Source organism: Juglans regia, chromosome 7, assembly GCF_001411555.2.
Source record: "Juglans regia cultivar Chandler chromosome 7, Walnut 2.0, whole genome shotgun sequence".
NCBI classification, from domain to species: Eukaryota; Viridiplantae; Streptophyta; class Magnoliopsida; order Fagales; family Juglandaceae; genus Juglans; species Juglans regia.
This window is the reverse complement of record NC_049907.1, coordinates 32927463-33049365: the sequence shown is the minus strand read 5'-3', so window position 1 is coordinate 33049365 and position 121903 is coordinate 32927463. Positions and strand designations below refer to the sequence as shown.

Genomic DNA, 121903 nt, shown 5'->3' with positions numbered 1-121903 from the left:
ATCATGAAAATAGGCATAGAAAAACATTCGATACTCAAAGCATAAATTGAACACTAAAAACAAATCAGATCTCACAGTTTTATTGATTCCAAGGTTTCCGTTTCCTTCGACTAATTATGAAAGTTTAGCCACACAAAATCATCATGAAAACTGGAAGGAGGAGTTAGAGAAGAGGGGAGAGAGATACCCTAGTATGATGATTTTTTTCCCTTCATTTACATGTCCATGTCCCTTATGAGAATCCTACCAAATCTCCTAAAATATTCTAAACATTATCCTCAAATAGCCATATCCAAATCTGAATTAATTAAGGGAAATATTAAAAACAAAATAGAGTCCTAATATAAGTAGGAAAGTGGTGTTTTCCAGCTGTAACTTTCGTATACTAGATCTCCAAAACATCTGCAATTAAATCGCATATTTGAATTGCATGATAAGGCCAAATGTTCTGAAACATCAGCAGTGCATATATGTCAACTCCAAGCCCGATTTCGACCATTTTTCAGCCAGTATCTTTCAAAACGCAAAACATATAAGTTGTAGAGCTTTGCCTTGGTGTTCCATATCATCTTGAATCATCTCAATCGGAGCTCGGATAAGAGAGTTATGCCCAGATTATGAAGCATTGTCGAAACTGTCCAGAACCTCACAATTAACTTTGTTTTGCATAAAACGACTCCGTTTGCTTCCTAAATAAAAATATAAGAATAATGAATACATTTAGGCACCAAATAAGTATAAAAAACTAAACATTAAGGGAGAAAAATATGACACTTTGCATTCTCATCAATATTCTTTTTGTAAATAAATTTTTACACATTTAATCATATATACTCATTATAAAAATTTTAGAACTTATATAGACTGTAGTTAAATTCAATATTGTATTAGTGTGTGTTAATTATTATAAAATACTGTACTTATACTATAATATAAATACACTAATAGTTTATTATATATAAATATCATATTATTTCTAACATAGATAATCCGTAAAATCGAGAAAAATGAGTCTAACGTGACCGAAATCGAAAAATTTGAAAGTTTCGGTTTAGGTAGTGAATCGGTCCGGTATCGGGTCTTAAATTTTTAAAACCGGTATATACCCGTTCAGTTCTAAAAAAATGTACAAAATCGGACCGAACCAGACCAGTTAGGACCAAAATCGACAAAAATCCCTTATTGGTCCAGTCTGGTCCAGACTTAACCATTCGATCCGGTCGATTTTTCTGATCCGGTCTGATTAATTTACACCCCTACTTGCTCCTACTTCTTTTAGAACCAAATCGCTGATTTTAAAAGATCTCAGTTTAACCCTCATGTTGAAGTAGTGTTCTGTCTTTCTTTTGTTAATCGTCGTTTGAATTTCAGCTTCCTTTCTCTTTTCTTTCAGTAAGTTCAGGCGTTCTTCCAGCTCCTTGTTATTGGAATTCTGGTCGAAGTGTTAGGCTTTGTAGGTGGGCATCCCCACTTCCACTGGAACTACCACCTTGCTCTCGTAGATTAGGGCAAAAGGGGTTTCTCTCGTTGGTGTCCTGATGGTGGTACGCTATGCCCACAGGACTTCCGGAAGTTCCTCCACCCAACTTCCTTTATTATTTGTCAACTTCTTCAAGATTTAGAGCAATGATTTGTCAGTCGCTTCAACTTGCCCATTGGCATGCGGGTGACTCAGGAAGGAGTATTTGAATTAGACCCCTAGTTCTCCGCACTAGTTACGTTAGTGGCTTGAGTCAAACTGTCATCCATTGTCCGAATTATACTCCAGGGAATGCCAAATCGGCACACAAGAGGCTTCCACAGGAATTTGGTGATGTTATTTGCCGTGATGGTCACTAGTGCTTCCGCCTCCACCCATTTGGTAAATTAGTCTACGGTGAAAACCATGAACCTCATGCCTCCCTTGCTCAAGGGAAAGGGGCCGAGGAGATTGATCCCCCATTGTGTGAACGGTCAAGGCAATATGATTCATGTTAGTTCCTTCAACGAGCAATGTGGTATTGGTATGGACAATTGGCATTTTACGCATTTTCTGACGAACTCTTCTACGTCTTTGAGGGTGTGTGGCCAGTTGTAACTTGCTCTCACGACTTTTCCCTCCAAGGCTCTCCCGCCATAATGATTTCCACACACTCCCTTATGTATTTCAGCCAGTATGTATTGAGATTTTTCTAGCGAGACACACCTTAAAAAAGGAGCCGAGAAGCCTCGCCTGTACAGTACCCCATCTATCAGGGTGAAGCGTTTTGTCTTGTTCTTGACCTTCCTCACTTCCCATTTTTCGTTGAGGAGTTCCCCGACATCTAGATACTGTATCACATCTAATGCCCACTCTGGTGACCCTGGCCTTACTTCCAAGACTCCAATCCCGATGGCGAGAACTTCTATTATTCTGATAATTGTTTGTTTTGGGAGGGTGAACTCCTCCTGTCCCGAGGCAGTTCGTGCTAGTTTGTCTGCCTTCCCGTTTTCTCTACGTGGTATTTGTTGGATGCTTCTCTCACACTAGCTGCAAGTATTTTTTTAGTTTTTTTCCTTTCGCTACGAACTCTCCTAAAACGTGGTTGACGACCACTTGGGAGTCGGCTCTTACTTCAAATTCTACTGCTCCTAGCGCTTCAGCTACGGAAAGCTTGGCCAACAATGCTTCATATTCTACTTTGCTATTGGTGGTTTTGAAAGCAAGTCTTATTGCGTAGTGGCGTTCTTTCCCATAATCTGTTGTGATGTGTACTCTGGCTCCCCCCTCCAACACAGCAGGACAAACTGAAGACCTGCCAGGGCTTTCTTGTTTGTGCATTTGGGACCTCTTCTGTGAACTCAATGAACTCGGCTATGAAGTCGACCAGAATTTTCCCATTCACAGTGTTCTGGGAAAGAATGTCAAACTAGCTTAACTCGATCAACCAATTCATGAGGCTGCCAGATGCATCTCGTTTTTGCAGTATCTTCTTCAAAAGAGCTTCTACTAGGATCCTAATCGGGTGAGCTTCGAAATATGGCCTTAAGCGTCTGGTTGTTGTTACCATCGCAAAGGCCAACATATCCATTCACTGGTATCTCGCCTCGACTCCCTGTAGTACACCAGCTTCTGGGTACCCTTCACGTCCCTTACCAAGGCTATTGAGATCTTGTGAGGGGACACCAATAAGTATAAGTTTAAGGTTTTCCCTTGCCGTACCTGGCTAAGGAGTGGTGGGTTGAAGAGATACTCCTTGGGCTTCTCAAATGCTTGGTTGCATTCATCATTCCAGGATTGGGCCACTCAAAACACCTTGATGAACAGCAGGCACTTGTCCGTTGACATGGACACGAACCTATTGAGCATTGTTATCCGTCCCGCCAGCCTTTGTACCTCATTTATGTTCCGATGTGATATCATGTTTATTATCGCTTTGATCTTTTCTGGGTTGTCCTCTATTCCCCTTTTCAAGACCATAAAACCCAGAAATTTGCCAAATTCTACCCCAAAGGCACACTTTGCTGGATTTAGCTTCAGCTTGTATCGGCGTAGCACAGTAAAGGCTTCTCGCAGGTCATCTAATGAGTGTATGAAAGTGCACTCTAAATACTCTATTATTGGACTAAAATTCTAAAATGTCAATACAAATTATAGGAATTAATGTGTATTCTCGAATTAATGTTTAATTTTAGGATCTATGAAAGAGCAAGTCAAAAGCCCAGTCAAATTCAAAAGACTTTCATGTGGGCAATACGTTGGAACAACTTAATATTTTTTAACGAGTGTAGAACTCTTCAAATAAGGATAATGATGGAGTTTGAGAGTAATTCAGATCAAGAGAAAAAGTCAGTCTGAAATTCGCTAGAAGACAGCATGTACATAGTTTAGTATTTTGATCGTAACTTTCCACTAAAATATCGAATTGATACGATTCTTGATGCGTTTGAAAGCTATCTTAAAGGGCTACAGATTTGGATCTAATAAGGATTTTTAAATTTAAACTCTTGAAATGCGTACATGGCTGCCAAGATGAGTCCTAAAATTTAAGCGATTTTGTATGCGGGAATATGAAGACACTAGGGTTTCTTTCCTACCCTATATAAGCATTTCATTAGCACGAAATTGAGAGTTTTGGGAATAGGGAAGACGGCTCAATACTGAAGAACGAAGAGACGAAATTAATTTTTCTGGCCGCTGTTTGCTTTATTTTTCTCTTGAGATTTTTGTTGTCCATTATATTTATGTGTAACTAAATTCTCAAGTAGGGCTAGGGATGAACTTGCACATTTATTTTTAATTTATTTGTTTGATTTTTAATTACTAAAACTCTTTTGTTTTATCATTCTTAATTCATTGTTGATGTTTTCTTCTCCGAATAATCATAGAATTTATTTTGTTTATGGATTTAGTCATGCTTTTTCTATTAAATGGATTCGTTCTTTAATTATGTTTAGATCAATTATTTATCTATATTGATTTAATTCTTTACTGCAATATCACTCTCTAAGTATATTGTCGTCGATGGATTTTCTCAGTAGTGACAATAATTTACATATTTTAAAAGTGGTGAATGATTTTTTCAAAGGGTTACATTTGGTTTATAAATCTATACCTTCCGATTGGGGATTTTGGGAATTGAGTTCTCAATTGAGTTATTCAATAAATTAAGAATAATTAAAATACCGGATTTGTGCAAGGGATTCCCGACATTTTACTGTTCGTCAAATTTGAGTACGTTTTCCGTTAATCACTTTGCTTCACTTTAATTTACATTTAAAATTAATCTGTGTTTTCTCCATTAATCATTTAATATTTTTCTTTAGTTTTTTTGTTCATTTTGCTATTCTTTTAATTTGTTTTTCTGTGGAATCGATACCCCAAAACTGTGCTACGACTACCGCATTATTCTTTGGGCGTAATCATCATCCAAGTGTCATTCAAGTTCCTTAATTTTGACGAGTAAATCATCCACATAAACTTCCATATTGCGATCTATCTGCTCTATGAATACGTACGGTTAACCAATGGCATGGCTTGATAACAATATAACCTCCATTTGTTATGAACAATGTTTTCTCTTGGCCATCTAGGTTCATCCAGATTTGATTATATCCTGAGTAGGCATCCATGAACCTCAGCATGCGATGTCCCTCCGTGGAGTCTACTATCAGGTCAATGCAAGGCAGCGGAAACTATCTTTTGGGCATGCTTTGATCAAATCAGTAAAGTCAACGCATATTCTCCATTTACAGTTTGAATTTTTTATCAATACCACATTATGGGCTTCTCGAATTAACCTCGTGGTTAGGAGGCAATCGACTTTGACAGTTATGGTCGCATACTTCTTCATGCTGAAACTTATACATTTTTGTCGGACCTTCGTGGCTTCTGGGTTTACATAGAGGCAATGCTCGATAAGCTCATTGTCTATCTCGAGCATGTTCTCGTGACTCCAGGTGAAAACGTCATTGTGCTTGCTAGGAGTTGCTTCATCAACTGCCTCATCTCAAGTCCTATTATGGTTTTGAGCCTCACAGTGGTCTCTGGATAAACCGGATCCAAGGCTACAAACTCCAAGTCTTCGTTCGCCTCTACCTGCTGTAGGTTTTCTTCATCCCTTATTTCCAACTCACGATTGATGAATGTTGGTAGTGGTGGCAGCATCTCCTCACAATTCGGATTTTTTGCCATCTGAACATCTTTTCCTCCACTTCTAAGTTCTTGTACATAGCCTTCTTTTGCTAGTACTTGCTCCCCATGAACCTCCCCTACGCCTGCCTCCATTGGAAACTTCATTTTTAGGTGGTAGGAAGAGATTAGAGCCCTCAAACTATTTAGGGTTGGGCGGCCCAGGATGGCGATGCAGGAAGATGGAGTCTTTTCTACCAAAAAGTCGGTCATGGTTGTACGGGGGGTCCTTTGCCAGTAGAGACTAACAAAGTTATGGCGCCCACGGGTTGCACCATATCCCCATAGAACCCTTTCAGCAACATGGGTGATGGATGTAGTCGGCTAAGGTCGATCCCCATTTTCATAAAGGCATCCCAGAAGAAGATGTTGACCGAACTACCATTATCTATTAAAATCCTCTAGGTGGCATAGTTGGCAACTAGCAAGGTTACCACCAACATATCATCATGGGGGTAAAGAATCCCTTTGCAATCTTCATTGTCGAATGAAACGGTGACTGTCTTTGGTCGCTTATTTGTTTCGAGGGTCTTCTAGTGGAAAATACCTCCTCCTACCTACTATTTGTGCATACACCTTCCTTCTAGAGGAGGTGGGGCCACCCCTGGTAAACCCCCTGCTATGGTTTGGAGCTTGCTTAAGGGAAAGACGCCACAGCTTTGGCTCTAGCAAGGTGCGTTTTGGGTATCCCCTTGATCAGTTCTTCACCATTTGGAGCTTTCACTCCCGTGGGGCCTTCGAGCCCATTCCGTCTTCTGGCCTAAGATTGCCTTCGGGGCATTGAATGCTGGGTGACCAACTTTTCCAATTCCCCACTCCCCTACATCTCTTCTATCTTTTTCTTAAAGGTGAAGCAGTCCTATGACTTTCCATCTGATGGTAGGTGCAAAAGCAGTGACCTCTCCAGTTGTGGTCATTATCGTTATAGGTGCATAACTCATTTTTTGCTTGCACGTTCAAACTAGCATGTACATGCCTGGTGCCCTGCCCTTTTGAGAATGTGTTCCCATCTCGCCTTCTGTCGTGATTGTCCTTTTTAGCCCTCTCTAGGGCTTTTCCATTGCCCAGTCTAATGGACCTCCTTTCCGCCTACTCAAATTAGGAGTGTAACCGGTTCGGTCTGGTTCAATTCGGTTTTAGACATATTTTAGACCGAACTGGTATATACCGATTTTGAGATTTGAAGAATCTATACCGTACTGGTTACACATATATGAACCGGTCCGGTCTTGTTCGGTCCGTTGTTAGAAAAAGGAAAATCGGACCGATTTCAATCGGTTTTGAGAAACATAGAATTGATATCGGACAGGACCCAGTACCAGACCAAACCCACTGGTTTGGTCCAATCCGATCCGGTTTATTAGTTTACCAGTTATTTTTTTCACCCCTAGCTCCAACTGGGTTTTCCTTAGGGTTGTCAAGGCCCTAAGTGCATCTCTCACGTTGATGAAACTGTCTGCCCTGTCCCTGAACTCTCGCAGCATTGTTGGAGTATTTCTCGCCAACTCCGTCATAAGAAGGTTTCATAGCCAAATGCCCCCTAAGAGTGTCGTCAGTATGATCTTCTCATCCTGATCATCTATCATCATGCGTTCTTTATTGAATCGTGCCAGGTATGCCTTCAAACTTTCGTCCTCCCACTGCTTAACGGTTAGAAGGTATGTTGCAGGCCGCCTCCTTCTGCTCGCCATAAACTACATTAGAAATAGCATGACAAGTTCTCTAAAACTTTCGATCGAGCCCAACGGTAAGACTCCGGACCATCCTCTTGCTGCCCCTTTTAATGTCAATGAGAAAGCTTGACAGGCCATTTCTCTAGGAAACACGTGGAAGTCATGTGAGCTTTGATGGTCTCCAAAATGCTCAAGGGGATCTTTGGTTCTGTCATACATCTCCATTTCCAGGACTTTGAACTTTGGTAGGAGTGGTGCCGCCATTACCTTCGCACTGTAGGTTTGGTCGGTGCTGTTGAGCAGCTAGTCAACTGGCGACGATGCTTTCATCCTCATAGCCATCTCCTCATACTTGTCCATGAGGCTATGTAGTTCATGGTGCGTCTTTCTCCTTTCTTCGTCGGCATTCATTCCCCCCGGCGCTCTATGATTCGGCATGCTCGTTTTGGCTTGGTGCAATGCCCTCACCAGACCTAGCGCTTCTTCTCTTTAGAACTTTGTTTTCTCATCGGAGGTTTTCCATCTCCAATGTCATCTTCTTCATCTGCTCCTCCATCTCTATGAATCTTCCTTCCATATTCCTCGAGGTAGGCTCCTGATTACAGATTACTTGAGAGCGTGTTGTAACAGGCATGTAAAGGACATGTTTATTTCACAGATCCCGCAGACGGCACCACTGTTAGGGACCTAATTTGCACCCTGGCCAATGAGCTCAATGCAACCTGCAATACAAGAAATGTGAGGGCTCGGAGGGTAGGTGACACCTCTGATGCCTAAGTTAGTTTATGTCTCTTGTGACTAGAGGCGTCAAATCGTGTTAACAGATCGTGTTCGTATCATGTCAATGCATGTATATTATACTATATGAGTCAACCCGAACACGACTCGTTAAGCTTATCATATCAAAATCGCAAACCCTAACATGACCCATTAACATAACAGGTCGTGTCGTGTCAACCCGTTTTGATCCGTTAGTGAATATTACGAAATAGGTTAACACGACACAACCCGACCCGACCTTTTTCAATCCGTTTATATAAATGGGTTGAACATACCCGAAATTAACCCGTTTGACTTGATTAAGTTTAGCATTATTTTATATAAATGTTAAAATCACAATATCTATAAAAACATATATAAAAAACTAATTACAAGGCTAAAATTATAATCCAAATAATAAAAATATCGAAATTAAGATCCCAATAATTTTACTTTTAGGTATAAGGGTATAGTTGTAACTTTAATTTTCTGAACGGGTCATAACGGGTTATAACAGGTCAAAATGGGTTGACCCGTTATCAACCTATTAAGCAATCGTGTCTTAACGGGTTAACTCAATAAGACTAAACTCAAACTCGTTATTATCGTGTCGTGTTCGTATTGGGTTAACGGGTCGTGTCACATATTACCACCCCTACTTGTGACAGTGGTGGAGTGAGGTCTTTCTTTGTACGGCCTTTCTCTGTCTAGAATAGAATCTCTCGTCGGGATCTCCTGTCAATGACCATATCTGATTATTTAATGCAGTGTGTGGCTCCTCACAAATTATCCGGTAGAGGCGTGCCCATGTGAATGTTGTCCCCTCTTCCTTCACTGATCTAGGCCCTCTTCTCCTTTACCGTTTGTTGGGATAGTTATATTCTATCTTTTGGGCCTTCTCAAGGTGAACCGAGCCGGGGGATGAATACTCTAGCATGCATGTCTATTGATAAAGTAAAAGCTAACAAGACAAGTAAAGACAGATCTAAGGCCATAGGACCTCTTTCTCTACTTGGTTTCGTCTTTTATCTTCTTCTTCAATCCCTCTTCACCTTGTAATAGAGAAAAAGATATATGAGAACTTGTAATCTATACATTTTCATAGTTGATTATTTCCCTAACCTCTAAGGACGCAGACCTGATAGTCGAACCACTAAAATCTAGGTGTGTCAAATCGTGTTAACGGGTCATGTTCGTGTCGTGTCAAGGTATGTATATTACACGTAATGGGTCAACACGAACACGACCCGTTAAGGATTTCATGTCAAAATTCTAAACCCGAACACGACACGATAAGATAACGGGTTGACACGGCACGACCCGTTATGACCCGTTAATGAATAAGAAATAAATTGACATGACACGGCCCATTCCGTTTCAACCCGTTTACATTAATGGGTTGAACAGACACAATAAGACATAACCCAACCCGTTTAACTTGATTGATTTTATATAAATATTTAAATATAAATAATATCTATAAAAAATAAAAAATTAACTACAAGTCTAAAATTACAATCCAAACAAATATGATCCACATAATTTCTAATAATATTCATTATTAAAATTACATCCCAAATATAATAAACAAAACATACAATGTAAATATATTAATTATCTCAAATATAATAAAAAAATTAAAAACACAGATCTAAACAAATTTAGAACTTGAAGAATGAAGTGGAGCGTCCTCCTTGCCCTTTAGGTCCAAGGGTATAAAAGTAAATTTAATTTTCTTTGGGTTATAACAGGTTGACCCGTTGGCCGTTAGTGACCCGTTAAGCAATCGTGTCTTAACGGGTCAACCCGTTTTGACCCTCACCCGTTAAGGCTAAAGCCTAACCCGTTTTTATTGTGTCGTGTTCGTATTGGGTTAACGGGTCGTATCACATATTGACACCCTTACTAAAATCCTATCACCTTTATTTTCTACAATATTTCTTTATTATCTCAGGTAAGAGAATATTGAAAATTCAAATGTACAAAGGAATTAACTAATCTATATATATATATAGATATATAAATATATTTCATAATATATATGAAATTGTAGATATTATCACAAATATCAAAATCAAAATCTAAGAATGTAATAAAGCAATCATTGTAACGAAGCGAAAAATCATTTAAAGAACTACCCTAAGGCTTGGAGAACCTCTTCAAAATCAGAAACTATTCCGGGGCAGCCAACCCAAATGTATCTTTTATAGGGGTCAAACCAGTTTAGTCCGATTTTATACATTTTATAAAACCGATTTTAAGAATCGATACCGAACCGACTCACTACTGAAATCGAAACTTCTTGTTTTTCTTGTTTCGGTCCAGTTCAGTCTAGTTTTTCCGATTTTACAGATTATCTATATTAATAATAATATAATGTTTAAATATATTAAACTATTAGTGTATCTATATTATAGTACAAGTACATTATTTTATACTAATTAACACATATTTGTATAGTATTGAATTTAATTATAATCTATATAAGTTCTAGATTTTTTATATGAGTATATATGATCAAATGTGTAAAAATATATTTACAAAAAGAATATATTTATATATATTATAATTTATAATGCCATAAATGTATTTATCATTTATATATATATAAAAAATAAATTTATATTAATAACTTTAATAATATTAATATTTATGTTTAAAATTAAGATTTTATGTTATATTGATTTTATATTATAAGATTAAAATTTATACATTATATCAAATGTTATATTAAAAATTATAAGATTAATTTTATGTTATATCACATGTTATTAATTTTATATTATAAGATTAATAGACTCAAATTATTTCACTATTATTCACAAATTTTTTATCTCATCTCAACATCCAAATAAAGCCTAAATCTGCCTATAAACTAAAAATGAATAAGAAATTAAATTAAATTTTCTTGTCAAGATTTCGTCCCCTCTACTTGTATGGTCAACTAAATACACACCCAAATTACCCAATGAATAAAAAATGGTCATTGTCTATCACACCATGCTTCTTTGCATCCTCCTCTATATTCCCCGTAATTGTTTTTTGCCATCTATCAGACTTCTTCATGCTTAATATAAATAATACAAGACTCAATAAATAAGAGTTATTTTATTTTTAAGCTGGTGTGTAGAGCACACCATGCACAACTTAAATAGTAAGATTTGATTTGCATAAGATATTCTTAAACTAGTGTATAAAACATATTTAGTAAAGTACATACATGACATGATTTTATTAAAATTAATTTTTTAATTTTAAATCTTATAGATTAAATCTTACCATTTAAGTAATGTGGATGGTATGTTCTACATACCTGCTTAAAAATAAAATAACTATTTTCCTATTATATCTTAATCATCCCCACAAACGCAATGCCCCACAACAACTATAGGATCAAAGGAAAGTTTGTTATATTTTATTTAACATTTTACACTTTCATAACAACGATGGTTTTTATTCATCTCTTATTTAAAAAAATATATATCATTTGGTTTACAATCATTGTTATCGTATTATTTAGTGTATACAAATAACATCTCTCTTATTAACAACATCAAAACTTGGGATCAAAAGCGAAACCCCCAACAGCGTCTCTATAAATGATAAGTTAATAAAAGAGAGAGAGAACCTTCAACTGGATAACTTTAAAGTAATAACAAATCCGCTCCATCTTTCAAGGGTACGATATTCGAGTGACCAGAAAAAAACATAAAAGCTGAAAAAACGAAAGATGTTCAAATGAGTGGCTTTCAAGTTTCAACTAATAACTGGTGAGAAAAGCTTCTCCACATATTGTGAGAGAGAGAGTGTGTAAACTGGTAAAATTAGAAAAAGAAAAAAGGGGCTGGATTGTGAAGCAAACAGAACAACATCACAAAAGGAAAAGGCTATATAAGTAAGAGACCCTATCGTACAAGTCTGGGGTTCCAAACAGACGTAGAAAAGGTGGAGGAGCCACGTTAACTTGAGAACTAGTACAAGCATCATTCACCAACAATTCATCTTTAAAAACCATTCTCGCTTTGCCATAGCTTCGTCCCTCTTCCTGTCTCATTCCGAATTCCAAACTTACGTAGATGACGATTAAAGCCCATTTCCGAAAAAGGAAAGCACGAGCACCTACACCGTGAAAGGGAACCAAAAAAAGGATGAATAAAAGCAGCAGAGGGCTGTTAGGGTATTTTGGATAGAACAGTCGCTTCAATTCAATATTTCTGATGCCCTTTTTAATATAAAGATTTAAGAAAAAAAAAAATGAAAGAATCGAGTGTAAAGCAGCTTGCTTGCGCAACCCCATTTGACCAGTTAGACTATTATAGGTATAACTGCTTAATAAATAACTTTATGTATTCTTTTTACTAAGTGTTCTATTTTCACGAGGGAGGAGGAGGTTGGAGGTTATGTTGTTTAATTTATGGTGCCATGTTTAATAACTACCATAACTAATTACTTTATGGTAAGTATTAATGGTTGCCTGTCTAATAAATTAACAACTAAACAGACCCAGAAATAATTTTAAAAAAAAAAAATGTAGAGGATAGGAGAAAGCGCAGAAGAATGACTCTCGCTGCATTGTCGAAACAACTTTTACCTGATCACGCAGACGGATAAGCCAAATAATCAAGGGGTTCCGAATTATAATTTTAGAAGAAGAACCAACCAACCATACTTGAATACACTACTTTTTTATGCTGTATTTTAGGATCCAGTTTCAACTCAGCAGTCCTATCATCTATTGACGGAAGGAGAAGATATATAACAAAAGCAGTAGATATACATGTAGGTCCAATTCAAAAGCCTCGCTTCCTCACTTGGGATAGATTAGAAAAACTTCAACTGTTGAAAAGGGTTAGGAGTCGGTTTAAACATATATGATATGTACACGACCACCATTGACATCCATCCAACCTACGTATCGATTATCGCATGTTCTGCGAACCAAACACAAATTAGAAACACATTTTGATCCCTTTAATTAAAACCCAACACGTGAATTAGAAAGCGTTTCATATACATCTTGCACAAGGATCTGGTGTTTCGGATCCATGGTCTTGCGGAGTTGACTCCTTTGAATGACATTTTCTGGACATTAGGTTTTGTCCAGAAAAGTAGACGTAAACCTTAGGAACACATAATTTCATTGGAAACAACAGATCAATATCACACACACACACACACTCTCTGCTCACCCAGTTTTCCAAACTTAAGCTGACAAACAGGCGTGTTTCGTGTTGGGTGCCATTTTCATTCCCATTGGAGTTTTCAATATTGGATCGGAAGAGACAAATTACAATCATTAAGATTTTACAGTCTTATCATACTTTTGTTGTGAACCTAGTCATAGAATCATCACTTTTAACATTTCCTCATGACCCATGTCATCTTCGACTTTCAGACATCCTAATGTTGACAAGTTTTTAAGATGGTGACTGGGAACGGGTCGTACTAACAATGATTATGAAGAAGAAATAAATATGCAAAGAAGATTGCAAAGATTAAGCTAACTGATTGTGCTAATTCCAAGCAATAGCAACAAAAGGAAAATATGCAAAGAAGATTGCAAAATTAAGCAAACCGATTGTGTTAATCCTAAGCAAACTGATTGTGTTCATCCTAAGCAATGAAGAGCTCGAGTTATTTGCTTAAGCAACTAGTGTTTTTTTTTTTTTTTTTTTTTAAGAAACTTTATTGATGGAATGAAATTAGACAGCCCATGTACACAGGAAGTAAGAAACTCGAGTTATTTGCTTAAGCATCTAGTTAGGGATTGATGGACGATAAGTCGTGCCATAAGTGACACGATGCAATTGATGTCACCACCTTCTTAATTGGGAACACCATTCTAGATATTGAAATTATTGGTATTATAAGTTTCTTTTAAAAGTACAACCCCAACTCATTTTTACGAAGGACCCCATTTCTTGCGCACCGCCATCAGTTAACATGTCTTTCGTTCTTTCACTCTATTGCACTTGCACGTTAGTTATACTAAGTTTGCCTCCGGTCCAGAATAATAATCCCTGCATTTCTTTATTACTATTTCATAATATGTAGTATAACGGAGATATGAGTTTGAGTTTTGTAGCTGACAAAAAACCGATAAGTTAACCTATATTGGAGGGTTGACTTCCTCAAGTTCTCTCGTCTTTTTAAGAGAGCTTGTATATCACATTTGAGTAACACAGGAACCCTTCGTGTAGGCACATATTAGATTTATTAGTGCTACAGGAACCGATAATTCAACCTAAGAATTCAACCGATAAGTTTAAATGTACTTTTTTATTTTTTTATTTTCTTCTTTTTCTTTAATCATTTTTTATATATCTTTAAATATTTTTAAAAAATAGAAAAAAAAAATATCAATTCATTAATATTCACTTTCTTAACCATTAAATAAATAAATAAATAAATAAAAGTCAATCGATCACTTTTATTGGTTCGACTAGCATTTTCCTAGATTTATAACTCGATATTAAGATGTAATCTTTAGGTTCAATCTTCAAAAGTTTTGCGGAAACACTTAATCATTCATTACAAGATTTATTGTTTTTGAACGGCCTCCTTAAAGGGCAAAAAATAGTAGGGTGAAATTCCCGAATAACGTGACACTAATCCACGTTTTCAATAGGCAAACCCAGATCAAAGTTTTGAAGTGGTAAGGTACTGTTGAATATCCATTACTTTGTATTCAAAAATATAAATTTACTAGGCATATCCTAAAATAGTCTTCAAAATTAAGTTCAACGAACTCCACTGAAGTTACATTTCACAGTTACAAATTGACAAGTTTTACTAAATGCTCACCATAAATTCATGTACTAAGTAATCACAGACACATCACAAAAAACGGCTGCATATGTCACACAAAAGCTATAAATTACAGGTATAAGCTACTAAGCACGTGAATGCAATTGCAGAAACTCGATATTGATAAAATATACCAAATAACAGAGAAATATATAACATTCTTCCCAGCAATGATATCTTAAATATCGAAACTAAATGCAATTAAAAAAGCAATTAAAATTTTAATAATAGATATCACCCAACAGCATGCTAGAGCAAGGTAACATAATACTGAATAGGTTAGATAACCACTCCAAGCAATGCTGTGGTCATCTTAAACACACATTTGAGGGGTAAAACACACAGAAAATGCACATTGACCACAAGAACAAACCACAAGAACAAAACCCCACTATAAATTTATAACAGAAAGAAAAAAAGAGACTATAAGCTCTATGCCTGGCCACAGAAACTAAGTAAATAAAAGTACTATCCGTATAAAAGAAATAGTCCATGTGGTTTGCTTAACGGCAGATTGGTCCCTAAACTCCAAAATTGAATTTTTCTCTGTATTTTTGCTATTGATCAAATCACCGAAATCAATCCCTCCACTACTCTACCATCAGCAAAACGCTAGAAATACTATGTCAACACCAATAAGTGTTCAACATGAACATGTCACGTGTATGCCACATGCAGGAAATTTGGAAAAAGGAAAAGTTTTTCAATAACAAATTCTTTTTTTATATAAGTAATAACAAATACTTTTTTATAACAATTAAAATCAAAATAAAAAAATGATTTTAGAAAATTCGGGGTGGGGGGGAGGAAAGCATATCAATTTGATTTTTCTAGCAAAAGGGGTGTCTGAAACCTGACCTAAAACTATGAAGCAAAAATTAAAAATAAAAATAAAAACTGACCCAAACGTTTATCTTATGCACAAAAAAAAAGGAAAGGAAATACACAACTTAACTTGGCCAACAAACCACCTCTAAACAAGAGCAGATAGAATTTCTCAAAAACATAAAAGATTTATGAATTGAATTATATTACTCGTATAAGGAATCATTACCTCATTGTTGATTTCCAGACCCTCGTCCTGCCTGGGTGGTCGTTTGCTGCTGCTGCTGTATCTGTTGAAGAAGGCTAGCAGCAAACTGTAGCGTTGACTGGTAGCGCTGGTTCTTATCACCCTCAACATCTGGCGTGCCCTGGGAATTGCCAAAGAGTGCAGATTGAAGCTGCTGCACCTGGCTGGGAAGCTCTGAGCTCCCTTTTTCAGCTGGTAACGTTACTGGTTGGGAATGAAATGAACCGTGAGCCTGCCCAGATGAGGACAAAGGAGCATTTGTTTGCTGAAAATTTGGCAAGCTGTATAATCCAGAAGCCTCCATTCCATGAACCATCCCGTAGCCTCTCTGACCACTGGCAGGAATTTCAAGTTGATACTGGTGTCTCGCTTGGGAAGAAGCAGCAACCTGTCCATTTTGATTCAAAGGCCGAGGCAAAATAGCACCCTGTCGGGGCAGGCTGAAAGAAGAGTCCTGAATTTGGGCACCACCAAGTACCAATGGTGCACTATGGCCTGGTGTGCTTGAGACAAGTGGGTAAGGCTGATACTGAGATAAGTTTTGCATTTGAGGATTAAACTGACTCCTCAATTGTTGCAAAGAATGACCAGTATGGTCAGAAGTTTGATGATCTTGTCTCCAGTCTTGAGATGGGGTCTCTTTATCAGATGCGACTTGAGGTGGAATTGAAGGCCTGACAGAGGATGAGCCTATTTCAGGCTTTGCACTTTCTAAAGCAGAAGACTGTGTATTTGGAGGAAGTAAGGATGCTAGAGTAGCAATAAGCTCGGGGGTTAATGTTACTCCAGGTTGGGCCACTGCAGTTGCATTATTAGAAGTGTATTCTTGGGGTACTGACAGCATTGCAGGGGACTCATTTGTAACTGGGAAAACTGATTTAGGAGGAAGACTCGATTCCTCATGGAAAACCCTGTTATAATCCATTGGCAAAACTTGTTCCTCCTTCGAAGAGATTACACCATACTCTGCACGAGAAGGAATCTGCTGTCTGTCTATGTAATGAGATGAGGGGACGGGAAGATATGATTGTTGCGGTATAGATGTTCCAGTAGGAACTTGTTGCGGAAACTTGAGAACCACACCATATAGACGTTCAGGTCCTGCGACTTTCAAAACATTAGTTAAGAAGTCTGATGGAGGTACCAAAAATAAGGTGGTCCCATCATCAAACTTGGCAACACCTGCACGGTTTTTGGCACCCAGGTAGCGAAGGAATTCAGTGTATGAAGCAAAATCATCTTCACTGTCTGGCAAGAAGAAAACAATATCAAACCCAATGGCATCAGCATAGTGTTTTGTGAGCATATCCAATCCCGTTCTGGCTGAGCAATTAACTGCCTCAGGACTGCAAAAGAAAAAAAAAAAAATCTCACATAAATAAGAGCTACCAGACATGAAGAAATTTTGGTAAAAGCAGTTTGTATCAAGTGAGAAAGAAAAATCTGATTTCCAAAATTGAGGGTGTGAAAATCAGATAGGAAAAGATGCACGTATTAAAAAAGAAGAAAATTTTAATGTTCCAGAGATATCAGGACAAACAATGAAGGACCAAGAAACTTCTTGTACATTACAGATAAATGCAAGTCGTGTGTGTGTGTGTGTGTGTGTGTGTGTGTGTGTGTGTGAGTGAGACTGACTTGAGAGATAAATAAAACTATAAACACTTCATTTAAAAAAGTTGCAGCCAATTTCATGGGGCCTATAAAGTTGAGAGATAGATTTACCCTCCCACATATTACAACTTCCAAAACTATATAGCACACTAAAAAAAGATATTGGACAAAATACTGTAAAAAAGTGTTTGCAAAAGACACGCCTAGGTACACAGGATGTATACAAGAGAATTGCCTATTTAGATACAACCATTTAAAAAACTAACTGAAGCACTTGTCAAAAACAAAATCTAACTGAAGCATCTCAAATTCCAAAAAGATCTCTCAGGTTCTAAAATAATGTGCATCATCAAATACTTAGGGGTGAGCAAGGTGAGAAATCGAATAAGTAGAAACTACTAGCACAATATCCTAAACTTTTTTTTTTTTTTTTTTATAGGTAAACGATTATATTATATTAATGAGAATAGGCTTAGCCCAGGTACACAGGGCGTATACAAGAGCTAACACCTATCTAAGAAGAAGGGAGGGAAACAAGAGAATCATGAAAATCTAGGCCATTAAAATCTAGGCACAGTATCCTAAACAAAGACATAAATGACGTCAAAGACCGAAAACTAGAAAAGGGAAAGTATACTCACATCCCAGTCTCTATTCCTTTTCCTATAGGCACACAACGGGCTTGACAAACAGGTGTTCCCCCCTTAGCAATAATACCACGCCATATGTAATCATTCTCAACATGACCCTGACCAGGTCCCCCAGCCATGAGCCTGGCACCAACAGGACTAAGACTGCTCTTCCCGTGAACATTTGCAAAATTATTAGAGGCACCTCCATCAGTTACTGGGCCAAGCCCATATGATTGATCCATCGCAAGCCCACGGTCATCAATCCTTCTCAAAGGAAAAGAAACATCATCAATGGGCAAAGCTTCATCTATCCTTGACCTCTTAGAATCCGTCTGAAACTGATTTATGTCAAATACATCCCAAGCACCAGATGCAGATCTTGTGGACGGTCTAATACCTGGTGCAGGAGAAGGGAGCATCCCAGGTGCAGGAGATGGCCTTTTCCAGTTTGAACCCATCACATTTTTCGGATTAGCATCCTGAAAATTAGGATGAGAGGCCAAATCATCAAATTCTGGGCCTGAAAATGGAGGTTCAAGACTACCTTGACGATCAAATGGCCTCACTGGCAAAGTTTGTAATGGTCCAGGAAAATTATTTGATGCCACAGGACGATTATGACCAAACATATCCACCTGTGCAGGTCGAAATGGAGGTTCATTAAGAAATATCTCTGGCCTTGTCCATTTAGTGGCAGGATACAAACCAGGGTAATCTTTGCCAGGTGCCAGGTCACTGCTCGAAAACATAATGGTTATTCGAGGATCGTTAAAAAGCCGGCCTTGCAACCCCTCCTTTGCACGCCGGGCTTCATCCACACTCCTAAATTCCACAAAGGAATAGTGTCTTGAAGGAAAACTCTTAATTCTTTCAATTTCACCAAATAAAATCATGGCATTATGGAGCATTTGTTCATCAATCTGAACAGAAGGAGGGTAACCTATCCACAAAACATTACTGGGCTGTCCATCTCCTTTTCGCCCCACAGAAGATTGAGGGTTCTGCAACATGACAACACATATTTAGAAAAAGTAACCCAATTGAAAAGGTGGGTGCAATAGAAAACACCTGCAATTCTAAAAGAAGATTACTGTCAAGATACCTCCCACAAAACCACTGACAGTTCCAACTTAACAAGTGATTTAGTCCACCACTGAGTGGTATACTAGATCTCATGTGACACAATCAGTCAACACAATTCCTCAGAGACACATGGCCTCAAAGGCATCATAAATAAAGAAAACTCAACTAATTTAGCATGACAGAATTCTCAGGTTGAAACTCACCAGTTGCCTTTTAGGACCTAAATGGGAATCAGCAGGTACCATGCTTCTGCCCAGAAACTGCCCATCTCTGGAGTCAAGCCATTGTTCCTGTTGGCATAAACATATGAGCTCATTTCAGAATGGCATCAAAAGAAAAGAGAAATCACAATTATGGTGGTAAAACAACCGTGAAACCAAACTGATCAACCAAACCAGACTGGCTAGTTCGGTCCGGTTCTATTTAAGATTCGGCCAGCTTTGGTTTATAGTTTCAGGATTTTTAAAATTTCAGTTTAATTCTGGTTTTGAGTTCTTTTAACCTTCATGCAAGTAAGTGCATGCTTGAATAGTAGACTTTTGTCTACAGGAGAGTAATTTTTGGTATACAGTAAAAGTTTTTTCCATACTTCTTCCCAAACATACAAAACCGTCGGCTCTACATATTTCACACTTCTTGATTAAAAATATATTATTTTAATATAAAAACACATCAGTTTACGGTGGGACCCACAATTGCAAAAACATATAAACTTTTTCATCTCAACTCCATTTCTTCACTATTCATCAAAAACTTCCCAACTTTTAAAATCCAAGCATCACAACCAAGCAACTCTTTTCAAGTTCTGTGCCAACTCGAAAACCCTCACACAATGGCAGCTATCATTATGAATCTCGTTAATACTACAATATCTCAAAAATACAATAAAGTAACTAAATAAGACTTACTCTTCTTGAGGGCTGTGACCGAAGGAAATCCACACGTATCTGGTCACCACCTAAACGCTTCCCATTCATATTTCTCATGGCTTGGGAAGCATCTTCCAATCTAAGGTATTCAACAAATGCAGTATTGCGGTCTCTAAGGAACTTAAAATCCTCAATTTTACCAAAATTATGAAATACTTCTTCCAATTCTTCCTTTGAAACCGTTGGGCTAATTCCACCGACCCATAGACTCTTACAAGGTTTTGCCTGCAAAGCAGGATTTTGTAAGATATTTACAAACATCACAGGATTGCATGTTTCAATAGCTAGGCATTTAGAAAACTTAGAGAGAAACAAAATACTATATATGAGGAAAAAAGATCAAATTGGTGTCAAAAGAAAATCATACTACTTGCTCCCGAGGGAAAGAAACTAGTATTACTAATCTGTGAGCAACTAACGTCATGCTTTAATCAGCCTGTGCAGGCAGATGCACATATCTTTTAGAGATAAAGATGCCTAATACATCAGGTCAAACGTCAAGGCCATGGAGGCGAATGAATGAGAAAATTAATGTGCAAGGTAAAGACGCATCTAGGGGTTTAAGTGTTGCTATTTCTAAAGAAGTATGATGAAAATATGCACAGATGATCTCATTAATGGTAACTTGCAGATGTCTTACAATCACCAAAGGTAAAATTATATACAAACATTCTCAGGCCTGACTAAAGTGGATGCAGATCTAATAGAGACTCTGAATAAACAGGTTTGAACTTAGCAAAACAACAAAGGATAACCAGGCTTGTGGAAAATAAATTGTTTACAGGCCTTTATTCCACAATCAAGATACCTCATAGATACGACTCTTGCAAGCATTCTTTCAAGTTGAAAAAGGATGCTCCCAATATATAGATCGTGCCACGTAAAGAAAAGATATTGCATTCATATTTAAGAATTCTTCTTATTGGTTCAGCATAATTGGAGAATTCTCAGCTTTTGCACTAGGGTTAAATGTAATTTAACACTTCCTCAAAGTTTTTTTTTTTTTTTGTATTTTAAGAGGGGTGGGGGCATTAAGTAAGCTCTTTTTCAGTCTCATTTGGTGGGTAGCAAAAGACTTATGCAACGAGATCATGTTTTTTGTTACAATGGCAAGAATAATTATAGGCATCAAAGTGAAGTACAGTAAAAGGTATGATAAATTCAAAAGCCAGCATGGAGCCTTTTAATGGAAGAAATCTTATAAGCTCAAGACTGAATTTGAAACGTAAGGCTCAAACAAAGGTACTTAAGTCAGAAATAAAACTATCTGTATAGCCTTAAACCCATTATTCATGAACAAGCTAACAAGAAGTTTACATCATCTTTAACTATCAAAAAAAAAAAAAAAACAAAAGATGTTTACATCATCTTTCCTTGCTACATTCCTTCTCTGACTAAGTAACTATCAGGTAACAACCTAAACTACAGTCACATGATACTTCCATCTTATAATAGAATGCCATGTTTTTTAAAATAAATGTTTAAATAAGCAATTTTAATGACTTGACGTCGCATGATAAAACGTGAGTATCATATCATCCTCTCCAAATAAAGTACAAATCAGTGGTTGGACCCCAATATCGTAAATTTAGAAAAAGCAGAGCAAGCACAACTTAATTCAAGAAATAAAAAAGCTTAACTTAATAAAGTTAAGATTCATGTGGCCGGCTAGAAATTTAAAGAAAACATTTTTCTTATTGCCACTAGTTGTCTGAACAAAGTTTCAACTGGGTAGTGCTACGTGTACTTATAATTTTACTTACAATTTAACGTACAAGACTCATTTTGTCGGTTTTCCTTTGAAATTCAAACTTTTCAACATATCAATAGCCGACAGATGAAGAAGTAACTTTTTGTTAAGTACAGTTAGCATTTTTCTTACAACTAATCCCGAAATTGACCAGGCCTTCGGCAAGGAATTTCCCGCAAGTATATCTCGAATAATTCAAGAAAAATTATCTTAGTTTGATGTCCTCAAGAATGTGAATGGGCAGTGTCAAACTCATGTTCTTCTATTTTAGTCTATTTACTTGAGGGAACGTTTTGCCTCGATTTGATCCTCACATCCTCATTTGAGTGCAGATCCATCTCTACATCCTAGGGTTTGCATAATCAGATAAAAAAAAAGTCATTCTATTTATTGCCTCCATTGACTTAGAAAAAGGGTAGCAAACTCACATCAGGAACTTCGTTCAAAAAACTATCTCAGGGATGAAACCTGGTTCATAGCAGGAAAAGTTTAGGTCATCAACCAATCCTTGCCAAGTTTCAACTTTCTGCATCGGTCCATGCTAAGCTAAGAACTACTGATTATTGCAGGTCAAATTTGAAATCTCAGCCGTTTCGATTAGCACATTTTAATGAGCCTAACCGTTGAGTAGCAAACGTACTGCATAATTCACACGAACGTTTGGCATCCTCTCATTCATGGGCTTCATTGGGAATCATTTGTGAAACTTAGTGCTATCAACTAATACTACAATAAATAAGACAGAAGTCTCCCAATTCATTATGAACCACAATTGATATGAAGATATTGTCGAATTACTCCCAACCATAGAAGACGGATTGTGAGAAGCATGAGCCACCTTCGATTGGCGTACTTCCATGTAAAGTTTAAACATCTAGCTTGTTCCTAAATCTCGATCGTAATTTGATAGTTCGAACTCGAAGTCGCATAAACCAAAAATGTTTCGGTAATCGAGACAAGTAAAACTCACGTTTCCTGCCTCGAATAACCCGCAAATTGATTTTACTAGTTTTCTTTTCCTTTCTTTCCTTTCTTTCCTTTCCGCTTTTGGTTTAAAACCAACTCACGCTTCATTTCTTATGTAATTTTTAAATAAAAGTGCAGTTTTGATCCCAGTAAATGCATCAAAAAATTGAATTGAACCTAATTTCCTGGTTACCCAATTATCATTTACCCCAAAACCATTATTCTTTTAGGGATATGAGAACGAATCTCGGGATTGAAAGTTGAAACGCACAAAAATGCACAAATTGTGATTTTAAACAAATTAAATTACAAGAACTCACAAGTCCATAAAGCAAAAAATAGCAAAAGCCAAATAAATCTAACGAGACCCAGAGATCAGAACAAACCGGACGAGCAAACTCGATCTTAACCGGGTTACCACGCAGCTCGACCCCTTGTAAAGCTTCCTTGGCAGCCTTGGCGTCCTCGATACGCTTGAAGAAGACAAAGGCGTAGCTCCGCAACGAGTAGGTGGTGACGCTGTCGAGCGCACCGTACCTGGCGAAAAGGTTCATGAGATCCGAGTCGGTGACGTCGCTCGCCAGGTTACCCACCCATAAATTGTTGGACGGCGTCTCCGACTCGTCGGAGTCGGCGTTCCTTACCGGCCTGCCAGATTTGATCGGAGGCGGCATTCCGACCGAAAATCCTCGAAACAAGATTAGGATTCGGTGAAGAGAGAAATAGGGAGACAACTAGATTAGGGTCTGGGGAAGAGATTTGAGAATGATATGAGATGATTAGAAACAGGAGTAGAACCCTAGAAAACTTGGGAACGAGAGGCAGTTATAAATTCAAGAGAGGAAGAGACATTTGAGGATTCATCCACACGTAAGGCTTTGTGGTGCGGTTTGTATACGGTTAGTTTCTACGTCCCTGCCTTCCTGGGTGTCATGGAGGGCCACGTCACTTGACGCTTGTGAGAGTCGGTATGCTTGTTTAGGGCCGGCCTAAACAATGATAGTCAAGCAACATATTTTTAACAGTGAAAAATTTTGCTCATCATTTTCACGTATTATATTTCATATTTTTTTCTCCTATTAAATATATAATATATAGATGATAAGTAAAAAATTTTAATTAATTTAAAAAAATAAAATCAACAAAAGTGAAAAAAATAAAATAAATAAATAAATAAATATAGTATATGGTGTGTGATGTTTGGAGATGATGAGTATCAAAAATCTTTTAACAAAATATATTTTAGAAAAAAATAATTCTACATACAATCGTAAAGTGCGTAAACGCCGCATAATCACTTTAAAAAACAGTAAGGTCTACTATTAAAAAATTAATTTTTTTCATGTGAGTCTCATATTTTTATCACTTTCTTCAAAACGATTACGCAACGGTTGCAAAATTCACGGTTACAAATATTTTTTCACTTTAGAAAATTACGCTATGTCGCCTTGATTCTTTCAATTTGATAGCTCATATATTTTATTTTTTTAATATTTTTAATTAATAGTTAAAGAAGTAACTATTAGTGTATTAGTGTTTTTTATTCTTTAAAAATGTTAAAAAAATGTTTGAAAGAAAAAGTAAAAAAAAAAATGCAATTTGCACTAAGAGACACACCTAGTGGTCAAACTTAGGCGGCATAGTAGCACTACTCATATATTTTATAATAGAAAAAAGATATTTGTAACCGTGAATTATGCAACCGCCGCGTAATCACTTTGAAAAAAGTGAATAAAATATGAGACCCACAAAAAAAAAAAAATTAATAGTGGACCCTACTATTTTTTAAAGAAATTACGCGGCGTTTACGCATATCACAGTTGTACGTAGAATTACTTTTTACAATAATATTTTAAGATAGAGTATTTTTATAAAGAGAAATGATATTTGCAGTCATGGAGTGTGCAAGCGACGTTCACTCCTTTCGAAAAAAATGAGTAAATATGAGACTCACATGAAAAAATTAATTTTTTAATAGTGGACCCTACTCTTTTTCAAAAGAAGTGTGCGGCACTTACATAATCAATGACTGTATCTAACATTACTCTTTTATAAAATGATGTCATTTTTTCAAAAACTTATCTTCCAAATTAGATTATGCTACATGGACGGTGTGTGGTGTAAAAACGTTCAAATAGAATTATTCTAATTTTATAAGTTATTTTATAAAAATGAATAATACTAAGTACAAGTCTTAAATAGACAATTCACATGCATGTCTTTGTAAAAAGCGGATCCCACTAAAAAAATAGATTTTTTTTCACTATTCATTTTTATATATGAAAACTGTGGTTTGTAAATGGAGAATAGATTCTAGAATTAAATTTGAGAAAGTAGATAAATATAATGTCATATCTTCCAATTAGAAATTTGGTGCTATAATTTTTAATTGTGTATATAGTTTGGATTGAAAAAGTCAGAGTATTGGATCTGGTTGATGGAAGTTCAAAACTTTACTTGTCTTCTTATATGTGCCTTAATCTCATTTCAATTACGTGCTTTAGGTAAAATTTTCAGATTCTTATCATATTATATTTGATCTTTTTTTTTAAGCTTGTGTCTTGTTGTGTTTCTTCCGACTTCTTGTAAATCGACACCCTGGAGTATACTATAACATCGCGTACTACTTTGGGCGTAATCAGTATTGATGTACAAAGTCACTCACCATCGTGCTCGATCGCACATAATTCCTGAAAAATTTATTCATGCTCTTGCTCATCTGCGTGGTTGACATACTAGCACAAAATGTGGTCTGCAAGTAAGCCGAAACTCACTTCTCCCATCGGTTGTAAAGATTTTGCAGCCAATCATTACGTAATAAACCATACTTCACTAGTATTGAAACTCATTCCTCCTCAAACTCATTAGATGTTACTGTATCATGGATACAATGATGAAACTCTTTTTGAAAGTCTAGAAACTTGTTATAGACTTGTGCCAAATGTTCTGAAAATTTTTGTAAAATATGCCACAAGCACAATCAGTGAGTTGTATTTGGGAGTACCTCTACAATGGTCTTGGTCATGACTTTGTCATCATCAGTAATAATGGTTGAAGAGGCATGCCCAAGCATTACTTCCTGTCATGTTCTCAGTAACCATATATAGGATTCAGTTGTCTCATTGACTAATAATGTGCAACCAAACATTATGGTTTGATGATGATGATTGACTCCTGAGAACGGCACAATTGACATCTTATAAACATTTGTAAGGTACGTCGCTTCAAACGTGAAAACATCTCCGAAATATTGATATGCAGACTTTGATCTAGCATCTGCCCAAAACAACTTCTCATACACTCATTATGACCTGGATGGAGTACACAAACTCAGGTTCTTTACACTGTCGTTCAAGAAAGTTTACATACAACCTTTGTGCATCTCCCTCTTCAAATAATTTTCTTTTTTTATTTTTCAAATAATTTTCGACGTCCTTTCCAATACAATCAATGTTAAAATCACCACCTGTTTCTTTACTTAACACCGACATTATCTTCCTTGTCGGTACACCAAACTCATTCAAAGTGAGAATGATTTTTTTTTTTTGCACATGCGTCACTCCTCTATACCCACAAAGCATACTGGTACTTCTTGGTGTGAGTGGCTCATGATTGTGTTCAGGTACGAACTTTCATACTATTTTCACCATCATTTATACACATGGTAAATTTACACTCAATCTTTATTTCAGTAGGTTCAGAAAATTTTCTTTCTTTTTATTTGAGACTTTCACACCTAAATCATTTCCTTGTACAAACATAGTGTACTCCAATTAATTTTGTGTCCCTTCTCTATAATTGCATATGGTTGATCCTCATTGCAAAACTTTTTCCTCTTGCATACGCCTTGTAAAATACTTGGGCGTCCTCAATTTCATCAAAGTCATTCCTAACGAACGGTTCAAAAAGTCCACCACTAGAAGTGGAAAAGAAATTGACTCCATCTCCATCTTCCACATTCACTCTATCTCCATATCCATCTCCCAAATTCATGCCATCTCTCACATTCACATCACATTGATCTCCCACAGTTTCATCCTCAATAGTTTCATTTACAACTTGTAGACAGTTTCTAGTCATTAGTATCTCAATATCATCACTATCTGAACTCCACCCAAAATCTTTCATCCCAACATAAAATAATGTAATCAATAAAAGATCAGTCCCTAAAAAAACCACAATATTATCATATTACTGTTAAAACAGCTACATCTCGCCACTGAACATACTTCAATTTCATCAATTCATAGTTCATTCATGAGTTCTCTAAAATTATTCATGAGTTGCTCAACTATTCAAACAGCTACAGCTTGCCACTAAACATTTTGACAATCTTGTAAATGACATTATTTAGGATGTGGGAAGTGAGGATGTCAAACTTTTTAGTGCCATTAGATGGATGAAGTAATATTTTCTCCACTTTTTTAAAGTTTGAAGGAAAATAAAGTGCTATCAGAGGTATAGAATTCAGAAATCCCCCACCCCATGTTTTCAACCTTTATTTTTACCATTTAAATTGAGGCTTAGGTGTAATAGTTGAGCAACTACTTGTTGCCTCATAGGCAGATGGTAAATGGATGGTGTGGGTTTGGAATATGCCTTATATATTCAATTGCAGGAACAACAAATGGTGATGCCCAGGCATCGTGAGTCAAACTTACAGAAGGAGCTGAGCCGTTACAGAAAAATCTAAATAGACAAAGTTTGCATTTATATAACTTAGTATTTTGAACCAACAATAGGCACAAACAAATTTTTCATTCTATATTACAACTGGAAACTAGAGAATAACAAAACACAGACCATGAATTTGTTTGATTCGTCATTGTGCGGACGGTGGGAAATCAAAGCCAAAAACCCTACAATAAAACACAAACCATTACAAATTAGGGATTACAAAAATTAGAGATTACAAATAATTAGAGATTACAGAAAATAACCCACCCATCGACGTGAACTACCAGGTATTGAGGACCTCAAGGGTGAAGTTGCAGGTCTTGATTTTGGGTTCGTTTTCGTGAGGGAGAGAGAGAGAGAGGGGTTAGGGATTTCGAGTTAGGGTTTTCGTGAGAGAGAGAGAGAGAGAGAGAGAGAGAGAGAGAGAGAGAGAGAGAGAGGTTAGGGATTTCGAGAGAAATGAAGGGGAGAGGGACGGAGAGACTCGGAAAGGAGAGGGAGAGGTCTGTGGAGAGTGAGTTCGAGCGGGAAAGGGAGAGAAGCAGAGTTGATCCCTTGTTATGCGTCACCCACGGTTTCTTGAGGAACCCTTACTTGGCAGCTCCCTATTCATCTCCGATAACAGCTCCTTATAGGAGACACTGGCCCAAAGCATTTCTGTTTCATTAAATCTCTATAATGAAATACGTACATTTCTATATTTATGTGTGTGTGTGTGTATTTAGAGACACATATAAAGATATTTCTAAAACGGTACACTAGTACATATCGGTATCGAAATATTCCATTTCAATACCTCAATTGAAATAGTTACCGAAATGGAATTCTTCAAAACTTTGAACAGAACACACCATTTGAACTTTCTATTTTGCTGATTCTATTAACATGCTTTCTATGCCTTGCACATAGATGAAAATACTTGGTACATCTGTCCCCATTTGTCAACCAGTGCTCCTTTGTCCTTTGCCACTTCAAATCTTCATCTAACAAGACACTCAATTATTCTTGAGCTTCGTTAATAAACAACAACAGTTGAGAACTTTGCAAGAGAATAGGTGCAGTGAGAATATAGTAGCGAGAATTCTCTATACTCCAACCTCTAAGCTCGTCTTACAGCAACTTAACATATGTTTCACCATGTCTAGATGATCTATTTGATAGAACAGATAAAAAGTTTAAACTGATAAAAAGATGTAGATTTTATTATTTAATTTATCTCTTAAAACTCCTATTTACGTGTGAATCTAACACGTGAAATATTTATATAAATAGGGTAGAGTGTAAAGTCAGAGTTCAAACTTAGATTCTTTATTTTGATACCATGTGAAATCATTACTTCTCTTAAAAACTTAAGCTGATGAAAATAGTATATTTTATTATTTAATATACATCATAACAATGAAGAAAATATCTTATCTATTATTGCACTAGTAAATCTTTGCTGATTCCAACCCAGGTCACTCGAGCAACAATTTCCTAAGACAGCTTGAAGCTCCACCATTTGTTATTAATATCTCAGATTTCCACCCTTTTTTCTCAATTGATCTAAGACTCTCATTAAAATCACCCATATGCATCCATGGTGGTTGAACTTTCATTGTGGATAAGTTTTAGTAGATCCTAACTTTATTCTCTTGTTCGTTTCCAAGTGGCCATAGAAACTAGTGAACAACCATTTAAATGAGGCCCCTTTATGCAGAACTTCGATATGTATGTGATTGCTCGAAAAATTAATCAGATTGACCTCCACTTCCCGACCCTAGAAAAGAGCCACACCATCAGTACTTCTGCCTCTACTGCCTATTGCTATAAAGCCTTCGGACTTGAGTTTTTGTTGTAAACCTTCAACTCTACCGCGCTGTAACTGTCTCCATCCAAAACAACACCATTGGCTTCTTCTCCTTTACAATAAGGCAAAGATCTTGAATTGTTCCAGGATTGCTATGCCCCGATAGTTTCAACTTAAGATATTTATAGCCATTTGTTTTATGTAAATGGGTTGAACTAAAACTCATAACTCATTTGACCTGATTAATATAATTTTACATAAACGTTAAAATTTATTTATATTTATTAATAACCATAATATCTTAATATATATATATATATATATTAATAGTTTTCAAATTTTAACATATAATAAAACCAATATTACAAACCATATAATAGCAAATATGAGCATAAGTCTAAAATTACAATCCCAACAATAAAAACAATAAAAATATAAGCATACTGAGAAATATTAATACTAAAACTTAACAATAATAAAATTTTAATTTTGAAATAAATTCTAAACGGGTCAAAATAGGTTGATTTTGTGTTAATCAGGTTGACCAATTATTGACCTATTTATAAATCGTGTATTAATAAGTCAACATGTTTTGATCCGAACTTGTTAACATCAAATCCAAATTCACTAATTTCGTATCGTGTTCGTGTTGGATTCAATGGTCGTATCATATATTGTCACTCCTCCATGTATGTTAGTGATTGATAATAGAGTATCGAAATAGATGAATAGAAATTTAACTTGAGAATTCAGTAGAGGAAATCAGGTTTGTATGTTTTCAGACGTCGCCGTTTAAATCTCTAAGTCCAAATATGGTTTTGCAGTATTTTCTTTTAAAAGCATTGGCAACTTAGTGGAAATAAGGTACGCAAAAGCATTTTACAGTTCTTACACGAGGGAGCTTCCTTAGAATCCATATGTGAGACTTTTATCACTTTAGTACCAAAAGTATAGAATGCAGTGAAGTTGAGTGAATTTAGGCTTACTGGCTTGCGTAATGTCTTTTCGAAGATAATCTCAAAAGTTTTAGCTAACAGACAAAAAAAATCCTACTTTGTATTATCTCACCTAGTCAAAGTGCTTTCATTTGTATATAAACTTTTATATCTAACAATATCTTGGCTGCTTATGAAACGATGCATTCACTGCATATTGCTCCATATGGCAAAGGTATATACGACAGTCAAATTGATATAAGTAAAACTTATGATCGAATGAAATTGGATATTTCCTCATAATTGTCATGATGAAGATGAATTTTGATAAGTCAGACAAACTTTTTTATGCAATGTGTGACTTAAGTTTCCTAATTAATGAGTTGCAACATCTTAATCCTGTCATAGGATTTTTACAACAGAATTTTCTATCATATTACTTAATTCATTCTGTATTTTGAAGTATTGAATTACATGAGGCCGAAAAGATTTTTTTTTTTAATGATACCAGATGTTCAGGACAGTGTCTCGATTAATCTCAGGAGTGCACATACCTTAGTCCAATGGCCCTTAGAGGATGTTTACACCTAAGAGGATTTTAACCTTGGACTTGGGGGAAGCATATCTCCATGCCTAAGGCCTTTACCATTTGAGCCAACCCTAAGAGTTCAAATGGGGCATTTTATCACATCCATCTTTGTAACACCCCATTTACATAAGCAATAGATGTCATGTATATACATAAATATAACAGGCAAAAGATTTCATAATTTAATAAAATAAATAAATTAATCCAATGAGCCAGAAATTAAATCAAACTGCTCCATCTAAGTATGACCAGACTGCTTGTACTCATCATCGTCCTGTGGTTAAAAATATAATATAAAACTAAAATGATAATAGTATAATAAAATAATAGAATTTTTATAATGATATAAAAATACATTAAACTTATTTTATGGCCTAATTTTATGATCGGATTGTTCCAATCTTCCTTTAAAATTTGTTTTAGGCTGCCTTTAGACTTGCCTTCTCATTGTCACGTGAGCCTCACGTCCTGTCTTACTTGGTGACACTCGAGCTTTTTGAAGTTTGAACACACTTGTACCTAAAACAAGTTCAACTCCTACATTCAATAAGCGCAAGACAAGCTAGTTATTTTTTTTTTCCCTATCAGAAGTCGCAAATAGTTATCTCGAGTGCATTCTTTCTTACTGTTGTACCCAAGTCTCCTTATCTCGAGTGCATTTTTTCAACTCCAGAATGCACAATTGTATTTGATTACAGTCATCTAGGAAGGAGAGAGAGCGAGAGAGAGAGAGAGAGAGACATAGAATTTAGTGTTTCCATAAAGGACGAATGGTCTGGAAAAAGAAAAAGCCGAAAAACTGCATAAAAACCAAAATCAGTGTAAAATTCAACCCGCATTTGATTCTGAATCAGTTCTCAGGTTAGCCAAACACCTTCAACCGTATAATTTGGGCAAGAATACCAACTTCCCCGATCAAATGTCAATAATTGGAAAAGGTAAAAGCCATCAACAAGCTGTCAATCCTTGTGCAAGCAACTGTCGTATTTCAACTTTTTTCTTAAGCGATCTTTGTGGTGTCACAGGTAGGCATATTATCTATGCCCTAACTTTTTGGCATTTAACTGTGTTAGACAACGCAAGAGTTTATACTTTCCTAACATAACCCATCTCCTTCTCTTTCGCCGGGGCCATAACCCAGTCTCAGTAGTTTGATCCAAAGCCTCACTAAGTTGGCATATGGCACCTAACCGTTTAAACCGACAAAGCTCCCACATCCCATGTCAACCATCTCCCCGATGTTATAACGCAGCATGACCTTTGTTTCTAAGAAAGCTGTTGTAGTTTCGAAGAAATGATGATAAACTAGCAAGCAAATTCCTTGTCAACAGTCCAACTGAACCCTTTATACTGTTGAACAGAACCTTTACAAATCCATCAATTTCTGATTCGTATTGCTCGTAAACAAAGAATGCAGTGAACGAAAAGACAAGGGCTGCATTTCATATCAAAGAAGATCAATATAATCAATTTCATCTAGAAAGTTCAAATTAAAATAAAACAAGCTGAATAGTATGAAAAAATATTAAAAACATATATTAACAGTTCTTACCTACACCAATCACTGCAGTCAATGATTGCAACAGAATCAACCTCAGAAAATAGAGAGAAACTGCTACCTGCATTGAATTATGAGAATTATATGGGGGAAAGATTTTACAAAATAACCACCACTGGTGAACAGGAACATTTGCCATTCAAAATTAGAGAATTTGTTCCAGTTGATGTATAAAAGTTCTTGTTGAACATGCAGCACTAACACATTATAGGCTCGTGTATCACCACCCACTATAATTGTTTCTGTCGTATCAATTATGATCATTAAACAAAACCATATCATCTCACAAATATTTCATGATGAGCACCAAACTTGAGTTACTATAATCTACATGCATCAAGTCCGTACGTAAGAAGAAAAAGAAAACTCTAGTAACGGGATAATGGTTAAAACTAACAGATGGTGTCCACACAATTGTATTGGATTTGCTCGTCTGGAATATGTCTTTTCAATTGGGCTTAAGCTGGGAAAGTGGGTGGCATTGCAGCTTGGAAAGAAGGAATAAAGATGCAAAAAGTTTGTTCAGAAGCTTTCAGGCTCCCATGTGTATATGGTCAAAGACGGATACAATTTCCACTTCATAGAATCGTCAATACATTCAATTACCTACCTTGAAGAAATTTCTCCAATCCTCCCCTTGGGCCAGGGACTGTATATGTTGGATGCCATTGTTCCATATATATGCTAGGGTTGCAACTGAATATTTCACCGCTGTTTCTGACACTTCACAACAAGACGGAGGTATTCTCTGAAAAGTGATAGCAACTCTGTTGCAAAGCCATCATAATGAATGGAATTGATATCAGTTACAAAGGAAATAGTATTTTGGAAACATTAGTCATCGAAACACTTCAAAGAGATAATACAAATCAAACAAAAATATAGAGCTAATGCTAATGAAGTAAGAGTTCAGGTCATTTCATGCCATTGAATCATGTTCTTAATAGAACCAACTATTGAGCCAGACTACTACTGGAGCATATAGTCCCATATGGGTTTATTGAATGAGTAACAGGTAAGATGACGCTCTCATAGATGGGGAAAATGAACCAAGGAATACGAAATAATGCTTCACAAGAACCAAAAGAAATATGACCACATAAATGGCTTAATATGCATATATAATAGAGGTTTCAACCATCCACCCCCCTTGATCTTTTCCCCCCTAAAACAATATGCAAACTTTAGCAGACAAAAGTATTGATAAAGAGCCTTTGGCCATTCAGAACAATACCAAATCAAATTAAGAAAACAGTGAGGACACAATAAAAATAATGCCATGTTCCAAATTTTTTTTTTTTTTTTTTTTGGGGGGGGGAGTGTCCAACAAAAACAAAAGGTAACAGAAACTTTTGGCAGTTTGAGGGAAGAGAATAAAATTACAAAATCCAGTAAACAGAGTTAGCCAACTTAGCTTTCACAAGCAACAATACTTACATCTTTGATGATACAATACCATATCCAAAAAGGATAACATTAATCAGAAGCAGAAGCTTTGCAGCAGATGACATGAAAGTTCTTCCAGAAAGGAAAAACCAGTAAAACAACAGAACCAGAGAAAGAAAATATATAAATGTTTTCTTCTCGTCTCTCCACAGCAAAATGTCCGCAACTGCAGCAACATAGTTCAAGGTCATGCCATGGTAATAACTACATAATCAGCACCGTATGATTCAGAAGCCTATTCAGACACAAATTCCGTGGATACACTATTTGGCAATGTTTAATCACGGAGAACAATGCTGTAGTCATCAGTGTCTCTAAGTTAAGAAATGGACCAGTTTTAGATCCGTGCCTTTGGTACCCTTCTAGAACAAATTAATATGCACCCAGATAACAATGCACTTCTGCCAAAAGCAAACTTAAGACTGCTGGAGCAAATTGGTAATGGTTCACCAAACCAAGCCCAGACACACCTAGGCTTTCTAGAGCTAGGACAATGCTAGTTGCACTCACTAGCAAATGTACAACCAACGCTTATTTGCAGGCTAAAATTAACCCAGGCCATTTATAAAGCCACAGGCCTAAAAGAATTATGAACTTAAAATGATCAATCTGACTCAAATCATGGAAAGTTCAATATTAAAATTATGGCACAATTGTAGAGTAAAATATAAAGTGTGATACAATGAAATAAGTTTCGAACCTTCCCCGCTGCCCAGCAATTTTTCTATTTTTGATTGTTCATTGAAGCTGTTATATCTTGCATAATAGGAGTCTTCGGCTACATTGGACAATGATTTCATGGTCAAAGTGGCACCTTCCTGCATAGCAATCAGAAGAACAAAAGCAAAACTTTAAAAAAAAATTCAAACCTTATAATTTCTATCTTTTTTCTTTTAAGTGATAAGGTATACACCCGAGAGGGTCTTCAACCTTACTGACCATGAGAGAATGAAAAGTAAAAAACAAAAACATAAAACTTACTTCCATGGAAACTACTGGTGAGTACCCAATATGTTTCTGAGCTGCAGCGCAGTTAAATGTTCTAGTGCGTGAGGCTACTTGAATGTAATGAACTGATACAGAATGGTTGTATTTTCTGGATCCCAATTTTTCATGCACCCATTTGACAAGAAGGAGAATATACCAAACCATCCTAGCAGGAACTTTTATTAATGGTCTGCAATTAGAGGAAGCGCTCACATTCAGCTTTGGAAAAAACAATATAAAAAGATTTTGCATAAACATCAAAGAATGAAAACTCAGAATTTGTCCTTTCTTGAGTACTCAAAATGGAAGCACAATCTAAGCACAAAGAAAATGTTGATAAAGAATAAAACATATCAAAATATGCAAAAGGAACATAATAGATATGTTCTTCTGTTGCAAGATTACATTAAACTCATATGCTTACACTCTTAAAAGTGTCAAAGTGACTTAATGTGATCATTAATTTCTCAAAATAAGTTGGAAAAGTCGTTTTAAAACTTTCTTCCTCATCTAAGACCAAAAACTCATGCCACATATTTTCTACATCATATGGATAATATCCAACAAAGCAAGACTTTGCAATTAATTTATTATTATTATTATTACACGTAAAGATACCTCACATTATTTTCAAGTGCTGCCCAAGTACACTGGAGGTATACAGATGGGAACGCCTATCTAAGGAAGGTTAGGGACAAAAGAGCTAGTAAAATCTATAAAGGATTCAAAATGGTATTTGTTATGGATTGCAGTCCACTCATATAAAGAATTCAGCACGAAAGTTCTCAACTCGTGGAAAGTTCTCTCCTAATGTTCAAAGTTTTGGGCATTACACTCCTTCCAAATACTCCACATCAAGAATGAAGGAGCCATTCTTCCGATGTTGATGCTAATTCCACCCAGAATGCCTCCTCAATCCAGGATTAGCTCCATCAGTTGAAATGGCATCACCCATTCTGTCCCAAGAAGTTGGAAGATTGCTGTCCACAAGACATTAGCCACTTCACAGTGAAGCAACAGGTAATCAATGGTTGGTTTCCCTGCTATCTTTGCACCCACAATGCCAATCCATCAACATTATGTGCCGCCTCCTCAGATTATCTATCATTAATATCTTCCCTAGTGCTGCTGACCAGACAGAGAATGCTACTCTTGAGGAAGCCTTATTCTGTCATATACTTTTAAAGAAAAACGAACATACATCTAGGAGGTGTAGCAAGACATTGTAATTATAAATTTAACTGTACAGTTACTAATCAAGAAATTTACCTATACAGTTAGATTAAATTTTCAATTTGAAACAATGAAAAGCTAGTATAAGTTCAATATTCATCCCGTCCAATTTAACAATAAGCAGCAATAGAGCTTATTTGGCAGTTGAGTGAAGGATGTGGGTTGGAGTTTAATGGCTGCATTGCTTGGAACTTATCAGAGCCTACTGCAGTATACTGAACTCAAGTTAGTGATGACCTAGGTAACTAAGCCAATTAGTATGGATTACTACGCAATTTGATAAACTGGAACTTTTCCACCACAGAGGTCATAGAAACAAAATAGTCAGAAATCAACAGAGGATTGGCCCAAGTGGAAATTTAGCATGAGTTGATCATCAGACATCGGCCATGCTAAACTAAAAATCTCCTAACAATCATCTACTTCATCAACTATACTAACTTTCAACCACAGAAATTAGTATAAACTTGTTCAACGCATACATATATCTATAGCATGAGAATAAATGCATAAAAATGTATGAATATGATATAGATGGATGACTTGGAGGTAGTCTAGACTTGAAAGTTCTCAGCTTTTGGGCTCTATCTCTCACTCTCACTCCAAGTTCTGGCCATTGGGAAAAAAACGTCTGAAAACTGCCATCGTTGATGCCAACTGAAAATTAGCTACTCTTGATGCATTAGCTGAGTTCACATAAGAAATTCAGATTCTTACTTTTACCTTTGATATCCCAAGCTGTCTGATATGAGAGATACGAAGTCCCAGAACTTCATAGGCTCAAGATTAGTGATGAAAAATGCCTACAAATATCAATTTCGAGAGAATATATCATTCCGCATGTATATCATAAAAAAGGACGAAAAAAGTAATTCTACATCCATGAAAATTCTCAATGTAGGCCTACCTTTCCAGCCACAGAGACCATCCGAAAATCTAAAGCTTCTTCTGCACAGATGTGGGCATGACTAACATTCTCAGCATAGGTGAAGTCAGACATGTTTTCACCACTTCCTATAATAAACTGAAATGAGAGACCCTGTTACTTCGAAAAAAGCTATATACACTTCACACTCAGAAATACAAGTCACTGTCAAAAGTGTAATCTCCAAAAGTTAGTACAAAGAATCAAAGTTATGACGAACACAGCCATCTGTGGTACACCTGGAAATCATCTCTAATGTGGGGTATAAACTACTAGATATCCAAAGAAAAACAAATACGACAAAATGACGCAGAGTGCATCCTGAGTCTAAGAAAAAACAAACCTTCAAAACATGAGATCCTGAATAAACAAACTCATGACACCCTAGTCCCACATTAGGTATAGGAATAACCCTTAAGTGGATAGGTTATAAAGGTATTCATGGGTGCTACGTCCAACGTTAGTTAGTTACTAGGTGAAACTGGACTTAAGTGATTCTACAAAAGTTTCAAATTGACTAAGTCTTTTTGTTATTATAGCACAGATGTGGCTAGCACCTTCCCTGGGTCATTACAAAACAACCATTCTGATGGTTTATTGAAGTTTCAAAAATCATCACAGTATTTAAAACGAAAGTGGTTTATATGATGATTTGCATCAAACCTTTGCCCAACCAGATTTCACTAAATTTACTAACAATGGCACAAGCTGTGTTTCTCCAGGTCCAAAGATGTTGCTAGGACGAAGAGCACATGTTAGGAGGCCATCAATGTTGTTAGCAAACAGGATCAGCGCTTCTGCTTGAGCCTTAAGGTCACTCATCATGTCCTCAAACTGCAGAACACATCAACAAATACTTTGAGGGGGCAGGGGGAGGATAAAGCTTAGAGAAAATAAAAAACTACATATCTAATACTAAAAGAACAAGGAGGAGAAGCCCTCTAAACAGAGACATACTTTCCAAGGGTATGTCAAGGATTCATCTCCATTATTTATATCATGTAGACCATTAAATACTACATCTGCGGAACTGTTGTATATTAGCCTTCTGACTTTGCACTCTCGGCAAGCGTTAATAACGTTTTTTGCACCTGAATGAAAAGTCACAATGCAATTCTTTTTCCTTCAATACTTTTCAGTACCAAAATAAATCTTGCATGATTAAACTTATGAACCGCAGTATGATCCATTACCTTGAACTATAATCATGTAGCACTTATAGAAATCATCTCTTTGTAAGTCGCTAACATCCATATAGAATACAACAGACGAACCTTCAATTGCTGTAATCATATACGCAATTAATTGTCAAAAGCAGGAGTAATGTAACAGATAGTGACAGAAAACTAAGGCATCAGTAATTATGCACAGACAGTTTGTTTCTTTATTTGTTTGTGCGTGGCTTTAAACACCAACACGAGATAAAGGAAGGAGTAGTAGTGCTCTGAGTGTTAAAGCACCAGTGCAAAAAATTCCGAGAACAAATATTTGTTTACTTTGCCATCATCTGACAATTTTGGACTCAATTCACACATAAAAGCAGCTCAAAGATCCCCAAAATTAAACAGAATTAAAATTTTTAATGGTAGATATTAGGTGGGAATATCTATGCTTCTTGGGTGAATAATGTTCAAGGGTTCCTTATTCTGCATATGCAGGATTGATGGCTAAGTTAAAATTACAAAGAACTAAAGACAGCATAAATAACAAAGAAAGGTGAAGTCAAAATCCTCCAAGGCTACCATATCCTAATATATAACAACAGCTCTCACTACTTCTCCCCACTAGTACAAGAGAACACGCCTTGGAATCTATTATTGGTGGTCAGTTGGTGTTGAATTGAAATATATCAACTCAATAACTTTGGGGCCTCCAGACACAAGAATGATCATCCGTTGACTGCTGAGGAAAAAAAAACAAAGAAGACACAACATAAACATAGATTGAATATGTTTTCGTGGCTTCTCTTAGATCCTAAGTCACAAAAGAGAAATAAATCACAAACTTCTTTGACAGCAAACCAATCTAACAAATCTTTAACCTCTATTTGGTTGCTCAATCAATGGACGATAAGAAAAAACACAGATAAAACTTCAAGGGTCAAGTTCATCTGTTTCTATTTCAAAATTTAATTTGAGCAACATTATGTATATGTTCAGTGTAGCTTCCTGTTCTCAAAGGATTTCTGAATTCATTTTTATTTTTATTTTTAAATCAGCAGCCATGAATTTTAGGTTAATTTATTTTCTTTTCCACATTATTTTTATGCAGGTCAAATAAAATTATCCGTTAGATTGCAAGAACTCCAAGAAAATTCTAGAAATCCTCCTGTATTTTTGTTATTTTCTAAAAGAAAGATGACCTCGAAGTTGAAACCGCATTTTCAGTTTAGCACGATAATTCTTCATCCCCAGCCCATTTTAGCGGCAACCAACAAATTTCAAGACGTGAGCTTGTGTTAGTTTTCTAAACAATTAACACTAACGATCAGGTCCTAAAAGGTCAAATTCTTGTTCTCGTTTTCCATTTTGTCACCACCAGAAGCAGAAGAGACAGAGCGAGAGCGTTCTCAAGTAATCATCACATATATTTCTATAAAAAAAAACTGAAAATTTAGGAGTCAAGCATCGCAATAACATTCAAATACCCAGCTCAGCCGAGTAGACTCTCCCACAGTTCCTCACGCTATCGTTTCCTTTCCTTAAGCGTATTTTCTCAGCAACCAAACAGTTACTGAAACGACAGATGCTATAAAAACAATTATAAGACTAAAAGTGAAAATAATAATAATAGACATATGTCCCACATTTGACATGAAACTCAGCCGGGTGGACTTTCACAGATTTTCTCTCCCGCGTTTCTCCCGGCATCCAAACAAGTGACAAAGACAAAACAGACACCGATATAGAATAGGCAGAAAGAGTATAGAGAAACCTTGGAAAATTTGAGAATAATCGAGAACGTCTAGGGGGTAGCAGGAAGCGCGACCGGAAGAGAGAGCTTGGGAGAGAAGGGAGTCGTGGAGGGGATGGAGGTGGAGGGAGCGAGGGGAATCGGCAACTCGAACGATCCAGTTGGGGAGTGCCAAGAGCCTAAGGACGAGAGATCTGCCAAGGAAGCCTCGACCGCCGAGGACAACGCAGGTCCTGCGGTTCAGCTCCGTGAGCCGGTCCTCCATTTTCGATAATTTCCTTATGATCAAAGGAAGAGAGAGAGAGAGAGAGAGAGAGATGGTTACAGAAATTGAAATGGTGGATCACAGAGGGGGGTAATGCTTTTTATATGGCCTGCCCGGCCCTCTTTCTCTATATTAATAGGTATGGTGTTTGGCGCGGAAAGCATTTCTTTAATAATAAAATGTGCCCTTCTCTCTCGTTTTGGTTGTTTTGTTCCCACCGGTACTGTAGACTGTAGTTTGTTGGCCGGCACCTCTCCTTCTCATACTGAGTAATGCCCTCCCTCTGTTTAATTAAATTGATTGAATTAGCATTTCAATAATAATAATAATAATAATAAATTATTTAATTAGGCTTTATCTTATGAAAAATTCTACATAAAAATTTTATATCATACACCTTAACCTAATCAACATATGATTTGTCATTTTTATCCCTTCTATCTTAATGTTTAAATATATATGTGTTTAAATAAAAGAATAAAAATAACAAATTACATGTTGATTAAATAGAAGTATATCATATAAGACTTCTTTGTAATATTTCTCTTATCTTATATATATGGATTCGGTAATTCTTTCGGTTAATCAGATTAAAATTGACTCCTATACAGTACAAATATGACTTAAGACTCAAAAAAAACCTAAGACATAAATTACCAACCCTACTTCCACCTAACTGCTTTTTTTTTTTTTTTTACATAGAGAGGGGATACTATCCTTAATTTTCTTAATAAGAAATCAAGGAGTTAGGAATGGATGAGTCACTTAATTAGAATTGGGGAGTTAAAGGGATTCGGCATCGGAGAGTATTTCAGAATCACCCGGTGTTTTGCAATTGTATTTGATTACAGTGTAGATTTAAGAAAAATAAATAAACAAAACAAGATTCAATTAGCAAATAGATAAATGTTTTCTTCACAAATTTAAAGATGTTTTTTTTGGCCCGATCAGCAGTAATAGTCATTACAAATATGAGGTTCTGAGATGTGTCAGTCAAATGAGGTATATGATGTCAGTTCCTTCAAAACCACAACAAAAACAAAAAAGGGCAGACTTTATGGGATAGGAAGTGGGTGCTGGTTGGTAAACCCATCCATCAACAATGGTACCTTAAAGCCCAAAAAATAAAAAGTAAAAACAAATTTAACTCCAAAATATAAATTAAGATTTAAAGCTTCAACAAGAAAAAGTGGCAGACTTTCACAGCCAAATCCCAACAAGTCATTCCAAATCCCTCCCACTTCTTTGTTTTTTTTTTTTTTTTTCTTAAGTAAGTTAATTTCATTAAACTAAAAAAGTGAGGGGTGGGATTCTCCAACAATCACCCCAAAAAGTAATAAAAAACAATACAAAGTAGTGAACAGATTTAATTGAGACTAATTTTTTAATCCCTACCCATGTCCTATAAAAGGACGCCGTCTTATAGAAAGACGGAAATATGTTCGCAAAAATGTGAACAATAGAACTACCGTCAGAGACAGTAGAACCTCTGCTGGAAGCGATAAAGGTGATGGGTGCACTGTCACATATTGTCTGGTGATTTTTAGAGAGGTCCACATCGAATAAGATCACTGGTGCAAGACACACGTCACCTGAGGAGGTGGACGGACAAGCAGATCAAAAGGATCTGAGGCCTCTGAAGCCGGTGGGGCCACACATGGTCGCCCATGCCGCTCTAGGACGTGGCTGCAGTTGAAAAACCCACACGACAAGGGCCGCGCGTGTGCCAAACGCGCTGAGCATAACTGTGTTTTTCTTCCGCAAACATGAAGATCGGCGACCAAAGAGGCTGAATCGACATCACGTGTTGGTCGGAGGTTGCCGGAAAGCAATGGATCAGCGTGGATCTGTGCTAAGGAGAAAAAATTAAGGAAAAACCTAAACCCCCTCTACCCACTGAAAAAGAAGGAAATGTCAGTCTGGAAATTTCAGAGAGAGAGAGAAGGTGAGAGACGGAAGGGGATTATTTTATATAAATCCCTCCCACTTCTGCTGCTTTAGGGCCATTCCTCATATTTTTTGCACCCACTGAACATTATCAAAGCTTCAGGTAAAGAAATAATCTTTTTTTTTTTTTAATGTCTCCCATTGATTGCAAAAGTAATTTCGAATGAAACACAGTGACTTGTTGCTCCCTCTCCAAACAACAAACAGCACTTGAACCTACAATTTCAACTCATTTGGGTTGTGGGAAGCTAAGGGTTTATTTAGACTCAGAATTGCATTGCGAAGGACTATTACATATTCCCACTTGCCATGGATTCACTTCCATGGAGCAGCTCAGGTATGGAGTTCCTTGAAAATGTATTTGCAAAATCAGCACCCTTGCTGCAATACTGTTGTTGTGGCGAGTCCTTACTGCTATACTGCTAATAAGAGCATAACACAGGGCAAGCTTGGCATCTGAGAGGGGCTAAATATTAACATCATTCAAATTCCCAAATATTCAAGTACAACATGTAACAATAAGTCTGTATTGTAAATTATAATTGTTATGAGTAAATGTTATTAAGGTCTCGTTCACTTTCAAAATTTTTTATCTCAATTCAGCTCATCTTATCTAATTATTAGAATTTTTCTAAATTCTCACACAAAATATAGTCAACAATTCAACTTTTTCAAATCCCAAAACAAAAATAATTAGCTTCATATGGAAGATTTAATTTTTAATTACTGTATTTTCTTCCAGGAATGCAGCATGTATCTTTTCTTCTTTTTTTGTGAGCAACATATTCTAAGCTTGAGAAATATCTAAGAAAATATAAAAGGTATATTGACAAATATATCTGTGGAGTTGCAGTTCACAGATTGATTAATGGCTTACCGTGTCCTATACAACAAAAGAAACATGCTTCGAAAACATCTTAAAATTTATCCTTAGCTTGGCGTATGATTCCCAAGGCTTCTGCCTCATCAGCTGCTTCTGAAATATTTAAGGACCTTCTGATTTCCGTACTTGAAGTGCGAAGAAAGGGATTGCAAGACTTCTCAATCATCAGTGTAGTTGGAATCTGATAAACCAGAAACATAGTTAACTTCGATTTAGCAAGACATACAAGGATCAAAGGAGAATACGTAAGGTGGAGCAACAGGGGAAGCACGCAAAACAGGAAACACTCATTGCTGGGAAAAATGAATTATCGCATTTTGGGGTTCAAAAACTTCAAATTTAGATATCTGGAAAGACATTCCCATCACTTATCAAGGAAAGGAAGTCCAAGAATTACCGTTGGTAAGCCCTTGCTGCGAATATGGGCTACATTGGCTGCATAGGACTTGAGTGCCTCATTTTGGGGTTCAATAGACACAGCAAATTTCGAATTACTCTGCCAAAATGCATAACTCAGAGTTAGGGCCTGTATGCCTTCTAAGCTTCAGGAAGGAAAAAAGAAAGACTGAGGAACACTAAAGGCTAATGGAGGAAGATAACTAACCAATGTATACTCATGGCCACAATATATATTCGTATCATCGGGCAAAGCCATGATCTTTTTAAGGGATGTGAACATCTACAACATAGATGATGAACTGTTATATAGATAAATCAAGATAAAAGCATTAGACATTGGCCAGTTTTCTCGAATAACTGAACTTCGACATTTACTGTCACTACGGAGAGAACACACTAGCAATCTAACCATTCCTTGGCTTGAGCATTTCAATATCTTTTTTTTTATAGGTATACGATAATGATATATTAATACAAATAGGCATTAGCCCAAGTACATGGTGTGGGGTATACAAGAGATAACACCTATTCAGGAAGAGAAAACAAATATACTATCACTATGGAGAACACACACTAGCAATCTAACCATTCCTTTTTTTTTTATATATAGGTAAACAATTATAATATATTAATAAGAATAGGCATAACCCAAGTACACGGAGTATACAAGAGATAACACCTATTTAGGAAGAAGAAATAGAAACAAGAAAATCATGAAAATCGAGGCCATTGAAATCTACAGCTTTGGCCGCAAAAAAACAAAGTTCTAACAAAAAGTAATCTAATCTAAGATACACATCAATGGATTTACCTTTATCTGCAAGCATCTTCTGACATCTTAATTTTGTGAAATTTCCATTTCCCCAAGAACACATAATTTCCAAAAATGTGGATTTATCACTAGTATACGTTATTAAAAAATTGGTACTTTTTCTTTAGGAAAAAATAATAAGAAAGTTTAAATAAATTTATATCAGGTAAAGTTCTAAAAAGTTCAGTCACATATGTTCGTTAACCTCACACCACAACATCAAATGCATTTCCCACTTAAACTTCCTAATCTGTAACAAAGAAATTAAATAAAGTACCTTGTGGTTTGTGGAGAGAAGTCATAGAATCCAAATGCGGGAGTATCAGGGGGGTTGGCGTTCTAATGAAATCAGGGCGCATATGGTGTGGGGTTGTGGAAAAACATTTGCTCTGGATGAGAGAGGTTCTCCAATTTTTTCAGATTTGCGGTTGTTAGAGGTCATGGTATTTGTTTTTGACATGATGTTTGGGTGGTGCAAGGGCTCTTAAGTATGTTTTTCCCACGCTCTACCAGATTTCTAGTGACAAAGAGGTTGTGGTGGCTGACTTGTTGGTGTGTTCCAATGGTTCTTTCCATTGGAATGGTAGTTTCTTGCAAGCGGCTCATGATTGGGAAATGGGAATGTTTGCAGATTTTTTTGCCTCCTTGTATGCGTTTGGCAATGTGTTGGAGGATAGGGTGATTTATACTCCTGGTGGGAATAAAAGGTTCTTGGTGCGTTCCTACTATAAGGCCCTATCAGGATTTTCTAATGATCATTGCTTTCCTTGGAAGGCTATTTGGAATTGTAAGGTACCTCCTAAGATTGCTTTCTTTATATGGACTGCATCCCTTGGGAGAATTCACAGCTCTAACAATTTTGAGGAATCGTGATCTCATTATTATGGATTGGTGCTTCTTGTAAGAAATATGGGGAATCCATAGATCATCTATTGTTACATTGTGAGATGGCTTGGTGTTTGTGGAATGAGATCCTTAACCAGACTGGTGTGGCATGAGTTATGCCTGGTTATGAATATTATTAAGTGCTGGACAGGTATTAGGGGAAATGTTCACATTGCCGCTGTATGGAGAACGATCCCTCGTTGTATTATGTGGTGTTTGTGGATGGAGAGAAATAAGAGGTGCTTTGAAGATAGGGAGTGTTCTTTGGATGAGCTTAAGAGATTCCTTTATAATACTTTATTTTTTTGGGCTTCAGTCATTATTTGTAATGAGGACAGTTTTCATAATTTGCTTGTATCCCTCACTAGTGCTTACTGGTACTTCGGCATTTTCTATGCATACCCCCTGTGTACTTGGGCTATGCTTTTTCCTATCAATACAAATTACTTTTACATATAAAATAAAATTAAATAAAATTTCAAAGTGACAGCAATACATCTGCCGGTACCCTCCTTGCCTTCAGCAACACGAGCGGCTCTTACTTCGACCATTCACATTAAATATTAATTATACAAGTCATGCTAATATTGCAAGCAAAGTTAAACATATGAGATACTTTGAAACAAAATCAATTAGTTAGTCAGTGCATGATAGGTTAGTTAACTATTGTTCATATTTCAAAGTGATACTAACAAAAAAAAAAAAGTTCATATTTACAACCAATAAACTTCATTTTTACCACACATTGCCATGCGTTACGTCCTCTCAATACACAAAAAATACACTTTACGACAGATTGACAAAGGTAAAACTGCCTGCTCCACAGATATATAAACAGGGCATAGGCAAAGAATTCAAGTTGGGTTTACCTGCTCGGGGCTTCCTTCGAAAAGCTTGCCACATGATAAACTGAACAAAGTGTCTCCTGTAAAAATGGCCCCAGAACCAGGAAAATAGAAACTAACGTGGCCTGCATGCAATAGTAGATCAGAGAAAGTTGAAAAAAGAAAATGAAGGCAGGAAAACTAGAATCATCCGCAATAAGATCCAGACTATGGTGTGGAGACAAGAACCCGTTTCAAAGAAAAAGGTGCTATATAGGTTGATCATTGGCCTGTATATCTCAGAAAGTCTCAAACATTGTATACAAGCAAATTTCTCATGTTCACTTCATCCACCAATCTGATGGATGGCTCAGGCAAAAGAACTGCCAGATAACAAACCTATACGAAAGTTTAGCAACCTTGTATGAGGTAATATTTGGTATCTATTTTCCATAAAGGAACAAAAGTTAGAGAGAGAGAGAGAGAGGTAGAACTCCAGGCAGTCGAGGTAAACTTAGATGCGCAAAGGGGAATGAATTGCTTGGGAATGGAATATACAAACACTCTTAATTTCTATGCAATTAAAGTTTTTTTTTTTTTTGTGTTTTTTTAGAAGTAAAAAGGGGAAAGTAATATTAAAGGGGGCATTCCGAGTAATATTAAAGAATTTTAAGCAAAAGGCAGTCAAAGAATTTCCATTAGGGGCTTTATGCTAAACATTTCCCGCCTCCAATCCTCTGAGCTGCAGGCCAAATTGCATCTAGAATTGCACAGAAAAGACTTTATCTCATGAAAACAAGTAATTGCTGCCAGGCCTTTATCCTTATGAATGGTTTCATTTTTGTAAATTTCTAAAAACAAGAAAAGGGGAAGAAAAATACAACTACAAAGAATGATGATCTAGCATAACTTCCAAAGCAACAATGTCCACGATCAATACATGTCAGGTTTGATAATGAATGTGTGCATACGTGAGAGAGAGAGAGAGAGAGAATTTCTATCAGATTTTCTAATACAATCGGGTAATCAAGTATGACCTCGAGTATGCCCAGGAGTTTCCATTACAACCACCTCATGGCCGGCAAACATCCACTTGTCTCCATCTTTCAAAACAATATCAATACCAGGAATCCTATCCCTGTCTATTGCGGAACCAATCACCTACAAGTAACAAAGAGCAAGTGGAAAACTTTATGAACATTGTGGGCAATATAAAAACCGTACGCTTCAAGAGAACAAGGCAAGAAGACTACTTTGAATTTTTCAGAAAATCTTCTAAACTGACAATAAATTCAACCATTCAATCCAAAGCTAACAAAACAAAAGAAACTAAATTAACTAAAAGAAGTATAGAAGCAATATTAAAATCAAGAAAACATATTCAGTAATTCTTAAAATGTATTTCTAAACTGTGGAATCCCTAAATCAAAACACACAAGAATAACTTCAAACACTGGATCTGTAGAATATTCTAAAGAAAGAAGAAGGGTCATGCCCAGCCCCAAATTAACTCCAAGATATATAAAAGCGATAAAAAATAAAGAAAAAAGTACTCATTAATTCTTAAAATGTAGTGATATTTTGCAAATTCGAGATTTGATACAAATCCTATCAGGGATAAAAATCAACAAGAGAAATGTGTAATATGATGGATATGAAAAGTTTTGACAAAATACGATAAAAGAGGAAGAATTGGTGTGGACCACAAATCATTTTCAAGAACAAAAGACAACCAAACAAAATTACCATCCCAGATGATTGGGTCAGGCTAACCAAAAGTGTCACCAAACTCAAGGATATAAGAATCTGATCAGAAGTTTATTTTATAACAAGGAGCAGTATTATGGCCTCCATAAAAAAGAGTTTCCGTGATGGGTCCCAGTATTGCATAAAAGAGTTCATGTCCCAATGTTCCTTTGAGAGTCAACAATCAATGATACGAGAAAAAAGAAAAGAAAAACCATTTACCAAAAGAAAAAATGTAATACCTTACCCTGAGACATTAAAAAAAATGCCGTACCTTTGCACCGTACCTTTCTTTTAGCTCCGCATTCCCACCAGTGTGATCGTGGTGATGATGGGTGTTCAATATGTATGTCAAATTTCGATTTTTCCTCCTCAAGGCATCTATAATAGGTACAGCCTCGGAAGGATCAACAACACCAACTGTGCCCGTATCTACATCATGTAAAAGATACGCATAGTTGTCCCTGAGACATGGTACCTGAAAATGAAAACAAATCCAGGATATGTATGGTTGATGGAGTGTATAACCTTCTTATTAAAAAACACCTTATTGAAAACTGATTAACTTGTAAGTTTGGGTGACAACGCACGTGGATACATGATTTCAGCCATTTTTTATTTTTTTTTATAAGTACATGATTTCAGCCATAACTTTAGGGAGTAAACATATAATAAATGATAAACTTTCCCCTGCTTGTGTGGAAGAAGCTACTAATTAAAGATGGAAGTACATCAATTCACTCTTTGCAAACCAAAAGAAAGTAACTTATACAGCAGAGTCTAAAGTGATTAGGGCCCTTTAAAACTGCTTGAACAGGTGTTAGTAAATCACCAGCTTCAACATCCTCTCTTTGATTAGGAAAGCCACACTCCTAATCAAAGACAGGAAGGCGGAGCTGGTATATACTAGCACCTGGTATCCATTCCAAGTTAGAGGTTTACTGCTGGGCCTCCTTCCCCTAAAAGTTAAGTGTGGCAAGTTCACTCACTGCACATATAAAAAACTTACCAAAATGAGCGGAGAGATCAGAAAATTTTCTTTTTCTTTTTCTTTTTTTATTTTGGGGGGAGAGGGAATAAAGTGAGTCAATGGTGGCCATGGTAAACAGCAGCCTGAGTGGGAGAAAAACTAAAAAACGAATAGACTACAAGAATTAATTCAATCCCATCTTATGTAAGCTAGGGGCTTCTATCTAAATTCTAACTCATACGGAGAAAGTATCTGGAAAGGATTTCAACATAAAACTATGGGGCTTATTTGCACTACCAAACTTTGTATTCAATACCGTTTCAGCATATATTGGCTTTAACAAATCAAAAAAATATTGGCTTTAGAAATGTTCTTCCACTATATCTAGTATATTCTTGGAACATTAATCCCATGATATCAAGGGATAAGGCCCCACCAATCCTTCTAATTGACGACAACCGTTTATTCAAAGTGATGAGGATGGGAAATAATTTTTTAACAATCCGAGTAGATAAAGGTCAATAGTTGGGAAGCCAAATTATCTTGCTCTATTAGACCAGACAAGTTAGTGCACTAAACCAATTCTTAAAAGCTCTTAAGATCCCTTAAAAAAAAAAAAAAAAAAGGTCCTCACGGTTCCATGTCGGGATTGATGCTACTTGTATTATCCATTATCTTAAGCAAGCCACCAAGTCTTGGACTAATATATAGGCCAAATGGATAACATTTATTTTTTTTACACGTAAAAATTTATTAACATCAATAGGCGTAATCAAGTACACTAGATGTATACAAGAGAGAACACCTAGCCCATAATAGAGAGACCCTAATGAACAGTAAGCCCATATAGGGAACAACGCCCGAGAGGAAGAACTAGAAACATATCCAATATATACCAAGCCAGAGAGGGACACCGAACCCCTTGTTTCCCACATAACTAAGACTCCACCCGAAACTCCCTTAGAAGCACTATTCTACATACTCCACCCGAAACTAATACTCCACCCCTTCCTACGAGGACAGAGGAAAGCTTCATATTACTGCCCTCCCTCTAGTGACCTAGTCCTCCCTCGACTAGGACTACCTCCCTTAACGTCGTAGTTGATTGCTCAAGTAAAACGCTTTAACTCCCTACTCTTCTTCTTAACTCTTGATTTTGTTTCAAGTGACCAGTCTCAATAGCAATGAGTAGTGTTGTGAATTGGTCGTCAAATCCTCTACATGTAATCCCCACACACTGCTATATTTCGTTAATCTTTTGCAAAACCCAATCCAATGATGAACCAACTATGAAAGGAAGGGGTAACAAGGGGACAACATCTTCCCCAAACTCAACTCCCAACTGTATGGATGGTAATACGTGACACGACCCGTGAATCCAACACGAACACGACATGAAATTAGCAGTTTGGATTTGATCTTAACGGGTTTTGGTAAAAACGGGTTGACCCGTTAAAACACGATTTATAAATGGGTCAATAACGGATTAACTTGCTTAACACAAAATCAACCAATTTTGACCCGTTTACAAGTTATAATATTGGTATTTCTCAGTATGCATATGTTTTTATTGTTTTTATTGTTTTTATTGTTGGGATTATAATTTTAGACTTATGCTCATATTTGTTATTATATGATTTGTAATATTAGTTTTATTATATGTTAAATTTGAAAAATATTGATATATATTTTTTAAGATATTGTGGTTATTCATAAATATAGATTTTAACTTTTATATAAAATTATGTTAATCAGGTCAAATGAATTATGCATTTTAGTTCAACCCATTTATATAAAACAAATAGGTTTAAATGATTTGTGTCGTGTCGTGCTAGGGGGGAATTATGGAATTTTTTTGTACTTTCTTTGGTTCAATGGCTTTTAGCTATAGTTTTAAAGGGAGGGAATGTTCATGAGTTTTTGCTTTCTTTTCAACTTTCTAGAATGTAACTAGGTGTCTCTTTTGTATACTTCTTGTATACATGGACTTTGCCTAGTTTTGATCTTTCAATGAAATTTCTTACTTATCAAAAAAAATAAAATGAATTGTATCGTATTAACATATTTCTAATTAATTATTAAACAGGTCAAAACGAGTAACACGACACGATCCGTTATCTAAATGGGTTGGATTAGGGTTTGGGAGTCTAACACGTTTAGCTTAACGGATTGGGTTCAGGTTGACTTATATAATCGAATATTCATGACTTGACACGACACGAACACAACCCGAAAACACGATTTGTCACCTCTACCCAACTGCACACCAAGTCCTAAACATTCCTCCTTGCAAGGCACTAATGAAAAACCCAAAATTTCCTCCACACCATCTCTTGCATTCAAATCCCATACCTCCTCAATAGCTCTATTGTTGCTGTCACAAGATGCCTGAAGAGATACCGACAAATTGGTTCTCTTTGTCATGACTCATGAGTGGTGAGGCCATGGTCACCATTGGAGGATTTGGGTTGGTAGCAAACCCGTAAAATCCCCCAAGTCTTGGCAGTGCATCAAGATCCTTCACCTCTGGCGTGGGTGCGGTTGTTTTGTCGACGAGAACATCAACCGGAGGTGCGCCACCCCCGACTATCCTTTCTATGCCACTTTAACAGGCTCTTCATATTCCTTAGGCCTTGAAGTTACACCATTTTCCTTCAGCTCCGGCATGGGTGCCCTCGTTTCTTCAGAGAGAACGCTAAACAGTGCCACCATTTCTTCTAGCGTGGCCACCATTGGCCTTTCTGTGTCACCTGTGGCTAAGGGCATTCCATTTCGGTTGTCTCTATGGCTATACCCAACATAGAATCAACTTTGAAAGACCCGATCTTCCTTTTGACCTGTCACACTCTTCTGGATCTGGTTATAGGGACTGGGCCGAACCCGACTTTCTGTTTTCCTTATCTGATTTTAAAGGACACAGGCCTATCTTGGGCTCCCTCTTATTGGGCTTTACAGACCTATTTCCTCCAACTAAAAGCAATTCTATTTTCATAGATTAAAAAAAAAAAAAACAATAACTGCCTTCAACTCGGCAAGTTGGCAATGTGTTGTGCATCTCCCTTTCAGCCATACTGTCATACGGTAGACCACTACCTTCCCTTGTTGCTAAGGAACAACTCTTATGCTTTCAAGGGAGTCAGACTCCTTTTGCTAGTTCTAACCTTACGTGGTCTATAGAATCTCCAGGCCACTTTCACAGTTCCCCTTCTTGCCCCTAGTATCAAACTGAGTCACCGAAGCATGACCCATCTTCAAAGTTGTCACATATGATTGCCTCGCCACCGTGGTTCTGATTGAGTCTGTTTGTTTCAACTCCAAATTGATGTTCTCATGACCGGATGTCTTCTTCTTGCTTTCCCTCCATGACCCATCATTAGGAATGGAGAAAAACAGAGCAACAGCTCTGCATAGCTCGATAGCAAATTTCTCCCAACCCAACCCTTCATACCCTTCCAGAATGACTAGATCAATCCGCCAGCCTCCTCCACCATATTCGATAACAGTTAAATATCTACCATGCACGTTGGAGCCTCGTTGAGCCATGAAGGCTTTGTTTACTTCGAGTAAGTGTTTTGTGAATTCCAAGTTTCTCTCCGCCTGTAACACTGTTTCCACCATAGCTACCAACCACCCTATAGCACCATGATCCAAATGGATAACATAGAGCTTCAGGGGGAGAGTGATGTCACGTTATTATAATATGTAGGATGACATTGCAATCACGAAGTATATCTTATGGTATAGATCAAGAAGTAATTTTATCCTCTCATTTGCAAAACCAGGTCCTAACAATATCAGTTATAAAAATGTGCATGATTGAGAGCCATATCAAGTGCAACATTGTGACATGACAACAATGCAGTAACTGTTTTGTCAAGGTTTCATAAATTTTGTCATTCCAAAAATATTTTCTTTTCCGCCTCTGATTTATTGTGATAATTGATTTACAGGACACTGTATTAAGCTCAGAAACCATTATCAAAATATATTTCAAATACTATGGTTGTATTAAAGAATGATTTCTTCACTTGGGTGGGAACAGCCTGGGTGATGCCGAGAAGGGTGACTGGTCTCCTAGATTTTTGGAGAGGCCTTCAGGGTAACTCTCATATGACAACAATATGGAAGATGGTCCCAATATGCCTATGGTGGTGCATTTGGAGGGAAAGGAAAGAAAGAAGCATTGAAGATCGAGAGTGGTCAATGGATCAGCTTAGAAATTTTCTTCAATACTTTATTCAATTGGTCGGTTGTAATTGATTTTAATGGAATGAACTTTCATGAATTTCTTGTATCACTAAACTAGCACACACAGGCGATGCTCTTGTATATGTCCCGTATACTTGGGCTTTTAGCTATTCTTATATCTATAAAATCTTGTTTACTGATCAAAAAAATGTTGTACAATGTTTAAGTGATATTGTGACAAGTATCTTGAAACCACTGTTAAATTGCAAGTTTTTCACTTCCTTTCAACAAAATATGTGTAACTTTTGCGTAATGCATGGTTCAGCCCATGCTTCAATTTTATTTTGACAATTAAAAAGATTCAGCAGGAAACATTCAACACCACATGCAAGGAGGGCCATGACCCAATAGGTTCTGAGTAGTATAAGATCATGACTTCTTATCTTTAATTAAGCGATTCTAGATTGTATTTAGGCATTCTTTTGTATACCTCCTTATACATAGGCTATGCCTATTTCATTCGTGTCAATAAAATTTAATGCTTACTTGTCAAAAAAACAAAAAGCAAAAGTATCGCAAAGAAAAAAGAAAGCAGAAACATTTGAAAAGAATAATGCTTATATCCAATTGATCAGCAGCTCATCGAGAACGAGCATTACCAAAACCCCCATCAGAAAAACAAAAAGAAAGGAAAAAACTGCTTTACCAATTCAATTTGCAATGTCGAAAACAGATTAACAACACTGCAAAATTGGTTCACTCTAAGGGATCGACTAGCTCCGCGCAAGGTTTTTAACGGTGTAGACAAGAATCGAAGGAACCCATACAAAAGGCCTTTTCTGAAGCAAAGTTGTCTCACGCCCGGCCAAACGCGAAGCCCACTCCTCACCTATGAGAAAGTAATTTAAATTCAATAACTACATAGTGAAGAATAATATTTTCTAATATAAACGCCGAATATAAGAATGGCTGGCTCAATCTTTCAAAAGTAAACACAGCATTTTCAAGACATTCTGATGGGAAAAAGGAACTATACAATGAGACAAAAAAAATTGAAAAATAATCCAATTGTTCTCTTGAAATCCACTCCAGATCAAATGCTCCCCAACCAAAAGGAAAACCCACAAGTCATTTCATTAGATTCACACAACAAGGATGGGAACAATGACCCAAAAACTCACAGTAAATCAAAACCCAACAAAAAAAATAAAAACTCGAAGGAAAAAGTGAAAATAAGTACGCATCGGATAACTTAGTACACATGCAAACGAAAAAAACAAAGAAACATTACAAGAAAAAGGAAAAGGAAAAGATAGGCAAACCCTAGAGCAAGGAAAGGCAGCCATGGCAGAGGAGGCCCTGGAGATCATCTGCAAAGAGGGAGAGAAGGGGAGAGAGAGAGCATGGGTGGGTTGGCACCTTTTTGCAGGCAATACTAATCAGTACACCACGCGTTTTTTATTTATTCAACTGTACTTTTTGTTTTGGGAAGCCTCACCCTCACTCTCTCTACACTCCCAACCCCACTTCATAATTATAACAAGAGAAATGCTACGCTGTCATGTAATTAAACTCTCGTCGGTTGACTTTAAAATTTTTCTATAAGTTTTCAATTGAAAATAACAAAATATAAAAAATATATAAATATTATATAATTATTTTAAAATAAAATAAAATTTATTATTAAAAAATTAATTTCTTTTCATATAAATTTTATATTTATTATTTTTTTTAAAACGACTACATGACACTTACACACTCACAACTATAAGTATCATTTTTTTAATAAAATATTATTTTTATTTTGATTCTTTCGTTTTCAATCCAATATTAATATCATATTTTCAACCATTTTTATTTAAATAATTAATCTTTCAACTCAATTAAAATATGTCATATTAATCTTTAAAACTAAAAATTATATAAGCAAGTTATGGATCATACTATTATTTCATTTTCATATATTTTACAAATATGATATTTTTTATTACTCTTAAATTATTTTTTGTTTTTTCAAAAATAAAATAAAAATTAATAAACAATACCTCGTGTTTAAATAAAAATGAAATAATAACATACTTAGAATTCTGCATTCAAATTTGAAGTTTTGATGGGATAAAAATCCTTACTTTATTTTTAAAAATAATGGTTGGGATTAGAGAAATTCACTCAACAGTGTTAAATGTTCACAGTTTCATAAAACCAGTAAAACATGCCATCAAAATATTAATTAAAAAACCACTTAGATGTTCATAATCATTAGATCAATGGTAAATAGCAAAATATTATTATCAAAAGAGAAAAAGCATTTCAAATTTATTATTAGTCAAAACATGATTTACTAATTATTTAGGGAAGCTACAGCATCAATTTAACTGGACACACTCACTCATTGAAATACAATTGTGGCCACTAATATCAATAAGAATATACGTACAATTATTTTTATAGTATTTTTTAAAATTATGTTTTAAAATGAGAATATTTTTATAAAATGATATTATTTTTATTTTATTTTCATTAAAATATCTCTTATTTAAATAAGAGTAATTTTATGTATAATCATGAAGTGCGTAAATATCGAGTAATCAGTTTGAAAAATAGTAGAGTCCACTATAAAAAAAATTAATTTTTTTCATGTAGGTCTCATATTTTATTCTCTTTTTTTAAATCGATTACGGGGCGATTGCACAATTCACAGTTATAAATATATTTTTTCTTTAAAATATAATTATATAAAATATTGTAAAAAATGTTGTGCATCTATTATTTTTCTTAATTAAATATTATAAACAAGAGTTTATTGACATTTCTAATTAGGTTATGAAAATAATTCAGTCTGCTTTAAAATAAACTTATTAAATAGAGTAACACTACAGCTACCGAAAAGGGTTCCGAATTTGGATCCCGACTAGTGTTTTTTTTTCTTTTTTTTTTTTATTTTCATGTATTTTTTTAATCATCATAAACATTTTTAAAAAAATAAAAAATTCACAACATTATTAAAAAATATTTTTTTAATTACTAAGTAAAAAAAATATATCATTCGAGACACAAATTTGGATCTCGAATTCGGGACCCAAAGCATTTCTCTATTAAATAACACTTATTTAAAGTATTCCAAGATTGTATTTCAGTGAATATATCTAATGTTAATGACTTAATTTTCTTTATTTTTTAAAAAAAAATAATTATTGAGAATAACCGCCTGCTTATAAATACATTTTCTTTTTGTAATTAATAAAGAAAATTGCTGGAAAAGAACATAACGTAGCATGTGGATGCACAAAATGTGAAATGATTTTGTCACCACTATAGAACGTCAATGTATGTGCCTTTCCGGCCTTCTTTCTATTATATTAATTAAATAAAAGTAGCTTATGTGACAGATGGCAAGCACGTGGTGTCGTCTTCACCTGAGTTTTCCTTTCCTATTGATTCCGACCAAAAAGAAAAACAAACAAGAAACCATAAAAGAAAATTGGCATATTCTTTTCTCTTTTACAAAAAAATCATCTACAAATAAATCTTAAAATACAGTTTAGATAGTGAGATGAGATATAAATAAAAATTAAAAATTAAATAAAATATTGATAAAATATTATTTATTATTATTATTATTATTATTATTATTATGATTCTAAGATTTGAAAATGTTGAATTGTTTATTATATTTTGTGTGAAAATTTAAAAAAATTATAATGATGAGATGAGATGATGAAATACTTTCATTATCCAATGGTAGTTATTTTCTTGTAAAGTAAATTTGACAGATTATATTAAATCTTATCAATATGTGAATTTACTTTTATATTTAACACTTCTCCACTCTTGTTTGTTGGTGCATCTAACTTTTTTTTTTTGAAAAAAAAAAAAGATGGCATACTCATGTAGGCACGTTTTGGGGTGAAATACTTGGATCTAAATTGGATCGAAGGTATTTCTTCTAATCATAATATTAGGTCAATAGATGAGAGCTTTTTATATATTAAAGGAGAGAATGAATAGTTAGGATGAACTCACATCATTAATCTATTTTTAAAAATTATGAATTTCTCACACATGACTTTAATAATAGAGGATTGGATAGAAAACGTTTTATCCTATTTTGAACATAATTTTTATTCACCTTTTCCTTCTAAATTGAATGAGAATGAGGAGCTTGTAGAGATTAGAGATGAATGCCAACTACATAATTGTCCTAAAATATAAGGTAAATTCTATGGATTTTAGTATGATCTGTAGGGCTGCAAATAAACAGAACAGCTCGTGAATAGTTCGAGCTCGACTCATATATAGTCAGTTTGAATTCGGTTCATTTAATAAATGAGATGTTCATAGATATTAATAATGACTTGAATATTAAACGAGCAAAACTCATATAAACTCGGTGTGACTCAATTTAAGTTCATGAACAAAACTCGTATAAGCTCAACCTGACTCGTTTGAACTCGTTTTGAAGCTCGTAATATGTGTTGTATACGTACATGTTATATTTATTACATATAATTATATTTTATATACTTAATTATATATTATTAATATATATTTATATATATTTAGTTTACCTTATTTAATATATTTATTATGTTTCCAAATTGTGTTTAGGATAATTATGTATTATATACATAAATCATATGCTTGTAATACACTAATAAATATAATATTTAATAATGTAAGCTATAATATATTCATAATTAATATTTAATTAATATATTCATAATTTATATTTAATAATAATATATTATACAACTAAAACTTTGACTTATTATGTTGTCTATAAATTAAATGGTTTAGTTGAATACATTTATCTTATGTATTATTATTTTTTTAATTTATAACTAAAGTTAATTTATTGAATTTTTTAATCAAAACTATTTGATTGAGTAGTTAAATGGTTGTAATTTTTTGTAAAAATTAAAAAATATATATTAATTAAAATATAAGAATTAGAATTAAAAAAAAAACAATCAAGTTCGAACTCGAGCTACTAGGGTTTGAGCTGAATTCAACCAATATTAATACTTAACGACTCAAGTTCGAACAACAATATTGAGTCTTATTTAAATTCGAGCCAAATTTGAAGAGTAAACATGCTAATCAATTCAAGTACCTTGTTTGAATTCAACTCGAATCGATTGGTTTCTACCTGTAGTCGAACATAGAGAGAGAGAGAATGAATTCTTATCTTCATTAACATTCAACTTCATATACATACTATATACAAATGACCATTGTACATTCCTAAACTATAATAATTACAACCATGTCCTTTAACACTCCCCCTCAAGTTAGGGCATATATATCATATAAACCTAGTTTGGAACAAATAAGGTTTAACCGACTACAATACAGTAGTTTGGTAAACATATCTGCAAGTTGATTAGCAGACTTCACAAAGGGTGTAGAAATGTCACCACTTAGTATCTTATCCCGAATAAAGTGATAATCAATATCGATGTATTTAGTCATCTCATGGAATACATGATTAGATGCAATATGCACTGCAGCTTGGTTATCACAAAGTAACTAAAGAGGGACAGGAGTTGGAAACCCAATCTCTTGAAGAAAGTGTTGCAACCATGTCAACTCACTAGTAGTGTAAGCCATTGTTCTGTATTCTGCTTCTACACTAGACCGAGCTACTGCTGTTTGCTTCTTACTCTTCCATGTAACCAAGTTACCTCCCACAAAGGTACAATATTCAGTAGTCGATCTTCTATTTGAAGGAGATCCAGCCCAATCAGCATCTGAAAAAGCTTCAATTATAAGGTGTCCATTTGGTCTATACAATAGTCCAAGACCAGAAGCTCACTTAAGATAACGAAGAATATGGACAGCATCTCAATGTGAGACCCTGGTCATTTGTAGAAATTGACTCACTACACTCACTGCATAAGAGATATCAGGTCTATTGATAGTAAGATAATTCAATTTTTCAACAAGTCTTTGATACCGACCTAAATCTCCAAACAACTCTCATTCATCTTTCAAAAGTTTATGGTTTGGGTCCATAGGAGTGTTAATAAGTCGTGCACCTAATATGTTAGTTTCTTCCAGAAGGTCAAGTACATATTTTCTCTGAGATAGGTTAATGCCTTTTTTAGATCTACCGACTTCAATTCCAAGAAAGTACCTAAGTTTGCCCAAGTCTTTTGTCTGAAACTGATCATGTAAAAATTGTTTCAGCCTAGCAATTCCAGCTGAGTCACTTCCGGTAATTACAATGTCATCAACATATACAATCAACAAGATATGACATGTATCACTGTGTAGATGAAATACCGAGTGGTCTGTTTGACATCTATGAAGATCAAATGCTAATACAGCATCAGAGAACCTCACAAACCATGCTCGAGGAGATTGTTTCAAACCATATAATGTCTTTTTTAACTTGCACACAATAGTACCTCAATATTCCCCCTAAGCAACAAACCCAAGTGGTTGCTCCATATACACTTCCTCATTTAAGTCACCAAGTAGGAATGTATTTTTAACATCCAACAGAAATAAGGGCCAATCCAAGTTAGCAACAAGAGACATCAATACTCGAATAGAAGAAATTTTGGCAACCGGGAAAAAAGTCTCGTCATAATCAATGCCACAAGTTTGAGTGTAACCCTTAGCAACCAAGCTGGCTTTCAATCGTTCAACAGAACCATCAGGATGGAATTTGATTGTATATATCCATATACAACCAACAGGGTATTTACCAGGTTGTAGAGGAACAAAATCTCATGTCCCATTATGGTGAAGAGTATCCATTTCATTTTTTATAGATGTCCTCCATTCCGGATCAGATAAAGCATTAGTTGTCTTAGGAACATAAAGTTTTGAAAGTTGAGAAGTAAAGTATGAAAAAGATGGAGATAAGGCATGACAGGAGACATATTGGGTAATCGGATATCGAGTAACACAAAAATGAGTACTTTTTCGGAGAGCAATAGGTGGAGACTTAGGATTTAAAGATGGAGATGAGGTTGGTGGAGGCACGGGAGCCGGGGGCCGCACGCAAAGTGAGTATACCTGTAAAGGAACAAATGAAGGAACTGAGGAGGATTGGGTAAAGGTGGATGAGTGTGCAGGAGAAAGGGTATTAGTAGGTAATGGTAGAGGATCACACTCAACACCTAAGATGTTGTCGAGAATTAGGGTATGGACTCAAAGAATGTGATATCAACACTAGTGAAGTAATGTCTAAGAGCAGGATTATAGCAGTGATATCCTTTTTTAGTCTGGGAATAACCAACAAAAAAACACTTGATAGCACGTGGATCAAACTTATCAAAGCCTAGGTCAAGGTTATGAACATAGCAAAAACACCCAAAGATTTTTGGAGGGAGAGAAAAAGGTGGAGAGAAAGGAAACAAGATGGAGAAGGGAGAGGAACCATCGAGGACTGATGAAGGCATACGGTTAAAATAAGGTGACACGCAGTAAGAACACTATCACTCAAAAAACGTTTAGGAACATGCATGTGCAGTAACAATGCTCGGGTTACATCTAACAAATGATGATTTTTACGTTCAACCACCCCATTCTGTTGGGATGTATAAGAGCATGAAGTTTGATGAACAATTCCTTTATTACTTAAGTAAGTAGGTAAGGCACTATATTGGTATTCTTTAGCATTATCAGAAAGCAAAACTTGAACTTTTTGTCTAAATTGAGTTTTAATTTCTTTTCGAAAGACTTTGAATATGGAAAGAAGTTCAGATCGTGCTTTTATCAGAAACAACCATGTCATACGAGAATAGTCATTAACAAATATAACAAAATACTGAAACTTGTTTGATACAATGTTGATGGGTCCCCATATATTAGAGTGAACCAATTCAAAAGAACTAGATGCTCAATTATCAACTCGAGGTACAAAAGACACACGATGGTGTTTGCTAAACTGACATGCTTCACAAGGAAATGAATATACATTTTCAAGATTCCTAACTTAATGTTTCAAAAGAAAAAGAGATGGGTGTCTAAGGCGACAATGCCATTCAAAAGCAGATGATGAGGATGTGAGGGCTCGAGTGGGTGACTGTTTGACATCAAGGTAATACAGACCACCAGCTTCATGCCCCATACCAATCTTCTTCCCCGCCTTGAGATTCTGAAAGATACATACAGAGGGATAAAAAGTCACAGAACATTGAAGAGTTTGAGTTATTTTACTAATGAACAACAAACTAAAGGGAAAACTAGGAGCATATAAAACAGTTGACAAGGATATAGAATCGGTGAGTTTAGTGGATCTAATGCCTGTAACTTTAGCAAGAAAACCATTAGCAAGAATAACACTATTTGGAGATGTCAAAGTATCTAACTTAGATAAGGAATAAGAAAAACCGGTCAAATGTTCGTTAACTCCTGAATCGATGATCCATGGATCTTGAGTAGATGAGATAAGACATGCGGACGCTGTACCTAAATGGGCACGAGTAGCTATGGAAGATGAAGTCGCTCGTGTGCGACCCAAAAACTGATCATACTCATCCTTCGATATGTTAATCATCTCTGGAGTCGAGTCGGAACTCGTTGACAATGACGTAGTATTTTGGCAAATAGCTTGATTAGCAAACCCAGATGGTCTACCATGAAGATCCCAACAATAGTCCACCGAGTGGTTAGTGCGACCACAGTGAGTGCACTTACGAGATTCACGACCTCGAGTGCGATTACCTCTGGTATCACGCCCCCCACGTGCACCTCTACCACTCCGGCCTCCATGCCCACTAGGAGCAACATAGGAGGCAGGTAAAGCGGACCTCTCATTACTCTAATCTAAAGAAAATTGAGATCTTTGTCCAGATAATGTGGTTCGTTGAAGTCGGGAGAACATATCAGGAAATGAGGGAAGCTATGGACTTGCCATAATTTGAGAACACTGACTCACACTCAGGTTTTAAGCCAACAAGAAACCGAACAACATTAAAATCTTTCCGCTATTTTAGCATTCTTGAAACATCAGAAGTGATAGGTTGATACATTTTGAGTTCTTCACATATGCTTATCACTTGAAAAATAATATTCTTCCATGCCCCAAGCACACTGTTCCAACCCAAAGAATTGCTGACACAACTCAGAAATACAGGTGATGTTCCTAGCACCCGAATACATCTGTTTGAGATGCCTCCACACCTCTTGAGCGATGTCAAAATGTATTAAACTGATGCAAATATTAGGCTCAATACTGGTTAACATTAGGGACAGTATTTGAGCATCTTCTTGTTCCCATTGAGCAAATATAGAACTAACTGACTCAGGCATTGGATCAACCAAGTGAGTACGACAAAGACCTTTGCCTTTCAAAAATATTTCAACAAATTTTGACCACAACATAGAGTTTTTTCCATTCAACTTCACCGAAGTTATAAGCATACTAATGTTTGGTGTAAGAGATATTGACTCAAATTTAATTGTCATGGAGAAAAGTATCACAACAATTCAGCTTGGAGACAAAAAATACACAAAATATGAAATATGAATGAAAAACTAGAAGACACAATCTGGAAAAGTAGAAACTCAGATAAAAAACCCAAATTTTGAATTTGTATTGGTCGAAACAAGCAAGTATAGGTTCAAAATCAACCTGTATCGAGTCTGAACCGCTCTGTTTCAAGTCTGAATTGGGTTGTATTGGCCTGTTTTCAGGTATCGCTAGTACTGACTTAAAAAACTAATCCTAAATTCCAAACGAGGATAACTTATCCTAAACAAGAATAAGTTTACCTTATACCTATTACCAAACGGATGCTATTCCAGATAGAAATAAAAATTTACACCAAATTGGGGGCATACTTAGTCGAGGATAGGATAGTCAATACCTGCAACCAAACACTCCAAGACATCGACGTTGTCGGCAATAAAAAGGCTGTCGGTAATCGATGACGACGTGAGACTCACCGGTGTGCACAGAAAATGCCGACAATCTCGATTCTGGTGTCCAGTACCGAAGACGACACCTAAGGTCACCGGAAAAAGCTTGAAATAGCTACCGGCCGCCAACGACAAAGAGAACAACAACTACTAACCACCACAAACAACGGCAGTGATACCACAGCTCCGTCACACAACCATCACTAACTGACTACACTTTTCTCTGATAACATGTAGTCAAACATAGAGAGAGAGAGAGAGAGAGAGAGAGAATGAATTCTTATCTTCATTAACATTCAACTTCCTGTACATACTACATACAAATGACCATTGTACATTTCTAAACTATAATAATTACAACCATGTCCTCTAACACTACCAACTACAAGTACGGGGGCATCATACGAATGAATCTACCACCCACCACTTTCTTTTTTTTTCTTCTTCCCGAGAAACAACCAACTACTAATTTACAACATTTAATAATACTTACAAGCATTGTGACTGTACATTAAGTTTATCAACTAAAACCAAATCTCCACTTTTCCTTTCAACAAAAACAGAAAGACCTTTTCATTTCTTAGATTGTTATCCCAAAACCATCACATTTACAAAGAAAGTAATTTACTAGGCTACCTTATTTAAAGAAGCCTCATATTCAACCTAGGACAGAACTAGAATATGGATAAGACCTAGTCCCGTAACATGCAATGCAATTGAATCTCTTTTTTAATTAAAAAAATAAAAAAAAACAAAGCCTCAGATAAGATTGAAATTGGAAAGAACTACCGAGCAATGCTATTTGGAAAAGTCTATAGAGAAAAGGGAAAGCAAACATACAGAAACAAACAAAGAGACCAAAATGACCCATCAATACATCATACCCCACAACCCACAATATGGTAAATATGGGTAATCTTTTCAACCGTACAACATCCGTTAAAGCTAATTGTTTATGGTCTCAAATGAACATCAGATACAAAATCCAAATTCGATCCTGTTCCCAACATACACCATACATGCATGGTGGAGGCCCCATAATACCAGCTTTAATGGATCCAAGCTTTAACTGATCCAACACCACAGCCGCCTCCTCCACAATCAGTTTTACAACATTAACCATACAACAACACAGGGCGTACATCCTTCCATCGAAAATAACTACGCTTCTCTCGAAATGTTAAACACTTTCTTTTGCCTAGATGTGATACAAGTGTGAAAATTGCATTGGATGCCTTAGAGTTCATCCTGCAAGATCAAGAAGATTTTAATATTGAAAAAAAGGCGTCAGGTTTTAGATCAAAATATGCTTTCAGACTACGCAAGAATATCTTATGTGTAACAATGTGTGGCTATTAGGGGATTGAAAAATCAAATTTGCAAGCCCGCCATTAATATTATAGGATGACTTGCAAGAAAAACTCAGATTGACATTATGGGATTTGTTTTCCTTTTTTCGCCTGGGCTGTGACTTGGATTTGAAATTTTAACTTTTGTTGGTGTACAGAGATCTCTAATTAGCATGAGATGAGAGCCTAGACTATTGCCTGCAATATAAAAAGTGAGACAGCTAAGTTTCTTTTTCAGGTTCCTCTTTGAATGGAAACCAATTTGATCAGGCTTAGATATAAAGCAACGATCCCATTTGAATGTAAACGATTAAAGCTCACTTTGAGCACTTCCAACTTTGAAACACGATCACAGTTAAAAAAATAAGGCTAATAAAGTTACAAAATAGGACCGAAGAAAACACCAGAAAAGGGGGGAGGGGGAGAGAGAGATTCATGCTTACATGGTAATCGTCCAAGTAATCCCGTGGATCATGCTGCAAACAGAAAATTAATGTTTTAAAAGCAACAACAAATCATCATAGCCATCAGCCTATGCTTTAGTACCATTTGCAGTTGACCTAATGAAGAGAAATCGAAAGCGGGATAAATCTGTCTCACATTAGATTTGATTAAATTAAGGGTACTCTACATCTCAATAAAAACATGCATGCTTTACTTATCAAAAAAAATAAAAACATGCATGCTATTTTAGTGTTACAAAAACCAATGCAACGATCGCATCAAATACTTTGCCACATCTGCCTCCATATATGATCTACCACTACATCCTTTCTTTCTTTAATTTGTATATCATTTGACCATTTTTACTTCCACAACCATTTAACAGAGCTCCGGCCTATATTTTCTCTCAATGTTGCACCAATAAACTAATCCTCCATTAGACTATATTTTTCTTCAGCCACATTTGGTCTCTGAGGAGACTTGATGCTCAAAATTACATTTCTTTTCTAATTTGCCAAAACTTTTATCACATTGTCTACCTAGTACCAATGTCTCCCAATCAGTTAATTTTGACATGCCATAAATTTGAAGAGAACAAGCTAGGCTTCATAATATTTCAAAGCCATTAGAATTGTAACTCAACTCCTTAAAATGTATCAACATCCCGTGTCCAGTGTCCAGTCTAAATAAGGCGACCATTCAAAATCCACAAACTACTGCTATATGTGAAATTATACTTTGTAGATGAGACAAGATCATGAGATACATTACCCTCCTGTGGCGCCTTCTATCTCCATACCGACGATCCCTATCCCTCTTCCTCTGTTCACCTTCCTCTCTAGCTCTTTTAGCTTCCTACATAATCGTTCAATTACACAGTCAACAATAACATATTCAGAAAGAACACTGATTGATGAAACAATCTGTCAAGAGAAAAATTCTGAAGGCATCTAACTTCCTGTGAATCACCTCTTCTTCCCTGGCTTTTCTCTCTTTCTCTGCTTCCTCAAAGGCATCCTTTTCAATCTGAAATCTCAAAGTATAATAGGCAAGCAAGTTAGACATAGTCTTGAAGCCAAGTGACAATTAAACTCTCTAGCAACAGCTCACCTCTCTATTCGCAAATATCTCATCTACTACTTGTTTTGCATACTCTGGGTCATCACAAATCAAAATGTTGTCAAAAACTGAACCAGCCTTTACCTGCAATAAGATTGATTCAGCTCCCAACTATAAGCAAAAGTTAAACATTCTTTAAGGCCATTAAAGCTAGAAAAATAAACATATCAAAGGCAGTGCAATCTAAGACATAAAAAATGAGTCCTAGTTAGTTCAACAATATCCAAAACCTGCCAGACTGGATGCTTTGGAGATACCCAACTACCATGTTTCTAAACAAGAGAAAGAGAGGCTTAACCACTAATCATCAATCAGTTAGCAACTTTGCTCTTCAGATTAACAAATCTACATTTCCCTTTTAACTTGCTGGTTGTAAAGGATGAAACTAATTGTGTTTCAAAGTAATGTATATTGTCGGGCTCCATACGAATAAGTCATGGCACCTACCTGCCAAACTTCAATGCCTACATATTTTATTGGCTTGAGCACATAAAGGTTGGGATCGTCCTCAAACTCTGCAGGAAATTAAGAAAGACCAAAAAAGAAAAGAAAACCAGAATCAATATTAATAGTTGAAAGGTGAAATAAGTTGTCCCCTAAACATATAATTTCGCCTCTCAACAAGTTGTACACAACTCAAAAAAAAAAAAACCCAGACAAAAGTGCATCATTTTAAGGGCCCGTTTGGATACTAAAATATCTCAATATATCTGTGAATAGAAGTGAAATGATTTGAGTTAAGATGTTTTATTAGGTTTTGGGAAATGAGCGAGAAAAAATTGAATAAAAATATTATCAAGTTAAAATATTTTTTGAATATTATTTTTTTTTTCATTTTTTTTAATAGTATTACTTATGTGTTTTGTTTGGGAGTTTGAGAAAGTTGTAATAATTAAAGTAATGATTAGATGAAAAAATTGAAGATTTGAAACTGAAAGTGTTTTGTATTTGAATGATACTTGGGAAAGCAATATCTGAGAATACTTTAGAACATTTGTGTTTCCAAACGGACCCTTAAATCACCCCCAACCCCAAAAAAAAAGGGTCAGAAAGAAAGAGAAAAAATCTAGATTCGTTAACATGCAACTTTTTTTTCTAGACCACTAACATGCACTTGCATATGAATGTCAGAATGCCAAAAAATTATTCAGGGCAACTTAGGAACCTTTTAATAAAGAATATTTACAATCATTGTTACCACACAAATGATCCCAGACACGATTGTTCTGACGTGGACCAAATAGTACAATCCACTCCTAGTTTCCAAGCACAAAAAAAAAAAAGCCTTCTAACACATGTTACCATTTCTTATGTTTTTCCACAGTCAGGTTGTTGAAAGTACAGTCTATTTCACCAAACCTAGAGCTAAGCATTATCAACCACTACCGACACCAGAACAAACAGCCGTCAGCATACAAATTCTTCAGCTGTCAACTCATCTCTAGATGGTTGGTTGATTATCAAGTAACTGACAGATTGAGGGAGCCCAAGCTCCACGAGTCAGAGGTGGGAGAGAAAGATACACCTTGAGAGCTACAGACAATCAAACTGGTAGTGAGAAAGGGAGGAGCTGAAGACCAATGAGGAAAAATAAAGAGAGGCAACAAAGTTAATGGAGAAAGAGATTCACTGGTCATGTAGAAGAAAGAAGCAGATAATAATTGAGCAATGCTAAGTACAAGTCCCAAATAGACAAGCTTCATACAAGCCATTTGTCAAAAAGTGGGTCCCACTAATAAAGAATAGTTTTTTTTTACACTTTTTTAAGGTGGGGTCCACTTTTTTACAAGGGCTTGCATGGAACTTGCCTATTTGGGGCTTGTACAAATCATCTCTAATAATAATAATAAAGATGTCTTTAACTTTTATTCTTTTTTTGGGGGGGCCAAAATTATGAGCTTTCGAAAATTTTCTTAAGATTTAGGACTAGACTCTTTGAGTTTTAATAATAATCTAGATACATATATTTTTCTTTCTGGGTGGGAAACAATGAAATTTATTACTTTTTTTTTTTTTTTTTTTTGGGTGGGTGGCGGCGGCACCCATCCATCCCTCCATGATAGTGCCTGAATATCTGGATGATTTTCACTCTTCAAAAACTGAGACACCATTGCGTGTGTGTGTGTGTGTGTGTGTGTGTGAGAGAGAGAGAGAGAGAGAGAGAGAGAGTGAGAAAGAAGGAGAATGAGAATAGGAAAATAATAATCATGTTCAAAGAGGGAGGCATAATAACTGCTTCTAACTCACTCTCTACCCCATAATAAGTAACTTTCACTTAGAACCAATGTTTATACGACAGGTGGTTGATTTGCTAGCATGCTGGAAATGGCGATTTGATAGTCATCATAGCAAGGCCTTGTGGAAAATGATCCTCATTTGTTTGATGTAGTGCATATAGAGATTGAGACTCGCAACACCAACTCTTGAAATTGATTTTCCAAGCAAGATGAAACTAGAAAAGTATCTTGCACTTTATGAGATAATAGAGACCGATGATATATGTACAAAGTTTTTCAATGGACACGGAAAATAAATCTTCAACCTACTGTACTGTGATAGTCGAGTATAACTTGACATATTTGTCTCCTAACATGAATTTTCCTCAAGAGGATAGCTCTCCGCTTAGTGGAAATAATTGTCAATGTAAAGAAAGTATATTATCATTACAAGACCTCCCAAGATTATCAGTTGTGTAGAAACAAATCTGGAAAGATCCCAAGTGACATTTTTACATTTATGGGGAAGCTTTCATATATGCTCCACTTTCCAATGATGAGCCAGATTCATCCGTTGATGCACTATCATCACATGCTATCAAAGTAAATAATTGCTATGTAAGATAACATCAATTTCATGGATTTCGGAGCTTGTTGATCTTTCACCTAGGTGAAAATCAATTGGAGACAAAGGGGTTTTAAAGATCAAGCAAAAAGTGGAAAGGTCAACAATAGTGACAACAATGGTAATGGCAATATTCACAATTAAATTAGCACTGGAGTGAAAATATTAAACTAATATAATTAGAATGATAGTGTGAACACCATGATTACTGATGCACAATTATTTTTGGGATGGTAGAAGTCAATAGCAAATACTTCTATTCTTGAACTTCGAGAACATGGCTAGCCAACTAGTTTAGTCCTACATGCATGATACTCGCATGCATGATACTACCTAGCCACCAAGAACTGCTGAAGCACAGAATCGTACCTGGGTTATCAATCCATGCAGTCTTCTTCCACTTCCCCTTATAATTGGGGTTCTTGATTTTCTGTAGAATAGCAAAAATTCCAAGAAATTAACATACATAATAAAAAGTGAAATTGAACTTTCAATGTGCAGCTTAAAGCACCTTGCGCTTCCATGGTCCTTTGTATGCTGGATTAGGAATCTTAGGTGGCTTCCATATTCCATCTTCCTCTTCATCCCAGTCAGCAGGCTAATAACAGATAAAAAGAAGTTAAAGAAAATCACTAACCCCATTCAAGATTTATCAATCAGTTAACCCAGATTACAAATTATTTATTCTTCTGACTACCATTGTACCATCAAGATGTAACATAATTAATATATATGTGTGTGTGTGTGTGTATCTATATTTACAGGTAACATGCATGATTAGCAGAAAAGACTTCCTTCTACAAAATACATCAACACTAAACCCCACTTAGTAAGATACGGAACATAAACTTGATTGTTACACGTGTCCAATCTGCACACCTCTTTAGCCTTTGGATCGAGAATTTCAGCTGGAATTGAATCGTATCCCTGCAATATCAAGAAATTTTGAAGGAGTGAATTACTTAAATAGTAAATTACACCTAAAAGATGATTGCCATTGAGTGAAAAACTAAAGAACAGTATGATACCTCTGGTTTGACATCATTAGGATCATCAATGTACTCTCTATCATCCCAGTCTGCAGGCTGAGGGGAATGCAAGTTAATAAAGGAAAGACCTCATCTATTTGTCAGATAGCTAAAGAATTCTCCATAATCATAGAGTGATATTTCTGATTACATATTTCAGTCTGCTTTATCACCAAGTCACTAACTAGTAGAAACTCAGAAAATTACCTTTTTTGCATTGACATCCTTAATTTTCCTTGGAGGAAGGATATCCCAATCTGTATACATGCTACCAGAATCTCTTTCTCGATTGTCAACCAAGACACTGTAACTTGCATCAGGCCTAAGAATAAAGGTGTAAAAATGAGTTAACTTGTCCGTTTCGCATTGTAGATCCTTTTTAATGGGATAATTTTGCCCCTGGTAAGAAAGTATAACATGGAGTTTTTTTGTCTGCGAGCCACATATATCTGGTCCAAACATGAAACTGCAAAATAAAATGTGACCGGTCAGTAGAATTATCTTCATCCCTCCCTACACACACACACACACACACACACACACACACACACATCCAACAGTCGTATAGTAGGAACTAGAAAATGACATTAAACACCCATAAAACTGCGAGCTTCAATGCAACCAGATTTATATAATTTTTTATAGCAAAAAATGAAAAATTCCGATATATATAAATTATTCCAGTGTCAAGAAAACCAGAGAGTATGGTAAATAGGATAATTTTTCTATGCAGATCTTGAACACTGTAACCAGAAAATGAAAATTCTAAAAACGTGTTCCAAACAAATCAAACAATTGACAGACCTGTAAGGAGTGTCACCACCGAATTTCTTCTGATTGACATATCCAGAAAGAAGCTTGATGTAACCACCACCACATTCAATGTCCTGTTCAAACTTAATTGAATACTGGACTACGAGAGTTCTATTCTCATTGCTGAACTCTGGTACCTTTGCAGATATTGCATAATGCTTTGCATCATTATATGTCTGAAGACCTGTGATTTCCAGGCATCATCAATATCTACTATAATTCCAAAATCCCAATTCAGACCAGTAGACAGACTGCTGTGGTATCAAAGGCTACAATAATGGAACATCTAGAGTGACTTCTAAATGAAAACCACAAAGAGATGATGGTAGAAAAAGTATGGGGATTTCTCTCCAATTTCAGCATGTATTTGAATTATTTTTGCCAGCTATTTGGACCAAGCATTTCTCAAAATTTTAAATGCACTTTTCCCGCATCTTTCTTGTTCTAAATCTTTATCACAATACAATTGATATAATTGCAGCAAAATAAATAAATTTAATTGCATAGGCTAAAATTCGCATATGCCTTTGCTTCTTCGACTAAAATATAATCGCCAATTTAAAACATGGTTCTACTTGTCTGGTACAATGTATTTGGAGGGAAATGAATGATAGGAATATTGAGGATAGTGAACAGACATTCGAGAAGCTCAAAAATTTAAGTTTTTAATACTCTTTTCCTTTCAACATCTTATTTAGACTTTGTGCTAACTTTACATGACTTTCTTTTAACTTTTTCTACTCTTCAATGGAAACTTTCTTGTATACACCCTGTGTGCCACCTTTTGAGCTGATTAACGGAGTTTTCTTTAAAAGAAAAAAGTATTCATTAACACCATTTAGACTTTGTAGTAAATTTTCATGACTTTCTTGTATACACCGTATGTGCCTGGATGCACCTTTGGCGTTGATTAATGGAGTTTTATTGATTTAAATAAAAAAGGTAATCCATTAACAGCATTTTTAAAGGACATTCAAGACTTGAAACAAATATATACTTCTATCCCTAAAAAGGCAGGATTAGGCACATGATATTACTTCAGATACCTCTATCGTCAGGATCCGCAGACCATTTTCCTGCCGTGTGCTTAAATGTGCCCGCTTTCCCTTCGCTCCTCTTCCAGTCCGATAAGACCCACCGGCTCTTCCACCCATCTTTTTCCACGAGAATCACATAAAATGTTCAGAAAATAACATTAATCCCTATCAAATAAGGGCAACAGAAAACACGCGTATTTTCTTCGGACTCAAAATGAGTAGGAGGTAACAAAATGCTACTATTGACCGCTGAACATCTCTCCGTGCCTCTTGATCAATCGCTCATTTTGAAGCAATCGTCAACAAATCTTTTATAAAATTATATAAATCTAAGTTTGCAGAAAAACCTCCAAATACAATTTTTTTACTCTCTTTCCATTAAACATAGCGAAGCTAAAATTGAAAAAGATTCTCACAAAATGATAAGAGATTGAAAGTACGTACCCTCGAATCGCTCCTCAAAGAAGATCTCAGAGGAAGCAGAGCGGAAGAAAAGGAGAGAAGTGAGGGTTACGAGAAGAAGCAGAAGAAGAGCTCTTCCCCTTCCCATTTATGGATTTTGCGAATGGAAGAGAGAGTGGACCACTGCTACTGCTACAACGCCGAGTGAGAGGAGACTCGGAGACTTTTATAAATGAGAAATTAGATGTTTCTAGAAAAAGAAAAATGTTGGAGCAAGGCGTGGGGTGCGGGTAATGGAAAACGACTCCCAAGTCAAACCTCGACGCAATTTTTTTTTTTTTTTCAATTCGGTATTCTAATTTGATTAATAATAGATAAATGATTTTATATTTATTTTTGTTTTTATTTTTTATGTCTTCATGTAAAACACTATGATGTAGTTTAGATAATAAGATGAAATAAAATAATTTTAGATAAAATTTAAAAATTGAATAAAATATCTGTAGAATATTATTTTTTAATATTATTATTGTTTTAGAATTTGAAAAAATTGAATGTTTATTTTGTTTTGTGTGAGAATATAGAAAAGTCGTAATGATAATATGAGATGAAATGAAACACTTTCACATCTAAATGGGGCCATATCTCATTTAATATATATGAAAATTTTTATACGCCACTATTATCCTATTTTTCTCCTACTATGTAAGATGTGATACATTTATTACCATTAGATGATCTTTTATTGGATGATTATTTATCATCCAATATTGATAAATATGACACATCTTATATAGTGAGATAAAAATAAGAGTATGAAGTATATAGCATTACTCTTCTTTAAATATTTACTTCTCATCATTATTGTGTTATTGTAAATTTAGAATTCAAATGACTATTTTTTTTATTGAGAAAAAGAGGTTTAAAATCAATATTGTGTTGATTCGTTTGAATGTTGAGATAAGTTGAATTGAGTTGTAAATAGTAGTATTTTGTGAGTCCTATTGAGATTGGTTTAATTTTTTTAAGTTGATATGAGTTTAACTTTTTTATGAAAAGTTGAAAAAGTAGTGGGTCTCATCAATGATTAGTTTGAGATGATTTGAGTTTGGTTCAACAACCAAACACAACCCAAAGACATTTGATTTGTAACTTGTAACTATAGTTTGAATAGAAAAATTCAAAATAAAAAACATTTTTCATATCTATACATAGGTAAATCGTGAATTTGAAAACTTTTAGCAAGAAAATATATCAATATTATGATTTTTTATAACTTAAGTTGCATTTGGGTAATAAGAAGTGTTAAGAATAGTTGAGAAAAGTTGTTAATAGTTGTGAGTAAAGATTGAAGTGGGTTTGTAAGTCTCATTAAGAGTAAGTTGTTTGGATATATGAAATATGTTGAGTTGTTGACTTTTGAATATAAATTTGAAAAATGTGTGAATCCCATCAATAATTGATTTTATTAGTAATGATGGTGAAATAATGATTTTATTTATATGTTGTAGTGATAAATAATTCTCAACACATTTAAAAATGAATTTTGCACAAAACAATTTTAGACAAATTTATTTAAAACAAAATTGGCAAAAATCAATTTTTGGCTATATATTATGATGACAACCCACATGTGCGTTATTTCGCATTTTTTTTGGCACTCCAAAACTTATTTAATTCAACCCATTCAAAATTATAATAAAAATTATAAATTATAAAAACAAGTTTGCTCATCTAAAATTATTTGAGAACGGAAATTATTTAATTCTAAACTTGTCAAAAACTCAGTTTTTATCAATTTTTAATACGACATCCTCATGCTCCCTTCATTATAAATTTTTTTACTGCGAGTGTGTTCATAAAAGTGATAAAAATTAATATTCGATCTTCTACATCTATTTCCACCCAACTTCAACATCAGTTACATTTCTCATTTAACAGGTTCGCCAATAAAAAATATTTATATTTAACATAAAACCTCATATTTCCAAAACATGTTCGACACTTATAATTATGGTCATACAATACTATGGATAGAATCTCTGGTTGCGGCCATGGCTTGTGTAAACGCATATGACATGTTAGGAACACACAACAGCTGACCAGGGGTTATCTTCAGTTGTTTGTCCCTCATAACGATCTAGATTGGTAAAACGACGCTATATTTAATCATTCGGGGTAATGGTGCGAATAATGTTATATATGACACAACATGTAACGACGATATATTGTTGCCTTGTCAGCCTGTATGGATTCATTGATCACAAAATTTGAAACTATTTTTTAGACACTGAATATGTGTTCAATAATATGTTCAAAATTACAAACTACCAGCACATTTTGGCTAACTCGATGATGCCAAGATAGATACGCGTTAGTTGCCTCAATGGGTGCCCATGCATAAAAAAAAATCATGTTAATTGCATCATAACATTTCTGCAATCATATAATGAAATTGTGAGTCCTCTAATTTTTAATAAATGAGACCGACCACACTACAAAAGTGTCAACCACATATCGCTTTCCTTAACCCAAAGTAAGAAATGGTTACCTCGAACCATGAACAATGTATGAGATTGCCTTCAATGTAAGGCGCTACCACAGCAACATATGTGCAATCACCTAAGGAGCAAGGTGACATAGTGCACATATCACTAGACATGTCGATTAACGATTTCACTCGAATGTTGAAACTGGTTGCCTATGATTCGTTGAACTTGGCCATGTCTGACGGTGTATGCAAACATTGCAACAACTTCGTCCACAGAAACCTCTATTGTCGTTTCAAGAATGGCATCCGCGCATAACGTATTGCATAACACTTCGAATGTATATACTTTCATCCGGAAACATTTTATAACAATTTTTGGATGTCCATTGAGAATTGCGAGTATACAGTCTCATCTGCGTAAGCTGATATTATGCTGCGGCATTCACTCAACCACTAGCTCCGCAGATTCCTCTTATGCGACAGCCATAAGAATGGCTATATGATCCCACATTGAGGGATTACACCTCCTCTAATATTGGTATTCGTCCCATGTTGGATACTAGTTACTACTCGATGAACATTCGGTCACGTTGTTTGCCTCCACCTGGGGCTCATCATCTGACCCAGTTCTTCTGTCCATTTTGTAGTTTAAAAAAAAATAGCCCAATAACACTTCGTCGCGTAAACGAATAGCACATAATAAGCATGTATAGGATGGTAGTGAACATCCAAAAAGTATATAAACTATGTCGTATATGACTTTTCTGAAATATGCCACTAAATAATAGGCAAGAGCTACCAGCCAGATAAGCGTAAAATGAAGTTTTACACCCACTAATAACAATATGACATGTAAAAGCTTCACCAAAATGAAGAATAGAATGGCAAGTAGTGTATCCGATTCACTGTGACCTTCTTCTCCCCTTCCAATATGTTTGCCTCTCTCTCTACCGTCGATCTCACTAAGATACTAGCTCTCTTTCCTTCGAACATCTCACCATCTCTTACAGAATATCCATCTGTAAGTTGCATTCATCACAAAATGGCACAACGGTCACCGATTTCTCACCACCATTACCAGGAATCCATACTCTTGGAGGAAGATTAGAAGAGCATCAAAGAATAGAAAATGTCTCAACCTTATGTAAGGAATTGTTGTGCAACATAAAAATGATTCTTGACCCTTACACCAACTAGCAAACAGACATATGAACCCATTATGGAATTAATGGTTTGAAAGACCCCAAGATTTATATTGTTGAAGGTGCCAAATTCTTTAAGTAAAGGTTATGAAATTTGTAGATTGAAAATACTAAATTTACAATTTGCAATCTATTTTGATAAATATTGTACATGAATACATGTAGTTCCTCGAGAAAAAAAAAATTTCTGCTATTGCGATTTGTTGGGCCAAATGCAGGGACAAAGTTTCTTTCTTTGCTAGTGAAATGGCAGAAGACGGGGGGGGGGATGGGTTCGATGAATTGATCCATCTATAGTGGGTTCTAGAGATGAGATTTAATGAGTTCGACGAAGATTTTCAACGGAGAAGGGATGGGATGGGTTTTCGACAGAGACGATAGGCTTTTGACGGGAGAAGAGAGAAGATGGAGATTTTCGTGAGAGAAGAAATAGACGAAAGGGGTCTGGGAATGGGAATGGGAATGGGGAGGCTGGACCACGGTAATTCTTATAAGTCTATTACGTGTCAAAATTTCACTGACTGGTGTAAAAGGAGGAAGGACACCCGACCTATTTGAAGCTTTTTCCTAAATAATATAGATACAAATCAATTATAATAAGTAACAAATTATTTTAGAAATTCAAACAAACCATTACCAAATTATGCAAATCATTAAAAATCCCAAATTTCATAAACTCAATCAATAAAATAAACAACATCTGTAATAAATATTAACAACATCCGCAACAACAAATAAACAACAGTGTCAATAAGACAAATGTGACGCCCCTCAGATTCTGCTTAGGATCGGAAGAACATCCGAAGCATCGGAACATGCAACACAAGGTTACATGTCCCCGTTCATGACATATAAGATGCAATGTTCCTAACATGCATATAGCATTATGCAATATTCGCAGCTAGCATTATGTAATATTCGCAGCGGATACATTTTTTTTTAACAATACAATGCACCAAACTTATAATATCTTAAATAATTAAAACATAATTTATGCATACTTAAAAAAATAAACATTCACGATTACAGCACGAGTCTCAGAAAACTGTAATTTCAAAACAACAGAGACCTATTTCCATAATTACATTGACAAAATACACTATTGGACTAGTTCGTTGAGTAACTCGCATAACTTGACTAACAATGTCAGGATACAATCCAAGGACCTAACTATGGAGGCTACAAGCTCTGCGTTGCATCTACGACGTCTAGTTAACCTCCTTCGGCATGCCAGTGTCTGCTCCTTGTTCCGATCCTGACACATCGCCTACCATTCGGGGGAAATGATAGTTGAAACTATTACGATGAGATTTGTAATCAAATCTCAGCAAGTTTACATGAAACTTCTACACAGGTTAATGATGCATGTATGGCAATAAAAGCATGAATGCATAATCAAAGTCGTAAGTAAGCATAGCATAACTTTACGTATAGTATGGCATAAATGACATAACTTGAACTGAACTGAAACTTTACTTGATGTGACATGACATGACATGTACGTGAATTTAAAACATAACATGGGTTAGCAACATAACATGAACGTGAACATACATAATTTGAACATGAACTTGAACATAACATGAACTTGAGAATAACATAACATAAATGTGAACTTGAAACATAACGTGAACGTGAATTTGAACATAACATAAACGTGAACATAACCTGACATGAACGTGAACTTGAAACATAATATAGACTTGAAATATAATATGAACTGAACAATAACTTAACTGTACGAAGACGTATATGAACGTAGTCAAAAGACATGACGTACTTGACAGAAAATACTTTATAGCTTGACATAACATGTGACAAATAACATTTCATAACATGACATAGTGAATATTACATGACATGTCATACATGTAACAGTAAACATTATGTGACGTGGCATACATGTAACAACGGGCATAACGTAACATGATATACTTGCAACTTATGACAATATGCGACATAATAGATAGTGTAACAGATAAACATGTAATGACATGGTATATATAACAACGTACGGACATAAATTGTAGTTTCCTTACCCATCACACATTCATAGTAAACTGATAGTAAGTTAAGAGCTAACTTACCTCGATCGTTTAGTTTTATGAGAATAAAGCGCGAAACACGAGAAAATGAAAATAGTAATTCTAAAAATTAGAAATTTAATTACTAACCATTAGAAGTATGAAAACAAGCTAACTTAAAATAAAATTACCATTTAACCCTCTACACGTGAAAAAATTACCATTTTACCCCTAACTTAAGGATTTCACATCCTAACTCTAAAATTTTCTAAAATTTGCATTCTACCTGTAAATTTTGTCCTAAACTCAAATATCAATTCAAAAGAATTTAAAACAAATCACAACTATGAAAATCACACTATGGTCGAAACATCGATAGGATTTTTCCCTTGATTTTTATCGTGTTTCTTCTAATTTAAAAACTCATGATTAAACCAAATTTTTGCAACATGGATCTTCCTATCGTTTCTGCAACAAGGATCTTCTTATCCTAAGTTTAAAAACATACTTAACACTTCCAACAAGAACTTACTAATCATCAACCCAAAACTTTTTAGTAAAAAGATCCAACAAAAAACAAACCTTGAAAATCACAAGTTTTGTGATCTTACTCAAAACATCTCCAAGAATTCTAAAAAATCAAATCTTACATCTAACATGTTCATAACATTATCCTAAAATCAACCATGCTTTAAATGATCAAACAAAAGTCTCCAAAAATCACTAAATAACATTTGGAGTTTTTGGTTTTAAACTTAGTCCAAAAATAAAAAGTTTTCTCAACTCTAACTTTGATCAATCTCTTGATCTATGGCTTAAAGAGATTTGATCTTCAAACTAAAACATCACATGGTTTAAAAATGTTTTCTAAAGAAGATTCAACCATCAAACTTAAAACCACATAACTAAAACTCAATGAAACATGGATTAAACCCAAAAACATCAAATCTTAGGCCTGACGGAAATCCTCTTGCATAAAAAAATTATATCTTTAACACTAATACTAAATATCTTCAAAATAACATTCTAACACGTAACCAAGAGGTTTAGAATCATCACATAAAAATATCAAAACTTTTAAAATAAGATTAAATCATGAAATATTCAAACTATCTCAAAACAAAGATTATTTTTCCACTTATAGTTTTCAAGTTTATAGATTTAAGGAAATCCGTCATCAAAAACTTTAGTCATGCAATAAAATCTCAATGAATATCCATAAACACATGCTAAACACTCCATTAACTTTTCGGACCAAGATATGTCCATTAATTTGGTCAAAACTTATAAAACATCACATACTCTCTAGTTTCACGCCCACAATGATCTTTATATGGTTAAAAATACTTTTAACCAACCAAATAAGCATTAAATGAGAGTAATAAGATATCCACGGAAACTAAACTCAAAGACGAACAACTTTTATGAGCAGTTATTGTGTGAAAATACTTACAAAGGGTCGAAAATCTCCACGCAAAAAGACCTAAAAATCTGTCCGAAAGAGCTCTTTTAAGTTTCTCTCTAAAATGGGGTGAAGAAATGATGAAAGGGAGTGAAATGTGTCTTGCATGACTTTAGACTACTAGAGGGAAGAGTTATGGGCTTGAATGACCCTTGATTGGAGGCGGGTTAATACGACGTGACCTGTTATGTTAATGGATAGTGTTAGGACTTGAGACTTTGACATGATAAGTTTAACGGGTCGTGGTCGAATCGACTCATATAGTATAATTTAATGTCTTGATACGATCCATTAACACGATTTGACATCCCTAATTTCCTCTTAATTTGTGACGCATCAACTGGCTTACTCCCAGCTTCAGTCATCTTTTGTGCAAGTCTTATATGATCTCGGTTGGTGATTTTTTACCTAACCAATTTTCTCTCAATAGTCTCTTGGTAGAGAATGTCTACCAATATCTCCTCCAACCCATCGGCCCACAGGTCGCAATCACGTTGGACCTCAACATCATCCATCAAGTGCTGCTCAATGCAAAAATAAGAATATGCAATCCAAAAACCTAAGTTGCTAATGGTTAGTAGTTTACTACTTCTAAAATGTTTCAGAATAGACACTCCTTGTGTAATAGTAATGAACATGGTAAACTAACATAGTAAAGTAATAAATCAAAATAGTCACATAGAATAGTCAATCAAACTCGTCTCATAGAAGTTTAACTAATATGATAAACTAATATTGTAAACTAATCAATCATAATAGTGACATATAGAAGTTTAACTAATATTCATGAACATGGTAAAAAATACAGGAATAACCAAATATTATAATATGATAATGTAATAAATATGCCAAATTTATTTAAGAATCCACTTGAAAAGGATCCGGTCAAAGTGCAATCATACCTTCCTCAAGGCACGCGTGGAAGATCTCAAGTAGTATCGTTGTAATATAGATCAAAGACTAAAAAAAAAAACACGAAATTATACTTTGTGTTACACCTGAATTCCAAGTCCCATAGAAAAGAAAATCATAACTATCTTCACTCTCACGACCAAAAGAATAAGAAAATTGTTATTATTACATAGACCTACAATTGAGTGTACCATGATGGTTTAGATTTGAAACAATAATTAATAAAAATGCATTGAAATTGAGATGACACTAACATTCATATGAAAATAAAGTGAAAAACCAGAGATTGGGAGATGAATTCTATAATATCATTTCAACACTATCGCTATTGTTCACAATCCAATAATCTATATTTTCAGCATTATCACCATTGTTGCTCAAAATTTACAAATCAAATAAAATTACAACTACAAATAGATTACTCAAGACAACTAAAAATCAAATCACAAGTTTTTAAAAGAGAGAAAAAGAACATACAAGGATATAGTTGTTGCCCAAAATTTATACAAATTATCACAAAATGTTGCTGCCCACATATGACAGTAGCTCATAGTTTTTCCCAGTCTAGTTTTGTTACACACACTTACAACAACATATAGTTGCTGCCCACAACTGCAGTACCCATAGTTTTATCTGTCTGACCTGTCCAGCTCGTGAAACTTGTATTCAAGCTCTTGAGTTTTATCTCTTTGACCTGTCGAGCTCGTGAACCTTGTATTCAAGCTTGTGCAAAATACAAGTTTTTAGTAGTTGAAGGGTGGGATGTATTAGTTTTGATAGTTTGGAATGCAAAGTGCAAAAGGTGAATAATTTAAGAGTGCAAAATATATTTTTTCAAAAAATGAAATAGGATAAATTGATCAATAGCATGATGGATGGGGACATTTTATACTTAATATTTTGGCTTGTGCACTGCAGTATGTTGGAACAAGATTCATACACTCTCTGTGTGATAAATTATGATTTTGTCCCATGAAACTTGGGTTATTTGTAATTTTAAAAGTGTGTAATGTATATAATATAATATAATAATAGTTGCTCAAAAGAAGTATGATATAATGTGAGATTTGAATTGACAGTGATCATGTTGATGGTGTTGTGGCGTGGATGACTATCTAAACCAAGAATGCAGCCAAAACTTCATCGACTGTATGGCTAACTTCAAAAAATCTGGAGGCTATACATTTAACGGGAACACATGTCTAGTTAACGAGGTTATTGATGTTATTTTTGTTGTCATACATTGCCAAACTATGTTTTCATTTCTTTTTCTTTTTCACCTTAAACCCGAGAACACGAGACTTAGGAGAAATAAAACAATTGAAAATGAAACCTACTTCAGTTTATACAAGAATCATCATACCGACGATACCTTTCCTCTCTTTTAAAATACATACCCATTAATCTGTTTTAGCCATGGACCATGACCCAAGTGAATAATTCCCACCAACCAATAACTTCAACAAGAGATCAAACTCAAATACTGCCAATAGATTTCAACATAGGGATAAATAAATATGGCATCAAACTCAAGCAAATTTCACACAAAAAATTTCACCCAAGAAAATGAACCAAATAGTCTAACTTTGGCTCTAGGCAAACAATTATTCAAAATTCATTATCCCGCATGAAAAAAAAAGAAGATAAAAGATTAAGGAAAAAAAAAAAAGAAGGAAAAAACCCCTCCTATATTGAAATGTCAATCGAAATTGAACTCCTAACAACATAACCATGATGGTTGCTCCTAGTGATGCTAGAAATTATACTTTAAACTAATCTCAAAAGGGTATATGCATTAGACCCATAAGGCACAAAATCACCCTATCAACCCCAGTTCTCAGTTTCCAAACAAGTCCAGGAAGTGCAAATAAAAGAGAATTATTTAACTTTCATATTTACATACTCTATCACCACCATTTGAGCAAAAGCTGCAAATTATAAACAATAACACATGCAGCTCAGAGAACTTAACAGCCTAAAGAATCATAAACAAATACGCACTGTAAAAAGTCGAGCTAGTGCGTATTGTGGCTTTGGGCATGGCTGGTTTATAATGGAGGTTGAGAAATTTGGGGCATGGGTTGATAGAGAGGTAGATCGTATGGGAGATTTTGAATCTCCCTCAAACAGCTACCCTGCTAAAGCTCAATGGTAGAGGAATCCTTAAAGTTGACAATGGGATGGACCATGGAGCACGCGACCCTGAGGAGGCTCACGGACCATCGAGAGATTCGCCTCGATAGGAGAAGAGAGAGAGAGAGAGAGACGTCAGGGTATGAAGTCTCGACAGATTTCAATTTTCACTATGGGGGGATTCTCTTGGGGAAGCCATGGCTTGGACTGTGATAAGAGAAAAGTGATTTGGGGAAGAAGGGAATGGCGAAGTGCGAAGGGGTGCCGACAGAGAGGGAGAGAGAGGAAGGGTTGTTAGGAGAAATTTGAGCATCAATGGAGTCCTTTCACACAAACAGTGTAGAAAATCACATGTTTCTGATTTTTTTTAAGGAAATAGACTTCATTTCATTCCATATAGGAAGTTACATCTGTGGCTCAAGTTACAAGCCAAACTAACATTTGTTGTAAGCTTCCTCGTACACAAATAAATTTGCAACATGTATTGTTTTAAAACAGAGATACTCTAAAAAAGAAAATGTTATTCTTTGTATAAAACAGAGATAAAACAACCAGCATCCAAACTCCATCCACCAAAAGGAGGAGAAGTGAACAACGCACCCATCCTCCTAAACGGAGGAGGGAGGAATCAACACTGCCTTCCTCTTTTGGAGGAGGGGGTTCTCCTGCTATGGACATAAATTCCAACAGTCTATTTCAATTATTAACTCACACAAACAAAAATCAAAATACAAATACAAAAGCACACACCAAAAAAATCGAAAAACACTGGAAAATGGAAACTATTGTGGCGTGTGAGGGACACGCACCACCCTGGGAGGAAGCCGATCGGGTGTTCTTGAAGCTGCTGGAGTCGTTGAACCCTGAGCTGCCACGCATGGCATCAACAAAAAAAGATTCGCGTGGGCGCCACGCGCTCCCTTTGACTTGGGCGTGGGTGCAACGCAATAGGGGTGTAACCGGTCCGGTTTCGAACAAAATCTAGGACTGAACCGATATGTACCGGTTTTGTATTTTTTAAAATCGATTTCGCTCCGGTTATCCTCATAAACCGGTACCTCCGATTTTACCGGTTTCCGGTCCGGTCCGGTTTTCCGATTTTTTTAAAATGTAAAAAAAATATAATAAAGTGTTACTTTTTATAATAAAATGTTATTAATAATTTAATATATATATTATGTTTAAAACATATGATCAATTGAATTTTCATCTTTAGATTAAACTTTTATTTTAAAATTATAATAACATTATCTTATATATAATTATATTAATAACATATAATCAAATAAATTACAAATGTTCATATTTAAGATTAACATTTTATGTTATAATTTATAAATTATAATATGAAATTATTTCATATGTATATATAATTATATATTATATATAAAAATTTAATATATAATTATATATTATATATAAAACTTATATATAAATATTTCGTATAATATATAAAATTAATTTATATATATATTTTCCAACCGGTCCGGTTTGGTCCTGGAAACTACGGAACCGAAACCGGACCGGATTCAACCGGTTTTCATAATATAGGAACCGGTTCTGGGCCGAATCGGTTCAAAACCGGACCAACCGATCCAATTCGATTCGATCCGGATCGATTTTTCGGTTTAAATTTACACCTCTACAACACGCTGTTTTCCGATCGACTGCAAGATCGGTGGGTGAGGATTCCTTGGGGGGGGGCGTGTTTGAAAATGGCTACCAGAGACGCTTAGATCTGACTTCTTTCCTGACACTGGAATCAGTTGCTGCAAGATTTGTATTTAGAGAGATGTCAGAGCTTCTCTCTCTAAAAGGGCAAGCCGTTCAAAGAGCCGAGAAGTTTGACATTCCAAAATTCACATGTTTCTGATTTGGAGTGTTTGAGATATTTTCAAATTTGTTTGGATGCAAGACTACTCCCCTTAGAAGAGCTGAGAAATCTTGAGTCCATATAAATATTTTGTATAATATATAAAATTAATTTATATATATATATATTTTCCAACCGATCCGGTTTGGTCCCGGAAACTACGGAACCAAAATCGGACCGGATTCGACTGGTTTTTATAATATAGGAACCGGTTCCGGGCCGAATCGGTTCAAAACCGGACCAACCGATCCGATTCGATTCGATCCGGATCGATTTTTCGGTTTAAATTTACACCTCTACAACGCGCTGTTTTCCGATCGACTGCAAGATCGGTGGGTGAGGATTCCTTGGGGGGGGGCGTGTTTGAAAATGGCTACCAGAGACGCTTAGATCTGACTTCTTTCCTGACACTGGAATCAGTTGCTGCAAGATTTGTATTTAGAGAAATGTCAGAGCTTCTCTCTCTAAAAGGGCGAGCCGTTCAAAGAGCCGATAAGTTTGACATTCCAAAATTCACATGTTTCTGATTTGGAGTGTTTGAGATATTTTCAAATTTGTTTGGATGCAAGACTACTCCCCTTAGAAGAGCTGAGAAATCTTGAGTCCCCAAACTAGGGCACCAAATGATTTATTAAATCATAATTACAAATTGCGGTTTGATCTTATATTTTTGAAAATAGTATTCTTAATTTTAAATTGAAAAATTTGATTTATAAGTTCATGTAAATAACATATCTAATAAATTGTTTATAATTTGATTTAAAAAATAGATTTTATAAATTTAAATTTTATTAATTAAATTTTATCTTTTAAAGTGTACTTTTTTCTGTAAAATAACAATTTATCAGATCACGTATTGTGAAACTGTCTACGGATTCCATCGGTCGTAAAAGTCCCTCGCATATAAATTATCAGCACTGTCGAAATAAATAAATAAATAAATAAATAAATAAAAACAAACGAGAACGGTTGAACGAACTTGAATCATATTTATAAGCCTTGTCGAAATCTCTCTTACAGGTCTCTCTAGGGTTTTTGTTTCTCCATCCATCTCAAGGATACACACGCATATTACATCTATATATATACTCGATAGACGCATATAGATATTTAATTGTATACGCGCTGCTACCGCTAGGGTTTTTCAATTATCGAGCTTTCGGGGACCAAGCAACCATGTCTTTGAGGCCGAGCGAGAGAACCGAGGTCCGCCGGAATCGGTACAAGGTTGCTGTTGACGCCGATGAGGGCCGCCGGAGACGGGAAGACAACATGGTCGAGATCCGCAAGAACAAGCGCGAGGAGAGCTTGCAGAAGAAGCGCCGCGAAGGCCTACAGTCCCAGCAGTCCTTCTCTTCCTCTCTCCACGCCTCCACCGTTGAAAAAAAGGTTCAATATATACATCTATTAATCTCCGTTTATGAATTTTAATGATCCGTGAGTTTCTAGGGTTTATTCTTTGATCGTACTTTATTTGTTGTTTTCTCTCTTTTTTTCTTATTTAATTGAAGGATGTATGATTAGGATTTTAGGTTTTCCGAGCTATGGTAAAACGGAGAGTTTCGGCATTGATGATTTTTTTTTTTGTATTGACGGTTTCTGATTGATTACTTGTTGTACAGTTGGAGAGTCTTCCTTCGATGGTTGCTGGGGTTTGGTCCAGTGATAGTAATTTGCAGCTGGAGGCCACCACGCAGTTTCGGAAGCTGCTTTCAATTGGTATTTATTCCTATCGTATTGTACTCTTGTTTGATACCTTGACTTCCTTTAGTTCTGTTTTCATCTAAGTAACGAGCGCGTCTGATTGATTATTTCAAATTACAGAGAGAAGCCCTCCAATCGAGGAAGTTATTCAATCTGGCGTTGTTCCTCGATTCGTTGAGTTTCTTGTCAGGGAGGACTTTCCTCAACTTCAGGTTTGTCATTCAATTAATTTTTCTCTGCCCTCTCGATTGCCATTGGTATTTGTGTTTTTTTATTCTTTTATTGGTTTTTTCTGTGCAGTTTGAAGCTGCTTGGGCCCTTACAAACATAGCATCAGGAACTTCGGAGAACACAAAGGTGGTGATCGATCATGGAGCAGTTCCAATCTTTGTTAAGCTACTGGGTTCTTCGAGTGACGACGTGCGGGAGCAGGTATATTTGGAGTGGAATGAATTTTATCCTATTTTTGGAAGAATAGTTTAAAATAAAAATGAAATTATTTTATCCCAGCCCTTTCTGAACCTTTATACTGAAATTGTAGGCTGTGTGGGCATTGGGAAATGTTGCCGGAGATTCTCCTAGATGCCGTGATCTTGTACTTGGCCATGGAGCCTTGCTTCCATTACTGGGACAGTTGAATGAACATGCAAAGCTTTCAATGCTGAGAAATGCCACATGGACGCTATCTAACTTCTGTAGGGGCAAGCCACAGCCTCCCTTTGATCAGGTTTTTGTCCGGTTTATTTATTTGACTCCAAGGATAGCCTCACAGCTCTCATATTTTGGCATTTTATAACCTTTGACTTTGATGGGCAGGTGAAGCCAGCACTTCCTGCTCTTGAGCGTCTCGTCCATTCAAATGATGAAGAAGTCCTGACAGATGCTTGCTGGGCTCTCTCATATCTTTCTGATGGTACAAATGACAAAATCCAAGCTGTAATTGAAGCAGGTGTTTGTGCCCGACTTATTCAGCTTCTCCTGTGAGTATATCACCTTTCCTTGATCTACGTGTTTCATCATGTTACCAATGTAACATCATGTTTTCAATTGTATGTAATGTATGATAACCATTTTGAAGCATATGAATGTTGTTTCCAGACATCCATCTCCTTCAGTGCTCATCCCTGCCCTTCGCACAGTTGGAAATATTGTGACAGGAGATGATCTTCAGACTCAAGTAAGAGCTTTTTTATTCTGTTCCTTAGCTGTAAACATCTGTGCGTGTAGTGTCCCCATGTATAGTTGGGCTATGCCTATTCCCATTTATGGTTAACTTATTGTTTACTAATAAAAAACAAAATCTGTGCCTGTAGTATCATTTGTATATAGCATTTTTCATTGTTGAATTTTGTGAAACTTGGATTACCACGTTTCACTATGCTTAATTTACATGGATTACCACGTTTCACTATGCTTAATTTAATAGCACCACTAATAAGGATGGTACAAAACAAATAAAAGTTATTGTTAGTTTAGTATTTTTTTTTCAATAATATATATATATTATATGCTTAGAAAATAGAACACTATTTTGTTTAGTAAAAGGTTGTCGGTTGTACAGATCTCACAATAACTCCTATTTTTGATTAGCAACTCCTATTTTAAAATGTATAATGTAGAAAATGATATCTTCTTACCTTATTTACATGAATATATAGCTTTATGTGGAGATTTGGCATGATGAACGTTGTTTCTAAATATGGATTTTATATTTTTTGTATTTTGTGTAAGCTTTAGTGGCAAATAACTTCGTAGGAAAGTGTTTTTGGACAATGAGATGGGCACAACTGTACTCTGTTCAATATTGAAATCAGTTTTGGAAACTCCTCAAACATTTAAATGAGTTTAAGTAACCTGTTAGCATTGTAGACCGATTTCATTCAAACATGCAGTGCAGATGCCAGGGATTTTAATATGACAAAAGGAAGGAAAACATACTCAAGTGATCGGTTGGGAAAAATCTCCTCCCCCCTCCCCTTCCACAAAAAAAATTTCTCTTCATGAATAATCTTTTTTTTTTTTTTTTCCCACTGTGATATTATTTGTCTATGATTTTGATGGGTAGCATACTTTCTCAGTGTATAATCAACCATGGTGCACTGCCATGTCTTTTGAGCCTGTTGTCCCACAATCATAAAAAGAGCATCAAGAAAGAAGCCTGTTGGACTATCTCAAACATTACAGCTGGAAATAGGGAGCAGATACAGGTATGCTAGTAAATGTCAGCAAGTTTATGCCAATGTTAAATTGTGTGAATTGGTTGCTACTCAATTGTTTCATAATAAGGGAATTGGATACAGGTCTTCCCTTCACTTTTAGATCAGGACTGTACCCATCTCACTTTGAATATGTTACTGGAGAATTTACTAATATAAATCTGTAGGAAATTTGAGTATTTTGGGTTATTGGACTCTATTTATAAGAGAGATAATATTTGTAGTCCAGGAGAATTTACCCACCCTTTTGAAAAGAGTGGGTAAATCTAGGACCCACATTAAAAAATTATTTTTTTTAATGGTGGCCTCCACTTTTTTCCAAAGGGAGTACGTGGGGACTGCACACTCCAGGCCTATACGTAGCATTACCTTATTTATAATGTTAAATAATCAATGCCTTTCTCTAAATATTTAGGTGGCATATTTAAGAAATTGTCGGGTTTCTTGATTGATTATTTGGAAATAATGTAAAGTCAACTTTGCAATGATGCAGGCTGTTATTGATGCTGGTTTAATTGCCCCCTTGGTCAATCTGCTTCAAAATGCAGAGTTCGATATAAAAAAAGAGGCTGCATGGGCAATTTCAAATGCTACTTCGGGGGGTACCCATGATCAAATTAAGTATGATCTTGTACCTTCTTCTTTTGCTCTCCTTTCATTTTATCTGTTAATAGGTAGAAATTATGACTAATCTTTTCTTTCGTGATGATAGGTTCCTGGTGAGTCAAGGGTGTATAAAACCATTGTGTGATCTTCTTGTATGCCCTGATGCAAGGATCGTCACTGTCTGTTTAGAAGGGTTAGAAAACATTCTGAGGGTTGGGGAAGCGGAGAAGAGTTTGGGCAACACTGGAGAGGTTAACTTATATGCCCAGATGATAGATGATGCTGAGGGATTGGAGAAAATTGAAAATCTTCAGAGTCATGACAATAATGAGATCTATGAAAAGGCAGTTAAAATTCTCGAAACATATTGGTTGGAGGATGATGATGAAACAGTGCCTTCGGGTGATGGTTCTCAGCCTGGCTTTGGCTTTGGAGGGAATGAGGTTCAAGTTCCATCGGGTGGATTTAACTTTAGCTGAAGGTAACTTAACTATTGACTAGTTATTAATTTAGCAATTCAGCGTTATACAGCAAAGAGGAAGAGTTCATTAGATATAACCTCATTTCACTTTATTGTTCACTCGCTTTACAAAACAATTGCAGGGATCAGAGTTGAATGGAGAAGTCCACCCCTGGGATGGTAAGGTATATGTTGGGTCAGGTCAGGGCACCTTGCAGCATCTCATTTGAGTCTCGTCCTGTGTCCGCTGTGGTCGAAGGGGTTTCAAAGGTGGGTCAGTGTATACTGTCATGTCCAAATAAGGAGTCAGGTGGGTTTAATTCTGGCATGATGGCATAGTCAGCTGTTCTTAGTATTTTCACCTGGTAACATGGAATGAAGGTGTCCCCCAAGTTCATTGTTGCATGAACAGCGCCCCGATGGATGTGCTGGTGGGGGTCTCTTGAATGCGTATTAGAGTGTCATATTCTTTTTCCCGGAGTCATGTATGAGTTGTTTCCATATGGTCTGGATTTCGTATCTTGTCGGGGTGGATATGGTATTGCTGTATGGAAGGAAGAGAGTTAATGTTTTTTTTTTTGTGTGGTTATCATATTTTCCATGATTTATTATAGTAAGATTTTAATATTTTAATTATGAATTCAAGTGCTTCGAGTCATTGTGGCTCGAGTCTTGAAACACAATGTAATTGGTTACTCGTATAGGTATGCTAAGCTTTCCAAGCAAAGCACCAATGTCCTCATTTCCTCTATAAACTGAATCTCAGCAAAATCAAATAGCCCTCATGTCTCACTCTAATATTCCAACCTTCTCTTCTCACATCAAAGCAATCGTTTGGAGAGGAGAGAGCAGTTATTTCTCCATATCCTCGGCCTCTCATTCCCCAAACATTCTTTTTCACAACCTCTCTAACTATCCCAAGTTATCTTCTTACCCTTTAATTCTTTTTTCTCCATATTTTTTAAGCTTGAAAAAGTTATATTGATATTGTATTTTATTTTAAAATTTGTAAAATTTGTAATGATTTGATAAAGAAGTTGAAGATTTGAGATTAAAAATTGTTTTGTATTTAAGTGATTTTTTGGAAGAGAATTATGAGAAGTGTTGAGAATTTATCATTTAATCTCATTTACCACTAAATTAACGTACTCTTAACCTTTTGAGAAAGGCTACAATGCTCCTACTTTATACCATTAATTTGCTTATAAAATAAATTAAAATAAAATTTATACCATTAATTTTGCCTCTTGATGTGGCAATTTAAAAAAAATTAAAAACACAAATATAAAATAGTAAAGAGAATTTAAAATTTTAGTCTTCATCTTTTTATGTTTTTGGGTGACATTTTTTTTAGTATAAACTTTTTTTATTAAGCCAAGTGGCACTATGCCACGTCAAGGGGTATAGTAGCATTACTCTTTAGCAAAATCCAAAATAAAATTCAAGATTTAACAATCAAACTCAAATAAAACAAGAGAAATTTAGGTGTGTAATCGGTCTGAATTTTGACAAATCTTGGAACCAAACCTATATACATTAATTTTGATTATTTAAAAATCGATACAGACCGATTTATAATCACAACCGGAACTTTCAGTATTTTTTATTTAAGCCCGATTCGGTCCAGTTTTCTAGTTTACTATTTACACTTATGACACTATATAAGTTTTGATATTATAAGTTTTTCAACATTAAACTGAATTGTTCAAATTTAATATTTATTGTTAACTATTATCTAATTCATTAGTGTCTAATTATACTGGTATAATATAAATAATGTCTAACTTATTAGTGAGATTAATAAACTTGAATAATAAAATTAAAATAATATAATTAGTGTCTAACTTATATCAAATGTTGTATTAATTTTATGTTATAAAATTATTAGACTTGAATAATAAGATAAAAATATTTTATATTATATTAATTAGCAATTTAGTATATAATATAATATATATATAATATAAAAAATTAATATACATATATATATATATATATATATATGCCGATCTAGGTTGGCTCAAACTGATTTTCAAAATATAAAAAATGGTATTGAACTAATTGAAGATCGGGCTGACTTCAGTTCAATCGATTTTTTATCTTTTTTACATACACCCTTAGAGAAATTGCACTATGGTCGGCCTGATTTGATGCGATTGTCTCCACTCACTCATCCTTTTTGTAGCTTGTTGATAATATACAATGATATCTGATACCAAAAAAATATGACTTATATGTAAGACTGTTCAGGGCCGGGTTTCTTCCCGGCCCGGTCCGGAATCCGGATGGTTCCGGCTCGAAATAATCCTGAACCGGTACCCGCTTTTTTAAACCCGGGCCAATCAGGCACGGATGCGGGTTTTACACTTGGCACCCGTTTCAAACCTGGTACCCGGGTTTAGATGTAGAAGGCATCGTTACCAACTTACCCGGAGATGCCCTAGCGCACCCCCCTCGAATCACACTCTCAACTCTCAACTCTCATCTACTCTCTCTCTCCTTTGCGAAGTCGATGCCCTACGCCTCCCTCCCTCCCCCTGATTCCTCTCTCTCATCTGCTCTGCGTCTGCAATGCCTAGCCCCTCTCGAAATCACTCTCTCATCTGCTCTCTCTCTCTCTCTCTCTGCTTTGCGTCTGCGATACCCTAGCCCCTCCTGAAATCACTCTCTCATCTGCTCTATCTCTCTCTCTGCTAGCTGCGATGCCTAACGGTGGAAGTGCTTGAGCTTGGGATCCAAGAGATTAGAACGTATTTCCGTTTGGGTATGTTTTCTTTCTTCCCTCTGGTTTGTTCTTTCTTGTTGATTTTGGGTTTTTTTTATGAGAATGTTTGAATGTTTGAGTATCTGTTTAGATCTGTTTAGCTGCAAAATGCTAGAGTCGTGGGTTATTATTATTTGGAAGATTTGTTTATATCTGTTTGAATTTGTTTAGATATGTTATATCTGAAAACATATATATATATATATATATATAATGAAGATTTGTTATATTTGGAAGAAATGGTTTTTAGGATGTTGTATCTTTGATTTTTCTAGATTATTTTTTAAAAATTAGTTGTGTTTCTGGGTGGAGTTTGGAAAAAAAATTGGGGCCTTTGGGTTCCAAATTATTTTTAGGAAAAGGAAAGACTTTAGAGAGTTAAGCTAGGTTTAATCTAGTTTTAGACTTTAGAAGTTGTAGCCTTCCGCTTGTGGTCCATTCCCATAGCTATGTTCTGGTTCATTGACCTGGTAGTTCTGTTTAGGTGGGAAGATCTACATTGGCTTACATTTTTTAAAGCTTCATGTTTCCATCAAGCTGATTCAATATCTTTGGTGAAACAGCTAGTCCTCTAATCACATTTCTATATTTAATTGTAAATATCTATTACAAGTTTGAACCTCATGCAACTGAAAATAATAATAATAATAATAATAATAATAATAATAATAATAATAATAATAATAATCACATTAACACTACAATAAGCTAATACAACATCTTTATAGGATAGCCCAAATTTAAGGCCTTATGTTCATAGTTGATAAATAGGTGAGTGACTTAAGGTTTGCCATGGTAGGTAGAGCAAAAGGAATACCTTGCTAGTTTGTCCCGTGATGATTGCAAGATGTAGGATGACAAAATAAACGACAGCACAAGCCCTGGTTTATGCATGAGGAGTTTTAGTAGCAATTCTGAGAATAAAGTGCATACATTATTTGTCTATGATTTTGATGGGTAACATAATTTCTCAGTGTATAATCAACCATGGTGCACTGCCATGTCTTTTGAGCCTGTTGTCTCACAATCATAAAAAGAGCATCAAGAAAGAAGCCTGTTGGACTATCTCAAACATTACAGCTGGAAATAGGGGGCAGATAGGTATGCTAGTAAATGTCAGCAAGTTTATGCCAATGTTAAATTGTGTGAATTGGTTTCTACTCAATTGTTTCATAATAAGGGAATTGGATACAGGTCTTCCCTTCATTTTTAGATCAGGACTGTACCTATCTCTCTTTGAATATGTTAGTGGAGAATTTACTAATATAAATCTGTAGAAAATTTGAGTATTTTGGGTTATTGAATTCTATTTTAACCGCGAGTTTTTAAGTGGTGTGAAAAGTCACAATGTATCAGTCTCAATGTGGCATATTTATAAGAGATGATATTTGTAATCTTGGAGAATTTACCCACCATTTTGAAAAGAGTGGGTAAATCTAGGACAAACATTAGCAAATTATTTTTTTTAATAGTGACCTCCACTTTTTTCCAAAGGGAGTACGTGGGGACTGTACACTCTAGGACTATATGTAGCATTACCTTATTTATAATGTTAAATAATCAATGCCTTTCTCTAAACATTTAGGTGGCATATTTAAGAAATTGTCGGGTTTCTTGATTGATTATTTGGAAATAATGTAAAGTCAACTTTGCAATGATGCAGACTGTTATTGATGTTGGTTTAATTGCCCCCTTGGTCAATCTGCTTCAAAATGCAGAGTTCGATATAAAAAAAGAGGCAGCATGGGCAATTTTAAATGCTACTTCGGGGGGGTACCCATGATAAAATTAAGTATGATCTTGTACGGTTGTACCTTCTTCTTTTTTTTTTTTTTAATGCAAAACGCATCACTCATATGCATCAGCCACCCTATTCTTAACCCCTTTCTTATGCATCAGCCATCACTCAGATCGCACAATTGTTTTATACACCCCTCACTCAGATCACACAATCGTTTTTTACAACCATGGTGCACTACCATGTTTTTTCAGCCTGTTGTCCCACAATCATAAAAAGAGCATCAAGAAAGAAGCCTGTTGGACTATCTCAAACATTACAGCTGGAAACAGTGAGTAGATACAGGTATGCTAGTAAATGTCAGCAAGTTTATATGCCAATGTTAAATTGTGCGAATTGGTTGCTACTCAATTGTTTCATAATAAGGGAATTGGATACAGGTCTTCCCTTCACTTTTAGATCAGGACTGTACCTATCTCACTTTGAATATGTTAGTGGAGAATTTACTAATATAAATCTGTAGGGAATTTGAGTATTTTGGGTCATTGGACTCTATTTTAACCGTGAGTTTTTAAGTGGTGTGAAAAGTCACAAAGTATCAGTCTCAATGTGGCATATTTATAAGAGATGATATTTGTAGTCTTGGAGAATTTACCCACCCTTTTGAAAAGTGTGGGTAAATCTAGGGCCCACATTAACAAATAATTTTTTTTAATGGTGGCCCCCACTTTTTTCCAAAGGGAGTACGTGGGGACTGCACACTCCAGGACTATATGTAGCATTACCTTATTTATAATGTTAAATAATCAATGCCTTTCTCTAAATATTTATGTGGCATATTTAAGAAATTGTCGGGTTTCTTGATTGATTATTTGGAAATAATGTAAAGTTAACTTTGCAATGATGCAGGCTGTTATTGATGCTGGTTTAATTGCCCCCTTGGTCAATCTACTTCAAAATGCAGAGTTCGATATAAAAAAAGAGGCTGCATGGGCAATTTCAAATGCTACCTCGGGGTACCCATGATCAAATTAAGTATGATCTTGTACCTTCTTCTTTTGCTCCCCTTTCATTTTATCTGTTAATAGGTAGAAATTATGACTAATCTTTTCTTTCGTGATGATAGGTTCCTGGTGAGTCAGGGGTGTATAAAACCATTGTGTGATCTGAGTGTTGGCTGATGCATAAGAAAGGGGTTAAGGATAGGGTGGCTGATGCATCTGAGTGATGCATTTTGCATTAAAAAAAAAAAAAAGTTAGACACGTCACGTGGGCTACGGATCAGCCGTGAACAGGGGCTGATCCGTAGCATTACTCATCCCTAAAATGGGCAAGTCAAGCAAGAAATCGATCCCCAAGGTACGCTTCTCTGCCTTTGTTTTTCATTTTCTGTAGTCTGTACGTGAGTTTGTTTTGCTCGTATTAGTTTATCTCTAATTGGTTTCGACTTTTCTTTTGTAGGTTGACGCAGCTCCTGCTATAGTCCCACCTTCTATGTCTGCCAAAAAAGGTACAGTTTTTTGTAGTGATGATATTTTTTTTTCCTGCCTTCTTGTTTGTGTATGGTGGAATTTTATTGTTATGCGCTTATAAAAAAAAGTTATTGATGTGCGCTTCGATTTTCTTAATATTTTCTGGGATATTATTTTAAGAAAGCTTATGTGTTTTCAGTTATTGTTTTGGGTACTGTAAAACTTAACACGGGCTTTTATCACTTCTATGGAACTGTGCTGTGTTTTTCAATGAAATTTATTACTTGTCTAAAAAAATTGACGCTTTTATTATCTTCTTTCAATACTAGTCGATCGAATTTCTCTATTTAACTCAGTTTTCTGAGAAAACATAAATTTTCCACTGTGATATTATTTGTCTATGATTTTGATGGGTAACATACTTTCTCTGTGTATAATCAACTATGGTGCACTGCCATGTCTTTTGAGCTCGTTGTCCCACAATCATAAAAAGAGCATCAAGAAAGAAGCCTGTTGGACTATCTCAAACGTTATAACTGGAAACAGGGAGCAGATACAGGTATGCTAGTAAATGTCTGCAAGTTTATGCCATTGTTAAATTGTGTGAATTGGTTGCTACTCAATTGTTTCATAATAAGGAAATTGGATACAAGTCTTCCCTTCACTCTATATCACTTTGAATATGTTAGTGGAGAATTTACTAATATAAATTTGTAGGAAATTTGAGTATTTTGGGTTATTGGACTCTATTTTAACCGTAAGTTTTTAAGTGGTGTGAAAAGTCACAAAGTATCAGTCTCAATGTGGCATATTTATAAGAGAGATGATATTTGTAGTCCTGGAGAATTTACCCACCCTTTTGAAAAGAGTGGGTAAATCTAAGACCCACATTAAAAAATTATTTTTTTTAATGGTGGCCTCCACTTTTTTCCAAAGGGAGTACGTGGGGACTGCACACTCCAGGCCTATACGTAGCCTTACCTTATTTATAAGGTTAAATAATCAATGCCTGTCTCTAAATATTTAGGTGGCATATTTAAGAAATTGTTGGGTTTCTTGATTGATTATTTGGAAATAATGTAAAGTCAACTTTGCAATGATGCAGGCTGTTATTGATTCTGGTTTAATTGCCCCCTTGGTCAATCTGCTTCAAAATGTGGAGTTCGATATAAAAAAAGAGGCTGCATGGGCAATTTCAAATGCTACTTCGGGGGGTACCCATGATCGAATTAAGTATGATCTTGTACCTTCTTCTTTTGCTCTCCTTTCATTTTATCTGTTAATTGGTAGAAATTATGACTAATCTTTTCTTTCGTGATGATAGGTTCGTGGTGAGTCAGGGGTGTATAAAACCATTGTGTGATCTTCTTGTATGCCCTGATGCAAGGATCGTCACTGTCTGTTTAGAAGGGTTAGAAAACATTCTGAGGGTTGGGGAAGCGGAGAAGAGTTTGGGCAACACTGGAGAGGTTAACTTGTATGCCCAGATGATAGATGATGCTTGAGGGATTGGTGAAAATTGAAAACTTCAGAGTCATGACAATAATGAGATCTATGAAAAGGCAGTTAAAATTCTCGAAACATATTGGTTGGAGGATGATGATGAAACAGTGCCTTCGGGTGATGGTTCTCAGCCTGGCTTTGGCTTTGGAGGGAATGAGGTTCAAGTTCCATCGGGTGGATTTAACTTTAGCTGAAGGTAACATAACTATTGACTAGTTATTAATTTAGCAATTCAGCGTTATACAGCAAAGAGGAAGAGTTCATTAGATATAACCTCATTTCACTTTATTGTTCACTCGCTTTACAAAAAAATTGCAGGGATCGGAGTTGGATGGAGAAGTCCACGCCTGGGATGTTAAGGTATATGTTGGGTCAGGTCAGGGCACCTTGCAGCATCTCATTTGAGTCTCGTCCTGTGTCTGCTGTGATCGAAGTGGTTTCAAAGGTGGGTCAGTGTATACTGTCATGTCCAAATAAGGAGTCGGGTGGGTTTAATTCTGGCATGATGGCATAGTCAGCTGTTCTTAGTATTTTCACCTGGTACCAGTGAATGAAGGTGTCCCCCAAGTTCATTGTTGCATGAACAGCACCCCCCAATGGATGTGCTGGTGGGGGGGTCTCTTGAATACGTATTAGAGTCATATTCTTTTTCCCGGAGTCATGTATGAGTTGTTTCCATATAGTCTGGATTTCGTATCTTGTCGGGTTGGATATGGTACTGCTGTAAGGAAGGAAGAGAGTTAATGTTTTTTTTTTTGTGTGGTTATCAAATTTTCCATGATTTATTATAGTAAGATTTTAATATTTTAATTATGAATTCAAGTGCTTCGAGTCATTGTGGCTCGAGTCTTGAAACACAATGTAATTGGTTACTCGTCTAGGTATGCTAAGCTTTCCAAGCAAAGCACCAATGCATACCCGAAGCTATAGCTCAGAATTTGAATTTTACAGCGAGGGGGCGTCCATGATGAACTGACTACGCTCGACACTGTTAGCACTCGGAGTGGCATGGACTGGTGTTCGATGCGTGAGAATGTGATGTCAATATTACTCCAAATCAAGGTCATGCTTTAATGTTGGTGAGGTCGTGAGGGTTGAGTTAGATAATTAATGATGATCGTCTCATAAAATGGCCAGATGGAAATAGTTGTTGGACCTTTGAGGAGGAGATCCCCGATGGCCAGGTCCCTGGGATATTGTATTGATCCGAAGTAGTATTATGTATTTATAAACAATACAAGTTGTGCATTGATAGAAAGAAACAAGTCATTCAAAGCAAATCCAAAACTTTGGAGGGAAAAGTTTTTTTGAAGTGAATGGAGAAAAGTTAGTCTCACATTATTCAGATACAAATTAGGCATTCATTTTACAATTAATCCTTCTCACCGTAACATCGTCTTAAAGTGAAAGTAGAAGAACGTAAATACAACCCACCTAGCTGAAACGGAAACTATGCGCATGTGTCGTCAAGGGCAATGGGTCCTACAGAAATAAATACATTCTAAGAACATCGTCTTACCAATCAATCCTTCGAATCTGAATTATTTTAGCAGTTGCATCTTGTAGAATTTCTGGTAGTGCTAGCTTAGCTTAATGCTCCTTTTTCTTTTCTTTTTTTAATCAAATGTGTATTATAATAAGGGAGTGTCCAATACAAAAGTCTCGTCGCAGACTTCAGATGAAGATTGAGTAATTAAATTAAAAAGAAATGAGCAATCAACCATAAGTTCGGGTCCATGTTTCTTAATTGAACCAAGGAGGGGACTGCCGAAGACATTTGCATTGATCCAACAAGTAAATCGATAAGTTGCAACTCCAAATCACAACCGATAGAAAGCAACAAAATAAACACTACTCGTTGTGCGGCTGTGCCGATGCGTGAGGCTCACACGCTAGTAGAATAGACTAGAGTCGGCCATATTTTCAAGCTTTGATAATCTATTGATGTCGCGTGTGTAGTTGTTGGAGTTGCGGATTTGCAACTGGTGAGTTTCATGCATTGTCAGACGACAGTGTGTACATTAGCACCTAGGGAGTACTATGGTATGGAACTTGTGTAAACTTATTGACCATAAAGCAATAGATCGATCATTTTCCTACCTGGCAAAGGATGAAAAAAAAAAAGATAAAAAAAATGAACTTTGAGTCAACAAAGCCTTTCTAACTCGGCCTGGTCTGATTGTCCTACACGGCTGGCACTTCAAAAGGCAAAACTCTCGTCGTAGTTTGGCGACCTAAAGACAGGCTCTGAAGCAGGCAAACATGTAGGGCTCCGGATTCAGGCACCTCGAGGAAAAGAACTGTATAGTCAAGAGAATTCAAGAGAATAAGTAGAGGAAAGGTAGTTAAGAGAAGGAAAAAGGGACGAGGGTCTCTTAAGTTTTTAGAGAGAAAAGAGAGAAGATTTTTAGAGAGAGAATGGACCTCAATGCTTTTCATACGTGGGAGACAGAGTCATGATAATTTACAAGTGCTCAGTATTTAAACATTATCTTTTAGATTTCATTGGATGATGGTGGTGGGAAAATGAGAGGGAGAAAAGGAAAACTGAAAATTTCTGCATAGCCCATCAGCAATGATGTTACTATCATTGGAGAGGCGGCTGCAGATGATCCTTTAATTTCCTCTTGCCTTTCTTGCCAATTTTGTTATGTATCGACCGCTGTAAGATTATCAAAAAATGGTAACTGTAAATATGGTGAAAATCGACAAGGTTTTGATAAATGTGATGTGGTCCTTGTACGTGTCTGGCCATGTTGACGACAAATGATCAAAGTGGTCTCATGAGCTTTCATTTTCCTTCTCAATCAGATAATATCTGGCAAATATTTTGTCTCGTTTACTGTATATCTGGTCTGAGATCTTCATATCTATATATCTCAGCCTATCTTTTCTTTCATTCTCTTTTTCAACTTGTGTGGTGCGCCACATACAACAGTATTGGGTCTATTACGTAAAAGCCTTGTAGTTCTTGTGCCTTCTCTCCAATAATATGTGCATCAATAGATCTTCTTCTAAGCAAGTCTTTTGAATTGTGATTTGTCTTCTTCTTTGCAAATAAAGACAGAAATTTATTAATTTAAACTAATAAATTACATTTTAATGAAGGGAACTGCGTGGTTAATGTAATACTACTGTATTCTTCCGCCATAAGAAAGGGTTCTCAATAAAATTGAGGTCACCGTCTCTCTTTAGTAAAAAAAAAAAAAAAAAGAAGTATAACGCTCACTCCATCTTTTGGCTTGTGAGAGACGTGATACGGCTCTCGTTTCTATTTGTTTTTCCTTTTTCCTTTCCCTTATGTGCACAAACCATTTGACATGCCAATTTTCTTCTATGCGAAAACAACAACACGTTAGTTTCTTTGCTACATTTGTCCAGGCAAGAACAAGGACCGTTGATCTCCTGCAAAACAATCTTCATTTGCTCTATAAACTGAATCTCAGCAAAATCAAATAGCCCTCATGTCTCACTCTAATTTCACTCTCTCCCACTCTAATATCCCAACCTTCTCTTCTCACATCAAAGCAATCGTTTGGGGAGGAGAGAGAAGTTATTTCTCCATTTCCTCGGCCTCCCCCCTTCTTCCTTCCCCAAACATTCTTTTTCACAACCTCTCTAACTATCCCAAGTTATCTTCTTACCCTTTAATTATTTTTTCTCCATATTTTTTAAGCATGAAAAAGTTATATTGATATTGAATTTTATTTTAAAATTTGTAATGATTTGATAGAGAAGTTGAAGATTTGAGATTAAAAATTGTTTTGTTTTTAAGTGATTTTTTGGAAGAGAATTGTGAGAAGTTTTGAGAATTTATCATTTTATCTCATTTACCACTAAATTAACGTACTCTTAACCTTTTGAGAAACAATACTATGCTCGTAATTTATACCATTAATTTGCTTATAAAATAAAATTTATACCATTAATTTTGCCTCTTGATGTGGCACCACAATGTGGTGTCACGTGACTTATTAAAAAAAAATTTAAAAACACAAACATAAAATGGTAATGAGAATTTAAAATTTTAGTCTTCATCTTTTTATGTTTTTGGGTGACATTTTTTTTAATATAATTTTTTTTTTTAAGCCAAGTGGTATCATGCCACGTCAAGGGGGTATAGTAGCATTACTCTTTAGCAAAATCCAAAATAAAATTCAAGATTTAATAATCAAACTCAAATAAAACAATAGAAATTTAGGTGTGTAACCGGTCCCATTTTTGACAAATCTTGGAACCGAACCTGTATACATCAGTTTTGATTATTTAAGAACTGATACGGACCGATTCATCACCACAACTGAAACTTTCAGTATTTTTTATTTCGGCTTGATTTGGTTCAGTTTTCTGGTTTACCATTTACAACTATGACATTATATAAGTTTAGTATTATAAGATTTTCAACATTAAACTGAATTGTTAAAATTTAGTATTTATTGTTGACTATTATCTAATTCATTAGTGTCTAATTATACTGGTATAGTATAAGTAATTTCTAACTTATTGGTGAAATTAATAAACTTGAATAATAAAATTAAAATAATATAATTAGTGTCTAACTTATATCAAATGTTATATTAATTTTATGTTATAAAATTAATAGACTTGAATAATAAGATAAAAATATTTCGTGTTATATTAATTATCAATTTAGTATATAATATAATATATATAATATAAAAAATTAAAATATATATGCCGGTCCAGTTCGACTCAAACCGATTTTCAAAATATGAAAAATGATATTGAACTAATTTAAGACCGGGCTGATTCAGTTCAATTGATTTTTTTATCTTTTTTACACCCCTAGAGAAATTGCATTATGGCTGGCCTGATTTGATGCATTGTCCAGACTCACTCAGCCTTTTTGTAGCTTGTTGATATATACAATGATATCTAATACCAAAAAAATGTGACTTATATGTAAATTATAAATATTATTGGCATTAGTCCTGTTTGGGATTGTCCAACACACACTATAATAAAATGACAAGAACATTCTCACAACAAATCCCACTTCCCTCTCATTTCACACATTTCATTTTTGAATTTTGAAATTCCTCTCTCTCCTCCCCCGTCGCCCGTCCTCCCCCCCACCCTGAGCTCGTGCGAGACCCACCATTTATGGGTAGCTTGCGTGTGTGTGACGGAAAGGGAGAGGGAGGTTCGTGGTGGCTAGGTCTACGAGAGGTGGTTGCCGGTGTGTCACAACCTCGTCCCAGGAAGGAAGGAATCCTGACTTACATGACTATTATTTTCTTTCTTTTTCTAATAACATGTGATCAGCATGGACATGACACACGTGCACTCTAAATTTTTCATTTAATAAAAGGGAACACCTAATGGACATTCTATTCGAACATTCAACCATAAGAGACTCTCAGAGTCCATCCCAAATTAAAATATCTATACATAACATAACTCATCATTCGTAACAAAACTGTCCTCGTTAGGGAAGGTCCTAAGTGTCTGCCTCTCCCTCTACAGTAATGCCTTGCTCCCCAGCCTTTTCATCATTACCTAGACGTTTAAAACATTTAACAAAAAAATGAGTCAAATACTCAGTAATTAGTACACCATGCAATAAACATACTAGGCATCTATTCTTTTCTTTTGAAACATGCATACATAAACATTTTCGCTATTATTGACAATGCTTTCATGCATAATAGTTTAAGGAATAAGTCATACTTTCATGCATAAACATGTCATTGCTTTCATGCATAAACATTTCTTAGCTTTCATGCATAAACGTTTCTTAGAAATAACTTTACTTTACGTTTCACTTTCTTTGGCCTGTACACACTATTATGCCCCGTATGTTGGGGTTAGCGGTCTTCCTTTGGACCTGGATTCTGCCCGTGGCCACAGGTTGGGAATCCCTTTTCAGTCAGAGGCAGCACTGGGTGCATTACCAGTACTACTTACCTAGTATTGCAATCTGCCCATTCCTTTGGTACCATTTTCATTCATATGGCCATTACATAGTTTCTTACATTAAAGCATTCATTCATTCAGTCCTTTCTTACATTCATTCATGTCAGTCCTTTTCATCATTTAACAGTTCATTAATGGAAAACATCATTTTAAAGCATGAACTTAACATCATCTTTTCATTTAACAGTGCATTCATGAAGAAACATCATTTTTAAAGCATGAGCTTAACATCATTTTTCATGGCATCCATTAAGCGTAAGTTCATAGGGACAATTTGACATCAGTTCATAGGGACATCTTAAAACACTTTATTCGCATTATTTAAAACATGAGTTCATAAGGACATTTTAAAACGTTTTCTTCGCATCATTTAGAGCATCTCATAAAGCATAGGGCATGAGACGTTTATCTCCTTCCCTTTTTGCAATCAAAACATTTTCATCATCTTTCTTACTCCAATGCACATGCATTTTTATGAAAAAGATATATTTTCATGCTATACTACATATAAGAATAATCAATAAGTTTATTGAGAGCATGTACTGAAATCTCATGACTTAGAACTTACGTGCATGCATTACCTTATACATACACACAATTATAATCAATAGGGTGCTTAACAAGGGCATCAAGGAAGGGCTTTTACATACTATATTTATTTACTTTTTCTTTAGATGACCATTTGCAATAAGAGAGAGAGAGATTCTTTCATAAAGAGAACTTGGTGTAAGAAGCATGGTCATAGCTACTTACCTCTATGCTCCTCGATACTTTCATTCATCAATATTCCTATTCCAATAAATAACATAAGCATGTTAATACTCGTACAATATTTTTTAGCCCTCCCTTTAAAAGGGAAAGCCACGAAATTACAATATAACGTCCTTTCTATTCTTAACATTAACCCAATTGACTACTCCTCACCTCAACTTATAAGAGAAATAACTTAAGTATTAAGACATGCTAGCTGTCCATGGAAAGACTATTTTAAAAGCTTATATAAAAAGTAGTTAAGAACTTATAGGCTTCGAGCATGGTTTCTTTGGTTCAAACTCGCTTTGGGTTATGGTCATTAGGAGATAAAAATTTGGAATTCTCGACAATGGGCTTTGAAATAGATTTAGGCAATTCAAGTAGGCTAAACAAGCTTAGGAAACATGCCCTTTAATAAACTTGTAGTCCCTCATTATAAAAAGGTTAGCTCATCAATATTTTGGACTATTGAGTTAGGTAGAATTTAACCAAACGAGGGACAACATAAATGGGCTATTTTTATGGCATGACATGGACTTAGAAATACTTGGACAACTTTGCATATCATAATACCTCATGAACAATTAATCCCTTATATCTAAACTAATTAAGCTATAACCTATTCACATAAGCAATATATTAATTAGTTTAGATAAACTCCCCATTAAAATTAAAGTAGCATAAAATATAGCAAAGTTACCCATTAAGAAACTTTAAAACCTTTAAACACTTAGACTTATGATTTACTCACTTAATACCTTTAAAAGCAAGATATAAAATTATAGGACCAAGCAAAACCTTTAAATCAAACCTCTAGCATCCTAAAATAGATTACCAACCAAATCTCAACACAAGGTACATGATACCAACATATATATTTTAAAATCACTATAATCATCTCCTATTATTAAACCAAGTTTAATAACAAAATAGCATTTTCAAAATATAGGAAAATACATAGCAAAACAACTATAATATCATCTGGTTTGGGCCAAAAAGAGGGCATACATATTTATTTACAATATAGGAAATTAACTACATCAAAACATAAGCTAAAACAACATAGTAAGCTTCCAAAATCACTCTAAAATCAAATGAGTCAAATTAGGATTTTACCTTAAGCTCTTAACCCCTTTTAAGAGGCAAGATAGATGACCAAATAGTGGTAAACCCGTGTGGAAGAAGAGCAACACAATATCACTGTTTTAAACCCCATAACCGAAACATCATGGGTAAGAAATTGTGAAATTTGAAACCCACATGTAAATCATACTAGGGAATAATTTAAAAGTCTATTACCTTCAATATTTCACCATTTAGAAGATGAAATCAAATTTTAGTTCCAAGGTTTGAGGCAAAACCCGAAAATGAGTAGGGAGGGAGTATACTCGTATGGCTTGAAGAGGATGAGAGAAAATATTTTTCTTCTTCCCTTGCTATGGAGTCATAAGGCTTGAAGGTGATGAGATGAACTTGCTTTCTTGAAGATGGAAGGAGAAGAGGAAGGAAATAGGTGAAGGTTGGCTATGGCTTGCTTGGAGAGGAAGATGAAGTTTTCCATTTTCCTTGGGTGTAGATCGACGGGTAAGTGGGAAGAAAGGAAATTGATTTTCAACTTTTACCTTTTGGTGTTGCTTTGGACGATAGGTGTGAGGTAAAGTCAATTCAATAGCTTCATTGGGAAGCTTATAAGTCAAATGCTTAATGGCTTTCCTTAGAAGCCTTATACGGGTGAAAGGGTGGGGGAAACTTTTGCCTTGGTCAAAGCTTATCATCTAAGTTTGGAAGATGGATGGTGGAGATGAATCCACCTCAAGAATGCTTTTTACCTACCAATCCAATGGTAGAGATTAATTGAGCTATTTTCTAAATAAATAAAATTGAAGGACTTAAGGAAAAAATATTTCAAAGTCTTAAAAATAATACCCTTGATTTATTTTAATAAACCATATTTTAAAATAAAACATACTCATCTTAAAATAAAATAATTAGAAGTAATAAAAATCTTTATCTCAAAATATTTAACTTAAAGAATTAATAAAATGACGTAAGGACCTACGTAGTAGGACTCGGGTATTACAACTCTACCCCCCTTAAAAACAATCTCGTCCTCGAGATTGAACGTACTTCCAAGGAAAATGTGGGGTACTTTTTCTCATATCATCCTCACGCTTCCACGTAGCCTCTTGTTCGGTGCAGTGGCTCCACAACACTATGACCATCGGGATCGTTCTATTGCGGAGCACTTGAACGTTTCAATCCAGGATCCTAACCGGTGCTTCTTCGAAGGGTGTGTACTCGGTCACATGGGAGGGATCGTGCATATACTTTCGAAGTATTGAGATATGAAATACATCGTGCATGGCTAAGAATTGTGGAGGGAGTGCAAGTCTGTAAGTCACTGCTCCTCTTTCCAGAATCTCGAACGGGCCAGCAATCTGGAACTTAGATTGCCTATATTTCTAAACCTCATCACCCTTTTCATGGGAACTACCCGTAGAAATACAAATCCTCAGATTCTTTTGCACACTCCTCCTCGCTGACGTGAACCATGAATTTTGATCTAACATGATTTTGGATGGAATCCCACGTAGGGGAGAGAGAGAGGGCTTAATGGCTTTCCTTAGAAGCCATATACGGGTGAAACCCATTTCGGTTGGGTTATGCAGGGGAGAGAGAGGGCTGCGTGTGGGGGAGATTGGTGGCGGCTGGCTTGGTCGCCGGCGTGAGGGGGAGTTGCCGGTGGTGGCGGTGAGGCTAGGCGGCGCACGGAGACGCTAGGCTGAGCTGAAGGGGAATCGGGTGGAGGCTTTCGTCGGGCTGAGAGAGCGGATGAGAGAGAGAGGGGTAGATGAATCTGATTGATGCGTTTTGCATAAAAAAAAAAAAAGGTAGAGATGTTAGGTGTGCTATGGATCAACCGTGAACAGGGGTTGATCCGTAACATTACTCGAAATCGATCCCCAATGTACGCTTCTCTACCTTTGTTTTTCATTTTCTGTAGTCTGTACGTGAGTTTGTTTTTCTCGTATTAGTTTATCTGTAATTGGTTTTGACTTTCTTTTTGTAGGTCGACGCAGCTCCTGCTATATAGTCCCATCGTCTAAGTCTGCCAAAAAAGGTACATTTTTTTTGTAGTGATGATACTTTTTTTCCTGCGTTCTTGTTTGTGTATGGTGGAATTTTATTGTTATGCGCTTACTTATAAAAAAAAAAGTTATTGATATGCGCTTCAATTTTCTTAATATTTTCTGGGATATTATTTTAAGAAAGTTTATGTGTTTTTAGTTATTGTTTTGGATACTGTAAAACTTAACACGAGCTTTTATCACTTCTATGGAACTGTGTTGCGTTTTTCAATGAAATTTATTACTTGTCTAAAAAAATTGACGCTTTTATTATTTTCTTTCAATACTAGTCTCTCTCTCTTTAACTCAGTTTACTGAGAAAACATGAATTTTCGTATCAATGGTAACGCTTTAGTCTGATACTAATGGTTTGACGCTGAACTGTATGCTAATTATGTTTTGCTTTGTGGAGTTTGTATGGTAGAAACACGATCTACCTTTTGTTTTGGTGATGCATTTCGTGTATCTTTTTTATTTAAAGATTTTGTACATTTTTATTTTGAATGAGATTTTGATATTCTGGGCTTTTGATGTTATTCAAGGCAAGAGGGAAGCTGTAAATGAGTTAGAGAAGCAACTCAGTGCTAAGAGCATTCTCATTGGATTAGCTAAAAGCTAAATCCAATGAGAATTTAGCTATTAGGTCATAAAATCTCTCACATTGAATTAGCTATATTCCAAATGATACTAAAGCGTTGGAATATAGCTACAGTAAAGTCTAAACTAATTTTCAAATTTGGAACACACTATTCATTCATCAAATCATTTTTATATTATTTCTTTCTCTCTCCTTTTAATATAAATTATTTCTCTCTCTATTTTAAATGACAATTGAAAAAATATAATTAGAATACAATTACTAATTAATATATAATATTATGAATAGTAAAATATGATAAAATAAAATAAATTCATAATTAAAAAAATTAAAAAATTTTCAAAATTATTAATTATTCTTTACTATATAATGAATAAATAGATAATTCAATTTGGAGATTTGATGTGAATAGTCAAAGTTAAATTCATTTTATATTATTTTATTGTCATATAATGAAAAAATGGCTATTCCAATGTAGAAACTTATGTGAATGTAATAGCTAAATGTTAAATTCATCTTGTATTCATCAAAAATATACTTTAATTTAGCTAATCCAATGAGAGTGCTCTAAGAGGTAGAAAAGAGATGAAGCTGTAGAGCAGACTGTTTAGAAGCTGAAGAGTGAAGTGAAGACGCAAAAGAAGAAAAAGAAAAGAGGAAACAAGTAGTTCCGACGATTCTTCTTCATGGACTCTGAAAAATAAGAGGTTAACTATATAAATATTTAGTTTTGCAGTTTTGGATATTTCTAATTTTTTGCTGAATCAAGGTCCTTCGCTGAATCAGTAGAAACTAATTTTCATGCCATCTTTTGTCTCAGAAGCCTGCTCCAAAAAAACTTGCCATCGCTGCTAAAAATGGTACTGCTGTTGCCCTTGCTAAGAAGGTTTGGATTCTTCGGATTCAGATTCTTTACTTGATTCTGATGATGATAAAGTGAGTACATGAATTACTTCCAAGGGCACCGAAAATTTTCACTCGTGAATTGCACCTTCTGATCATTCTTCTTGTTTAGAATATGGTCTTAAATATCTGGATGCATATTCCAACAATTTGAATTTTCTCTTTTTAGGGTCCAAAGGCTAAGGTAACTGCCTTATCAACAAAGTTGCTTGTAGCTGCTGCCAAGAATGGTCCAGTATCTGTTCTGAAGAAGAAAGATGACTCGGGTGATAGTTCAGATTCAGACGAGACAGAGCCAGAAGAGGAAGAGGTATGGGGTAGAAACTAATATGATTTTACCATTTTGTTCTTTGATGTGACAATATTACTCCTCAAGCAAGACCATTTTTTTTAAAGAAAAAATTCTGAATGAATCTTTTGCTTGGAGGTTTTTTGGACGGTGGACCATAATTTTTTCTGAGGCCGTGTAAATTATTTAAAAAATTGAATTTTGTATCACTGGAATACTGGAAATGTTGAACATATCAGCTATGAAGGAAAAATCTTTTTTGTTGAACAAGGAGCATGGAAGGACGTATCTGAGCGCAATCGGCATTGTTAGACCAATGGCTATTTAGATATTGACTTGTGGTTCATTCTTTCTGTAGTAATTTTAGGTCAGTTGACTGTAATTCTAATGGACTCTTACTGGGTTTTTGGTAGTAAAACGACATGACTGACCTTACTTATGGATGAGAAAATTTCTTAAATACAAAAGATGCTAAGAAAAAAAATTAACGGGCTTGTAAATTAATTTTGTATATTTTGGGACATGGATACCTATGATATATATGCTTGGTGTGGATTTGATCAATTTGTGGTCTGTCTTGCTGCTGCGAAGTTGCATAACATATGATTGTTATATTTAATATAGATTGTGATATTAAATATGTGAAATTATTGAGTATGAGTTATTATGTTTTTACGTGAACCATTATCTCAAAGAGATGCATTGGTTCAGTGGTAATGGTATGTTGTTTCAAATGAAAGGATAGGAGTTTGAAACTTCACAAGTACAATTTGATTTATAATTTTGTGAAGTGGACTTGGACAGACACAATGCTTAGGCCAACCAAGCCTTGCACGTGGGCCAAAGAGTCATAACACTTGGGTGTTTGCACATGGGCCGAATAGGCACTTTGATAGGGTGCAATGTTTCAAAAATCAATTTAATTGAAAAAGTACTTATGGAGACTCAAACCAATGCCCTCTCTTTCCCAAGTGAGGCACTTGCTGACCACTAAGCTAGGTCACCCTTTGGTCTTTAAATGAAACATCATGACCTTTAAACCAGTAACTGCCAGTTGAAAAGTCACAAATTAAGAGTTGTGATCTTTCACATGGTGTCACTTCATTCTCTATAAATAGGGGATGAGACCCACGAATTTGATATTCCATTCTCTCATATTTTCAGTCACTTGTACAATTTTGTAGAGAAACTTTGAAGGAAAAACTTCAGAATTGCTATCTGTAGTTGGTGACTTTGTTGTATCCTAGAGGTAAATTGCTTGTAATCCAGTAGCAAACTCTTTCGAGTGTGGGCAATTATCACTTTAAAGATAGTGATCAACACGCCTCAAAGTCGCATTTTATTTTCAGATTACTGTATCCGCACAATTTTCTTTAACAATTTTAAGGTGATAATCGCAATGAGATCATAATTTGATATGACGACTTTTAAGATGATGAATCAAGACTTTGTCAAACTATATAGGTTTGATGAAATAAATTTTAATCGTTGGAAAGACAAGTTGATGTTCATTCTTACTACATTGAAGATTGCGTATATTTTGGATTCGAACTTGCCAGTACTTCTAAAACCCAAACCAGACGATAATGATCTAATCAAGGCAGAACGCAAGAAGCGCGAAGAAGATGAAGTGGTATGTAGAGGACACATTCTAAATACACTTTCTGATCGTCTCTTCAACTTGTTTACATCAATCAAGTCACCAAAAGAGATTTGAGATGCATTGGAATTAAAATATAGAACCGAAAAGTAAGGTACGGATAAATTCCTTATTATGAAATATTTTGAATTTACAATGAATGATAATACTTCATTGATGGATCAAGTCCATGAATTGCAAGTTTTGGTGAATAAACTTCGAGATCTTAATGTTGAAGTTTCTGAACCTTTGCAAGTTGGGGCTATTATTGCCAAACTTCCTCCAAGTTGGAATAATTATAGAAAGAAACTTATGCACACAACAGAAGATTTCACAATAGAGCAAATTCAAAAACATTTACGAATTGAAGAGGAAACTCGAATTCATGATAAGAAATTATTTTCTCAAAATGGCTCTAAAGTGAACCTTGTTGATGAGAAAAATAAGTTTCAAAGTAATTTTGGAGGAAACAAGAGAAAATTTAATGACTTTTCCAACAATGGTGACAAGTCCAAGAAAATAAAAACTTGTTACAATTGCGAAAAGAATGGGTACTTTAAGCGTGAATGCAGGTACAAGAAGAAATACAAGAAAGAAAATGGCAATCTCAATAGTGCAAATCTGATCGAAAAGGAGACTTTGGAAATTGTGGCCATGGTCTTTGAAATGCACATTAGTATGATTACAGAGTTAAATATGGCTACAACAACCGAGTCTTCTGATTGGTGGTATGATTCAGGCGCTACCGTTCCAGTTTGCAATCAGAGATCTCAATTCAAAAATTATGAAGATGCAGCAGATGGACATGTAGTACTAATGGGAAATCACAATTCTGCAAAAGTTGTGGGAAAAAGAACTGTGGAAATTCAGTTCACTTCTGGGAAGAAACTTATTCTTCTTAATGTTCTTCATGTCCCAGAAATAAAGAAAAATCTTGTATCAGCAAATTTGCTTTGTAAGAAGGGTGTCAAGAACGTAATCGAGTCTGATAATGTAATTCTTCCAAAGGGGGAGTGTTTGTTGGAAAAGGGTACTCTTGTGATGGAATGTATAAACTAAGTATTAATAAAATAAGTTCTGATTCTGCTTATATTGTTGAGTCTTCTACTTTGTGGCATAATCGTTTAGCACATTTGAACTTTAAATCTTTAAAGTTTATGTCTAAACATAGTTTAATTTCATATAATTATGGACATGATGCTAAATGTGAAATTTGCATTCAAGCAAAAATGACAAAGAAACCTTTTCCTAAAACAGACAGAAATACACAATTATTAGAACTTGTACATTCTGATATTTGTGAATTAAATGGTATTTTAACTAGAGGAGGCAATAGATATTTTATTACTTTTATTGATGATTTCTCAAGATATACATATGTATATTTAATGAAAAATAAGGATGAAGCCTTCAATATGTTTAAATCTTATAAGTCTGTTGTTAAAAATCAAAAGGAAAAGAAAATTAAGATTCTTCGCAGTGACAGAGGCGGTGAATATTTTCCTACTGAATTTTCTTTGTACTGCGAGGAGAATGGCATAATACATCAAACTAGTGCACCCTATACCCCACAACAAAATGGTTTAGCGGAAAGAAAAAATAGGACACTAGTTGATATGGTAAATGCTATGATTTTGAATGCAAAATTGTCTTTAAATTTATGAGGAGAAGCATTGCTCACGACATGTTATTTGCATAATAGAATACCTTCTATGAAATTCAAAATTTTACCATATGAATTGTGGAAAGGTAGGAAACCAAATCTGGAATACCTAAAGGTATGGGGCTGTTTAGCCTTTTATAGAGTTCAGGACCCAAAAAGAACAAAATTAGGTCCAAGGGCAATCAAGAGTGTTTTTGTAGGATATGCTGAGAATTCAAAAGCATATAGACTTTTGGATTTGGATTCTAACGTTATAGTAGAATCAAAGGATGTGAAATTTATTGAAGATAAATTCTATAATGATTCTAAAGCAATATCCGATCCTTCTCAAACACTAGAATCTAACTTGAGTCGGAAAAGGAATTGTATAATTCTTGACGCATTGACTGAACCGAGAAGAAGTCAAATAGTTAGAAAAGAGAAAAATTTGGATCCAGATTTTGTGTCATCTCAGGCTATTGTTTTCCTTTTAGAAGGAAATAGAGATGATGTTTTAAATAAGATACCCATTCTATTAAATATAGAAGAAGATCCAAAAACATTTAAAGAAGCTATGACTTCTAGAGATGTTTCATTTTGGAAAGAGACAATAAATGATGAAATTGACTCAATATTGTCAAACAATACTTGGGTTTTAGTAGACTTGCCTCCTGGATCAAAATCTATTGGTTGTAAGTGGGTATTTAGGAGAAAATACAATACAGATGGGTCGCTTCAAACTTTTAAAGCTAGATTAGTAGCCAAAGGTTTTAAACAAAAAGAGGGCATAGACTATTTTGATACATATGCCCAGTGACTAGATTTACATCCATTAGAGTGCTTATGACACTAGCTTCAATATATAACTTATATGTACACCAAATGGATGTTAAAACTGCTTTCCTAAATGGTGAATTGGATGAAGAGGTGTACATGGAACAATCAGAAGGATTTGTTATGCATGGGCAAGAAAAGAAAGTTTGCAAATTAATTAAGTCATTGTATGGATTAAAGCAAGCACCAAAACAATGGCATGAGAAATTTGACTCGGTAATTTTATTTCATGGATTTAGGCATAATAATGCTGATAAGTGTATTTATTCTAAATTCACAGATTGTTATGGTGTTATAATATGTCTTTATGTGGATGACTTACTTATATTTGGAACAAATATGGAAGGAATATCTGAAACTAAGAAGTATTTGTCTTCAAAGTTCAAAATGAAGGATCTTAATGAAGTTGACACTATTTTGGGTGTCAAAGTAAAGAAACATAGTGGGGGTTATGCTTTATGTCAATCTCATTATGTTGAGAAAATGCTTCTTAAATTTCAACACTTAGGAATTAAAGAAGCAAATACCCTATACGACTCTTCATTTAAATTAACCGAGAATGCTAGCAGAGCGATTGCTCAGTTAGAATATGCTAGTGCAATTGACAGTTTAATGTATGCAATGCATTACACTAGACTAGATATTTCCTTTGCAGTATGTAAACTTTCTAGATATACGGGTAATCCTAGTACGGAGCATTGGAAAGCAATTGGTAGAGTCCTTGGGTACCTTAAAAGAACTAGTTCGTTAGGACTGTATTATACCAATTTTCCTGCTGTACTAAAAGGATATTGTGATGCTAGTTGGATTACTAGTGCAAGTGATAATAAGGCTACGTCTGGTTGGGTTTTCACTCTTGGTAGTGGAGCTGTTTCATGGGCTTCTAAGAAACAGACATGTATTTCACATTCTACAATGGAATCTGAATTTTTAGCCTTGGCGGTAGCGGGCAAAGAGGCAGAATGGCTGAGGAATTTGTTATTTGACATAAAGTTGTGGCCACAACCGATGTCAGCCATTTATTTGTACTGTGATAGTGAAGCTACTATGTCTAGGGCTTATAATAAGGTCTATAATGAAAAATCTAGACATATTAGTTTGAGACATGAATATGTCAAACAATTAATAAGTGATGGTATTATCACTATTGTATATGTGCGGTCAAGTAAAAACTTGGCGGATCCTTTCACAAAGGGACTCTCGAGATATATGGTGAATAGTACATCTAGTGGAATGGGTTTGAAGCCTTTCTTTTAAAAGTCACCTGTAATAGGAACCCAACCTTACACTATTAATAAATAGTCTAAGGTTTAATCGGTAATAACAAGTTACAGTTATGTGGTTGGGATAGCACTGAAATTTAATTTAATATGAGAAACCCTTCCAGGATGGTCAGTGCTGGCTGTTACGCTAAATGTAGGATGAGTATTATACTCTTAATGAAGTTCAATAGTTGTATAAATGTCTGAAGTAATAGAGACACAAAAAGGAACTTTACCTATGTGAACATAAGAGGTGGGGACAACTTCTAGCAAAAGTTTAAGGTTTACTTTTGTAAATATTCATGAATGCCAGGTTGGAGCACGTGAATTAGTGCAAATAATTGGTGAGTTATCTCGCTAAAATTGGATAGAATCATGTGTGTGGTATTTCCGTTTTTAGCGTATAGAGTCTTGGTTTAAGCCTAGGCTACCATTGACTTTGTTAAGAATTTGAGATACTTACACTAATTGAAGGTTTAAGTCGAGAGATACCTTCTTATATGCATGAGGATATCAGTATTTGACTGAAAATTTAATATCGTAATCTAAGTGGGGGATTGTTATATTTAATATAGATTGTGATATTAAATATGTGAATTTATTGAGTATGAGTTATTATGTATTTACGTGAACCATTATCTCAAAGATATGCATTGGTTCAGTGGTAATGGTATGTTATTTCAAATGAAAGGATAGGAGTTTGAAACTCCAGAAGTGCAATTTGATTTATAATTTTGTGAAGCGTTGGACTTGGACAGACACAATGCTTGGGCCAACCAAGCCTTGCACGTGGGCTAAAGAGTCACAACACTTGAGTGTTTGCACATGGGCCGAATAGGCACTTTGATAGGGTGCAATATTTCAAAAATCAATTTAATTGAAAAGACACTTCTGGAGACTCGAACCAATGCCTCCCCTTTCCCAAGTGAGGCGCTTGCTGACCACTAGGCTAGGTCATACCCTCTGGTCTTTAAATGAAACATCATGACCTTTAAACCAGTAACTGCTAGTTGAAAAGTCACAAATTAAGAGTTGTGATCTTTCACATGGTGTCACTTCATTCTCTATAAATAGGGGATGAGACCCACAAATTTGATATTCCATTCTCTCATATTTTTAGTCACTTGCACAAATTTGTAGAGAAACTCTGAAGGAAAAACTTCAGAATTGCTATCTGCAGTTGGTGACTTTATTGTATCCTGGAGGTGAATTGCTTGTAACTCCGTAGTAAACTCTTTCAAGTGGGGGCAATTATCACCTTAAAGATAGTGATCAACACGCCTCAAAGTCGCATTTAATTTTCAGATTACTGTATCCACACAATTTTCTTTAACAGTTGCATAACATATGATAGCCTCAAGGACCAAATTTTGTATTGAGTAGTTCGTCCTTTCCTAAGTGTTGTTGATATATTAATCTTGGTTCTTGGCAGAAGATTGTAGTTGACTTATAAAAAAAAGAAAAAAAAAAGAAAAAAGAAAAAGGAAAAGAAAAAGAAGATTGCAGTTGATTGTTACTTGATTTATGGGAGTAAAATATGACATGACTGGCCTTACATGTAACAGATTTTTTTTTTTTTACTGAACACTTTGTCCTTTTCCTTCTCATTCATTTAGTCAAAAATAGATTACACCTAATTAGTCATTCGAAATCTGACTTTCTGTCCTATAGGGATTTAAATCTTGGATAAGATATGTTTTCCATATATCTACTTAATCTAAATATTTAACTTACAAATCATATAAATCCTATACAGTTGTACAAATCTATACCTGAATAATATAGGAATTAATTTAAATAAATAAAATCCACTAATATCCCCCCTCAAATTGATGCCGGTGTATCTACTAGCATCAATTTGCTATCTAGGAATTGATGCCGCTGTATTGTCATTGCTTTTGTGAATATATCAGCTACTTGAAGATCCGTAGAGGTATGAGGAAGAATAATAGACATAGCCTCATAGGCTTGATGAATATAGTGACAATCTACTTCAATATGTTTGGTACGCTCGTTTTTGTTTAAAAGAATCGATTTAGTATTAAAAAAATAAGGATGTACTAACTATTGAATCTGTAAAATCTATATACTGTTTGATGTTAGAACAGAGCACTAGCATTGGTTTCTCTATATACATCTTCAAAATCACATCTTTTGAAAATTGATTTTGCATATCAAGAAAAACTCTCACATTGGATTATGCATATTTAAACCAAATAATAATAAAATATTATTATTTTTAATTTTTTTCTTTAAATTATTATTTTTTATATATTTTACAATTAGCACCATGTGCTAAAAAATACAAATTTCATATATCTAAATATTACCAATTTCATATATCAAAACGACCAATTTGTGAGATTAAAGTAGAATTAACGCATTAGATGAAGCTACATGAGATTAATTTTGTATAATCCATTTATGGCTCAAGCACTCTTTGATATTTTTACACCACGTGTTAGTCTCTAATTAGCTAATGTGGTATCAATATCCACGTCGACCAATCAGAGACTGACACGTGGTCTACTATTAATTTACTAATGAAAAATTGATTTAGGTACTTATTTAAAAGATTTTTAAAATTCATATATCAATTTTGTATAAATTAACATCTGAGATCTCAAATTACAAAAACAATTCAGGTATTAATTTCAAAATTATTAGCCCTAAAACTTAAGTGCTTTCAAGCCACCTCTGTAAACATACCTAAAGCATATCTTCAGGTAAAGTTATAAACCGCAACTTTATCCCCTTTTTTTGCAGGAGGGGTGGCTCCCGCTTTCATCTTCTCGTTCCTCAGGGATGGCTTGGATTTACACATGTAGGGAGCCTTTTCTCTTTTTTTTTTTTTTTTTTTAATGAAAATTTTAAACATAAGTTTCACTCCATGCACACCACTTAAAAATATATGATTTTACTTTTTTATCCTCATATTTTATATTTCAATATGAGGATAAAAAAGTAAAATCATATATTTTTAAGCGATGTGTAGGAGTGTGGGGTTTCTATGTAGCACTACTCTTTTTTAATGGGTGACTCTTGGGCCACCGCTGGGCTCCTACTGTGTATTTCATCTTTATTTTTTATTTTTAAATATTTTTTAATATTTAAAAAAATTCAAAATATCATTAAAAATATTTATTTAATCATTAAGTAAAAAAAAAAAAAAAAAAACCCACCCAGCAGGAGTAGCAACATTTTTTTTCTTTTTTCATTATTATTTTTTAAAAAATCTGCTCCATAAACTCTACCCCAATGTTCCCCACAAGTTTAAATTGGTATCACAATATTACATAAGTATTCCAAGTCTTTTTGTTTTTTTGTTTTTCATCTATTAAGGTTCCGTTAGTTTGACAGAAAAGAAATAGAAAATTGACTTTGGCCCTAAAAATCTAAGAAGCATTCTAAAATAATTGAAAAAAAAAACTAGATATTAGAAAAATCTTAAAGGTTTATATAAAACTTGACAAAAATTAGGAATTTATAAAAACTCAAAAAAGTAAAAATAAAAGGTGTAACATTAAATAGGAAGTAAAAGAAACTTTTTTTTTTAAAAGAAAAATCATTGAATGCTTCAACCGTAGAATTTATAACTGCTTCATATGTAGATATTCAACCACTAAAAAACTTGACCGTAAAGTTACTTTTGTGTTTAACATATGGATAATACAGTAATACTAGTGGCCCGCTCAACGTCCCGTTATTTCATCCCGCTTGATGTGGCTGAGTATTTTTTCATTTTAAAACATCTCCATTACAAGCATTTTTTTTTTCTCCTCCCCAGTCCCAGATTGCGCCCTCCTGGACCCATCGACTTTGCCGTTTCCGTCTCAGTAATTTTTTGTTCATCTCAATTTATTTTTACATCAGATGCACGAGGGAGGACGAGACGAAAACGACGAAATCAATGGGCCCAGGAGGGCGAAGTTTGGGGCTGGGGAGGGGAAAAAACAAACCATGGGGACTTGAGGAAAAAAATATTTTTTCTTAAAAACGCTCGCAGCCATGGAAAACGCTGTCTTCTCTTACGCTGCTTTCTTCCTGTCCATTATTTTCATGATCATCATCAAATTTCTTTACCAGAACTAGGGGTGATTAACGGTCCGGTCGGACCGAACGGACCGACCGTTTCGGTCCGGACTGGACCGGACCAAGACTTAGACCGGTCCGGTCCGGTCCATATTTTAGAGGACCGAAATCATTCGGTCTGGTCCACGGTCCACAGTTTTTTCGGACCGGACCGGACCGGACTGGACCGGACCGAATGAAAAATTAAAAAAAATATATTTTATATATATATTTTATATATAATAATTGTACAATTAACAATATAAATTTTTAAATATATTATTAATACTTGTTAATATTCTATAAATTAACAATATTTTATATATATCTTCATTTAACCTATCACTATTAACAATATAAAATTTTAAATATACTATTAACACTTGTTAATATTCTATGAATTAATAAATATATAATATCAATTAGTTAATTATATAGTAATTATATAAATTAATAATATAATTTTCATCTAATTTATTATCATTGACCATATAAAATATTTTTTTATTGAGTTTGTTACATAATCCATATTAATAAGTCACTTAATTTAATTTAGTATTTTAAATAAATTTTTTTATTAATTATTTAAAAAAAAAAAAAAAGAGGGCGGACCGACTGGACCGGACTGGACCGGACCGGACCGATAGCTATCGGTCCAGTCCGGTCCCTTTGGGTGTTCGGTCCGGAAAAATAATGGACCGAAAATTTTCGGTCCATCGCCGGACCGGACCGGACCGGCCCGTTTGCAGCCCTAACCAGAACCACTGCATCTAGAATTCTTCACCATCCAGCCCATTTTCCATACCAATAATCGGCCATTTCCACCACCTTAAACCACCTCTCCACAAAGCACTCCAGACCCTCTCGGTCCAGTATGGTCCAATTCTCTATATCAAATATAGTTCTTGCCCAATCCTCGTTGTGTCTTCTCCTTTTGCTGTTGAAGAATGCTTCACCAAAAATGACATTATATTTGCAAATCGTCCACTCACCATGGTTGCCGAGCATTTCACCTACAACTTAACTGCTCCAGTCTGGGCTCCATACGACCATTTATGGCGTAACCTACGACGATTCACGAACCTCGAGCTCTTCATCAAAGGCTTCCTAATGGTTAGTAACAAAAAATTACTGAGACAGAAACGGCGAAGTCGATGGGTCTAGGAGGGCGAAGTCTGGGGCTGGGGAGGAAAAAAATATTTTTTCTTAAAAAGGCTTGAGATATGCACGCGATGATCGATGGGGGCTTGAGGAAAAAAAAATTACAACATTTTGGTTGATGATTGATGGGGCTTGCGGGGTCGATGGGCGAGAAGGAAAGCAGGGGCATATGCGTGCGGGAGAAAGGAAAATTATCCAAAGAAATAGAGTACCGTTGCTTTGTGTGTTTTAAAATGAAAAAATACTCAGCCATGTCAAGCGAGATGAAATAACAGGATGTTAGAGCGGGACAAGTAGTATTTTCCTTAACATATCGACATACGTACGTAGATGGACAAAGAAAGAAATGGAACTTACTTGCTATTGCTCAACCTGCAGATGATGGTGTTTCGGCTGAACGTAAAAAGCCTGAAGGACAGGTCGCCGAGTAGGGCTGTACAAAAAATCGGCCAACTGACCGGGACTGACTCAGACCGGCCGTCTGAGCTCAGAACAAGCCGAAACCGATCGGCCGTCAGTGGTAAATTATCAAAACCGGCGTCGGCCGGTTCGGTCATGGTTTGAACCAGCCAAAAACCGATAAACCGGCCGACGTCATATACATTTACTTTTTTAAAATAGATTCCTTCATTAAACAATGTCATTTCACTTAAATAAGTGAAATGGTGTCGTTTGCATCTTAAGTTTAAATAAGAAAAATAAAGGGAACGACGCCGTTTGGTATAAGCCAAACGACTCCGTTCCTACTAGGGCACATTATCCCCCAGCCCAGATTCCCCCTCCCTCTTCTCAGACTTCTCTTCTCTTTTGATTTCGAGCCCCCTCAGTCCTCACTCAGCGCCGTCCACTCCAGTGACCAGTCCAGCGACTCCAGCCACTCACCAATGCCCAGCGGTCTACTGTCCAGCAGCGGCGTAGCCTCCACCGCTCCACGTTGGCACGTTCCTTAGGCAAATGGCGCAACCTATAGTCTATTTTTTATGTATGATTTTGTGAGATTTATGAGGATGAAAATTTTGAAATTTTGTTTTAAATTTAGTGATGACTGTCGATTGATGAGTCTGATTATAGTGATTAGTGATTTTCTTGAAATTTATTTTTTGATTGTGCCTTGTGGTATTTGGGTCTAGGGTTAGGGATTGTGTTTTCTGGTTTGGGATGGTGAAATAGTGAATCGGTGATGAACATTGATGATTGACCACCATGTTGTGATTGTGCAGTGTGCATTCACAGATTGAAGATGTTTTATAGATTTTGTACAATGAACAATCGGTAGTTTTTGTCATTTTGAAGATGTAATTTGATAAATGTTTATAACTTTATTGACAAATGACAGTTGTGTTATAAATTTATTGACAGTTTTGTTGATTGACAGTTTTGTTGAAAGTAAAATAATTTGTGATGTTTATTGAAAGTAAAATTTATGATGTGTTAGTTGTTATAAATAATTTGTGATGTTTATTGACAGTAAATGTTCATAATTTATTGAAAGTAAAATAATTTGTGAGATTTATGAGCGATCTAAAATGCAGATTAGAATCTTAGATTTGTGATGTTTGCCACGTTGTAAATTAGCTGCTGTGTAATTGTATATTGTGTTGATTTTTTTGTTCTTTCTTGGTTTTACATGTTAGATGGATTCTGCGTCAAGTCCAGTTGATCTTGATTCGAACCTCCAAATACCAAAACCCCCGGCTTCAAGTGCCCCTAATAGTAGTAATTGTTCACTTCCTAAGAAACGGAAGGGGAATGATCCGTCAGTTATTTGGGACCATTTTACAAAAGTTGAGGGTTGTTCCGTAGATGATCCTAAGGCTAAGTGTAATTATTGTGGCAAGATATACGCTTGTCACTCGAAGAGGAACGAAACTTCAACTATGCAAAACCATATACCTTCATGTCCCAAAAATCCTAATAAATGTGGGCCTTTTGATAAATATCAAACAACATTGACAGGTGAGGTATCCTAGGAGGGGTTTGGAGAGAGTGATAATTCTTTAAGAAATCTTGTAACCCATAAATACAGTGAAGAGGCTGTGTGATGGGCACCAAGATGGACATAGTCTTAAAGATCCTTTGCAAGTTTCAAATGGATCAATTACAAGGTCAAGAGGATCAAGGAGGCAATGCAAAGATTGACACAATCCACTTGTGATGAAGCTAGCAAGACTCCAACACTCAAGATGGACTTGAAGGATGAAGATATAGTTTTGATTCAGTTGATAAGCTATGGAAAAGGGCAACAACATGACTTAAAGGTTTTGGGCCCTTGAAGGCTTTTAACTTGTTTAATTCATTTAAATGGCTTATTTTATTAGTTTAGAATTACTGAGTTTAATTATGAGAAGGTCTTCATGGGGGCCTAGTCAAGGGCATGTTGGAAAATTTATTATTTTGTTGAACTAGAGTTTCAAGAAGTACTGTAGCAAACTAGGGTTTCAAAATACTGTAGCCGAGTTACTGTAGCGCCGTACTGTAGCCACGGCACTATTCACTCAGGGATATTTTTGGAAATGGGGTATTATTTTGGCTAGGGTTTTAATTAGGTTTTGCTTTAAATATTCTTTGTAGCCTCATTTTAATAAGTTTATGAAATTTGATAAATTTACTTATGAATAAATATAGATAGAAGCCACTATTGGGAGCATCTATTTTGCACACATGATGTGGCATCATCTAGACCACACATCTTCCCAATTGAGTGTTGGGAACAATCAACTAGAAGCAGCCACGCAGTGAGTGCAAAGTATGCATTGCTATAGTGGCTTCTCTCTAGCATTACTCTTTACTTATTGTGTGATGAGTTTATCTCCTCTTGTTCTTGATTGAACTTTTGAACTTATCAAATGTAAATCACAACTTTTGTGACGTTCCTCCTTGTAATCTGGGTTCTTGAGACGGATTCTTCAACGGGTCTAGATTTTAATATAATCTAAGTTCTTGAAACGAGTTCTCATCGGGTATAGATTTTCCATCCATTGACTTGATTTTGGCTTTCTTGGGTGAGTTTTCAAATTGACTGTGGGTTCAAGGGATTTCATTCCCACGGGTTCATATCATTTGGTATTCAGAACAAGGTTTCCAATCAGGTCTGATTCTATCTTTTAATTTCTTGAATTTTTAAATTTAACTCTAGGGTTTCATTGTTCTAGGGCTACAAAAAAAACAAAAAAAAAAAACAAAAAGTAGGCTGCTGAAATTCTTAGGGTTTTTGGTTTTGCTGAAATTTGTATCATCTTGGGTTTCTTGCATCTCTAAGTTTGTTAATTGCTTAGAGTGCCGTTCCATTGTTTATCTTCTACTTCATTGTCA

General features: G+C 35.4%; 5 protein-coding genes and 1 long non-coding RNA gene across 12 annotated transcripts; 1 reads left to right on the top strand and 5 right to left on the bottom strand.

The window, feature by feature from the left end:
- Window positions 1-11813: 11813 nt before the first annotated feature.
- Window positions 11814-23821, bottom strand: LOC108985077 (flowering time control protein FPA-like). 3 transcript variants are annotated; one of them, XM_018957238.2, is made up of 7 exons: window positions 23322-23821; window positions 20199-20444; window positions 19494-19580; window positions 18217-19208; window positions 17144-17307; window positions 15944-17062; window positions 11814-12201 (listed from the first exon to the last, which is right to left on the bottom strand). In XM_018957238.2, exons 1-6 carry the CDS (start codon window positions 23607-23609, stop codon window positions 15945-15947), a joined length of 2895 nt encoding a protein of 964 aa, XP_018812783.1. In that variant the 5' UTR covers window positions 23610-23821; the 3' UTR covers window positions 11814-12201; window position 15944. The 3 variants fall into 3 exon arrangements, with proteins under 3 accessions (XP_018812783.1, XP_018812781.1, XP_018812784.1); XM_018957236.2 differs by having other exon boundaries at window positions 15944-17307; window positions 23322-23820; XM_018957239.2 differs by lacking the exon at window positions 20199-20444 and having other exon boundaries at window positions 15944-17307; window positions 23322-23820.
- Window positions 23822-31663: 7842 nt separating this feature from the next.
- LOC108985075 (3beta-hydroxysteroid-dehydrogenase/decarboxylase) lies at window positions 31664-40410 on the bottom strand. Its single transcript, XM_018957229.2, has 12 exons — window positions 40009-40410; window positions 38268-38357; window positions 38032-38165; window positions 37738-37908; window positions 37057-37173; window positions 36873-36952; window positions 34911-35106; window positions 34630-34747; window positions 33921-34095; window positions 33094-33250; window positions 32478-32544; window positions 31664-32360 (listed from the first exon to the last, which is right to left on the bottom strand). Exons 1-12 carry the CDS (start codon window positions 40250-40252, stop codon window positions 32167-32169), a joined length of 1743 nt encoding a protein of 580 aa, XP_018812774.1. The 5' UTR covers window positions 40253-40410; the 3' UTR covers window positions 31664-32166.
- Window positions 40411-42309: 1899 nt separating this feature from the next.
- LOC108985076 (hydroxyacylglutathione hydrolase 2, mitochondrial-like) lies at window positions 42310-54407 on the bottom strand. 4 transcript variants are annotated; one of them, XM_018957234.2, is made up of 9 exons: window positions 54228-54402; window positions 53612-53794; window positions 48022-48225; window positions 47039-47162; window positions 46047-46147; window positions 43687-43761; window positions 43480-43578; window positions 43077-43263; window positions 42310-42655 (listed from the first exon to the last, which is right to left on the bottom strand). In XM_018957234.2, exons 1-8 carry the CDS (start codon window positions 54273-54275, stop codon window positions 43117-43119), a joined length of 981 nt encoding a protein of 326 aa, XP_018812779.1. In that variant the 5' UTR covers window positions 54276-54402; the 3' UTR covers window positions 42310-42655; window positions 43077-43116. The 4 variants fall into 4 exon arrangements, with proteins under 4 accessions (XP_018812779.1, XP_035547255.1, XP_018812778.1 ...); XM_035691362.1 differs by having other exon boundaries at window positions 42311-42621; XM_018957233.2 differs by having other exon boundaries at window positions 42311-42618.
- A 9191-nt stretch (window positions 54408-63598) lies between these two features.
- LOC108985082 (calreticulin-3-like) lies at window positions 63599-72080 on the bottom strand. 2 transcript variants are annotated; one of them, XM_018957247.2, is made up of 14 exons: window positions 71857-72080; window positions 71422-71529; window positions 70367-70559; window positions 69770-70028; window positions 69563-69619; window positions 69414-69461; window positions 69046-69132; window positions 68904-68964; window positions 66141-66208; window positions 65685-65777; window positions 65544-65600; window positions 65346-65429; window positions 64574-64606; window positions 63599-64029 (listed from the first exon to the last, which is right to left on the bottom strand). In XM_018957247.2, exons 1-14 carry the CDS (start codon window positions 71960-71962, stop codon window positions 64018-64020), a joined length of 1266 nt encoding a protein of 421 aa, XP_018812792.1. In that variant the 5' UTR covers window positions 71963-72080; the 3' UTR covers window positions 63599-64017. The 2 variants fall into 2 exon arrangements, with proteins under 2 accessions (XP_018812792.1, XP_018812791.1); XM_018957246.2 differs by having other exon boundaries at window positions 65530-65600; window positions 71857-72049.
- Window positions 72081-84893: 12813 nt separating this feature from the next.
- LOC108985079 (importin subunit alpha-2-like) lies at window positions 84894-89652 on the top strand. Its single transcript, XM_018957240.2, has 11 exons — window positions 84894-85300; window positions 85534-85630; window positions 85736-85827; window positions 85916-86047; window positions 86157-86342; window positions 86432-86595; window positions 86714-86792; window positions 87694-87822; window positions 88325-88452; window positions 88544-88918; window positions 89041-89652. The coding sequence occupies exons 1-10, from the start codon at window positions 85088-85090 to the stop codon at window positions 88914-88916; spliced, it is 1593 nt and encodes a 530-aa protein (XP_018812785.1). The 5' UTR covers window positions 84894-85087; the 3' UTR covers window positions 88917-88918; window positions 89041-89652.
- Window positions 89653-101334: 11682 nt separating this feature from the next.
- Window positions 101335-104728, bottom strand: LOC108985080. The gene is made up of 4 exons (XR_001995126.2): window positions 104364-104728; window positions 104181-104264; window positions 103065-103100; window positions 101335-101894 (listed from the first exon to the last, which is right to left on the bottom strand). It is a non-coding gene; the product is annotated as an uncharacterized LOC108985080 (long non-coding RNA).
- Between the last annotated feature and the right edge of the window lie 17175 nt (window positions 104729-121903).

Excerpts from the sequence above, each read along its gene's own strand:
- LOC108985077 (XM_018957236.2), bottom strand. The coding sequence starts at position 23,609 with ATGCCGCCTCCGATCAAATCTGGCAGGCCGGTAAGGAACGCCGACTCC. Across the intron at positions 20,445-23,321 it reads AGATCGAGTTTGCTCGTCCG|GCAAAACCTTGTAAGAGTCT; the intron begins GTTTGTTCTGAT and ends CCTGCTTTGCAG. Across the intron at positions 19,581-20,198 it reads GGTCACAGCCCTCAAGAAGA|GAACAATGGCTTGACTCCAG; the intron begins GTAAGTCTTATT and ends TTATGCCAACAG.
- LOC108985075 (XM_018957229.2), bottom strand. The coding sequence starts at position 40,252 with ATGGAGGACCGGCTCACGGAGCTGAACCGCAGGACCTGCGTTGTCCTC. Across the intron at positions 37,174-37,737 it reads TGAAATCTGGTTGGGCAAAG|TTTATTATAGGAAGTGGTGA; the intron begins GTTTGATGCAAA and ends CTCTCATTTCAG. Across the intron at positions 33,251-33,920 it reads GGTATTGTATCATCAAAGAT|AGTTGCTATCACTTTTCAGA; the intron begins GTAAGTATTGTT and ends GCTTTGCAACAG.
- LOC108985076 (XM_018957232.2), bottom strand. The coding sequence starts at position 54,275 with ATGATCTCCAGGGCCTCCTCTGCCATGGCTGCCTTTCCTTGCTCTAGG. Across the intron at positions 46,148-47,038 it reads AACTCCTGGGCATACTCGAG|GCCACGTTAGTTTCTATTTT; the intron begins GTCATACTTGAT and ends TATTGCATGCAG. Across the intron at positions 43,579-43,686 it reads GTGGCCATGAGTATACATTG|AGTAATTCGAAATTTGCTGT; the intron begins GTTAGTTATCTT and ends GCATTTTGGCAG.
- LOC108985082 (XM_018957246.2), bottom strand. The coding sequence starts at position 71,962 with ATGGGAAGGGGAAGAGCTCTTCTTCTGCTTCTTCTCGTAACCCTCACT. Across the intron at positions 69,462-69,562 it reads CTAATGATGTCAAACCAGAG|GGATACGATTCAATTCCAGC; the intron begins GTATCATACTGT and ends TTGATATTGCAG. Across the intron at positions 65,430-65,529 it reads GAAGAGGTGATTCACAGGAA|GAAGCTAAAAGAGCTAGAGA; the intron begins GTTAGATGCCTT and ends ACGATTATGTAG.
- LOC108985079 (XM_018957240.2), top strand. The coding sequence starts at position 85,088 with ATGTCTTTGAGGCCGAGCGAGAGAACCGAGGTCCGCCGGAATCGGTAC. Across the intron at positions 86,793-87,693 it reads GAGATGATCTTCAGACTCAA|TGTATAATCAACCATGGTGC; the intron begins GTAAGAGCTTTT and ends ATACTTTCTCAG. Across the intron at positions 88,453-88,543 it reads GGTACCCATGATCAAATTAA|GTTCCTGGTGAGTCAAGGGT; the intron begins GTATGATCTTGT and ends TCGTGATGATAG.